The sequence below is a fragment of the Malus sylvestris genome, chromosome 1 (genome assembly GCF_916048215.2).
Source record: "Malus sylvestris chromosome 1, drMalSylv7.2, whole genome shotgun sequence".
In the NCBI taxonomy this organism is placed as follows: Eukaryota; Viridiplantae; Streptophyta; class Magnoliopsida; order Rosales; family Rosaceae; genus Malus; species Malus sylvestris.
In genome coordinates, this window is record NC_062260.1 from 18,875,666 (window position 1) to 19,016,050 (window position 140,385).

Below are 140,385 nucleotides of genomic sequence, written 5' to 3' on the forward strand. Positions count from 1 at the left end.
CTCTCGGTTGAGGCGTGGATGTCTTCGTTCAAGACAAGACACGATGACTGCCATAATTAAACAAAGTTGGAAGCAGGTCTTGACTTTGGGTAGCTTGCAATTGTGGGTGCTTTATCTTCTATACATTAAATGGCAAATGTAGAAAAGGGTTGCACGCTATAGGCTGGTACAGCAAAGGGTTTGAATTTGGCGTGTGAACTAAACACAAATTGGTCTTAGTTGTTGGCGTCAGTTTAATGGGTCGCAGGTGTGTGCCTGTTACTTGATGCAATATTTGTGCATTTGGTAAGCATCCGGAGGTGACCACAAAGGAGAGAAAATCAGAGAGAAAAGAGTGGTATCTCTTAGGGTAGGGCGAGCTCTTGGGAAATATTGTGAGAGGGTGTACAAAGGTTTCGGTTTGGGTTATTTTGATTTAATTCAAGTGTATCGTGCACTTGTTATTATTCTCATAGTTAGGAGCATTCTCTCTGGGGACGCAGGCAGGATTTTTCCAAATCTAAAAAATTTGTCGATGTCTTTATTTCTTTTTTATTTTATTCTGTTTAACTCTAGTTTGTATTTTGATGAAGTTGTAAACTGAATCTCCGTTCCGCTTAGCCAAAAGCACAACATAAATAAAAACTATTAATCCTTCAACCAATAGTATCATTGGTCAAGTCAATGCAGAGAAAATGATTACTTTTCTATACTATCAATTTGGACCACATATCAACGAAAAAATGCATACTATTATTGGTCTAGTTTGACAAGCGTATGTGACAATATAACAAGTCATACTATCTAAATAAAGACGATTTCCCGACAAATCCATGCCCCACTGGTATGCAAATTCTGCTGTGAGAAAGAGGGCGAAGAAAACGTTTAGGATTATGGTAGATGTTGGGATCCATCTTAGATCTACGCTAGTCAACTTTCTTAGTCTAGGAATTACATTAATGCTTTCTTAGCCAATAGTCTATATATATTTAGACACGCGTTTTAGCCTCACACACACCCTGTTTAATCATGTTTGTTGGAAAATTATATTATTATTACATTAAATTTATTAGTTGAATGGAAATTAGAAGTAGAGCCTTTTGGTAGAAATATATGTCTACTTAAATGAAGTATTGCAATTTTTGACCCTTCATAAATACTCACATCCTTTCCAAAGAGGTATCTCACATTCTATAAATAGGGAAGCCTCTATAATCACTTAAATAACTTTCATTTTTTATAGAATCGTACATAGAGTGCACTAAATATTAGAGAGTCGCATATAGTCCATATGAGAGAGTTTTCAACACAATTGTGGTTTATGGAGCCTTGTGATTTGGAGTGCTACTATTACAAGGACGTGGTCGTTGTATCTTGGGAGACATGCGTCGAACAACCATGAGCACCGTAGTGGGGTGTAAACTTGTCTTAAGGACAAAGTGTCAAACACTTGCCTCAACTGTATTTTCAGGTTTTTCTAATCCATTATGTCATGTTCGTTTAACATTAGTTACTCATGTTGCATGCATCACTTTGATATATAATTGCATGAATTATTTCTTGATTTTCCATGTGATTTAATACAGCAATTAAACCCTAATTTTTCCAACATGTATATTGTTTTCTTTTGATTTATTCAATCAAATGGCTATAAATAAAGGGTGAATCACCTCCCTACATTTACCTCACAAGAATTCTTATAAATTGGGTTCTGCTCAAGCTGCTAGACAAACGCAGCTTACCCAAACTAAAGTTCCACACAAAACTGATACCATGGGGATTTACAAGTTCATTTCACCACTTTTCTTCTCATATTTCTGCATGCATGCCCTTGTTCTTTACTCATGCCTTAGTTTGGCCCTCGCCGGATCAAACGAGACAGATAAACTGGCCTTGCTCGAATTCAAGGCTAGGATAACTACAGATCCCTTTGGAGTCATGACTTCATGGAACGAAACCATCCACTTTTGCCAATGGCACGGCGTTACCTGCGGTCACCGCCACAAGAGGGTCACAACGTTGATGTTGAGGTCTTTGAAACTTGGAGGCTCCATATCGCCACATGTTGGAAATTTGAGTTTCCTCAGAGTGTTTAATCTCTCAAACAACAACTTCAGCCATGAAATCCCTCCAGAAATTGGCCGTCTGCGCAGGTTGAAACATTTGGAATTGCGGAATAATTCACTGAGTGGAGAAATTCTCACTAATTTATCAGGTTGCTCTGAACTCAACTCCATATATATTGGCCGCAATTTGTTAGAAGGCAGTATCCCAAAGGAGATTGGAACCTTGTCAAAGCTAAAAAACTTAAGGATTTCCTATAACCACCTTACAGGAAGTATCCCTTACTCCTTTAGCAACATATCTTCTCTTGAAACGTTTGGTGCAGCTTTTAATAGTTTAAGTGGCATGATTCCAGATATCTTTGGTCGACTGACCAATTTAAATTATCTTGTATTGGAAGGAAATGACTTGTCTGGTACGATCCCTCCCTCAGTTTTCAATCTCTCTTCTCTTGAAACCTTTGCCGTGGGACTTAACAACCTCCAAGGTACTTTGCCTTCAAACTTAGGCAATTCCTGTCCAAGTCTCCAAACTTTTGCCATCTATGCTAACAAATTTAGTGGAACGATACCTGTTTCAATATCTAACACATCAAATCTGTTTGAGCTAGGAATAAACGATAACCAACTGCATGGAGAAGTACCCTATTTGAAAAATTTACACAAGCTTGGGCGGTTTACTATTTATTCAAACCATCTTGGAAGTGGGGGAACTGGTGATGATTTGAGCTTTCTTTGCGATCTGATTAATGCCACCGGTTTACAATACGTGGAAATTAGTAAGAACAACTTTGGGGGTATGCTGCCTCAGTGCTTAGCCAACCTGTCTTCTTCACTTATGATTTTCACTGCAGACTATAATAGTATATTAGGCAGTATCCCAAAAGGGATGGAAAATCTGCATAACCTGGAAAAAATAATGCTGTCTGGCAACCAGTTTTCAGGTCTCATCCCCCCTGAAATAGGAAGGCTTCCCAAATTATATGAAGTATATATGGAAACCAACTCTCTCACTGGGAATATTCCATCATCTTTTGGAAATTTAAGTCGACTAACTGATCTGCATCTCGAGGATAACAACCTTCAGGGCACCATCCCTTCAACTTTGTTTCAGTGTCATAATTTGGTGAACTTAACTCTTGGTGGTAACAATTTCACTGGTATCATATCCCCAGAATTAATTCGTCTGTCTTCTTCATATGTTCATTTGGATTTATCTCGAAATCATTTGACTAGCTTTCTTCCCATGGAAGTTGGACAATTGATAAATCTAGAGCATCTTGATGTTTCTGGAAACCTGTTGTTTGGTGAAATTCCTCCAAGTCTTGGAAGTTGTAAAACCCTACAGTATCTTGACTTGCAAGAAAACTTCTTCCAAGGGACAATTCCATCAGATTTGAGCTCATTAAGAGGTATTGAAACCTTATCTCTTGCTCGCAACAACTTGTCAGGGACAATTCCAAAATTTTTGGAGAATTTTATATTTCTGCAATCCTTGAATCTGTCTTATAACAATTTAGAGGGAGCGGTACCTATCGAAGGAGTTTTTCGGAATGCAACTGCCACATCAGTCCAAGGGAATACAAAGCTCTGCGGGGGAATACCAAAGTTTCAATTGCCTAAATGCGAATTTCGACATTCCAACAAAATGGGGTTGAGCCTAACCTTGAAACTGGTAATCTCTCTCCTTTCTGGGCTTTCTGGAGCCTTTTTTTCATTTGCCATTTTGTACATTTGTTGCTTCCGAAGTAAAAAAAAGGAGGATCCTTCGAGTGATTCTGAAAAATTTCCTAAGGTGTCTTACCAAAGTCTTCTTAAAGCTACTGATGGATTCTCTTCTGCCAATTTGATTGGTATGGGAAGTTTTGGGTCAGTTTATAAAGGATTACTTGATCAAGTTGAAACAACAATTGCTATCAAGGTACTCAACCTCGCTCGACAAGGAGCTTCCAAAAGTTTCATTGCTGAGTGTGAGGCTCTGAAAAATATTAGACACCGTAACCTTGTGAAGGTACTTTCTGCATGCTCCAGATTCGACTATCATGGTTCTGATTTCAAGGCCTTAATTTACGAGTTCATGGTGAATGGGAGCTTAGAGGAATGGTTGCATCCAGCTCAGACAAGTATTGATACGAATCAGTGGCAAAGGAGCTTAACTTTTTCGCAGAGGTTGAACATTGCGATAGATGTTGCTATGGCATTGGATTATCTTCATCATCAGTGTCACGTGCCAATAGTTCATTGTGACCTCAAACCCAGCAATGTTCTTCTCGACAATGATATGATTGGACATGTAGGTGACTTTGGGTTGGCAAGATTCCTTCCAAGAACTCTTGAAGATAGTTTTGGTAATCAGTCAAGCTCCATCGGAGTTAAAGGAACAATCGGTTACACTCCTCCAGGTAAAACTTACTCACTTTCTTTTCACCTTTTTTAGTATTCATTTATAATTTAGGTTTTTTTTTTCAAGTATTAAAATAAAAACATTTGCACAAATGCAGAGTATGGTATGGGGCATGAAGTGTGGCCACAAGGCGACGTGTATAGTTACGGCATCCTCCTGCTGGAAATGTTTACGGGAAAAAGGCCAACCGGCGACATGTTTCAAGGATCTTCAAATCTCCACAACTTTGTCAAGGCAGCACTACCTGAGCAGGTGTTAGATATTGTGGATCCGGTTCTTATTCAAGAAAAAGAGGAAGGGGGGATGAGTGCAAACCAGCGTCGTACTGAGGCTAGCCCGACAATTCGCATCAAATTTGAAGAGAGCTTGATTTCAATCTTAGAAACTGGTGTTGCATGCTCCGCAGACTTGCCTGGAGAAAGGTTGGACATCACTGATGCTACAGCTGTGATGTGTCGGATCAGAAACAAACTTGGAGCAGATAAAATGCTGGATTAGAATAAGCGTACTGTTAAGTATTACCATGTACGTAATAATCTTGTTTCCTTATGTGGACAGTGGAAGTAGAAGTTTCAGATTTGCCTGATCAATAAAAACATTATAGTTGATAACTTGTCTGACAGACTTCAATCAATTTACTATTTCTATCCGTTGAGTTATATGTATTTCCATGATGACAGAGTTTGTTTGCCAAGGAAGGGTTACTTCAATGAGGTTTTGCCTAGAGACATAGCTACATACATTGTGATAACTTGAGGTTTGGGGCAGATGGGAAGAGCAGATTTAGCGAGTTCTATCCCGGATAAGCTAATGAAGCAGGGTGGTCTCGACATGGTTATGTACAACACCTTGATTAATGCGCTGGGGAACGTTTGCCGGATTGACGAAGTAAACAAGCTCCTTGAGCAGATGAAGAGTGGTTTATCAACTTTGTCCAGCACCATATTAAACCTCTTTAATCCCACATTGGTCTACTCGATAAAGTTTCTTCAACTTTAGCTTTGTACACAAATCATTGAGCTATTTCAAACTCGGGTTCCCTCATGTGATGTGCTTCACATGGACGATCAAGGTTATGAATTATGAATCTCGAATGTCTTACTTTCATTTGGATGACTCGTTAACTTCGGTAGCACCTGATATAATTTGCAGACGCCGTCGGCATCCTGAACATTAACGGAACATCCAAATTATCGTGCAGCTAGCATCAGATCAAAAAATGCATGGGCTAAATCAGCTGGAAACTCCACTTATGAAAAAAGACATTCAACAAATCAGAGCCTCAGGATTGAACAAAAATTAGATGTTTTAGCTACTTTAGTACTCTTGCTAGAGATCCCCTGAGATTTTGGAGGCCAGAGGCGAACCCCTTCTACCGTATTGTACATTCATATAATTAGTGTTTTTTTAAGTTTTAACAAGTGGAGGGACACTTGAAAAAACATACTTCTCTCCACTTATGCTATGATACGTAGTCTACTGCTTGTGTTTTGGGTACATAAAAAACTCTCTCCTAGATCGGGGGCTCGAGGTGGCTCTTCCAGCTCTCATCAGGGCTGGCTCCTTACGTATCACTAACTACCAATCCATTTGCTATAAAAAAAATGCTACTTTTACCACATTTTCATACCATATTTGTACTATCTTTCTAATAGAGATAAAACTCACATATATTAGTGGGCTCTACCTCTATTAAAGATGTGGTACAAATGTGATGAAAAATTTATTAAGTGTAATTACTCGTTATCAATGTTATGTTTAAGTTTCTAAGTTAATTATTGATTTATTTATCGGGAAAGACATTTTCTTCCTGATAGTGGACCAATCTTCAGACAAATTCCCCAATTTTCTACATGGTTTTGTGTTTTGTGATACATACACACACGCACACACAGGTGTGGTAACATGTATCAAATTTATAATTTATGTTTGACTGTGTTCATTCATTTCTTTCTGTTTTTAATGACCGGCGACATACTTTTCAAGACTGAGGGAAGGCAATAAGGCCGGTCGTTGAATTTGACTAGCTGTTCTCAAATGAGATGATTATACTAATTAATCACTATCTTATCACCTTAGCTTACGTCCCTTGTTAGATTATTAATGATGATGATATACATACATATATATATATACAGATATATACTTGGTGCGATGGCAAGTGTCTTCGCCCATGAGCGGTAGGTCTCGGGTTCGAGACTTGGGAGCAGCCTCTCTATAAAATGGGGGTAAGACTAGCCGACATTCACCTCTCCCAGACCCTGCGTAAAGCGGGAGCCTTGTGCACTGGGTACGACCTTTTTTATACTTATATAGATTATAATCTCCATCTATACTGTAATAAGACGTCTACTGTGTTCGATCATTCCTAAGGATTTCAATGGAGCACGATTGTAACAATCCGTCCCGATTTTATTAGAACGAAAAAAGTATTTTCGTGAAATTTCACCTTAGATTAAATCTTTTTGTTTTAAAATTGGTTTTTGAATCTTAATTGGTGAGCCCAAAGGGCCCACCTCCTGATTTGTCCCTCGGTTCCCTTCCTGTTTTGTTTCTTTTTCTGATTTTTATAACACTTTCTCTTCCCTCTCACTTCCGTGCACTCTCTCTTCAGCCATCCCTCTTTTCTCTGAAAACGCACACACACACACACACACACACACAGAGCAACCATCACCACCACACCTGGACTGTGATCTCGAAAACCCTAAGCCAAGGGAGTGCTCCACCGTGGTAGTCACGGTGCTTATTCCCCCAACGCACTCCGGTGACTTTCGAGGATTTTCCGATTTAGGTAATCTTCGAGACTCCTTTGATCTTCCTTCCTCGTAGTCTACATTACTTGGTTAGTGATTAAAATGGCTTTGGTGAAGGTTTTAGCACGAAAAACAACTCGACGGGCATTTTCCAGAAATCTGGAAATTCCAGGCATGGTCATTTGGCCATCTTTTAGGCCCTTTTCCGGCCAACTCCGGCCACCATTTGGTCCCCACTTGTATGAATCTCTCCTCCACATTCCTAACTACATTTTTGCTTTTGAATCACTCAATTTGGTAAAGTAACGAAGAAGTTAAGAAGCTTTGTAAATTCCCCAAACCTCCGAAAAAAACCCAGTTTTCCGACTAGCACCGCCCCTTTCAAGACGTTTTTCGGCCAAACCACAGCTACTTGGCCGGTGTGCAGGTATCAATCTCTTCATCTCATCGAGTACTACAACTTTCATTTTTGTTTCACTTAATTTGGATGTGTAACAAAGAAGTTATGAGCCTTGGAAAATCAACCTAGAAACCGGCCAAAAACTTGGCTTGAAAACTGGCCAACCTGACCCATTTGCCTGAAATCCAAACCTATTTAGGCTGAGACCCAGCCCAATTACCCCAAACCCAAATCCTTTTAAGTCTAGGCCTTGGGCAGGATTACCCAAGCCCAACCTAATTATTTTTATTTATTTATTTTTCTTTTTATAAAACCTAAAGATCTTGGGCCATTTCTGTTAGAGCCTTAAACCCGTTAGCCACTAAACCCTTTAAACCTTTTAAACCCAAAACCCTTTCTAGGCCTTGAGCCGTATACCCCTATGACCCAAATCCTTGTAACCCAAGTCCAAAACCCAAAACCCTAACCGGTCCAAACCTTTTATGGGAAATATTCCGTTAGGGAACATTCTAGGAATATTCTATTGACTTTCACGAAATTTACTCGGGACCCCTCTTAGAGTAATTCGACGTCCTGAATCCGTTTTCGACGTCCGATTTTCCAAATTCAATTGTTATAATAGAGTTTTATTAATTGGACCCCTTTATGTGCTTAGGTGCATATATTGTGACGATTCCGTGTTTGCTAGTTTGCGTGGTCTGTAAGTGGAACTCTTCTACAAATACATGTTTTAATAGTATAAATGCATACATGGAAAAGCATGATTTAACAATTATGTTCTATGAAACGTTTTGAGATAACATGCTTACTGAAGCTAGATTGAATTACTATTATTTTTCCTATAACCCGTGCTCTTTATAGAATATCTGATGGATAACGATATACTATTTATAACACGTTTAGAACACCTTCTTATACTATAGATGACACGCCCCAATCCTGATATTCCCTGAATACCAAGAAAGGCACGTGCTGACCGACACCCGAGAATGACGAAAGCCATTTATTGAGTGCAATTGCTAAAATAAAGGATAACTAAGACTTATAAATATAAAAGAATAAAGAATAAGCATTTAAGGAACATGTTCAGAGCATACAACTAATTAGAACACTAAAGGAATTAATATAAAATTAGATGAACAAAGGAGTGGGTCCTACACTGAGAGGACTCGAAGATGCCGATGCAGAAGTGCCTAGATGCCGGGATTGTATGCCTTGATTCTAAGTCCTGAAAGGGGCGCAAAACAAACATGAGTGGACCAAGTTGATATATATATATATATATATATATATATATATAGGTTTTCCGAAACCTAGCATGCCGTACAATGTTTCAAATCATAACTTGTATATATAATAATCACTAGTGAATTGTCCGATAACCCCAGGCCCCATGCTGGCTCCCTGTCTCTGAGCAGACAGTCAGAGGAAAATACACTTCAAGCCCCATGCTGGCTCCCCATCCCTGTGCTAAATAGCCAGAGGAAACACACTACAGGCCCTATGTCAACACCAAACCATCGCCCGTAACGGACCGAAATCTATCCCTACGTCCCGTAGCGGAAATGACCACTAGGTAAGTACAAAACTATTGAACATATATATATTGAAAAGCAACTTCATAGTATAAAGTCATCCATCATCTATACTATAAAGAGGTGTTCGAAACGTGTTCTAAATATCATATACTCATCCATCAGATATTCTATAAGAACAGGGTTATAGGAAAAATAGTAATAATTCAAACTAGCCTCAATAAGCATGTTATCTCAAAGCGTCTCATAACATAATTGCTAAATCATGCTTTTCCATGTATGCATTTCTATTATTAAAACATGCATTTTAGAAGGGGTCCACTCACAGTACTTTGTTGCCGAAGAGCCACGCAACTAGTGAAGACAGAAACGTCATTATAATTGCCCCTAAGCACATAAAAGGCCCAATTAATAAAACTATATAATATCAATTGAATTTGGGAAAACGAACATTGGAAATGGATTCAGAATGTCGAATTACCTTAAGAAGGGTCCCAGATAAATTTCGCAAACGTTAATAGAATATTTCCTAATAGAATATTCCCTAACAGAATATTCTCCATAAAGGGTTTTGGACCGACTAGGGTTTAGGGTTAGGACTTGGGTTAGGTTTAGGTTTAGGATAAAGGGTTAATGGGTTAGGGAATTAGGTTGATAAAAGGCCTAGGGTAAATAATTTGGTTTAGGGTTTTTAAACTAAAAGGGTTTATTGGGTTAAGGCCCTAGGTTTTAGGGCTTAAAGAGGAAAGGGCTTAAAGCCCTGGTTCAAAAGGCCCAAAGGCTTTTAGCCTAAGGGTTTCTGGGTTCAACAAGGGAAGGGGCCGAAGGCCCTAATTTAAACATGGCCCAAAGGCCTTTATAATTAAACAATTAAAATTAAAACATAATAAAAGGAAAAAGGGTTTGGGTTGGGCTTGGATCTAATGGGCCTAAAGCCCCAGTTCTAAATGGCCTAAAAGGCATGGGTTTTCTGGAATGTGGGTTGCCAGACCCATTCGAAAAAGAAGGCCGGATTCGGCCGGAATTTACACAAAATTTAAACGGCTATAACTTTGTCAAAATTCAACGCCATCGAGTGATTCAAAAACGGAAATCATAGCCCTTGAAGAGACAAAGAGAATGGTACCTCGCACGACGTCTAACTCACCGTGGTTTGGCCGGAAAACGCCTCGAAAGCCTCGGAGGTCGCCAGAAACTGGGTAAGATTCAAATGAGTATAACTTATTCAATACTCAACGAAATTGGGTGAAACAAAAAGGAAAGTTGTAGTACTCAGCGAGAGGAAGAGATTGATATCTTGCACACTGGCCAACTCATTGTGTTTTGGCCGAAAATTACCTCGAAAGTGACTGGTTCATCGCCAAAATCTGGGAAAAGGTTTTACCAAGTTGGTTTCTGTATAAAACGCACATAAACTCGCGTGTAAGCTCAAGATCGTGCCAGGAATAGAAAAACTAAAATGAAATGACATGATACGATCCTTACCCAAAGTCGAGGATACGAGGCTCGTCAAGAGATTCGTCGGGGACGCGGCTCTGCTGCAATGGTGAGTAGTAGGGGTGATAGGGGTGAGTGACAGTGATGAAGTTCAAGAGGGGTGGGGGAGAAGAGGTCCATATAGTGGTGGTTGGGTGTGTGCTGCTCGGATGAAGGGGGAGAAAGACAGAGAGAGCAAGTGAGGGAGAGAGCTCGAGGGAAACAAAAAGGAGAGAATAAGAAATTGAGCTCAGGAAGACTACCACGTGGCAGCTAAGAAGAGGGGACCAGGGACAAACAGGGGGTGGGCCCCTTGGGCTCACCAATTAAGACACAAAAACCATTGTTAAAAGCAAGATAAACTTAAACTTAGTGAAAATACAATTTAAATTAGGGGTGGGTGTAACAATAGATGATGGATGACTTTATACTATGAAGTTGCCTTTCAAATAAAGTATGTTCAATGGTTTTGTACTTACCTAGTGGTCCCTATTCCACTACGGGGCAAGGGATAGATTCCGACCCGGGCGACAATTACGGTGTTGTCATAGGGCCTGAAAATGATTTTCCTCTGGCTATTAGCACAGGGACGGGGAGCTGGCACGAGGCCTGGCGGTGATTTTCCTCTAGCAATTGGTACAGAGACGAGGAGCTGGCATGTGGCCTGGAGGGATATTGGACATTCACTAGTGGTTACAATATATATGAGTTATGATTTGAGACAGTGCACGGCATGTTAGGTTTTGGAAAACCTATTTTATTTATCATGCTATATGTGTTTTCATAAAACCTGGAGGTTAGTATTTTGATAACTGTTTTATTATATCTATATCAACTTGGTCCACTCATGTTTGTTTTGCGCCCTTTTTAGGATTTAGAATCGAGGCATACAATCCCGGTGTCCAGACACTTCCGCATTGGCATATTCGAGTCCTCTCGGTGTAGGACCCATCCTCTTATTCATTCAATTTTATATTATTTCTTTTTAGTATTCTAGTTAGTTATATGCTCTGAACACGTTCCTTAAATACATATTCATTATTCTTTTATATTTATAAGTCTTATCTATCCCTTATTTTCAGCATTTACCTCAATAAATGGCTTTCGTCACCCTTGGGTGTCGGTCAGCACGTGCCTATCCTAGTAGTCGAGGAATATCGGATCAAGGGTGTCAACGATCGTCAAAAACTTGACAGCAGTGCGCTTTTTCATTTTTCGGATTGCGATATAAATATGCCGATGATCTTCATCCGTCGAATATTTGTGATCTCCGTATGCATGCTTAGCTTGGTCAGTTTGACCAGTGGCGGTGATCCTGATATAAACACTTTCCGTAGCTGCAACGCCACTACTCCCACCTATGACTGGGACAGTTCCGAATTCCTGTCCAATCTAAACAACCTCTTCTCCACCCTCAACTCCAATGCCACCAGCGAAACAGGCTACTGCAACGCCACCTTTGGTAAGAAACTAACTGAAATGGCACACGGCTGCTTCCCCTGTCGTGGTGACGTTGAGGTAGACGTTTGCGCACAATGCGTGAATTCGGCAATCCTAATGGCAGTCTGGAGCTGCCCCACAAGTAAACGGGTTGTGTGGTGGTACGGCAAGAAATGTATGCTAAGGTACTCAGATGAGTCTTTCTTTTCTATTGTGCAATACTTGCCTGATTTCATCGACGGGCGGGTTTACATCCAGCCAGTAACGCAAGTTAATGCAACAATACCAGATGAACCAACCGGATTTAATCAGGTAATGGAGAGTATTTTGAATGATTTAGTCATCGAGGCTTCCAAGGCTTCTTCCAAGTTTGCAACCAAGGAAGCGCATGTTACAGGGTCGAATATTACGTTGTACAGCCTTGCGCAGTGCACGCAAGACCTCTCCACTGCAGATTGCAATTCCTGTCTTAGGGTAGCCGTAGCACAAGTAGTTTCAACCAATAGAGGAATCAATGGAGGACTATTTATGTGTCCCAGTTGTAATGTCAGGTATGAAACTGTCCCCTTTTACGGGAAACCATGGATTCATCACCTTCGTTGTCGTCGTCGTCGTCCTCCTCCTCCTCTAGGTAATAGAGTTGATGATATAAATATACACATTTATACTAGTGCATGTCATGTTGCCGTCACACAACGGCTATGAGAAATCTTATCTTGGTCTAGTGACCAGGAATATATGGATGTAATGTTTTAATCTCAAGTCAAGCCTTGGTATCAAATCTAAACGGATCCTTGGAAAATGGTTTTCAAAAGTTTATATTTAAAATTTTTTTCATGTATAGGAAGAAGAAAACCAATTTTGTCAGTAATCGTCGCCAGTATTGTTGCTTCTGTAACTGTCTGCGCGATGCTTGTAGCTATTGGGTACTACTTCCCAGGCAGGAGGAGATCATCACGAAACAAGCATAAAGTCCAGGGAGAAGAAAAGAATGGTAAAAAGAAGCAAACAATTAAATTCAGTCGATCACTTGTTCTTTTATGTTTTCTGATGTCAATTGCGTGTCATCTTTTGATGAACTCATTATAATCACTGCTTAATTTAATTTCTTAATGGCTAGAAATGATATAGCAGCTGTTGAGTCCTTGCAACTTGACTTGGAAACTATTGAAACTGCAACAAACAAGTTTTCTGAGAGTAACAAGTTAGGTCAAGGTGGATTTGGTGAAGTTTTCAAGGTATGGAGCTTTATATATATATATATATATATATATATATATATATAGGTGTACTTAGCATAATTCCTACATATACGTGACATGGATATATATTTTTTAGGGAACGCTTGGTGTTAATGGACAAGAAATAGCAGTAAAGAGGTTGTCGAAAAGCTCGGTGCTGTTAGGATGCTGACTAGGATGATGACTCAGCATAATTAGTTAGCTGTATAACTGATAGTGGGCGGGAAAAGTGGATTAGTTAGCTTGGTGGTTAGTAGGTAGTTTAGCAGCTAAGATAGCTGAGGGCTATAGAAGGAAAACTATATGGAAGATGAAAGGTTGTTGTTGTAAAAGTTGGTTACTACAGATAATACATTGTTATTGCTATTACATTGACTAAGACGTGAAGCTTGGGTCTTAACATTGGTATTGAGCCAGTGCCTTCGATCCTACTTAGTCCTTTCTCGTGTATGACTCGATTGGCTTTCAGGAAAATCATGGAGTCTCGAGTGTCCACTCTCGAAAATTTGGTCGCTGAATTGCAGAATGAGTTCAAAGAATCAAGAAATGAGTTCAAGGAATCACGAACCGAATTAAGAGCTACCCACGACTTGATCCTTCAGCAACTGCACTCGTTGTCATCAAGGGGCAGTGGATAATCGGAGAATCATCGGACGCAACTCGTACGAATCCGATTCTACAAACGGATACGAATGCCGATCTGGGTCCTAATCATTGTCACCAAGTAGTCCCTCCAACTGCCTTGAATCAACGGGCTCCATTCCTTAAGATGGATTTTCCAAGATTTGGTGATGGCGATGATCCGTTAGGTTAGATTTACAAGGCTGATCATTATTTTGATTTCTCCAACATTGAGGATTTCAAGAAGGTTAAAATGGCGTCTTTTCATCTCGAATAAGAGCCTTTACAGTGGTTTCAATGGGCGAACTGCATTGCAAACTACCTTAGATGGGAAGATTTCACCAAAGCTCTATGTCAGGAGTTCAGGCCTTCAGAATTTGAGGATTCAACAAAGAGCTTGGTTAAGCTTCGCCAAACAGGTTCTTTGAGAGAATATATCATGGAGTTCAGAAGATTAGCTAACAGGACTTGCGATATTACTCATTCCCTCTTAAAGTCTTGTTTCATTGGAGGCTTGAAAGCCGAATTGAGACATGATGTCAAGATTCTTAAGCCCCAAGATGTATTGGAAGCCACTGCATATGCATAGCCACTGGATGCCAAGTTATCAGATTTAAAGGTCAAACCTTTCTCTAGATCTTTTGCTAGTAAACCTGTGAAAAATCCATTGCATGCTGTTAATATCACACCACCTGCAGAAATTAGGCCTAAGAATGATAATGTGCGTAAAATGACTCCGAAGGAAGTAGAGTTTTGTAGAAAGAATGGTCTTTGCTTTCATTGCAAGGAAAAATATTATAGGGGTCATTCTTGTGAAAATAAGCAGCTACTTCTTATTGATGTTCAGGATCCAGTCAAATTAGTAACTGAAGAGGAAAGAAATATGGAACCTGAAATAACTGCATGTGCATTGTTTAGTGCCCCTGCCCCTAAGTCAATTAAAACTATGAAAGTTGGGGGAATGATAAAAAACTGTTCAGTGGTTATGCTCATTGATTCAGGGAGTTCCTATAATTTCATTGATCTGTCCTTAGTTAAAAGAATTAAGGGACAATTGGACACTACCCATTCATTTAATGTGAAAATAGTTGATGGTGGAACAATTTCAACTCATGGCACTTTGGGCGCAGTACCACTAAAGATTCAAGATAATCATTGTATAGCTAATTTGTATGCCATGTCATTGGGGGGCTATGATATAGTTCTTGGGGTGCAATGGTTGAGGACTCTTAGTCCAGTTTTATGGGATTTTGACAAATTATACATGAAGTTCTAGCAAGGGAATACCACTTACTGCATTTCTAGTTCTAATTTCTTTGGGGATCAAATTCAAGATGTGATTGCTTTTCAAATGGAGAAATTGCTACAACAAGACACTTCAGTGGGGGCATTTTTGTTCCAACTACACGTTGAGATAATTGAAGAGCCATCAGATTCACTATCCTTGATTCAAAAACATGAGCTGCAAATACTTTTGAAAGACTATGAAGGGGTATTCTCGACTCCTAAATCACTGCCACCTCACAGGTTGCATGACCACAAGATTCCCCTTTTGGAAGGCAGCAAACCACCAAGCATGAGGCCTTACAGGTATGGCCCTCTCTAGAAAACTGAGATCGAGAAATGTGTGCAAGAATTACTTGCTTCTGGTTTTATTAGAGTAAGCAACAACCTTTATTCATCTCCAATTATTTTGGTTAAAAAATAGGAAGGGACCTGGCGAATGTGTATGGATTATAGAAGCCTTAATTGGATTACAATCAAGGATAAATTTCCTATTCCATTAATAGATGAATTGCTAGATGAACTGTTTGGTGCTGAGTATTTCTCTAAATTAGATTTGAGATCAGGCTACCACCAGATTAGAATGCACCCTCAGGACTTTGAGAAAACTGCATTTCGAACTCATGATGGTCACTATGAGTTTTTGGTTATGCCTTTTGGCTTAACTAATGCTCCAGCCACATTTCCATGTTTAATGAATGACATATTCAAGCCTTACCCTAGAAAATTCATCCTGGTCTTTTTTTTATGATATTTTGGTCTGTAGTAAAGTTGGAAACTGCATTTGGAACACCTTAGGCTAGTATTTGAGTTGTTGCAATATCATACATTATATGTTAAACAATCTAAGTGTGCATTCGGTCAAACTCAAATGGAATATTTGGGTCACGTGGTGTCCAAGAAAGAAGTAGCAACTGATCAATCGAAACTGGAAGCTATAGCCAATTGGCCTATCCTTACATCAGTGAAAGCTTTAAGGGGATTTTTGGGGCTCACAGGTTATTACAGGAAATTCATTCCCGACTTTGGAAATATTGTGGGTCCTTTGACAATCTTAACAAAAAAGGACAACTTCAAGTGGAATGAAGCAGCTACAATAACTTCAATGCACTCAAACAAGCTATGGGTTCTCCTCAAGTATTGGCATTACCAGATTTTACTCAACCATTTGTCATTGAAAGTGATGCTTTAGGTTATGGGATTAGTGTTGTGTTGCAGCAAAATGGCAGACCCATTACCTTTACTAGCAGGGCATTGAGTATTAGAAATCAGTCCTTATCTGCCTATGAGAGGGAAATGATGGCTATAATTCATGCAGTGAAGAAATGGCAATCCTATTTGGTAGGGAGGCTCTTCGTTATTAAGACAGATCATCATAGCTTGAAGTTCTTCTTACAAAATCAAGCCAACACTCATTTTCAACAGAAGTGGGTCTCTAAGTTGCTTGGGTTTGACTATGAGATACAATACAAGCAAGGGTTTGATAATCAAGTGGCTGATGCTCTATCTCGAATTCCACAGGATGCTTTGATAGTTCGAGAGTTCCAATCATCTAATATGGAGTTTTCAACTATTTCTTATCCTTATCTCAGTTGGATGGATGATTTGAGGAGAAACAATGAGCAAGATCCTTGGATTTCGGCTAAAAAAAAAGAAGTGCAACAGATCACAGATTCTTCTGCACTCAACCTTTTGACATATAAGGTTGATAATGGTTTCCTAAAGTACAAAGGCAGAGTTGTACTAAGTCCAACTAGTTCTTGGCGACAAATTGTATTTGTAGAAAATCATAATACTCCTTCAGTAGGACATGCTGGTTTCTTAAAGACATACAAAAGGTTGTCCAGGTCCTTCTATTGGATTGGTATGAAGAAAGATATTGGAACCATGGTGGCAGGGTGTCAAACTTATCAGCAACAAAAGTATAAGACCTTGGCTCCAGCCGGTTTACTTCAGCCTTTGCTAATTTCTTTGATGGTATGGTCTGACATTTCAATGGATTTCATAGTGGCATTACCACCCTGCAAGGGAAAAACAGTTATATGGGTTGTCATTGATCGACTACCCAAATATGGACATTTCATTGCTTTGTCATATCCTTTCATTGCTGCATCAGTTGCAAATCTCTTTGTTGAGCATATCTTTAAGCTCCATGGTATGCCAACATCAATAATCAGTGATAGAGACCCTGTGTTTATAAGTGCTTTTTGGAAATAATTCTTTGCACTCCAAGGCTCTTCTTTGTGTCTCAGTTCCGGATACCATCCCCAAACGAATGGTCAAACAGAAGTTGTTAACAAGTGTGTGGAGACATATTTGAGGTGTTTTGCAGCCTTCAATCTACGAAGTGGTCTATGTGGCTTCCTTGGACAGAATGAAGCTACAATACAGCTTACCATACTACTACAAAACTGTCCCTATATGAAGTGGTTTATGGTCAACCTCATCCATCAATTCCTGTATATGAAGCTGGTACTACCAAGTTGGAATTGCTTGATCGAAGTTTGATAGAAATGAAAAAAATGATGTCCTTATTAAAAACAAATTTAGAAGCTGCTCAGGTTAGGATGCAAGTTCAGGCTAACAAGCATCGCACTAAAAGAGTATTTCAGGTTGGTGATTTGGTATATCTTCACTTAGTTCCTTATCAACAGATGTCGTTGGCCTCTCAGCCATTTCACAAGCTCCAACCACGATTTTATGGTCCCTACGAAATCTTAGCGAAGATTGGTCCACTAGCTTACAAATTGAAGCTTCTAGCAACATCCAAATTACATCCAATGTTCCATGTTTCTTGTCTGAAAAAACATTTGGGTGCAACAGCTCAACCTACATCTCCTCTACCAATAATTACTGATGCTGGTATTATTCAGGATGTACCATTGGTAATTTTGGACAAATGGATGATTAAGAAGGGGGCACTACTACAATCACTGAAGTCCTAGTTCATTGGCAGAATCATTTAGCAGAAGAAGCTACTTGGGAGCACTATTGCGATTTGAAGACTCGATTTCCTGAAGTAGTTCACATGTAATATTGCAGTTTATCAGTTGTACACTTTCATTTTAAGTCTTGTTGTACAAGACTCGTTTAAATGGGGGTTATTGTTAGGATGCTAACTAGGATGATGACTCAGCATAATTAGTTAGCTGTATAATTGATAGTGGGCGGGAAAAGTGGATTAGTTAGCTTTGGTGGTTACTAAGTACTTTAGCAGCTAAGATAGCTGATGGCTATATAAGGAAAACTGTAAGGAAGATGAAGGGTTGTTGTTGTAAAAGTTGGTTACTACAGATAATACATTGCTACAGCTATTACATTGAGTAAGATGTGAAGCTTGGGTCTTAACAGGTGCAAGGTGTAAAAGAGCTTAAGAATGAAGTTCTATTGATAGCCAAGCTTCAGAACAGAAATCTAGTGAAGCTTCTAGGATTTTGCTTGGAAGGAGAAGAAACCATACTTGTCTATGAATATGTGCCTAACAAAAGTCTTGATTATTTTCTAAATGGTATATAAATACAATAATACATATATCACTTGAACTGATCTATATATATATGTGGTTTGTTTGTTAACTGTCTGTTATTTCTTACATATATTACTACTTACTACTCTTTGTTTGCTGATTAATGTGAGTATAGAATCAACAAAATGAGAACAATTGGATTGGTCGAGACATTGCATGATAATAGGAGGAATAGCTCGAGGAATTCTATATCTTCATGAAGATTCAAGGCTCAGAGTTATACATCGCGATTTGAAACCAAGCAATATCCTATTAGATGTTAATATGAATCCAAAAATATCAAACTTTGGGATGGCCAGAATGTTTGGAGTTGATGATCAAACTAAAGGAAACACGAGAATAATTGTCGGTACTTAGTAAGTTTTTTTAACTTAATTATACCTCTATGCTTAATCTCAAACAACTTATTTATATACCTATATATATATATATATATTGACTTTGATAACTCATCTTTGATTGCAACTATTTTGGACGTGCAATTAGTGGTTACATGGCTCCCGAATATGCTATGGGCGGGTTTTACTCCATAAAATCAAATGTTTTTAGCTTTGGCGTACTCTTGCTTGAGATCGTAACTGGGAGAAGGAACTTTTTAGGCTTTCATCTCATATATCCTACAGCTACTCTTTTAGTACATGTAAGCCTGATTAATTACCTATCTATCAACTTAATTAGATGTTTACATCCACGACCGCTGCTAGAACCCTACTCTACATCTTCCACAATTGCACAGAAAGAGAGAGTAACAGAAGAACAATACAAACAATACAATTTCATTAACCGCCTTTCCATCTTTACAATCTTCTATTTATCTGTTAACAAGTAACTAACTACTAGCAACCTTGTACAAATGTCATCATCCTAATATGCCATCTGACAGTATCCTAACAATACCCCTCCCTTAAAACCAATCTTACAAAGTAAGATTTACAATTTGAACTAAGTACAATTAAAGACCAGCAATAAAACCAGGAGCAACAAAATCACAAGAATGTATTAAAGGATCAACAATTTCTGAAAACTGGAGCTTCAAATCATGGTATATCTCCCAAGTAGCATCACTCCTGAAATGGTTCTGCCATTGGACTCACTTCACTAGCAATATCATTGTTTCTCTAGAGTAGCAGAGTAGCTCACTGCCTAAAAATTTACTCCATATTACACCCTCCAAAAAAAGATGAGCAATGGTACTATTGACCAGATTTTCATGTGACTTCTTTTCCTTGAACCTCAGCCAAACATGCAATTTCATTTGGTTCCATAGATTTTTTTAAGATGCAACTATGCTTTAAGATATCCACATAATATAAACTGGACTCTTGCATGTAGTTTGCCGTAGTTTCATCCAATTGAAGAGATTAGCTTTAAATTTTTTTATGGATTAAATGCTAACCTTCAACGTCAATTAGTGAAGAACCAATTTTCTGAATTATATCTTCTGCCTTTGAAGCTAGTAATTCCAACACACTGTATCTATCATCAGCTTGTGGATGAGACCGATCTCCACCCACAATTGCAGAAAGTCGATCCTTGACCTTTATCCAGGACCATCCCGGCTCCTTAATTACCCCATTTGATCTCATCATTTTCCTTTAGCAGCATACATGTTAGCCAGGGTTATATGAGTCGCTGCAGAACTTGGATCCAATTTAAGGATCTCATCTGCATCACGTCTTCCACAGTCGATGTCACCATGGAGCCTACAAGCTCTAAGGAAAGTAGACAAACAACATCATCCTATTGAAATGGCATACTTTTGATCATATCCTCTACCTCACCTAACCGTCCAGCTTGATAGAGGAGATCAACCATGCAGCCATAGTGTTCTTTTGCAGGATTAATCCCAAAGTCATTGCTCATTAAATTGTAGTGGAAACCAAGATCAACCAGTCTAGCATGGCAACAAGCAATAAGAACACCGATAAAGGTCATCGAGTCTGGTTTCAGACCAACCCTAGGAATCTTCTCAAACAGATCAATGGCTTCTCGATAGAACCCATGTTCAGCATATCCATTAATCATCGTCGTCCATGAAATAATATCACTAAGTTCTGTCACATCAAAAATCTTTACAGCTTCTTTTATGCTTCCACATTTCGAATGCATATTCACAAAAGCACTTTGTACCATAGATGTAAACCCTAAATCGATAGACAGAACATGAGCGTGCAGTTGTTTCCCTTGTTCAAGCATTACCATGCTTCCACAAACACTCAATACACTAGCAAGAGAAAACTCATTTGGTTTTGGTCCGTCCCTTCTCATCCACAATAAAAACTGAAAAGCTTCTTCCCTATAACCTCCTTGAGAATACCCGGTAATTAAAGTGCTCCATGAAACAATATCTCTCATGCTCATCTCATGAAACACCTTAGAACCTGAAGCCAAACGCCCACATTTGGCATACATGGTTACAATGAAATTTCCCACTGACAACAAAGAAATAAGACCCCTGTGTAAAACATGGGCATGCAATTGTTCACTCCATTCAACTCTAGCAAGATTGGCAACTCTAGAGATGGTGCTTACAAACGTGTATTTCTTAGGACTCACACCGGCTTCCTGCATTCTTATAAAGGCTTTGATTGCACGGTCCTCTTGACATGTCCAAACATAAGTTGTAATGATTGATGTCCATGAAAAGACATCCTGTATCCTCATTTTTTCAAACAACTGCAACCCGTAGTCTAATTTGCCACCACCCTTATCCCGAATGCCCTTGCAGTAGTCACGATCGAGAACAACATGGCAAGCAACACATCAACCAGTTTCAAATTTGGAGAGAGTGAACTTTTTTCTATTCTTGTCCATACAAGCTTCTAAATGATGCAATCCCAAATTACCAGCATACTCTCTATGAATGATCATGAAAAAATCAAAACTCACCTCACATTTGACCACCTTGGAACAATCAGAAACACAATCTTTATTCTTGGACTTCGAATTGAAGAACCTCTGACTAATTGTTCCACCCTTGTCACGAATTAACTCATGGAAACCAAGCTTCGAATGCACAATAGTACCATTTTTCATGACTTCACCATTACAAACAAGAAATTTAGAACTATGAGCATCTTTGATTTGAACATTTTAAGTAAAGAACCTAAGAAGTGTACCTCCGGTGTCAGAAATCGGCATGTGATAGCCTAACTGAAAATCACAATCTGCTGAGTGTGACCTTTCATCAAACACTTGGAGAGCGATACGAATTTGGTCAGCAGGTACAATTAAGAGTTCAATATCTTCTGAAAAATTCCTGGATATTCTTGAGTGGTCCTTCCAAATATTGTCTTTTGGTAAACCTCCACCTTTGTCACAAATGAATTTATGGAAGCCAAGCTTCAAAGAAGCAATGCCGATCGTTTGCTGCAGTCCAGCAAACACATGGTGGGCATCATTTTCACCAGATTTTGCAACCGAAATTATAACCACTTCAGGGAAAGAACCCATTTCAGGAAAGGAACAAAGACCCACATCACAAAGCAAGAAGTCTTCACCTTTCTTGGCCATCAATTTCGAAGTTGCAACTTTTTTCTCCATTCCTATAAATTCACAATAAAAAACGGGGAACCCTGAAACCAAATCCTTTGTGGTTCCTGTCTTGTAATCAGAATCAAGAATTGGAGAACTTTTCACATAATCTTTAGCTTCCTTGTCGAACAAATAAAAAACGCTTTCGTTCTCCCGAGCCAAAAATTTTCGAAAAACCCCAAAACTTCCTTGAAATTTGGGATTGGAATGACACGTCGCAGAATCATCGTCGTGATGTTTGTCGTAGTCACGCACCTTCTTGAATTTCTTCAATATGGGTCGTAGACAAGGACGAGTCTTGGGCTTGTATCTTGGACGGAATTGAGACTAGAATTCAGCTACTTTCTCTCTCGGCCCGAACATTTTCCTTGTGGAATGATTGAAGCTTGAGAACAATTTGATTCGATTTCACAAGAGAGATAAGATATGCCATTTTGATGAACAATTGATGCATCGGTGTAGCTATAGAAGATTCAACACCAAGTTTTTCCGCAAGCAACTTCAATTGAAGAAGAATTAAATCCTGGATAGTCTTGATTTCGGCCCGGAATTGGTCTTGAGAGGAACGAACGTTTGGCTCTGATACCAATGTTTGCGGTGATATACAACGGACAAGGATTGAGAGGAACGAACGTTTGGCTCTGATACCAATGTTAAAACCCTACTCTACATCTTCCACAATTGCACAGAGAGAGAGAGTAACAGAAGAACAATACAAACAATACAATTTCATTAACCACCTTTCCATCTTTACAATCTCCTATTTATCTGTTAACAAGTAACTAACTACTAGCAACCTTGTACAGATGTCATCATCCTAATATGCCATCTGACAGTATCCTAACAACCGCATGCAGGCTTGGTAGTTATGGAATGAAAGGAAAGTGTTGGAGCTGATGGATCCATCGTTGAAAGATTCATGCAACGCAGATGAATTTTCGAAATACATCCATATTGGATTATTATGTGTTGAACAAGATGCTTGAACAAGATGCCAATCATAGGCTAACCATGTCATCAGTTGCTCTAATGTTGAAAACTGAAACTATTAGTCTTTCCAAACCCGAGCAACCAACCTTCTTTGTCGGAAGATCTACTGCTCACCAACATCAAACAAGTGCTCATAGTTGGTCTGCAAATGGTTTGACAATTTCAGAAGATGTCCCACGTTGAGAATTTACTGCAGTGACGATGGCTTGCATGATCAACACACGCCATTGTCACCAATTGTAGATAACCAGTCTATAGTATAATGACAATGAACCTTGTTACATCATTTTTATGGGTCCTGCTTACCATGTCGAAAAGGCTAATGAGATACCTCTGCCAATAAAGATCCGAAAATCTTTCTCGACCAATACTTGGATAGATAACCAGTCGACCTCGACGCAGTACTATTTATCCAAACTGAAGGTGTTCCGCGATCGGGCGGTTCTACGGCGATAGTGTTGTTTATCCAAACTGAAGGTATCACCGGTTGCCTTCACAGTGCTGTTTATCCAAACTGAAGATGTGTTGACGAAAAAGGAAAATAAAAATCTCAAGATGTCTGAGAGATTTTGCGTAAAACGAGGGTTTGTGCAGGGCAGTTTGTGTGTTGAGTTGGAGGTCCATTTGTTGTTCACGGTATTGTATTTATAGAAGCAAATGTCGCGTGGCGCAACTCCCCACTAGTGTAGAATTTAACTTCAATTCAAACTTATCAACTAGAGCCTCAGTCAAAGACTTTTCAAGATAAGCAGGAGCCTATCTTTTATATGCTATCATCATTTGACTCTACTTCACCATTATTCGAAAAAACCATTTCTTCCTTCCTTATCTTTAGAAATCGTGCCCTCAGATTGTCTCCTAGTCCAATTAGAACTTTATGTCCACCACATTAATGCAGGTGCAGCCATGCACGCATAATAAGATAGAATATAATCCCCAAAAAACACATTCACGTGGCCAAAACCAACATACCCTCAAAAGGCATATACCTGCATACCATCAAAAGGTATATACCTGCATACATATCTATCTACTGTCGTGCCTTATACATACCCTCATATCCCATCATCATCCAAATCAATTGAGATTTGATCAAATAATAATTTAATATATTACTAAGAGATAACATGATGATTAAAATCATAATATTATCCTTTAATAATGATAAAAATTATCTCCACTTTTCCATCCAACGATTGAGAGCTATGCTCACTCAACGGCCTTAATTGCACGGGCTGATGGTGTAAATTTGGGTCCAAACAATAACAAAGGTTTATGCCAGTTAGCTCCCGCAGAAGTCATTGAGGTGATCGTGACCTGTGAACACTGCTTTCACATCTTTTGCTGCAACTATGGTTGTGAAGAAGCCCGAGTTCACAAAAGCAGAGCTAATGTCTTCTTGCCTCACTCCGGTAAAGTTCGATGAGTCAAAACTAGCAAATTCTGGCAATGGTATGTGAAAGTATGCGAGCCCTGGCGCATGTGCTTTCTGGAGCAGTGGCTTGCTTATGTACGCTTTCTGAAGGGGAAAAAAACGGTGTCATCAGAACTAGTTTAGGTATATGTGATCCATAAAAAAACGATGAGCAAAATAGTAAGGTTAGTACCTGAAGCTTTGCAGAAGTTTGTTCAAACCAATATTGTTGGGAGGGTTTGATCCAACCATAACCACCGATGGAGGGAACCGTGGAGTAATCTCCGCTGTCAAGGAAGTAAAGATTGAGAACCGATTTGTTTTCAAAACCAGAGCCCTCAACTCCGGCGACCTCTAGGTTATAGTTCCCAAAACCATCAATAACATCTTGGTCTAAAAGATTAACTTGAGCCAAAGTGTTCTCCAACCCAACTATGTGTTTCATTACCCCTTCCCTCGAGAGGTCGGATTCCTGATCATGGTTCCCCAACACAGCTGCCCACGGGATGTTAGACGCGATTGCTGGGGCGTATACCTCGTTCAAAGATTTAGCACCATTCGTGGCATCAAACCCGAATATGTTATCTCCTGTTACACAAAGTTCAGATTGGAGAAACAATAAAAAAGCCGAGTATCATGGCTAAATCAAAACTTTGCTAAACAAAATCCAATGATCATCAGCTAAAACGATGTCCTAGCTAAACCAAAACCAATGATCATCAGCTAAATAGTGGACAAAACATTCTGTTTTGCATCAATGTCATTGTCTATAAACATCACCAACAATGATTGGGGGGGGGGACAAATACCGGTGAAGACAATGAGATTCGGCTTCTCCGCCTCGATCATGCGGAGGACAAAGGCGATGGTGTTGAGGTCAGAGCAAGTTGGAAACTGGGACGGCAGCACATCCAAACAGGGCGTGGTCTTGCCATCGGCATCGTGCATCCGCCACTTGCAGAATCTTAAACTGCCCATCTGTCCCAAACCTCAGCTTCTTCTCCCCACCTCCACCTTGTTGGTGGTGTTGTTGTTCTGCGGCGGCCAAACCTATATCGGAAGCAGCGCCACCCCCACCACCACCGCTAAAAATGGACTCCTTACCACCTCCATGTCCCTCTTCATCCTCACTGTCACTGCACCACTCTCATCTCCACACCAGAGGCACTGAACCACCATTATAAACTCACCAGTTGCACCAAGCAAAAACTCAGTTTTAACTTTTTCTCGGCAACCAAACAAAAAATCAGTCTCAGTCTGACAAGAGTTTAATATTAATCGTAATCGTTTAAATAAGAGATGATTTAAGAAAATCCTACATCCTTTCAATTTCTATGCCTATATTATCTGTTCACTGTGTTATTTGACTCTTTGTTAAATATCTTTGTCTGTGTAATTAATTAAGCACTAATTACAAAAAAAGTGATAGATTTAGAATCACTGTAAGCAAGGACGAATCCACATAAGGACCTGGGAGGTCCCAGGATCCGTCGGCGATCCTAAATCACTGCTCGAAATTTTCCGGGGACCTCTCGTACTCGAGCATGAGGTCTGTGCAGGTTGTAGGTTGTAGGTTGCAGGTTGCAGTGGATGTCTTCTTCTCAGAGAAGATGACCGCGCACGGAGAAGAAAGAAAATAGGGATCATTCCAGCCTCTCTCCTCCTTGCTTCTGCTATGGTCTCATCCATCGGTGCCACCCACTTCTCCTCCAACCTTTCTTTGTCGTCTGGCGGGGCATTACATAAGCCCAAATTTCTCCAAATTATTTCAACCACCTTAGTAATTTTTCTTATGGGTGAAATTTCCTACATAAGGTTAGTAAGATGGATATAATCTGTCATGGGTTGATGAAATTTGGGGGTGGAGCTACCATGGCTTAGGGAGAATGGGGAGGGAGGTGGTTGGTGGAGGTATGACAACTGTGTTCTTAGTGAGAGAGAAAGTGGATGTTTGGAAACTAGTAAAAGAGAAAAATGGTGTGTTTGGTTAGAAAGATAGTGGGAGTTTGGGGAGAGTTTTATTTGACCGGTGTTTTAAATTTAGCGGTCCATATTAGATAATCAATAACTTAGGTACTTCATAGTAACTTATGAAACCTCGTAATGGACGCTTGAATTATGATTTTATAATTTGTAATATTGTTTTGCATATGATTTTTGAATGAAATGTATTATATTTAAATTTTCAATGTTGTTTTTGTCGATAAATTTTTTGACCTTTATTATTGGGACCCCCCGAGTGTAAAATCCTGGATCCGTCACTGACTGTAAGCATATTCCCCAGTGGATTAGATACAATCATACAAGATGTAGTGTCATCAATGCAGCTTTGTTATTCGTAAACTCACACTTAGTTTTCTTATCGCAATAGAGTTTGAAGTAAACTCTTGTTTGTCCACATGTACAATATGCCTAACTGTATGAGGAATATACTATTCACACACATTTTTTTACTTCTTACATATTCTTTTTATTTTTGACCTCGAATCAGATTCAAATGACAGAAATTAACTAAGAGTGTGTGAGAATTAAAAAGAAGTGTGTGAATAGCACACACCTCAACAATATGCAGTAACAACTAACACGCCAGCATGTGTGCCAACCACACTAAATAAAAAGGGGTAATGCGAGGGCGACTATTTTTTAGGTTTTATTTTGTAAATCGTATAACGCGGTTGTTCATGATTAGATTATAACTTAAGTGTTAATTAATGCGTTTATTTTTTATTTGTGACATATCACATGATTTGTAAATGTGGTTTAAAAAATTAGTCTACCCTAGTGGTAAATGACGGATTACGAGACTTCCTTAAAACTAAAAATTAGAGGTCTTGGGTTTGAAGCTCGTTATTGGTGTGGAAGCTAGACTTGTGGCCAGGGGGAAGGACCAGGATCCTCGCCAAATCCTTCTCTGCATATTAAAGAAAGTTAAGGTTCCACCATAAAACTAATTGGCAATATGGGGAGTAGGCCAACCTCTTATAAGCCCATGCAAGGTCTTTTTCTCATTAATGTGGGATTTATTCTCAACACGCCCCCTCATGTGCGGCGAATTTTCAAGCCTAACACATGAACAACACAACAAGATGACGTGAAGCACTTGTGGCCGTTTGGCTTCACACTTGGGATAACCTGCTCTGATACCATGAAGAAAGTTGAGGTTCTACAATAAAACCAATTGAGGAGTAGCACAACCTCTTATAAGCCCATGCAAGGTCTTTTTTCTCGGGATTCATTCTCAACATGCCCTCTCATGTGTGGCGAATTTTCAAGTCTAACACGTGAACAACACAACGGGATGACTTGAAGCGCATGTGGCTGTTTGGCTTTACACATGGATAACCTACTTTGATACCATGAAGAAAGTTGAGATTCCACCATAAAACCAATTGGCAATATGAGGAGTAACGCAACCCTTATAAGTCCATGCAAGGTCTCTTCACTCATCAATGTGAGATTTATTCTCAACATACAAACATACAGTGGGGATCAATCCATCCGAACCGTTCAGCTCATATCCTACGGCCCAAGATTATTTTGAATTTTTTGTCCACATGTACAATATGCCTAACTGTATGAGGAATATACTATTCACACACATTTTTTTACTTCTTACATATTCTTTTTATTTTTGACCTCGAATCAGATTCAAATGACAGAAATTAACTAAGAGTGTGTGAGAATTAAAAAGAAGTGTGTGAATAGCACACACCTCAACAATATGCAGTAACAACTAACACGCCAGCATGTGTGCCAACCACACTAAATAAAAAGGGGTAATGCGAGGGCGACTATTTTTTAGGTTTTATTTTGTAAATCGTATAACGCGGTTGTTCATGATTAGATTATAACTTAAGTGTTAATTAATGCGTTTATTTTTTATTTGTGACATATCACATGATTTGTAAATGTGGTTTAAAAAATTAGTCTACCCTAGTGGTAAATGACGGATTACGAGACTTCCTTAAAACTAAAAATTAGAGGTCTTGGGTTTGAAGCTCGTTATTGGTGTGGAAGCTAGACTTGTGGCCAGGGGGAAGGACCAGGATCCTCGCCAAATCCTTCTCTGCATATTAAAGAAAGTTAAGGTTCCACCATAAAACTAATTGGCAATATGGGGAGTAGGCCAACCTCTTATAAGCCCATGCAAGGTCTTTTTCTCATTAATGTGGGATTTATTCTCAACACGCCCCCTCATGTGCGGCGAATTTTCAAGCCTAACACATGAACAACACAACAAGATGACGTGAAGCACTTGTGGCCGTTTGGCTTCACACTTGGGATAACCTGCTCTGATACCATGAAGAAAGTTGAGGTTCTACCATAAAACCAATTGAGGAGTAGCACAACCTCTTATAAGCCCATGCAAGGTCTTTTTTCTCGGGATTCATTCTCAACATGCCCTCTCATGTGTGGCGAATTTTCAAGTCTAACACGTGAACAACACAACGGGATGACTTGAAGCGCATGTGGCTGTTTGGCTTTACACATGGATAACCTACTTTGATACCATGAAGAAAGTTGAGATTCCACCATAAAACCAATTGGCAATATGAGGAGTAACGCAACCCTTATAAGTCCATGCAAGGTCTCTTCACTCATCAATGTGAGATTTATTCTCAACATACAAACATACAGTGGGGATCAATCCATCCGAACCGTTCAGCTCATATCCTACGGCCCAAGATTATTTTGAATTTTTTTTTTCAGCGTCTCCATTTCTCACTTTCTCTCCCTTCATCCCCAAACTCCTCGACATTCTTTTTTCCTCTCCCAGTCCAAAAGGCAAATAGGAAGGATTAATCAAAGAATTAACCCATCAAACAACCCAAAAGAGCAAAAGACTTCTCATATACCCAAGAATTAATCCATCAATTTCCCAAAAACCACAAATAAAATCTTTAGCGTCTGCAGTGGTTTCAAGCTAGAATAGGGGGAAAATTAACGGAAATGGATTTGGGAAAAATTTAAGAATTCGAATTTTGCAAATTGGTCCGATAGGCATATCATTCGGCCCGCTTCATTTTCCCCTTCGATCCCTCCGCCGGTGACCAATCCAGTCTTCGTACACCATCATTGTCGGTGGCAGCAAGAGGGAGACGGGCCTGCTGGTAGCGAGGGCGAGGGTAACGAGTTCTGCGCTGTGCCTTTCCCTTCGTCCCCCAAACCTCTGCTGAGGATTACTTGGTCGTGAGGGCAAGCTTGCAAGGGTTGACAGGTACTGAGTTGGGTGAGAGAGCAGGAAAGGAAAAAGAAGGAAGAGGCAGTGCCAGCGCCTTCTTTCCTCGGGACATAAATTGAAAATATTAGAGGTCGCACGATTTGCATCTGTTTTGAATCAACGGCCACGATGATGTTGTTCGCTGGCTCTGTCTAGAAAACATCTGGATGGTATCTGAGTCTCAGGGGAAGGGATGAATAACCATGGTTTGCCACTAATTGTCTCCCTTTTTAGAGAAAAAAAAATATTACTCATAAAACGTTTTAGAGTAGGATTATCTCCTTTCTTTTTTTGCCTCCCCTTCCCTCTCCTCCTATTTGAACGGTCACGGTTAAGCTACACTAATATCTTGTATTAATTTTTTATAGAAAGATAAATACAAAATAAAGAATGTGAGAGGAGATGATGAAAGGGGATAGAAATAGGAGGGTAGATAATCCTAGTCCAAACATTTTAGAGATAACATTGAATACATATAATAAGTTAATAATTAATGAGCATGAGGTGTACCCACTACTCATTGGGGGTAAAACATGAATGAAACATTCACTCAAAGCTTGCTTATGTAGCAAGTTAATCAAAGAGTTAAGTTTGAAGATATACAATTTTTGAGTTTTTACTAAATACACTATCAAAATTGGACTAAATTCAACTTTTCTATACTAAAATTACATCTGCAGCACTAAGTACTATGGTTTGTAGTATTCTTTTCACTTGTAAGTGAGAGTCTTATATTCGATTATTGCCAAAGGCGAATTTGAACAACATTATTAGCCCACTCCCAAACCTTTATTATAGATCATATCATTTGTTCAAACAACACTTAATTTTTTTGTTTAAATTGTTTTTTGATAACCAAATTTTTTTTTATGCCACGTGATCAAATTTGTGGGTCATGTATTTGTCACGTAATCACTTAACAGTTTAACTAATGGATATATGAAATTGTAACAAAATAAAAGTTTGTATATGCGATTGAAATGTTTTAAAATGTTGTATGAGGTTACAATTGCACTCAAATTCGAAGAAGTAAAATGCAATTTACACAAATATAAATGATAATACTATTGTTATCGTGGCAAATTGAGCAAAGTAGCACCGAAGTGATGTCGTTTAGTCATCCTGTTTCCTATTGGGATATCTAGAATCCAGCAATCGAATTCGGACTTGAGCTCGAGTTTTTTGGCAATTTGGGTTTTATTTGTTGGTTGGTGAATTACTGAAGCTGATTTGAATAGAAAAGATTGAGAATTTTGAGAGAATCGAGCTTCGGATTACTGCGGCGATGTCGGGTCGAACGCTGAAGAAAGTTTTGAAGGAACAAGAAGAAGAAGACCGACACGTAATAGAATCCGAATCAGAAGGAGAAGCAGAAAGCCAGCAGCTCAATGGAAAAGCTAAAATCAATCCCTTTGACCTCCTCAACGACGGCGGCGATGACGACGACCACCAGGTTCACTTTTTTAATTTAATTCTTATTTTTTTCTTTTTAGTGGATTTAAGAAAATGAAATGAATTCTAATTTAAATGGTGAAATTTTGTTGATTTTTGCGTTCAATGTGCTGAGTCATCATCGAGCTGTGATGGGTTGGTGTTGGATACTGTAAAAGGGTTTTCCTTTGGATTTTTTAAATATAAATCTCTTACGAGACTGAAAGTTTGAAACTGTATCACTTGAGTTTGGTAACACCCAAGTGTAGCACCTTGTACAGGACAAACTGGTTGACGATCATGTGAAATTATGCAGTACTCTTTACTGAACCGTATCACTTAAGGGTGTGAACATTATTTATGCTCACAGCTTAGAGTTTGTCAGACTAGGATTTATGATATGTGATCTCGCGTCCCTTTGGTGTCGTTTTGATTCATGCATCATAATCTGGATTTTGATCGTACGCGCAGATATGTACATTCCTCATCCTACATGATATCAATGGAATTGCAAGTATTTTGTTATACAATCCTTATCATTTGGATTCGCTTATAACCATGGCAGAGTACTATAAGTTTTCGGGTGAACATCAAATATCAGCACAACTTATCTCGAAGTGCTTATATGCTTTGGAATGTGCATGGAATCCAATGTTCACACCCTTGCAGGGCAATTGCCAACTAAAATACAGCCATGAAACAAACAAGCCTCTCTGTTCACGCTACTTTTTACTCGCATGAGAAATATGGATAGGCGTGGTTGCCATCGATCTGCTTTACAAGTTTGCAAGTTGTTACTTTCACTAGATTCAGATGATCCGATGGGAGCCATGTTCTGCATTGACTATTTTTCGTTGAGGGCAGAGGAGCATGCATGGCTAGAACGGTTCTCTGAAGAATATAAAAGTGATAACTCCTTATGGTTGTTTCCAAATTTTTCATATTCCCTCGCTATTTGCCATTTCTATCTTGAGAAAGAAGAATCTTCAAAAGGTGCACCGGATAATGCCAAGTCTACTTCAGCTGATCTTATGAAACAGGCATTGATGCTTCACCCGTCAGTCTTAAAAAGATTAGTGGAAAAGGTACCTTTGAAGGACAAGGTGTGGGCGCGGATACTCAAAAATCCGTATTTTCAAGCAGACCAAGTAGGAATCCCATCCTTGGATCACCTAACAAACATATACGTTGAGAGGAATTTTCTTCTATGGAGGCTCCCAGATCCACATGATTTGCTGAGGGATGCTGCACAGCTTGTGACAGAGACACTAAGACATAATGGTAGCAATAAGGACGATTGGGCATGCGTGAGAAAAGAAGCATTCTCATCCGAGAAAAACGATTAAGTGTGCGGTAACAGTTTTGCATTTCGGCTACTTCTTTCCTAGTATTTTGTTTATCAGTGTTGCGTAAACTTACAAAGTTATATCTGCTTATGTTAAGCCTGAATTTGGTAGAATGACTGACTGCTTGCTTGTTTGCTATAGGTACGCCCACTTGTTAGTTTCAGATTTCTCTTTGTCAGTGCCAGAGATAAAGAACACAACCTTCCAATACGATGACCAAGGCGTGTTGTAAGGTTGTTTAATACAAGCTCGGGCTCATGACTGGTTGGATTTCCATGATTCTGCAGGTATATCAAATAAACAATAAGGAAACAAAATAAATATACATGTGTACACATGTGCGCACACACGCAGAGACTATAAATCACAATCTAACAGTGAGACTATAAACTGTAGGATTTATTGTTGTAGTGTATATAAGTTTCTGAGTTTATATGTATCCTCTCTTTTTTTAATTTGAAGAAGCTGAAAACTCTTCAGTGTAGCATGTGTAAAGCAAAGTGGCTAGCATCAAAGGTTAGTGTTGAGATATGAAAAACAGAATGTGACCAACCTTGATAACACTTCAGAGACTTTACTAACAATCTAAAAGTTTTTGTCATCAGAAACAAAGCTTGAGGGAGCACTAGTAACACAACAATACTATAGAACCCTTCAAAACGAGACAGAACCAACCTGGTTCGCTGCGATTGGTGTGCACAACAATTAGAGAAGTGAAGTCTTTCTTATTTGCGTACTCTACGATCTGCAACCAAAGCCAGAAAACATACATATATAAATTGTTCGAATTTAACGATCCGCATATTGAAAAGAGGAGGGGAAGGGAGGGAATTCCGAAAGAAAGCACCTTTTTCAAGTCATATGTTCCTCTTTTATAGTAGGTTGCATTTGGGATCACGGAAGGTAGTTCCTTTATAAACTCAGGCCCCCTCTGCAGAGCCGTAGGACAAAAAACCGTAAACCAAATATAACCTAAACAAAGAAATTCCCTTACCACATCAAATACGGAATGCTGTAAAAAATCAGGGGAGATGGAATGTACATACAGAAGAATTGAAACGGCAAGTAGTATCTTTGGATTCAATTCGCGCTTTAAAATCGAACTGAATTCATCGGCATCATTTCCAGCAAACAGCTGCAATCCAACACACAACACAAAGCCGAAATTAACCAAACCATCATTCAATTTTCCACGCATAAAAAATAAATCTTTTCACATTTGCAACATTGTAAGCCAGTCAAGCACAATCAAAAGGTGCAAAAACGAACCTCTTCGTCGTCGGGCTTACAAACAGTCTCATCGACTTCCCTGGTGTTCTCAATCGTCTTCGGGATCTTCTTTGCCGGGGGCTACAGAGCGCAATTAACAACACTAATTAGCTAATCATACCAAAATTAAACATCAATTAACAATTAAAATACCAATTTATCAGTTCATAAATTCACAATTGGCATAATTACCTCCTCGCCGAGCTCGAGAGCACGCTTCTCAGCAGCGTCACGGGCCTTGGCCTTCTTGCGCTTCTCGAGCTTCTTCTGCTGCTTGAGCTTGGCGTGGACCGCCGACCTCTTCTCCTTGTTCTTTATCATCGACGGCAGAATCTCCATCTTCCTCTCCGGCGGTGGTTCTTCTCCTCCTCCGTCGCTTTCGCTTCGCTTCCTCCTGTTATTATCGCCTCCCATTTTCGCAATTGCTCAATCGAGATACCGCAGGTAGCTGATAGCTCAGATCACCTTCTTCAATCTCGCGTTAGGGTTTTTGCTCGGCCACAGTAAAAGCCACCAGGGTTTATCTAGTTATTGCCTGCTCCTCCCCGCACCGTATTTCGCTCGTGTTTTAAACTTTTCACCTTAACCAGTAATTTGCCATTTTATTTTGGAAGTTTTAACAAAACATTTCTAATATTGTTCACTTTTAACGAAAAATGATATTTATATATTTCTTTGGTACTATTTACTATACCTTTAAAAAGGGTTTTTCATTAAAAATGTTGTAAACATTCCTAGAATAAGTATGATTGTGTAAATCCTAGATTAGATTTGATTCTAGTTATCCTTTCCTATTACAATTTGTATTACTTGGAGGAGAAGGATATCTTCTCTCCCTTTACTATTATAAATAAAGGCACAATGTAGGAGGGATAACAAAACACACACATTCCCCTACAATTCTACAAACACACATCTCTCTTCTCTCTCTCCCACTGCCGCCGGCCCTCTCTAGTTTGTCAGATAAGAATAGACCACAACACGTTATCAGCACGCTCCTACCGCTGCGCTTAGGAATCTGACGTTGGAGATTTTTTTTCTGCATCAAACCAGTTCATCCATATCATCACGCAATCAGGTTCTTTCCAAACAACGGCTTTTAACTCGATATTTTGCAAGCCCTGATAGCATGAACATTCACCATGATGCATGACCCAACTTTACATTTAACGTATTTTAGATTCTACATAAATTGTGTATGCTTCATAACCAAAATTGCTACAATTATGTGAATTTGATATTTGCTATGAATTGAATCTTACATATGTACATGCATTGAAACTATTATTTGCATATGCATCAACGTAAATATGTGATTCATTAGAATTATACATGCATATAATATAATTGAATTAAAAATACAACAAAAAAAAAAATTTGCGATTGGGGAATTAGGGTTCTTCGAACCCGTGCCTTTGCATCACGCAAGGCTACAACGCAACCAGGCCCACAGCCTGCGATGGCTAGCCCATCTTCTTGCAAGGCCTGCAGCCTGCATCCCCATGCTTTTCCGAGCCGAGAGCCCGACACCCATCGCGTCCCCAGCAAACCAACCCCGACACCTTTCATGGTGTCCATTGGCCACGGCATGGCCTGCATCCATTGCTTTGAACCTCTGGTTCACGTCGCCGACGACTAGAAGTCGTCCCACATTTCAAATTGAATTGAGATTCACCGGAATCTCGTCGGATTTTTTAATTCGATTTCAATTTTTTTTAAGGTTTTATAGTTGTTGATACGTTGAGATTTCCTTATCTCTGTGGTTGTCCACGACAACCGTGACTCACTCTGAGCTCCAACAACCTCGCCACGACCACCTGCAGTGGCGCCGTCCACCTTTTTCCGGTGTTCTTCTCCAGCGACACACACCCAGCACTCGCTGGGGTGTTTAATCCCGAAAACCCGAGCCCTAGTGGGCTCCTGTCCCTTGGCCCGCATCAGCGCCCTTTGGGGTTGCTGCTGCTCTGAGATGTCACGGCCCAGCCCGTGCGGGAAAAGAAAAACAAAAAAAACAAAATTTTTTTTGGGCTCGCCTGAAGTGACCCGTGAGAAAAAAAAAAAGAATTTTTTTGGGGCTGCACACAACAGCCCATTCCCCTTGCCCATGTCTCCCCGTGAGCTCCATGTGCCACCTGTGGGCTTTGCCCATACTTTTAGGCCCCAAGATTTTATTATTTAATATTTTTAAATAATATGGGTTTTTATATTTTCACCCACACTTTACTTTGGCCCCGAAGACCAAATAAATTAATTCAATTATCATTATAAATTATTTTTGCATATATTTGTTGCATATTTGTTTGCATATATATTTGTGTTTGCCTGCAAGAATATATGAACCTGAAGTTCATAATTACTTTGAAACCCGAAGTTTCTTATAAACATGCCTTGTTTGAAAACCTGAAGTTTTCTCTTAAACATATCACCCATGAAAACCCGAAGTTTTTCATGCAAAATTAAACCAATACACTAACCACATCTTGTCCATCTATTTGTGATAGGATTGATTTTTCTATTAGAACCTGTATGTTCTACTCCTATGTGAATGGATTGATTTTTCTCCATTACACTAACCACATCTTGTCCATCTATTTGTGATAGGAACATGTCGAATTTGAACAAACTCGACTTCACCGCTTTGGAGGTCTCTGGAAGGAACTACCTCAAGTGGGTTCAAGATGTGAAGCTCCACCTCACTGCCAAGAACTTGCGTCCTGCTATTGAAGAAGCAACAACTGAACCTGTTGGCGAAGCTGAAAAAGCCACTGCTATGATCTTCATCCGAAGACATATTCATGACGCTCTGCAAACTGAGTACCTTGCTGAGGAGGATCCATGTGCATTATTGGTCGCTTTGGCTGATCGTTTCGATCACCAAAAGGACATATTCTTGCCTGAAGCAAGACACGACTGGCAGCACTTGCGCTTCCAAGACTTTAAGTCTGTGAATGAATATAATTCTGAAGTTTGTCTAATCCGATCACTTCTCAAGTTTTGCAATGAAACTTTAACTGAAGAGGATCTCCTGGAGAAGACCTACTCGACCTTCTCTGCTTGTAATATTGTCCTGCAGCAACAATATAGAGCTCAGAAGTTCACTAAGTTCTCGGATTTGATATCTGTTTTACTTCTTGCTGAAAAGCAGAACCAGCTGTTGATGAAGAATCATCAAGCTCGACCTACTGGGGCTACTGCTGTGCCTAAAGCACATTATAGCACTAATCAGCACCCAAAACGCCAAAAGAGGCGTGGTAAGGGCGGCCAGAAGCCATCCCATCAAGGTCAACAGAGTCAAGGCTCATCCAAGGGAGGAAACAAAGCCCAAAAGCGCCCAAACCTCGCTCTCAAGGCCCCGAACTTCAAGAATAAGGGCAAAGCACTTGCCACAATGAATGACGATATGTGTTATCGTTGTGGTTCAAATGACCATTGGTCCCGTATTTGCCGTGCTCCCAAGAAGGTTGTAGATGAATATCATTCTCGTCGTAAGAAGTTTGAATGAAACTTCATGCAAGTGGACGAACCGGAGACTACAAAGATGGAGGTTTCTGATTTTCAGGAGGATACCACTCCTATGGAAGATTAGAATCTTAGACATAGACTTTTTTTTTAGTTGAAATAAGACAATTGGGGCCGAATTCCACCTAGTGGCCGCACCCCACCTTGTTTTTGGTTGATTTTGAACAATTTTCCTTCATGTTTTGGATTATTAGTTGGCGATTTATTTTGGATATTTAGTTTTAATCCTTGAATAAATGAAATTATTTTGAATTGATACTTGTTTTTATAAAATTTTATGCATGTGACCAATTCAAATTAATTTTTAATTCTAGGTATGACTAGTGGGAAAGTTAGTTGTCTGGCAGATAGTGCAACCATGCATACTGTTTTGCGTGAACGCATCTATTTCACTAACTTCGTACCTAAGAATGCACCTCTGACAACCCTCTCAGGCCCATCCAACCTGATAGAAGGATACGGTAAGGCACGTATAATGTTGTCCAATGGTACAATCTTGACCATTGCTGAGGCACTCTATTCTCCACGTTCCGGAAGAACGTTACTAAGTTTCAAGGACATTAGAGATAACAATTACCACGCTAAAACCCACGTAGAAAACGGAGTTGAATTTCTGTGCGTAAATTCCTACGAATATGGCCAGAAGTGTATTCTAGAGAAGATTGAGCGTAACCCGAGTGGTCTGTATACTACGACCATACGCCCCATCGAATGCCACTATGTGGCCGGTCCTACCACAGGGACCGCACACGAAATTACACTTTGGCATGATCGTTTGGGACATCCTGGACGAATAGCGATGCGCCATATCCTCAAAACTTCACACGGGCATCCACTAACCCGAAGCTTAGGTTCGATCCATGAAATCGCATGTCTAACATGTTCTATGAGAAAGCTTATTACTAAGCCTTCTTATGACAAGATTCGTTCGAATCCTCCCATTTTTCTACAACGGATTCAGGGGGACATTTGTGGACCGATTCAACCTCCCTGCGGACCATTTAGATATTTTATGGTTTTGGTTGACGCTTCTACACGTTGGTCATACGTGTGCTTGTTGTCCACAAGGAACGCTGCATTCTCCAAACTGTTGGCTCAGGTTATCAAGCTCATGGCTCACCATCCTGATTATCTGATCAAATTTATTCGATTGGATAATGCTGGAGAATTCACATTTAAAACTTTTGATGACTATTGCATGTCGGATGGGGTTGAAGTTGAACATCTTGTACCCCATGTTCATGATAGGAGCATATTTATGCGACTTAGTTAACATGTTTTCTTACACTTACTTAGTTCGTTATTGCTTATAAGAGTGTTTTAAACCATTTTCGTAGGTTTGTAGGTCCTAATAACAAAGATAGCAAGAAAAGTGCATTTTGGTGCATTTTAGAGCAATTTTGGGATGAAATGGATTGCATGCACTTGGAGACATGAGGATGGACGTTTTGGAAAGATTAGAATTCAGCATATGTGTGTAAGTGTGTGACCTACAACTAACAAACATCATAGCTGCCATGTGATGGAGACAACATCATGCAAGGTACATGCAAAGACACCCACACGCAAAGACAACACACACACGACATGGAGAGAAAGTATAGTGGTTTGTGGCTGAAATGTTGAAGCAAGTGTGTGCAAATGCAAAGGGGATCTAAACATGGATAGCACATGTCATGTGCAAAGGAGAAACAAAGATGACAACACACATATGCAAAGAAGAAAACAGTAAGAAAGGCACGGCACATGGAAGAAAGCATGGCAGCACACACATGGGAAAGAAAGGCACGGCATGGGCAGGAAATGAGTTGAATTGTGGCTGAAATAATGAAGAGTGTGGATGCAAATTTTCTCCTCTTCGATCTTGGACGAATTTGCACCTACAAAACAACTAGCACATTAGGTTAAGGCCAAAAGCCTCACGCGCCCACGATGAATGGGGGGGGCTTTGGCCGAAGAACCTCCGATGCCAAAGTTAGAATTTTAGAAAGAAATAGTGTTTAGAGTGTTTTGGAATTTTTGCAAGAGGATTGGAATGAGTTTTTGGTGAAAATAGGAGCCTATTTATAGGATTAGGCTTCTCCATTTTCTTCAAGGAATGGCCGGCCACTCTCTCCATTTTTTGGTGAATTTGTGGTTTAATTAGCCCCTTTATTGACTAATAAAATATGATAGAAATAAATGGGGTGTTATCAAATTGAATGATTAGCTTTATTTGGGTAATAAGATGGAGAAAATAAAAAAGGTAAAGAATAAAGGGAGGAAATGTGGCCGGCTACTAGGTGGGAATTTTAGGTTTTATTTTTGGTTTAATTAGCCAATTAATTGGCTAATTAAATATGAAAGGAAATGTTATAGTAACTATGGTATTGATTGGCTAATAAAAGGGAAGAAATGGTGGGAAAAGGTAACAAAAAGGTAATGGTTTAGGTTTTGAATGGGATAGCCGGCCCTATAGTATTTTTTAGGTTTGAGTGGATGTTTCAAATTGATAATTAAGGGATTGATTAGGTGATTAATCCCTTAATTAGTCAATTTTAAGGAAACATGAAAGGAAAATATTATTTAGCTAATTGATTAGCTAAATAATGGAATATAAAACATATAAAATGAATTAGGTTTTGGGAATTACCTTATAGAAAGGATTTGATGAAATAGGCTTTAAATCGTTACCTATTTTGAGCACTTTTGACTTGGTTGAAAGATAATTTCCTGCTGCTTGCGTGTAGGAATCCCGGTATGCCTCAAGGGTATTTTTGTCCTTTTTCGTTCAAAAGTCCACGTGTCGCCTAGTGAATATTTTTGGCTCCACAAATGCCCCCACACCTGTTGAGCTGTTTGCAGAAAAGGGCAATAGGTGTAGAGATTTTCTTGCTTTAGGAAACTCTAAATTGTTTCCTATTTTGTTGTTGATTCTCTCTTTCAATAGGAAATTAAATCCTTCTAGGAAAAGGAAATAAATTTCCCCAAAGCTTATTTAAGTCCACCTTAAGTGGATTGTTAAATCAACTTTTAGAGAGAAACTTATTCATCTTTACAAGAGAAAAAGAGAGCTTAGAGGATATTTGTTCCCCCTCCTCTAGCAATCTTCTACGTCTTGCCCGTGTAAAGGATCGCTCTTCGTTGCTTCCAGGTAAGAAAAAATTGATTTTCTTGTCTTCTTGATTTTTTATTTTTGTTTTTCTTGCTGGGCGATGGTGAGTGGATGATTAGCCAAGCCGTGGGGCTTGGCAATTTGGCTGGGTTCCTGAGGCTTTCAACTTTTTTTTTTTTTTTTTTTTTTTGCCGAGAGCTGCTTTGCTTTTTTTTTTTTTTTTTTTTTTGAAAACAACTCTCTAACAAATCTTCCTTGTATTTTTGCAGAATTTTCAAGCATGTCTTCCTCGAGCCGCAAGAATGATGATGATGTGCCCCCGTTGTATCGTCAAGGCGGGTCTTTGAGCAAGATTGGCTACTTCAAAGTTGCTCACCTCAAGATTAGCTCTGACGATTTGTTTAGAGATTTTCTTGAAGCGTATTGGCATGCCATTCCGTCGGGAGTGCGTGTGCAGCGAGTTAAGGATGGTAGCAGCCGGGAACCATGCAGTGGAACTCGGAGAGCTATCAAGTTCCATCCTTACTATTTTGTGTTAGGGTTTACCTTCCCTATACCGTGTTTCTTCCAAGAAGTGCTTTGTTCCATGAAATCTGCGCCTGCCCAATGTTCCCCGAATGCTGTCCGAGTGATGGTGGGGTTCCACAATTTGAACCAATTCTTTGACTTGGGACTAACCACCAATGAATTTTGGTATTTCTTTGACATAGGTCACATTGATGGAGTTGGGCAACTGCGATCTCGTCATAAGCTTTTTGATAGCTCCAGCAAAGGAGATCACGACTGGGTCAAAGAGACTTTGGAGATAAGTGGAGAATGGGAGTCTGATTCTTCCTCCGAGTTGCATGTTCCTACGGTCTTTATATCTGGTAAGCAGGCTGCTTAATATTCTCGGCTGCTTTACTTTAGTGCCCAGTTACTCTTCAACTTTCTGATTGTCTTCCGCTGTTTTTTGTAGATTCGGAATTCGGCTCAACTCCTAAGGTTTTTCCGGACATGAAGAAAGTACACGTCACTCTGGGTATCCCTTCCGAATATCGCGAGTGACGTTGGCTGCTTAGTCCTCTTCGTAGGGAAAAAGGTAAGCTGCCCCCAAAAGAAGAGATAAAACGGATCAAGGCAGACGCGATGGCTCGTCCCATTGCTGTGATGGAACCTACTATCAATGAAGGTGGGAAAAAGAAACACTCTTCGTCTGCTCAAGAGACGTCTGCTGAAAAGAAACTGAAGACTGCTCGTGGGGATTCTCCGGCGCCTACCATTAATGAAGGTGGGAAAAAGAAACATTCCCCGCCTGCCCAAGAGATGCCCGCTGAAAAGAAACTGAAAACTGTTTGTGGGGATTCTCCGGTTATCCCCAAGATCATGATTGACTTGACTTCCTCTAAAGGCGAGAAAAAACGAACTGCTAGATTTGTGCCGGTGACGCCTATTGCTTCGAAGGCTGCTAGCTTGATTGCTGAAAAAATTACCCAACGCAGAAGTTCCTCCATGCCTCCGGTACCGAAGTTTGTGCCAAAGCGTTCGTCTGGGGCTAAGTCTGGCTCACCTTTGGAGAGGCTTGCTACTATGAAGAGTGACAAGGTGTCTCTGCCTGCTAAAGTGGCGCCAAAACCTGCTTCTTCCGCTGCTGCACCCAGCTCGTCTGCTGACAAGAAGGAAACTGTTCGTTTAGGCAAGCTTGGCGAATCCTCCAAGGCTGTTTCTGGAGAATTTGCTGAGGTTTGTGCGCTTCTGAAACCAGATCTACTTGAAGACATGGATACATGTGCCAAGTTTGTTGATGGTGTCAGGGAAATTGTTGGTCCGAGTCTTTTCGCGAAGCACACCTCCGAGTATAGGAAGGCTGCCTTGCTATCCATGATGCAGAAAACAACACTTCTGGCAGCCGAGTCTATACTCCTTGACCAAGAAGATACCAAGGCTGCTAAAGAGATGGCAAGAACCATGGTTGCCGAAGCTTACTCCTCGGTCGAAAAAATCAAGAAATTGGAATCTGAGCTTGCTGTTTTGAAGGGATCTAACATTCCTGCCCCCACTTCCTTGCAGCTTGAGGCCGCTCGCCAAGAGATCACGGATTTGAAGTCTAGACTTGATGCGATCCAAGTAAAGTACGAAGGTGCAGAGAAGGAAATCGAGGGTTACATACCTCAAATTCAAGATCTTGAACGTTCTATCTCTGAATTCCGCTCTGCTGTTTATGTGAAGGATGAAGAATTGATCGATGTTTACAACCAAGTGATCCATTTCAAAAAGGTTGTCGATAGGCTTGAGCCTCAAGTGTTGGAGCTTCAAAGTACTTTGAAGATCAATGACAATCTGAAGAAGGAAATTGAGGAGTTGCAGCGGGTCCGTGCTTGTCTGCTTGAGGAGAATGAGCAGTTGAAAGTTGAGAAGGCTGGGTTCGAGGCATCGCTTACTCAGAGTCAAGCTGATTTCTACAAGCTGGGTTATGTGGATCATCTCTATGGGCGACCGTCTGACTTTGAATTCTCCGGTAAAGATTTCGAGACCTTCTCTATTTCTCCAGAAGACTTGCTTGCTTTTACTTTTGAGTCTTCTATCGGTGAAGTAGTTAGAGAAGTTGGTGTCCAGTCTCGGACAACTGAGGGTAAAGCGCCGGATGATATCGCTGCTGAGAACATCAAGGCTGCTAAAGGTGTGACGACCGAGTAGTCATGAGATGTCCAAGCTATTGAAGAATAGTCTTCTAGGGAGCATTTAGGATTTTCTTTGCTTTCCTTTTTCGCTTGAACTCCTTCAGTATTTGCTAGTTGTTTATCAATTTTTGCTAGAAAATTTAATAAACTTGCTTCCTTCGCTTTTCTTTATCTCCGCTTCTTTTTGTCCATGCCCTAACCTTTAGACCTTATAGACCAGTGGTAGGCGTGCTACTTTTCTATAAGCAGACAGACCTGCATAGCCTACGCAGTCGTAGGTATTGGTGTAGAACTTTGCAAAGTTGTTAGCCATTGGGTTGGCAGCCGGATGCCTTACTTACAGAAGCAGACAAGTCCGCGTAACCACTAGGCTGTTAACCTTGACTTTCTCCAATTCTGTAGGTTGTGTAGCAAGTATCACAACACTTTAGGACTTGGTGTAGGTTGTTCCGCGCTTGGCAGAAGTGAAGCTTATCGACTGCGTAGCATGTCGGTAGTGGATAAAACTTCGTATATGCGTGCTAGCTTGTTTAACATTTCACAAGAATGTGCGGTTGTATAAGTCTAGTGCGGCTTTACTGCTCGAAGGGCAAGCCGTAGGCAGTCTTCCGGAATCCGTAGGCTACCTTAGTGCACTTGGTAGCAGCTTTAGGTTTCCAGGGCAACCGTCCGTTGGGTGTGCTGCATAATGTGCCCCCTCCGTTTCTAGGGCCCGGTTCTTTGCGGATTAGGCCAATAGACCCATAATCCTTCAACCAGCTAAGCCTTGAAAAAGACCATCGTGGCTGCTTCTAGGAATCCCGGCGCAAGCCATCATGCACCTAGTTATACTAGGGCAGCCAGGCTCATCCACGTCTGGATATTCGGAGTGTTGAGTTCATCCCCCCGCCTTGGAGAGCATAGTTGGTCCCTCAAGGGGTGCGATCTTCTTTTGAAGTGCATGAGAAAATAATTTGTTGTAAACATGTAATCAAGCCAAGTTACAAATTATTTCTAAATTCTTTATTGAAGAATGAACAAAATGAGCAAATAACTTGGCTGAAAAAAACTACATGATGATTGGATAGTCCTCGACTTACGAGGGGGCGCCTGTTGAGCTGCTTGAGTCTTCGGGTCTTGATACAGCGGGAAGTCACACATGGTATTTCCTCAAATTGTAGGCATTCCATTGCTTCTCGATTTCTTTATCATTCATGGTAGCAAGAGTGTAGCTACCCTTACCACCTACTCTGTTGATCTTGTAAGGACCTTCCCAAATGGGATCCATTTTTTTTTAGCCTTCTCTGCGGGCAGTAATGAAGGCCTTTCTTAGGACTAGATCTCCAGGTTGGAATTTCCGGATCTTAGCCCTTTTATTATAGCTGGAAAGGAGCTGCTGCTGGTAGGCTGCAATGCGGGTGATGGTCTGCTCGCGTTTCTTTTCTGCCAAATCTAAGTCTGTGGTCCTCTCTTTACTGTTCTGCTCAATGCTTGGCAGTAGAGTGTTGATGCTTGGCATGATGATGTTGGGAGGAATGATTGCTTCCGAACCAAATGCCAAAGAGAAAGGAGTTTCACCGGTTACTCGTCTTTTGGTCGTGCGATATGCCCATAGACACCCAGGGAGCTCATCTGGCCATTTTCCCTTTTTGTCGGTGAGGGACTTCTTAAGGCAGTCAATGATCGTCTTGTTGAATGCCTCGGCCTGCCCATTACCTTGAGGATACCTTGGCATGGACATGTGTTGTTTGATGCCGTATTGTTGGAAGAATTTCGCCAAATCTTTTCCCACAAATTGCGGGCCGTTGTCAGTGACGATGGACTGAGGAATGCCAAATCGGCAAATGATGTTCCTCCATATGAAGCGCTCTATGTCCGTCTGAGTCGTGGTCGTCATGGGTTCCGCTTCTACCCATTTAGTGAAGTAATCGGTTGCCACGATCATCATGCATCTGCCCCCTGTAGCAGGCGGCATAGGCCCTACCAGGTCGATTGCCCATTGCATGAATGGCCAAGGACTCGTCTGTGGGTGTAGCTCACTGGCAGGTAGTGCTGGTACAGGTTTGTAGCGTTGGCAACGGTCGCACTTTTGGACTAACTCCTTAGCATCTTGGTGCATGGTAGGCCAGTAGTAGCCTGCGTTAAGAGCTTTCTGGGCTAAGGATCGGCCTCCAGAGTGATTCCCACAAACGTCTTCGTGGATTGAGCTTAGAACCTTCAAGTCATCGGGAGGTGCTAGGCAACGGAGATGTGGTCCGGTGTAGGACCTTCGAACGAGAATGCCATTCCACATATAGTAGCGTGCCGACTTGATTTGGAGTTTCCTTGACTCCAATCTTTCGGTGAGTAGTGTGCCGTTGATCAAGTAGTCTATCATAGAACTTTGCCAAGTAGGAGTTACACTAACCTGCGACACTTCGGCAATCGGCTCTATCTCTATGCTTGGCTTATCTAGATATTCCACTGGAATTGAGCGTTTAAATTGGTGGTCAAGGGCGGAGCCTAAACTAGCTAGTGCATCTGCATGGGCGTTGTCCGCCCGCCGAACTTGAGTGAGAGTATAAGTCTGAAATGCTTCAAGCTGCTGGAGTACTTTCTCTAGGTATTGTGCCATCCTTGGGTGTTTTACCGTGTATTCCCCATTAGCCTGGCTGGTGATTAATTGGGAATCAGAATGAATCGCGAGTTTCTTCACCGCCAAGTTTTTTGCCATTCGGAGGCCTGCTAGTAGAGCCTCGTACTCTGCTTCGTTATTAGATGTTTTAAAGCCTAGAGTGATCGCCTGCTCGAGCATTGAGCTGTCTGGAGTAACAAGGACTACACCTGCTCCCGAGCCTTTATAGTTGGATGCTCCGTCAACATGCAAATTCCAGAAGTCTTTATCGGATGGAGCAAGCGTGGCTGAGGTGCTCTCAGCTGCTTCCGGGGTATCGTTGGGCCGCTCTGTTGCGTCGCCTAGGCTAGGCGTGAATTCTGCTACGAAATCTGCCAAGGCTTGAGCCTTTATCGCTGTGCGAGGTTGGAAAACTAAACCATATTGGCCAAGTTCCAATGCCCATTTCATTACTCGTTGAGAAGCGTCCGAACCATGTAATATTGATCGTAAGGGATACTGAGTCATGACAATGACCGTATGAGCTTGAAAGTATGGTCTAAGCTTCCGAGCCGCAACAACTAACGCCAAAATTAATTTTTCGATCTTCGGATATCTTGTTTCCGCATCGAGAAGAGCTTTAGAAGTGTAGAATACCAGCAGTTAGGCCCCCAGCTCTTCTCGTATGAGGGCAGAGCTCACCGCTACTTCGGAGACTGCCAAATAAATGTATAAATCCTCCGCTGCTTCCGGCTTGGATAGTAAGGGAGGTGATGTGAGATACTTCTTCAAGTCTTGGAAAGCTTTTTCGCACTCTTCATCCCATTTGTCTCTTTGTGCCCTCTTGATAGCTTTGAAAAAAGGCTTGCATCGATCGGTGGATCGTGAGAGGAAACGGTTGAGGGCAGCTGCTCGTCCGGTCAAGCTTTGGATCTCCTTCAAAGTAGTTGGAGATTTCATCTCTAGGATTGCTCGGATTTGCTTGGGATGTGCTTCAATTCCTCGTTAGGTTACTAAGTACCCTAAGAATCGGCCTGAAGATACTCCAAATGTGCATTTGGTTGGGTTGAGCTTCATCTCGTACTTTCTAAGGATATTGAAAGTTTCTGCCAGATTGCGAATATGATCTGATCGCTGCTTGCCCTTTACCATGATATCGTTGACATAGACCTCCATGGTTACCCCAATTTGCTTTTTGAACATCATATTTACTAACCTTTGGTAAGTGGCTCCCGCGTTTTTGAGGCCAAAGGGCATGACCTTGTAGCAGTAGGTGCCTCGCTCTATCACAAATGCGGTTTTCTCCTTGTCAAGCTCATACATGGCTATTTGATTGTAACCGGAGTATGCGTCTAAGAAGCTAAGCAACTGGTTTCCAGAAGTTGAATCTACTAATAGATCAATCTGGGGGACAGGATAATGGTCTTTTGGGCATGCTTTGTTGAGGTCAGTGTAATCTACGCAAACCCTCCATTTGCCCTTCTCTTTCTTCATGACTAGTACGACATTAGCAAGCCATGATGAGTGTGCTACCTCTTCTATGAACCCGGCTTCCAATAGTTTGTCGATTTCTACCTCAATGATCGCTACTCGTTCGGGTGCAAAATGTCTTCTTTTTTGGATTACCGGTTTAGCAGTAAGGTCAACGTGCAGCTTATGGCAGGCCACCTTGGGGTCAATTCCGGGCATGTCAGATGGTCACCATGCGAAGACATCTCGGTTTTCCCTCAGGAAAATTGTGAGTTCTTCCTTCTCGCCTGGGCTTAGTCGTGAGCCAATTTTAGCCGTCTTTTCCGGCTGCTGGGGATCAAGAATGATGTCTTCAGCATCCTCTTCGGGTTTCCATCCTATTTCGTCTGCTTGGGTGCCATCTTCTCGGTCCTCCTGCTGTAATTGCTATTTGGTAGCTTCTTTGTCCTTTTGGACTTCGGTAACCTCTACGGGGGTAAAGGTCTTCTTCTTTGATTCTTTCAACATTTGCACAGTGCATCGTCGGGATGAAACCTGGTCAGACTTGATCTCTCCGACTCCTCCTCCCGGGATGCGGAATCGAATTTTTTAATACTTGACGGAAGTGACGGCATCCAGCTTGATCAACCAAGGTCTCCCAAGAATCCCATTGTAGGGAGACGGGTCGCTAACGATCGTAAATGTTTGCATTGAGACGACTGGCAGTGTTTTTACGTCAAGTGTGATATGACCGATGGCAGTTGAGGTGTGTCCGTTGAATCCAGTAAGTACCTCTGCCCGACGTATGATTGTACTTTCTAAGCCCATCTTTTGAATGACCGAAAGTTGAAGTAGGTTGACTGCACTTCCATTGTCAACCATCATCCTGTCGACTATAGCATGGGCTAGTTGGACAGATACTACTAATGCATCGTCGTGTGGGAAGTCGACTCCTTCCGCATCCTGCTCTATGAAGCCAATGATAGGTCCAGGTTGGGTATCAACTGCTTGAACTTGTGAAATTAGTAAAGCCTGCTGGATCTTCCTCTTTTTGGAGTTATTAGTGGCCCCCAAGTGCTCGGATTCAGCGAAAATGCCATTGATTCGAATCATCTTAGTTGGTGGCTCCTCATCTCCGTCTGCATTCCTTTTTGGCTGCTCAGCTGGCTTGTCCAAATATCTATCGACTTTCCCTTCTTTTACGAGTTTCTCTAGGTAGTTCTTCCAAGTATAGCAGTCGTTGGTTGTGTGCCCAGGACCTCGGTGGACTGCGCAATATTTAGTGTGGTCCAACTTGGAAGTATCTCCTTTTGACTGTTTTGGCAACTTGAACCATGGTTCATTCTTGATGTCACGAAGGATTTGATGAATCGAAATTGAGAATTTTGAATAGTTATTGGTTATCAGGCCTTCTTTGGTTGTGGGTCGGTCCCTGCGCTTGACCTCCTGCCTGCCCTTGCTGGGTTGCTTTCCATCCTCCTTCTTTTGAGTAGATGCCAATTCTTTTCTAGGCTGTTCGGGAACCTTTTCTGCTTGTCGAGCTTCGTCCCAAAGTGCATGCTTCTCCGCCAGAGCAAAGGAATCTGCTAGAGTTAGGTCTTCTTTCATGATCATTTCTCCAAACAGTGGGTGATCTGCTGGTAGTCCTTTTTGGAAGGCTGCACTTGCAATCGAGTTATCGCATCAGACGATCTTCGCCTTCTCTGCTTTGAATCTCTTCACGTAATCGCGAAGTGACTCTTTTGGGTTTTTCTTTACGTTGAACAAGTGATCGGACTTTTTCTTGATCGAACGATAAGATGAATATTCTTTGGTGAAAACCAAGGAAAGATCATCAAAATTCTGGATGGATCGTGCCGGCAAGGTATGAAACCAATCTTGTGCCTCTCCTTGTAAAGTAGTGGTGAATATTTTGCACATAAGGGCATCATTATTCCGATAGAGGACCATCGCACTTCGGTAATGTTTCAAGTGTCTTTCGGGATCCCCGTCTCCTTTGAAAGATGTGAGGTGTGGCATGCTGAACTTGCGCGAAGGCTCTGCCTGCTCGATTTCGTCCGTGAAAGGTGACCTACTTATGTTGGACATATCTCGCCTTAGTGCTTCGTCAACCATTTCGTTGCGTCGGAAATCACGCATCCGTTCATTGAAAAGCCTTTCTACCTTTTCCTGAATTTGTCTTTGTTGGGGTAGTGGAGTCTTCGGCTGCCCCTGGTCTCGACCTACCGGTCTAGGCTGCTCTTCTACGCGCTCAGCTCGTCTATGTCGTGGCTGCGGTGTATGAGATGGATTCCTAGCAGGCGAAGGATTTTGCGGGCCGCCGGTTGAACTAGAATCGGACTAAACGATTGTTTCCTTCCGTTTGCCAGGCTGACTGCTCCGATGTGATGTGGAGGATATTCCTTGTGGGCCTAACCGCGAATGAATACTTTGTCTGGAAGGCTGCCCATGTCGATTATCAAAGCGTGGCCCCAACCGGGAATGTATACTTGCCCTTGGGCCTAATCGAGAGTGCACGCTCCTCCGTGCGCTAAGACGGGAGTATACGCTATCTCGGAGGCCCAATCGAGAGTGTGCACTACCTGAATGCTCTGTTTGTGGTTGGTTGAGTGGCTGCTTTCCAGGACGCTGCTTGAGAGGTTCCTCGCTTGCCCTTGTCCTACTTCGGGATACTTCATCTGGGGCATATTGGATCTCAGTGCGTTGCAAAAGTTGATTCACCAAGGTTGTTTGTTGTGCAAGGGCATTCGTCAACTCTATGACTTGTCGGGACAAGTTTTGTTCGCCATTCGGATTAGAAGAACTTGGGTGGAATGCACCTCCTTGAACAATAGAATGGTGATTGGCTCCAAGTGCGAGATTTGAGTTAGGGAATGTCAAATCTGCGGAGAAATGTGGTGAAAATGCCCCAGCCTCGATGATTAGTCCGGATGGTTGAGATTGTCTCGGGCCGACTTGAGCAGCTTGAGAAACCTTGAGAGCAAGCTGGGCCGCAGGAGCAGGCTGGATCACGGGAGCAGGCTGGATCATGGGAGCAGGCTGGATCACGGGAGCAGGCTGGATCATGGGAGCAGGCTGGATCAGTGGAGCAGGCTGGGCTACATGAGCAAGCTGGATCACGGGAGCAGGCTGCTCAGTGCGTGGTGCATGCGAATGCGAAGCTTGGGTTTGGGCCCGTGCAAACTTGGATGGCACGGCTTGGGCCATGGTGGAACTTCGTGGTGGTGGTGCCACTCTGCTTACGACCGTATTTTGCCTCGTGGATCTCCGTAATCCCATTTCTTGAGTATTTGAATTCTCACTTGTGGTATTTTCTAAATTTCTAGCCATTATATTTTTCTTATACGTTTTATCAAAGAACCTTTGCAAGTAAAAAAATTCTAATAATAAGAACGTATGAAAAATATTAAAATGGACTAAAAATAGAGAAAAAACCTTTTTTGTGCGAGAGTCTTCTACGAGTATGGATTTCAACTCTCAATGAAAGCACCAATTTGTGGATGCAAATTTTCTCCTCTTCGATCTTGGACGAATTTGCACCTACAAAACAACTAGCACCTTAGGTTAAGGCCAAAAGCCTCATGCGCCCACGATGAATGGGGGGGGCTTTGGCCGAAGAACCTCCGATGCCAAAGTTAGAATTTTAGAGAGAAATAGTGTTTAGAGTGTTTTGGAATTTTTGCAAGAGGATTGGAATGAGTTTTTGGTGAAAATAGGAGTCTATTTATATGATTAGGCTTCTCCATTTTCTTCAAGGAATGGCCGGCCACTCTCTCCATTTTTTGGTGAATTTGTGGTTTAATTAGCCCCTTTATTGACTAATAAAATATGATAGAAATAAATGGGGTGTTATCAAATTGAATGATTAGCTTTATTTGGGTAATAAGATGGAGAAAATAAAAAAGGTAAAGAATAAAGGGAGGAAATGTGGCCAGCTACTAGGTGGGAATTTTAGGTTTTATTTTTTGTTTAATTAGCCAATTAATTGGCTAATTAAATATGAAAGGAAATGTTATAGTAATTATGGTATTGATTGGCTAATAAAAGGGAAGAAATGGTGGGAAAAGGTAACAAAAAGGTAATGGTTTAGGTTTTGAATGGGATAGCCGGCCCTATAGTATTTTTTAGGTTTGAGTGGATGTTTCAAATTGATAATTAAGGGATTGATTAGGTGATTAATCCCTTAATTAGTCAATTTTAAGGAAACATGAAAGGAAAATATTATTTATCTAATTGATTAGCTAAATAATGGAATATAAAACATATAAAATGAATTAGGTTTTGGGAATTACCTTATAGAAAGGATTTGATGAAATAGGCTTTAAATCGTTACCTATTTTGAGCACTTTTGACTTGGTTGAAAGATAATTTCCTGCTGCTCGCGCGTAGGAATCCCGGTATGCCTCAAGGGTATTTTTGTCCTCTTTCGTTCAAAAGTCCACGTGTCGCCTAGTGAATATTTTTGGCTCCACAAAGAGCATGTGTGTGTGCAAGTATGACAGCTTGTACATGTGGAAATGATGACTAGATGGCAGCACACACACATGGGAATGCAAGGAAACACACGGCATGGGCAGCAGGAACTCAGAAAATGAAGAATGAAGATGTGGAAATGATGATTACATGGACATACACACACATGCAAAGAGGCCTTGAGCACCATCCTTCACACTTGTGCAACAGCAACCCTTCATCATTACTTAACATTTCTGCCACAAGAACATGGAGACAACATTATACAAGGCATGTGCAAAAGAGAAACATGGACAGCCAACAAATTCGTCAAAACTGCCTGTGCAGATTAGCTGACTTTGGAAGCATGTTACGAACATCTCCGAATGAATGAGAGAATGAGCCTTATATGCTTGGAAAGCTACGGATGTCTATTTTCTTGAGCAATTTACGGATTGGTAATATCATTTTTCTAGAAGAAGTTATGGGCATTGTAACACTGAAAGGTTCAGAAAAGGGCTAAGCAGATTTGGCTAATAAAATGAGAAAGTAAAGGCACTTGTTTTCTGTTTTGCTTTGTCATCAACACTCAGCAGCAAATGGGGTTATGATTGCACTCATTTGGCTTTGGAGCAAGTGGAAATGCACAGCTAGAAAGATAAGACACACCCACATGCAAAGGAAAGGAGAAACATGGGCAGAAAATGGGTGGATTGGTGGCTGAAATGATGAAGCATGTGTGTGCAAAAGGAAAGGAGAAACATGGACAGCACACACCCATGCAATCTGCACATGCAAAGGAAATGGAGTGGTCCTCTCCCTAGCCTATAAATACATCCACCACCCCCCTTCCAAAGGGGTACAATCTTGATCCATCAAAAGAGCTTCATTTCATTCACAAACACAATTTCCTTGTAGTGACCTCCATCCATTCATCTAGCCATACTACATCTCACCAATCCATACACTTTCATCTCTTAGCCGTGCAAATCCATTCCATCCATATATCCATACACATCCTAGACACTTGTGCTACAACAAGGTGGTGAAAACAAAGGTCCTTGGCATTTCAAGCTTGGAACTTTGGAGCGTTTTAGGTGTACTTCGTTCTTGCTTTCAATGTCTACTTTATTATTTTCTAATTTTGTTGCAATTATGAGTGGCTAAACCCCTATTTAGTTAGGGGGAAGTTTGAAGCCATGAACATGCTTGAGATTTGAATTGATTTCCTCCAATTGTGATTTGATAAGTTGTGATTGCAATTCAATTATCTATTTTATTCATAACTAATTCTTGTATGTTTATTAAGGATGCATACTTAGTTTTCATGCATGAATTAGATGCTAGAATATAAATGAGTTTCACCTAATCGTCACAAGTTTATATTCATGAGTAGTGAAGGTTGTTTATCACAATCGCGTTAATTGAATTCTTGGCAAATGTATCATGCATTCATAGTTATAATTGCCTCGTCAACACTTATGATTTTCATTGAACGTAATGATCTCTGATTGTATCTCTATTATGCATTCATATAGGGGAATTTGAGAGAATGATTCGGGTTGTTGCATGCATTCATCCAACTCAATGAGTAAAGGAAAATCTGAGGGTTAATTTGTGCATCACGGTTAATTTGGGGTGTTGAGCATCATAGTTAATTGAAAAGCAATTGGAAATCGATTCATATACAAGTGTGTCATGTGTGAAGAACGGATCTCTAACTAATTCATCCATCATCTCATTTCTTAAATTCGTATTACAATCTGTCTAATTTTATAAGTTGTTTGTTTGTTTCAAATTCATCAAAACTAAAATCCCCCTTTTACTTTCTTGTTTCAAAGTGTTAAAATCTGTTTTGTTTGTGTTTTAGAGTGTTTTGAGTCAAGTCAAAAAACCAAATTTCGTCCAAAGTTGTGTTAGAGTCAGAAACTGCCTAGTTTTAGTTTTTAGGCAGTTTTGAGTGTTTTTTAGTTGTTTTGAGTCTTTAGAATCTATTTTGAGTCCCTTGAGTCTATTCAAACGTTTTTAATTTATTTTTATGTTTTTGAGTAAGTTTAGAGGCTTTAGCAAACCCTCCTAATCCCCGGTTTAAGAACGATCCTACTTATACATATACTACAATTGTCAAAAGAGGGTTTAATTTGAGTGCTTAACTTTCATCGCATCAGTTCACACCCAGAACGGCCTGGCAGAGGCTTTCATTAAGCGTTTACAAATGATTGCTCGATCGTTGGTCATACGTACCAAGCTCCCGATCGCTGCTTGGGGCCATGCAATATTGCACGCAACAAAGTTGGTCCGCCTGAGGCCTGTTGCGACACAACCATTTAGTGCCCTTCAGTTGGTCACCGAATGCGAACCCGACATATCACATCTACGCGTTTTTGGTTGTGCGGTCTATGTGCCGATTTCGCCGCCCTTACGTACAACAATGGGGCCTCAGCAAAGGATGGGAATCTATGTCGGATATGATTCTCCTTCGATTATTCGTTACTTAGAACCTTTGACAGGCGATCTGTTTACCGCTCGTTTCGCGGATTGTCACTTCTATGAGACAGTCTTCCCGCCGTTAGGGGGAGATAAGAACGTCAACGTTCCTAATGAACAACACGAATTATCGTGGACGACTCCCACTTTGTCTCATTTAGATCCCCGTACCGCTCAGTCTGAAGCTGAAGTGCAGCGCATATTAGATCTCCAGAGCATAGCTCAGAGCATGCCAGATGCTTTCACCGATCTAGCGCGGGTGACAAGATCACATATTCCAGCTGCGAATACGCCTGCAAAGATAGATGTACCAAATGTACGACGGACTACCCTCCTGAAAGCCCGGGACGCCAATTCTGGTGATCCACGTACATTAGCGGCTAGCCAATCATTTGCCCCTACACAAAAGCGTGGCAGACCCCTTGGTTCAAATGATTCACACCCCCGGAAGAGGAAAACCACGGCACAAGGTCCTGAAGAGCCTACTGTGAATCCGACTATCGCTTACTCATTTTACCCAACTCATGAGGAAATTCTAGATTATGGAAGCGTCCTTGAAGAGACGAATCCTCATCCTGAGAATCGTGAGATTTTGGTCTATTATGCTAGCTTAGATGATGTGTGGCGTAGAAATGAGATGATTGTTGACAATGCATTAGCATTTGCAGTAGCTACTGAGATCATGTTGAGCGATGACATTGAACCGCGTTCCATTGATGAATGTCGACGTAGAGCTGATTGGTCAAACTGGAAACAAGCAATCCAAGTCGAACTTGATTCACTTGCGAAACGTAAGGTGTTTGGACCTGTAGTTCCTACCCCTCCACATGTAAAGCCCGTTGGCTACAAGTGGGTTTTCGTTCAGAAACGTAATGAGAAGAACGAAATTGTGCGTTACAAAGCTCGTCTTGTAGCACAAGGTTTCTCACAACGCCCCGGGATTGACTATGACGAAACTTACTCACCCGTTATGGATGTGATTACTTTTCGATACCTTATCAGTTTGGTAGTTTCTGAAAAACTGGATATGCAGCTGATGGACGTAGTAACCGCATATCTCTATGGGGATCTTGATACGGAAATTTATATGAAAGTTCCCGAAGGACTTACATTGACTGGTTCAAATATTTCCAAACCCCGGAACACGCTCTCAAGTCGGCTGAGGCGTTCACTATACGATTTGAAACAATCCGGAAGAATGTAGTATAACCGTCTGAGTGAGTATTTGACTAGTCAGGGATATGTGAACAACGAACTATGCCCTTGTGTGTTCATTAAGAAGTCACATTCCGGATTTGCGATTGTTGCAGTATATGTCGATGACATGAATCTCATCGGAACTCCTGAAGAGCTTGCGAGAACTGCTTCGCACCTGAAGTCGGAATTTGAGATGAAAGATCTAGGAAAGACTCGATATTGTCTCGGTCTCGAGATAAAGCATTGTTCGGATGGAATCTTAGTACATCAATTGAACTACACCTAGAAGGTGTTGCGCTGTTTTAATGAGGATAAAGCGAAGTCTTCGAGTACTCCTATGGTCGTTCGTACGCTAGATGCAAAGCGAGATCCCTTCTGTCCGAATGAGGATGATGAAGAGATTTTGGAGCCTGAAGTTCCTTATCTAAGTGCGATAGGCGCTTTATTGTACTTAGCTCAATGCACTAGACCCGACATCTCCTTCGCTGTTAATCTTTTGGCAAGATACAGCAATGCACCAACACGCAGACATTGGACTGGCGTGAAAGACATCTTCCGTTACCTTAAGGGTACTACGGATTTGGGCTTATTCTATCCCTACGAATCCTCGAGTGATGCCGCACCCTATGCTCATCGGGTTGATTCTCGCCTTGTTAGTTATGCCGACGCTGGATACTTATCTGATCCGCACAAGGCGCGTTCTCAAACGGGTTATGTCTTTACCGTTGGAAGCACCGCAATATCTTGGAGGTCAACTAAACAGACCTTAGTTGCCACTTCGTCTAACCATGCTGAAATTCTCGCCTTACATGAAGCAACCTGGGAATGCTTTTGGTTGAGAGCAGTAATGGGCCATATTCGAAGCTCTTGTGATCTTCATCCAGTCGTTAATGCCCCGACGACGATTTTTGAAGACAACGCAGCTTGCATCGAACAGCTCAAGAAGGGTTACATCAAAGGAGACAACACCAAGCATATTGTGCCAAAGTTCTTCTTTACACATCAACAATAAGAGCATCAGAAGATTGAAGTCACGCAAATCCGATCACAAGACAATCTGGCCGACCTCTTCACCAAATCACTACCGAATGTGACGTTTCAGAAGCTTGTTCATGGAATTGGTATGCGTAAACTTTCTAAGTTGTAACTTTGCTATTTCTCTTTGGAATTATGTCAAACTCAGGGGGAGTATCTTCTGGATACTTGCTTAATCTTAATGTACTCTTTTTCCCTACGATTAGGAGCATTTTTCCCACTGGGTTTTTGCTACCTAACTAGGTTTTAACGAGGCACCCACCTTGGGCTGGTCATATCCCTGATGACGTCCTGTAGACGTTTCTTTTGACTTTGCATTTCTCACGCATTTTTCCTTAGACTATGGATTTTGTCCCTACTTGGGTTTTTGCCATAGCCTTAGGGGTTTTTTAGTGAGACTTACTACTTATGCAAGTTCCTACCTTATTGAGAATAAGCGTTGTTCCTTGGAATTAGTGCCGACGAGTCGACTTCCTCAACTTCTGCATGATGCTGAATCTACCTTAAGTATTTGCACACTCAAGGGGGAGTGTTGTAAACATTCCTAGAATAAGTATGATTGTGTAAATCCTAGATTAGATTTGATTCTAGTTATCCTTTCCTATTACAACTTGTATTACTTGGAGGAGAAGGATATCTTCTCTCCCTTTACTACTATAAATAAAGGCACAATGTAGGAGGGATAACAAAACACACACATTCCCCTACAATTCTACAAACACACATCTCTCTTCTCTCTCTCCCACTGCCGTCGGCCCTCTCTAGTTTGTCAGATAAAAATAAACCACAACAAAAAATGAATTTTTTTTTGGATTTTTTGTTAGTTTTCCTTTTTATTTTACTTTTGTTTTATTTTGGGTAATGCGAAATAAATAAAGTTTACAAATCAAATAATATGTTACTAATAGAAATAAGTACGTTAATCAAAACTAATAATAATCATTAACCACAACGTTATCTAGTTTAAAAAGAATTGATTTAAAAATTTAATCACACTAGCATTGAACTTATAAGTGGCTATCAATTTTTACTTTGCACTTTTATTTTACCCAATTTATTCCTCCAAATTTTTATAAATAGCTAATTATCTTCTCAAGGTCCAAATTTTTAAAATTTCATCTATTTTTTTGTCCATATTTGTTATGTGAATAACATATGAACTACTTAAAAGGGTAACAATGAAATTTTATAGCAATTAGATAAGTAGTTATACAAGGATCGATAGAATATAAGACAAGAAGAAGGAGAATTAGGTTTCAAGCAGTGAGTTTTAGTAAGGCAAAAGGCCGTATTTGCCCTCGAAAAAAATTGGGATAAAACACATAACTATTTAATGTAGGCATAATTGGATATAAGTCCACTTTTGTAAAGCCATTATTAAGTTTAGTCCAATTTTGTGTTATTGTTGTAACGGATCCAATGACCGAGACTCCACGTTAGCTTATTTTTATTTTGTACCAAATTTACTCCTTATGCTATAAATTTAGGGCTGGAAAAAAATCCCAAAAATCCCAAACCAAACCAAAAAAATCCCGATCCCAAACCAAAATTCCCGAAGTTTTCGGGATGTCATCCCGAACCAAACCGAAATTTTCGGTATGGGATTCGGTATTGCATCTCCATTTTTCGGTATTCCCATATTGAACCGAAAAAAATAATATATATATATATATATTATTTTTTAATTATAAGAGAATTATTTCAACCGTTGATTATTTTGGATTTAATTTGTGCCGTTGATTTGTTTTTAGGTTAGATCCAAATGGTACTCGTCTTTCCGTTCATTTGTTTCCTTTCCTCCATCCATCGAAGTGATCTGACTGTCTACCACCACCGGCCCTCATCTCTCATCTAGAAGTGATCTGACTGTCTACCACCGCCGGCCTACCACCACACAGCCACCGCTCTCTCTCTCTCTCTCTCTCTCTCTCTCTCTTTCTCTCTCTCTCTCCGCTCTGCCTCCAAATATTTCGCTCACTTTCACTCCCACTTTCTCTCTCTCTAGAAGCTGACAAATACATTCACCAGTAAGCGCTCTCTCTATCTCCATATCTCTGAGCTAACTCTAGTTAGCAACATTTCTAGGTTTTTGAAATTTTTGCATAATTACAATTTGCCCCGCGATCCTGGGTAATTTTATTCCAGCTCTGTGCCTTGTTCGAATTCTTATTTTTTGAGCTTTATTTTGGTTGTTTGGTCCTCCAGCTATAGTTCTCCGATCATGCATTTACTTAGATTTGTAATTTTTGTTTTGTTTGGGGTTATCATTTTTGGATTTTTTGTATTTTATGTATATGTTTGGATTTTGGTTGATTTTATTGTGCACTGTGAAAATAGGATTGTTACTTAGAAATTGTATGGATAGGAAGAAAAGCTAAGATTCCACATTTTCTAAGCACCCAGATGGGGTTTTTCTCATATTTTTTAAATTTGAGATGTGATCCTGGGGCTCGATCTAGAACTAGAAGTATCCAATTGATTCTCGGTGTCGAAAACTGTCATATTCAAGTACTTATTCCTAGTCTTCCTCTACTCATATTTTGTAGGATTCAGATTCTGATTATTACACCAGATGGGAAACTCACTGATGGGAAACTCACTGATTATTCCGTCTAACTGACTTTAAAATTGATGTATGTTTTACAGCTGTTGAATATTAATCACTTACTTTCTGATGCAGGGTGTTGATCCAAGTATTCGAGCTAAAGTGTGGCCGTTTCTTCTTGGAGTGTAACTGTGTAAGTATTTTCATATCTATGCGATTACTTTAATGCTTCAAGTTTTGTATGTGTTATATGAAAATTAGTTAGTATATGATTTTCAAATTTTCACCCTGAACCTACACTACGTACATATTTGCTCTCCTAATTTAGAAACAAGCTGGATTTTATTTGCTTTCTAGTTCAAATACACGATATATGCTCAGATTTTTTAATGCTATGTTGAATGCTTAGATGTTTCTATGTTGAATGCTCAGATTTTTCTATGCTCAGATTATTGATTGGAATTTGGATATATGCTGAACTGTGGTTGTGATATATATTGATGTGCATTGTTATTTTATTTGTTAGGTAGGATGGACAGGTCTAGTAGCCAATCTATTACACATATGGTCTCAGTATTAGGAAAACGAAAACAAACCCAACCTAGTGGTACCCTTCAACTAGGCACTCCTTCACCTCAAGATTATTTGCATAATGATTATTATGTAGATTCTTGGGATGATGATCTGGATACAGGGGAGAATATTGCATTAGAACAAATAGAAGAAGAGGGGGAAGAGGGGGAAGTGGAAGAGGGGGAAGAGGAGGAAGAGGAAGTAGAAGTAGTGAGACAATGGGAGTGTTCTCCTCCGAAAAAGGGCAACAGGAGAAAGGGTCCAAGTCTGGCATGGAATGATGCTAAGAGGGTAACGATCACCGATAATAATGGGGAGAAATCTTTCATGGCTGAATGCAAGCATTGCAAACTCTTAGTACCGGCACACCCTATAACTCATGGGACAACGGGAATTCTTGAGCATTTGAGGAAATGCCCAGGTTCTAGTCTCTTTGAGAATGTGGATCCGAACCAACCTACATTGACACAAGCGAGGATGGAAGGTCCGGTTGTCACTCACACTTTCAATCAAAAAAGACTTGATGGGAGATGTGTGAGGTGGATTATAATAACGGAGATGCCTTTTAGGTTGGTTGATCAAGAGGACTTTCAAGATTTTATTCGTGACTTGAATCCAAAGTACAAACTTCCTAATAGACATAAGGTGGTGGCGGCGGCGGTTTTGGAGTTGTATGTTGAAGAGAAGGCAAAAATAAAAAGTGTGATTGAGGGGTTGAGAGTGAGTATTACAACCGACACTTGGACCTCGATTCAAATGATAAACTACATGGTCATCACGGCCCATTTTTTGGACACTAATTGGGGGTTGCATAAGAGTATCTTAAACTTTGTCCAAGTTACTTCTCACAAGGGTGATGATATTGGAAGATGTCTAGAGGTTTGCTTGAATGATTGGGGCATAGACAAGGTGTTTAGCATTACCGTTGACAATGCTAGTGCAAATGCCACCGCTATTGCATACATGAAAAGAAGACTCAAGTCAAATGGTACTCTTTTACTTGACGGGGCTCACTTGCACATGAGGTGCGCTTGTCACATCCTCAATTTGATAGTTAAGGATGGAATGACAGAGCTTAGTAGTGAAATTGATGCCATAAGAAATTGTGTGAAGTTTATACACACATCCTCGGCAAGGTTGGAGTCTTTTAGGGAATATTGTCTTGTTGAGATTTGATAGGATGTCAAGTATCCCTTTTGATGTTGTCATAAGGTGGAATGCCACGTATGAAATGCTTAATAGTGCTTTCAAGTTTAAAGAAGTGTTCTTTAAGATGGCGTTTGAGTGTGACTCTTTTATTGCTTACTTTAAATAGGAGGTTTCGAAAGAGGTTGATGGGGTGACAAGAAAGGCCAAGCAGGTGGGTCCTCCGGAGGTGGATGATTGGGAAAGGACGATGAGTTTTGCTCATTTTCTTAAAAAGTTTTATGATGCCACCTTGACATTGAGTGCAACCCTTACTCCAACATCACACTTAATACTTAGCACGGTGATTGCCTTGCAAGTGGAGATACAAGAACAAATTTTAAACGCCTCTAATGCCACTTTGCAAAGTGTGGCCACCTCAATGAAGCTCAAGTTTGACAAATATTGGGGTCACATTGAAAAGGTGAATCCTATTCTCTTTGTAGCCCAAGTACTCGACCTGAGGTACAAATTTGATATGTTGGAGACAAATCTAGAAGAGCTTGGCTATGAATGGGACAAAATAAAGGAGGAGAAAGTAAGGTTTAAAGGCTATGTAACCGAGTTGTATAATGCATATAAGGAGGGAGTGGTCCTTAGTAGTAGTAGTACTAGTAGTACTAGTAGTAGTGCTACCTCAAATGTGGAGCAAAGATCAAGTGTTGTACTAGATGATGTGGGGGGTGTGATCGAAGATATTGATGTTGCTTCAAGGATGGCAAAGAAGATCCAACGAAAGAGAGCGGAGTCATAACAAAATGAGATTGCCAATGAAGTGGATATGTACTTCAATGATCCACATCAAAGCCTAACATATGAGGGTTTCAATCTTTTGGATTGGTGGAAAGGAAATTGTGCTCAATATCCAACTCTAAGTAAAGTTGCTAAGGATGTATTGGCCCTTCCTAGTAGCACCGTTGCTAGTGAGAATGCCTTTAGTCTTGGTGGGAGAGTTGTTGATCCTTTTAGAACTTCCTTAACACCTAAAACAGTTGAGGCTTTAATGTGTACTAGTGATTGGCTTAGAGGAAAGGACTTTTGTTTCTACAAGAAGCCTACACTTGACGAATTCCATTTCTACAAGGAGCTTGAACGCTTAGAAAGAAGTAAGTAAACAATTTAATTTCCTCTTTTATTTTCTTAGTATTTATTATCTATTAGACTATAATTCAATGTAAATGATTTGTGGTTTATTGTTTTAGGCACGGCTAATTTGGGAGGTGAGGAGAATACAACACAAGAAAATGAAATGCCACCTCCACCTCCTCGACCACCTCAAGTTCAAGTTCAACAACGTCAAAATCAATCACTACCTCCACGACCACGACCACCCATTGTAAGGGGAAGGGCTCAACCATCAAGGGGAAGAGTACAACTACAAGTACCAACAAGAAGGGAGCAACCACAAGCATCAACAAGATCAAGGGGCCGAAGGAGCCGAAGAGGCCAACAATCTTCATAAATTTTAGGCTTTGTTTTCTTGCTTTTGATTTGTAACTTAATTATTGAAACTTTGGCTTGTAACTAATTTTTTTTGCTTTTGAGTTTGTTATTATTTATTTTAAAACCTTGGCTTGTAACTAATATTTTTTCTTTTGGATTTGGTACTTAATTTATTTTTATTCATGCATGTGTAGTAGAAATTAAATAGGTAAATGCTATTGTGCATAGATTGGCAAATTGCTTTAAAATAGATTTGTACACAGATTTGACATGTTCTACTTCACTATTGCTACATCTACTTAGCTGCTCATTTAATCCTACAACAGCAGCTACCCAAAATTGTTTTTTGTTGAATCAGGTTAAGCCCATATGGGCTATGGGCTGTTGAATTGACTACACAATTGAACATATTCATTACTAGGATGGGCGGACAGATTCTGGGCATGGCCCAATATTGGATTTTTGTCCAAAAGCCCAAAAGCCTAAAAGCCCAAAACCATTTCGGGATTCCCGAAAATTGGGATTCCCGAAAATTTGGTTTGGGATCGGTATTGAAATTGGGAATCCCAAAAATTTTTCTTTGGGAATCGGGATAAGGGTTTCGGTATGGGATCCCATACCGAACCACCCCTAATAAATTGAATGAGGATCTTCTCCGGATTCTTTTTGTGAGGATCTCAGGGATTCTCTAATCGTGTTAGTTTATCATATATCGTATGGTCAGAAATCATTGTAAATTTTTTATTTAAAATTAAATATAAAAAGTATCTGATGAAAAATGACCGCACAATATATGATAAACAGACACTACTGAAGGATAATCGAGATCCTCACAAAGAGGATCCTCGGGATCCTCATAAATTGTAGTAAGTACACACAAGGTTCTAAAAGACGTTAGTCGAACATCGGGCTGGTGCTTAGCGAAGCTTAGGCGAAATAAGCATATTTAAGTAAATTTATTATATATCATATATAAATAAGCGTCTGCATACACATAAAAAAAAAAAATATATATATATATATATATATATAATTTCATTGGAATACATAAATACTAAATAGAAGGACACATAGATTATAAAGTGTTGGAATATAATGAAAACATAGGGAATAAGCATATAATGTATGTTCATCTAAATATTCAACAAGTCTCTTACAATTTATTGAAGAAAAAAAATGCAAAATAGAAATTATCTATTTTCTATCTAAGTGAGAATCGTGATCTAGGCAGGTGCCTTGACGGGTCTAGGAGGGCTAGACGGGTGACAAGACGGTCTAGGAGGGCGTCTAAACAAGTTTAGGCACCCTTTCTTAATTTTCAAATGCCTAGGAATTAATCGAGATGGTAGCTAACAACCTAACGCCTAGGCGGCGGTAGGCGGAGGTTTTTATAATAATGAGTACACATAATCACCTAATTATAGGATTATTTTTTGTTGAACTAATACCTTAAGTGTAGGATTAGTTATTAGCAATGTAATCCTCTCAACCCCGTAGCTAATTTGAAAAAAAAAATTGGGTTTTCAAATGGGTAAATTATTGTTGGATTATTGTTTGTGTTTGTGCTTATGTTTGAAACGGAATGGTGATGATGAGAGCAATGGCAACCATGGCACACAGACGTGCAGAGATGTTGGGGATGAAAGGAATAAATGGGTTGTTTGGATGCATGTCTTCCTTAAACACGAGGGTGTTTGGTTGCTAGTTTTAATAAAGAAAGTGGGACACATGTTTTAACTCTACGGAGCTACATTGTAGTCAGTGAAAATTGGGTACTGCCTAGCCAGTACCCAAGTATTGTCCTTTATTTACATCAAGGGGCATGCCTAGTGGCATTGGACCACTTTCTTGATCTTGATCATCTGCTTGTGTCTGTTTGATCATCATTTCCTTTTGATCCTTGTTTTTACCCCACAGTAAAATGTACATGCCAATTATGACAGTGACAGATCCCACCACGCTGGTAAATTAAATGCCAAAATTTAATTGGCAACGGGTTAATATGAAGATAATCAAAATTAATTATATGTCAAATATAATTGAGTGAATAATTACCTTCCGAGGTAAATTTGTCCGTGCAAGAAAGAGAATTCCAACATAGCCACGAACATCTGGGTGGCGGGGGTAAATGCTGCTGTGAAGAGTGCACCCTTTTGTTTCACACACCATGACATCCCTACGTAGCACAAGCCTGATCCTACTATTCCCTGCAACGTCAATACACATGAAACCCTAATTAGTTCTTGAAGAATTCTAGATCATAGCATTTGAATGGATTACTTGATGAAATCGAAATAATCCAACACATGTACTAGCTGTTAAAACAGTAGCTGTTAGCTAGAAGGAGAAACCATGCATGTTAGAAACCATTAAACCCTAAAAAGCTCAAGCTCACACTGGCTAAGAAAGATTTGAACGGTGAAGATTATAGTAGATGCAGAAGAAAATACTTACAGTATATGCGACACTTAAGATCTCCAACTTGCCCTTGAGAATCCACATTGACATGACGATGTGCCTCTGTGTAATGAAGCACAAGATGGCGGATTGAATGACGCTGAAGAAGGACAAAATCGCGGTGCTAGCGTACTGAAAAGGGTAGCTCTTGCCGATCTTTGCTTGGATGAGGAACCATGAAGACCACAAGAGGCAGCCTGATGCCAAAAATACTGAACCCACAGCCCACCTATCACTCTTCTTGGCTGATGAAAAAGTCGTTGTATTGGCATGGTTTTGCATTTGAACTGTAGATTCTGAATGTTGGTTGGTTAATGGCATTCCTTTGTACAAGATCAATGACACAGCTCCACCAATACATATTAGGGCACCGAGGACTTTAGCGATCCCACCCTTTTTCTTTATGTTCACTTTCTCTAGTCTGGAAACTCAAGTCCAAAAACCAAGTTAATTCCAATAACGACATGTTTACCAACTTAGAATATGAGAAGTTGTGAATGGAGGAATGCAAAACATGAGAGAAAATGAATGAGTATGGGATCACTACGTACAGTCCCTAATAAATCTAGTTTAAAGTGTTTCAGGTATCGGTTTACGAATTGTAATGTGAAACTCACATGCCTTTCGGTTTGCATGTATATTTTTAAACATAGAGGAGATTCAAAGTCCGAATTATTCCAATACCCATTTCAGATAACTAATCAGACTAATAACTTATTCTTTGTACTTTACCCAAATGGTAGAGCCAAGAGGAAAGTGTTGACGGGCACCATGTTGATGAATGCACAGGAATATGTCGCAGAGGTGTACTGAAGTCCAAGAAGAAATAAGTAATGCGTGAAAGTTATCCTGAAAGACACAAATATTTGCCATAAAAAAAAATCACATAAAAGATAACATCAAATGAAATAACATAAAAAAATAAATCAAAGAAACCTTAAAGTACCACTACTAACCCAATTAGAGCACTGATGAAAAGGTGGCATAAGATTTGAGATGTAAGCTCAGTTCTACTTTTCCTGCAAAAAAATAAAAAAAATAAAAAACTATATGCTTAGTAGTAGTTGCTAATACCATATTTACTGATCATATTTTTTTACAGAGTTGAGACGACTAGCAAATTAATATGATACATATAGAAACGAATCGTAAGTATATAAGGTTTTACCTCTCCCAAAAGAAAGCAATTGGTGTCAAGAAAACAGCAGAAATCGACTGTCGATAAGTAACAATAATCAAACCGCCTAATCCACCATCAATAGTCTTCTTAAGCAAAATATTTACTATAGCAAATGCAAGGTTAATGACCAGCATGACAAAAATAGACTTCCATTTTCCCATGCAATTCATCGTAATTATATAGAAATATTTTGTTTCAAAGCATAATGCAGTAAGTTATTAGACTCGTTCTGTGCTTATATATATTTATAGGTAAACCAACCAGCTTCCTTTCCACATACATGGGGTGGCTATGAATGGTTAATATTCTTGGCATCATTTCCACAGGTTGATGCAATCAACATGCAATTTTTTTTTACCCACAACTTTGTCGTAAAAGTTAAGCAAAGAATCAATTAACAAGCTTCTTCTCCTATTAGTGCATCACTATCTATAACCTCAGATAAATATCAATTCCACATTTCATTTTATTTATATTTCTTTTATAAATAAGAGTATTGTTCTTGAACACTTTTTAACTTTGTGATATTATTTTGTAATATAAATATTATAATCATAACCGTTCATTATCTTTTTCATCATCTCAAGATCATTTACGAAAAAATTCACTTGATTTGAAAGCCTTTTAGTAATTCATAAGAATCAAACAGATTAATGCTTTATTATGATTATATTATAATTTTTCTTTTTGGGAAACTCGACAGTACGAATTTTTTTTTATGATAACGAAAAAACAAGTTACACCTATTTACGATGACATAAATTTTACCTCTCATAAAACAAAGACTAAAAAAGAATGCATGAAAAAAAATGGAGACATAAACCTTACATTTCTTGAAACAAAAACAGAAATGATACAAACAAAAACAAAGTAATATGAGCCGCCGGGAGACAAGAATTATGTCATGTTAAAATTGAAGAAGACAAGTCGATATTAATAAAATTATCTACGACAAGATTCTCTCCACGTTTATACGATTGTCTGATGTAACATTATCGTTAAAGAAAATATAGGTTTTTACGCATAAAAAGCAAAAGCATTGACCGTTCTCTTGGTTTTTGCCAGTCTACCTTTTTCTTTTCTTTTGAATAATTTATGGGAGATTAATGTGGACGAAACAATACTGCATCAATGAGCATCTTTCCGAAAAGCACTGGTGGCTGATATGAATACACTAGCTACCATATCTTCAAAGTAGTATCTAATACTTCCTGTAAAGAATGCAATATTACTATTGCATTGTTTTGAAGAACAATATGTCACATTTTTACAACAAAAAAAAAACAATATGTCACATGTTAGAAAAAAAGATATATATATAAAAAGCTAATGGTTTCTTTTTTGGTCGAAGAAAGCTAATGGTTATTGCTGGCTAGGTGGATGGACAGGCCATATATTTTGCTATTTAACTCATAAAACAATGCTGCTGATGTGCCAAACGCATGCCTAAAATGGTAATATACATACATGCATATATATATACATACATGCATATATATATATATATATATGTGTGTGTGTGTGTGTGGTTAGTAGTATTCCAGAATCCATCTGATATGTGTGTGACAGTATAGAAAAGCAGTGCAGGCAGAGGCCTTTCGTTACATCAAGTTATGATCATATGCAGACTCAAACTAGCCGCTATGTGAAGTGAAAGTATAAGGGCCTAGCAAAAGAAAAAATTGGATAGGATCCTATAGGATCTTCCCCTTTCAAAACCGGACGTGAAAGTTTCCTCTCATCCAGCTCAAGTAGTTACACCAAATAAAGATATATTGTTTTTGTGTTTTTCATAGTTAACTCTAACGATCAGAACTCTTATCTAGTACAAAGTTAACGCAACCACCCAATAAGGTTTAAAAGTAAGAATGAAAGTTTACTTGTTTAGAATAGAGAAAGTTATGAATCAAGAAAGTTGGAAATAGGGAAGAGACAGAAGGGATACCTAGTGCTACCTAATCAATCTAATATCTACCATAATAGTTTTGGTACCCATATGTAACATATCCATTCCATATACATGCCATTGAAGTAAACTCCATATCGTGCAATTTGCAATCATCAACTAACTACACGTATGTACTAATTAAATTTAGATGTTTATGCATGTAGGAGGATCCAAACCTACTAAGACGTATGAGTTTACAACTCAGCACACAATCACCCCTTTACGTACCATTGAAGCATTTCACTAGTGTAGTTTAGCTCCATTGAATTGTTTTGTTATTAAGATATGGATAAGAACCCTTGACATGTGGTCCTAACTCATCTTCGCACCGTTCCTCACCGTTGGAATTAGCTTGACTTACAAACAAGGTATTAAATATCGATGATATCGGAAATATCGATGATATCGGAAATATCGGTAGTCCAAAAACACGGAAATTTCGATGGAAATATCGGGATATTATCGATGTCGATAAAAATTGAATAAAAACCACGGAAATTGTAAGAAAAACTTGGAAATTTTTATTGAAACTTTGCAGGATGTTTATTTAGTCAATTATCTATTAGTTTATCACAAAAAATTGGAAGGAAATGCATTGCATGATAGATATAACTGATTTAAGTTGATTATTTAGCGAGCTGGCAAACATTGTGAGTGTAGAAAATATATAGTAATTAATGAAAGAAGTTTAAACACACCATAATCATTTATATATAATGAATTAGTACAATATTTTACAATTTATACATTGCATGGTAAGATACATGAGTGACTTAGCAAGGTCTAAAATATCGATGATATCGGAAATATCGGTAGTCCAAAAACACGGAAATTTCGATGGAAATATCGGGATATTATGGATATTTTAGACCATGCTTACAAAGAATGAGTATCATTCTAACAACAAAATAATAATTCTATTGGAGCAGGTTAAGGGCTAATACTCACAAGATTGATAAAACCGCATAGAATTGAATCTTTTCTCCATTGGGTTGTTCCTCGTTCGGGTTGGGTTAAGCTTAATGTTGAGGGTTGCAAGAAGGGAAATAATAATTCTATTGGAGCATGTGGTGTTTTAAGAGATTTTGATGGTAAATGGATTACTAGGTTTTGTGCCAATTTGGGCACATGTGAGGTTCTCACTGTTGAACTATGAGGTCTTTACTTGGGCTTACAATTGGCATGGAAATTTTGGATTCCTAAAGTACTGGTGGAATCAGACTCTACAATTACAATTCATTTTGTGTTCCATGTCACGCCCCGATCCTGACATACGTCCAGGATCGACACGTGACTTCACCAAGTATCCGTATATCTAACATACCCCGCCTCCAGAATATGTACCAAGCATGCTCAAGCCTCAAATTGAGTAGTGATTTTTCGTATACTTTATGGTTGCATCTAACCTCCTTGTTAGATTGCCTATGTACCCTCAATAGGGATCAAGTCATTCGTAGCTCACCATTTCACTATACTTGAACATTTATTACATAAATTGCTATGTCTCAACAATATATCACAATGCATACCATGCAATATGTTCAAGAACCAATGACGAAGCACAATATTCTTCTCAAGCCACATTGATCAACTAGAATAATCATAATAATAACATCCATATCCAAAGTCATTCCGCAATCCCGTCAATTAATCAATTCATGAATAAAAAATGCATGATCTTAACATTTATTTACTTAATCAATCAATGCAATAACTTATCATTTCACGAATTTAACTAAGGAATTCTATACAATTCCCTACTTGGATTATGAGTAATAAACATGGTAATTCTAATTTATATTCACAAGGTCTATTAGGGGTAATTCTCATTCACTTGAATCTAGGGTTCTAGACTAACCTTGGATATGAGCAAGAGAAAGGATTCCGGACCACTCAACGGAACTAAAATACCAAGCTGCTTCTCGTAATCTACCCAGACCAGTCATATGTACAATCATGCCTACATCAAGGAGATGGCACACTAGGCAAATCAGACACTCGGATAAGCTGCGAAGTTCAGGTGAGTGACAATAATGTGTATCTGGGTGATGATGAAATATGCAATTAATTTATTTGCTAATTGGTTCGTTTAGGTGTGCATGAAGCAAAGCTCTAAATTAAAGATGTTAGAATTGAACCCAAAAAAAAAAGAAAAAAAAAAGAAAAGAAAAAGGTTAGAAGTAGTTCCAAGCTCTTTAAAGATTTCAAATGCTATATGATGTGTGCTTCTTTGGCTGAATTGTTGTTGTTCTTATATATTTGGCACATAGATTGTATGCTTATTGCCTACTGATTTGTAAATTTTGATAATGCTGAGTTGTCGCATTCTGTGGTCATTCCAGGAAGTGTGGTAGAATGCAACAATTGAGCATTATCAAATTTATGATCTGACAAATGGTTTTAGCAGTAGTTGTACTTATCATGCTTGGCAACCAGGTTTAGACTGCCCCTTTTCTTTTATTTTGCTCTTCCTTTCTTTCTTTCCTTTTGCTTCGGAGAGGAGAAAACTAACCTTTTGTGTTTGGTTTTGTGGGGAAATAGATATAAGGGTTGGAAAATGAATCTATTAGCATTTCCCCAACTGCTTTTATTTTGTAATTTTTGGGGGGTTTTGTCTGTGTGCTCGGATGCTGTCTGATTTCAGTCTTTTTTGCTTTCAGGAAAAGGAAACGTTGGTGTTCGAATTTTGCAGCTACATGTCAAGATGCAAGCAAAGGCTATGCAGGTGTGTTCCTGTTAATTGCAATTTCATTACATTCAATGTCCAGATATTCTTAATTCCAACAATTGATTTCATGTAACTGAAATTTTGTTATATTCAATGTGCAGATATTCTCATTTGCTAATTTACTTATCAACCGCCATTTTCCATTGATTAATGCTCATCATCTGCAAACCCCATTGCCCCTGTATCTTAAAGTTTCTCTTTCTTCTTTCCCCCTCATTTGGGTCCATATAAATTTGACTAATTGTCATTTTTAATTACTTACGCTACTCTAGTTTACATTCTAGCCCATTCAGTCAATTGCTTTCCCAAAATAATTGTATTTTAAGCAGTGTATTAAAAGCGTGAGGCGAAGCCTCACGGGACCTAAATTTTTTAATATATACACTGAGCGTACACATATATTATATTAAAAATAAGAAGATTATTAATCAATAATCACCCTGAGCACACACATATATTATAAATATATACACACACGTATATATACATATATTATATTATATATGCATAAAATAGAGGATGAAAAGCACAATGAGCACACATAACAATGCACGCAAACAACACACACTTCCATTATATAAAAAATAAAAATTAGAAAAAAGGCATAGAGACAAAAGTGCAAGGAAGAGGTATGAGGCAGTTAAAATCCTACCCAAAATTTGGGTTTGGGAGTAAAGAAGAAAAAAAAAAAAAAAACTCACTGAGGCGAGCCTAGGCTACTCCGGCGAAACCTTTCGCCTACTCCAGCAAAACTGAGGCGTTAGCCATGGCGCCCAGCCTCAAGGGCGCCCTAGGCGCTCCTCAAGGCGAGTTTTTTAAAACATTGATTTTAAGTAAAAATTATTGGGTTGGTTAGAATTTCAATTTGGGTTTTGATTTTTATGCATTCAGACTTTCAGTCCACAGTTAAGAGACAAGGAAAAGTTTAGGGTTTTTGTTTGGCCATAATTGACGAAGTAAAGGTAAGTCCTTTCCCATTTGTGATATGTTGTATTACTCTTTTCTTCCCAATTTTAATTGTTTACAGTAATCGGTTTCTTTGTTTTTCTCTTATGAATATTTTTTATTAGGCATTTTATGTCCTAATTCCTTGGTCACTTTTCACCAACTAATTGGTTTTGCTGTGATAGTCCTTCGTCTATTTATATATCCTAATCATTTTTGTGTTCTATCTTTTCTGACTTAGATGATATTGATCAAATGAATTGGTTAGAAACTGAAAATTACATTAGTTCCATCAATATGTTGATCAAATGAATGAGTTAGAAGCTGAAAATTACATTAGTTTCTTAATGCTTTTATTATTAAACAGATATTGTGTATGTGTAGAATAACTATTAGGTTTGTGGGTTTTGAACAGCTTTGCTCTTCTCAAGTGCTATGAACTCTTTAGTTTTCCAATTTTATGAATTGGGTTTTTGTTTTTCTTTTCAGGCACGCAATCAAAGATATGGTGGTGCGTGAATCACCTAGAAACTAATGTATGTGTAGGAAAATATATGCATTTTAGAATGTTCTCGATGTGAGTAGGGTTTTTGAAATTGTGTTTTGGCGTGTGTGAAGCTGAATGATGCAGTTTTGATTTTTTTTCAATTTTTTTTTATATCCTGTACAGAACAGCTTTGATCTTCCACAGGACTACTCTCTGTTGCTTCTGAAAGATCTCCATCTCGATGTGAATAGGGTTTATTCAATCTGTGTGGATTACCCAGTTGTTGAATTTGATAGATAATGTGACTTTTGAGATGGCAGAGTTTTTGAAATTGTGTTTTGGGCATGTCTGAACCTGAATGATGCAGCCTTTGATCTTTCAAATGGAAGGGTTGTCGACGAGGTTAGTTATTTTTGAGGCTCTGCTTCTGCAAACGTTAACTCTTTACATGGATATCGAATTTTATGTGAATTTTAGTCATATATCAAACTGCTCTACACCAAACTCTGTGTACTACAACAATTATAATTAACTTAGTATACAATTTGGTTTTACAGTGGATTTATAATGACCAAAATATATACAAGGCATATGGATCAATTTTTCTAAGCCTTATTAGTTCCCTAAATTGTGGTATTTCATGTTTAATAGTGTTAAATACTTTATATGTTATATTTTATTGTGCTCCTTCGTTCTTTTTGTAATTTTTAATGCTTCTTCACAATATAGCTAAAGAAAGAACACTCTTATGTTATCCACCTTTGTTATTTCTCTTATGGTTGGACATTTTTGTTTTCATTCTTTTAGTTCTTGCCTAATTGTTATTTCATTTTGGTTTTTTGTTTCTCTATATAGATGTTATTTTGAAATAGAAAGAATTTTCAAGAGCATACTTTATTACAATTTTCCTTTAGTCGGGTTCACAAAATGAAATTCAAAACATCATTTCTATAAGATTCACCCTAAAAACCCTTGCGATGAAAGTAATGGGATTTCAGTTTCCTTGCAGATATTCAGGTGTCGTTATCATTCTTAGCCTTCTTTATTTCAAAACTACCTTAACCTCAAGCTCACCTGCAAGTTCCTGCTCACCAGGTATTACAAAGTAATAAGAAATTGGCTCGCCTTCTAACAACATTACTGTCATATTTGACACTAAAAGCATACTATACATGCAGTTCCCCGTTTTCTATCTTCCTTTATTCTTTTTATTTTTATATACGTGTAATTATTTATGTATAAATGCAATTCTCAAATATTGTAAATCTAAGTTAGCCTAATAATTTTAACATGCAAGGAAATAGCTTTGTCCAGCAAGGAAATACCTCTTCGCAAGCAACTCAATCCAACAAAACTTTTACTGCTCTTAAAAACATTATCTGCTCAAGTAAGTTCTCAGTTTTCATATACTTTTTATTTCTTGATATCTAGGTGATTTACATAGTTTTCAACCATTAGATCACATAACTTACATTTATAATTCTATTGTTTCTGATTGTATAAATAAATGCCTTTTTCTTGCCAGCTAGATGATGTCATGATGTGGTTTAGTGGTATTCAATACAATTGAAGAAACTGTCTCTTTAATCTACTCATGTTGTGGGATTTCAAAAATGAAAGCCACTTGCTTTCAATCTTTTGAAACAAATTAGCTTTGTAAAGTAACAAAACAAGAATATTCCTAGAGGGAATACAATTGTCTGCTTTGCTAACGTAGTTCTATTTAGATTGATCAATGGTATAATACTCCTTTTTGTGGATTGTTTCGAATTTTTGAATTGATCAATGGTATAATACTCCTTTTTGTGGATTGTTTCGAATTTTTGAATTTTGTATTCAAAATTGGGTTTTGTAAAAAATTTAGCTACAATTGTCGATCAATCTAGAGATTTAATTCAACTTCAAATTTCGGAGTGTGATGTTGATGTTTTATTTTATCTTTGGATGGAGTGAATATCCAGCTACTTCAGTCCTTTGCTGAAGTCTACAATTGAGTAGAACCAATGTCGAGTATCAATGGTGAAGAAGATCTCGATGAATGAAAGGAGATTAGAGTCTCGATTCTTATTCCTTGAAGGCGGTGCTCAACCTACGATAAGTTTTTTCTTAACACATCTAATTTTTAAGTTTTCAGTCATTTTAATGGATAGTTTGGTATTTGGGCGGCTTTGATCTTTGATTTGAAATATGTGATTTTGTCTAATTCTTTCTGATCCTCGATTTCTATTGATGTTTAGGGTTTAATGAAGATTCTCGAATGAGGTTGGTTGAGACCAAAAAAATGGTATGTGTCAAATTTTTGTTTTTCTATTCCTTTAATTTTATGCAAAGTTTTATGCAGAGTTTTGATGTGCTACTTATCTAATTTGGTACGTTGTATATATGCATGACCTGATGGTATTCCGTTAAATTACTTATATGCAAAAATTGTTTTTTGTCATGGTTCTAAATGATTTGTTAGATGCTATTTTGACTTCAGTTTTTTTTTCTTTTTCTTCTACTAATCTTTTCCTATATGTTTGATTTATAGGCCTCTTGAATTTTGAATTGTGATTGGAAATTGGAGTATAGGTAAAACCACTACTTATTTTTCTTATTACTTTTCCTTTAAATGTCTTTTGAGTCTGAGATTGAGTCTATAAATTGTAAATTTCCGACACTTATGCATACTTCGGTGCATACAAGAAAGCCAATGTTTTTCTTTTAGGTATAAAGAACCAAATACGTTATATAATATATATATATATATATATATATATATATATATATATATATATATATATCTTCAACGAATGCTTTGTTGTTTTTACTTTTAATTGTTTTGTTTAATGGTTGTTTGGATCCTTAAAAATATTCTTCGTTCAAATGTCTTTTTGGATGGATAATTAAATTGATATAGATTTTGTTTTTTTGGATGGATAATTAATTCGACATAGATTATGTTACCTTTTGCTTTATCAGTTTACTTATTTGAATGAAATGCAAATTCCAATATTCCATGTTTGAACATAGGTTTTGCATTGTCAAGCCCTGAAATTAGAACGTAGGTTTGTCACATGAAATTGAATTTTTCCATGTTTGAGAACTTTCTTTTTGTTCAAATTGTGTTACCAGTTTTGTGTTTTTTTTTTTTTTTTTTTTTTAGCATCTAGCAGGTGGACTTAAAAGACATCAAGTATGCAGGGGAATGGTAGGATTATCATTTTAGAGGTAGACACTCATGTTAAACTTCTATTCTGGTCTTTTTATCATTAAATTTTGGTGAAAACATTGTTTAGTATAACCCTTATCCCAATACAAAATAACAGGTACCAGACTAGCTTACCATGGAGCTTATAATAGTCTAATTGATGCTGAAATCTTATTTGGCCAATTTGCTGGAACTACAGTGTTTTTACCGAGAATCTCTTTAAAGACCACAGAAAGCACTGGACTCCCATGTGAACTGGTGCGAAAACAGTTTCCTGTGAAATTGAGTTTTGCACTAACCATGTTGTGTACGAAGATATTTTGCTTCCATCAAATATACGATAAGGCTACATTCATTATGATGTTTAATTCACTTTTCAAATCTACGTAGATATACATCTAAATTGTATAAGTCGCGCATAGAACGCTGTAAGTACAAAAGAGCCTTCCGCATGCGCATGAGCGAGTGCATGGAGGCTAGTTTGTATAGTATGAACAAACAAGTACTATTTCGTTGGAATACTATCAATTTGGACAACATATCAAATAAAAAGTGCACACCATCAAGGGTCTAGTTTGACAACGTACTTGACAATATAACGTGTCAGACCATCTAAATAAAGATGATTTCCCTACAAATCTATGCCCCACTGATATACAAGATTCTGCCGTGAGAGAGAGGGGGAAGAAAACTGTTAGGATTATGAAAGATGTTCGGATCCATCTTAGCTCTATATAAAGGGTGAATCACCTCCCTATATTTTACCTCACAAGAATTCCTATAAATTGGGTTCTGCTCAAGCTGCTAGACAAACGCAGCTTACCCAAACTAAAGTTCCACAGAAAACTGATACCATGGGGATTTACAAGTTCATTTCACCCCTTCTCTTCTTCTCATATTTCTGCATGCATGCATTTGTTCTGAACTCATTTCTTAGTTTGGCCCTCGCCGGATCAAACAAGACGGATAAACTGGCCTTGCTCGAATTCAAGGCTTGGATAACCACAGACCCCTTTGGAGTCATGACTTCATGGAACGAAACCCTCCACTTTTGCCAATGGCACGGCATTACCTGCAGTCACCGCCACAAGAGGGTCACAACGTTGACGCTGAGGTCCTTGAAGCTTGGAGGCTCCATATCGCCACATGTTGGAAATTTGAGTTTCCTCAGAGTGTTTAGTCTCTCAAACAACAGCTTTAGCCATGAAATCCCTTCAGAAATTGGCCGTCTGCGCAGGTTGCAACGTTTGGGATTGCAAAATAATTCACTGAGTGGGGAAATTCCTGCTAATTTATCAGGTTGCTCTGAACTCAACTACATAATTATTGGCCGCAATTTGTTAGAAGGTAGTATCCCTAAGGAGCTTGGCACCTTGTTAAAGCTAATTATATTCGATATTGCATACAACCACCATACAGGAAGTATCCCTTACTCTTTTAGCAACACATCATCTCTTGAAGTGTTTGGTGCAGCTTTTAATAGTTTAAGTGGCAGTATTCCAGATATCTTTGGTCGATTGACCAATTTTTATTTTCTTGGATTGGATGGAAATAACTTGTCTGGTACGATCCCTCCCTCAATTTTCAATGTCTCTTCTCTTGAAACCTTTGCTGTGGGACTTAATTACAACCTCCAAGGCACTTTTCCTTCAAACTTGGGCAATTCCTGTCCAAGTCTCCAAACTTTTGCCATCAGTAATAACCAGTTTAGTGGGATTATACCTGTTTCAATATCTAATGCCTCAAATCTGTTTGAACTAGCAATACACAAAAACCAACTGCACGGAGAAGTCCCCTCTTTGAAAAACTTACAGAATCTTGGGCGGTTTACTCTTGCTATTAACCATCTTGGAAGTGAAGGAACTGGTGATGATTTGAGCTTTCTTTGCGATCTGACTAATGCCACCGGTTTACAATACTTGGAAATGGGTGGAAACAACTTTTGGGGTACGCTGCCTCAGTGCTTAGCCAACCTGTCTTCTTCACTTGTATCTTTCTACGTAGACTATAATAGTATATTTGGCAGTATCCCGAAAGGGATGGAAAATCTGCATAACCTGGAAAGCATAGCGCTGTCTGGCAACCGGTTATCAGGTCTCATCCCTCCTGAAATAGGAAGGCTTTCCAAATTACATGTAGTATATATGGAAAAAAACTCGCTCTCTGGGAATGTTCCATCATCTTTTGGAAATTTAAGTCGATTAACTCATCTGCATCTACATGATAACAACCTCCAGGGCACCATCCCTTCAACTTTAGCTGAGTGTCCCTATTTGATGAACTTAACTCTTGGTGGTAACAATTTCACTGGTATCATATCATCAGAATTAATTCGTTCGTCTTCTTCATATGTTCATTTGGATTTATCTCAAAATCATTTGACAGGCTTTCTTCCCATGGAAGTCGGACAATTGATAAATCTAGAGCATTTTGATGTTTCTGGAAATCTGTTGTCTGGTGAAATTCCTCCAAGTCTTGGAAGTTGTAAAAGCATACAGTATCTTCACTTGCAAGAAAACTTCTTCCAAGGGACAATTCCAACAGATTTGAGCTCACTAAGAGGTATTGAAACCTTATCTCTCGCTCGCAACAATTTGTCAGGGACAATTCCAAAATTCTTGGAGAATTTTACATTTCTGCAATCCTTGAATCTGTCTTATAACAATTTAGAGGGAGCAGTACCTATCGCAGGAGTTTTTCGGAATGCAACTGCCACATCAGTCCAAGGGAATACAAAGCTCTGTGGGGGCATACCAGAGTTTCAATTGCCAAAATGCGAATTTCGACATTCCAGCAAAAGGGTGTTGAGCTTAACCTTGAAACTAGTAATCTCTCTCCTTTGTGGGCTTTCTGGAGCCTTTTTTTCATTTGCCGTTTTGTACTTTTGTTGCTTTCAGAGTAAAAAAAAGGAGGATCCTTCGAGCGATTCTGAAAATTTTCCTAAGGTTTCTTACCAAAGTCTTGTTAAAGCTACTGATGGATTCTCTTCTGCCAATTTGATTGGTATGGGAGGTTTTGGGTCAGTTTATAAAGGATTACTTGATCAAGGTGAAACAACAATTGCTATCAAGGTACTCAACCACGATCGACATGGAGCTTCCAAAAGTTTCATTGCTGAGTGTGAGGCTCTGAAAAATATTAGACACCGTAACCTTGTGAAGGTACTTTCTGCATGCTCCGGATTCGACTATCGTGGTTCTGATTTCAAGGCCTTAATTTACGAGTTCATGGTAAATGGGAGCTTAGAAGAATGGTTGCATCCAACTCAGACAAGTATTGATACGGATCAGAGGCCAAGGAGCTTAACTTTTTCGCAGAGGTTGAACATTGTTATAGATGTTGCAGTGGCATTGGATTATCTCCATCATCTGTGTCACGTGCCAATAGTTCATTGTGACCTCAAACCCAGCAATGTTCTTCTCGACAATGATATGATTGGACATGTAGGTGACTTTGGGTTGGTGAGATTCCTTCCAAGAACTCTTGAAGATGGTTTTGGTAATCAGTCAAGCTCCATCGGAGTCAAAGGAACAATTGGTTATACTCCTCCAGGTAAAACATACTTTCTTTTCATTTTTTTTCAGTATTCATCTATAATTTAGATTTTTTTTTTTACGTATTAAAATAAAAACATTTGCACAAATGTAGAGTATGGTATGGGGCATGAAGTGTGGCCGCAAGGTGATGTGTATAGTTACGGCATCCTCCTGCTGGAAATGTTTACGGGAAAAAGGCCAACCGGCGACATGTTTCAAGGATCTTCAAATCTTCACAACTTTGTCAAGGCAGCACTGCCTGAGCAGGTGTTAGATATTGTGGATCCGGTTCTTATTCAAGAAAAAATGGAAGGGGAGATGAGTGCAAATCAGCATCTAACTGAGGCTAGCACAACAATTCGCATGACATTTGAAGAGAGCTTGATTTCAATCTTAGGAGTTGGTGTTGCATGCTCCGCAGACATACCTGGGGAAAGGTCGGACATCGTTGATGCTATGGCTGAGATGTGTCAGATCAGAAACAAACTTCGAGCAGATAAAATGTTGGATTAGAATAAGCATATTGTTAAGTATTGGCATGTACGTAATAATCTTGTTTCCTTATGTGGAAGTTGAAGTTCTCCGATTTGCTTGATCAATAAAAACAGTATAGTTGATAACTTGTCTGACAGACTTCAGTCCATTTACTATTTTGTACTGTTGCGTTATACTTAGATGCATTTGGCGTAGGGTGAATTCAAGCTTGTACTTCATGTGGTATATATTACCAGAATCTAGAACGAGTATCAGATTCGCATGTCAAGATTTCGTAATTTGTATCTTATCGATTTCTTTTTTTAAAGGAAAACTTGTATGTTCTAGAGCAAACCCATTCGGTCTTGACTCCCGCAAGGTCTTTTTTATCTATGAAATATCAGAGCATCAGGATCGGTTTAACTCCCATAAGGTCTTTTTTATGTTCCTTTGCCTCTTAGTTTATTACTTCCGCAGTTGAAACTAATAGTGTGCGTTTCGTAGATTTTATCCCGAACAGGACGGTGAAAGCTGATAGAAAGTTTCTATGCCAAAACAAATTCATTTGTATAGACTTAATTGTTGTGATTAATTGTGGGTCATGTGTTGACGACAACAATTGAAGACCATGTGTTTGTTTTCGGTTGTGGCATGGAAGTCTTTGTTCAAGGATTGCACGCTATAGACTACGTACAGCAAAGAGTTTGAATTTGGCGTGCGAACTAAAGACCAATTGGTCTTGGTTGTTGGTTGTTGGTGTCAGTTTAATGGGTTGCAGGTGTATGCATTTAACTAGATGCAATATTTGTGCATTTGGTAAGCATCCGAAGGGGAAAAACAGAGGAGAGAAAATCAGAGAAAAAAGAGTGGCATCTTGGGGTTGGGTGAGCTCTTGTGAAATACTGTGAGATGGTGTAGAAGGGTTTCGGTTTTGATTTATGTTTATTTAACTCAAGTGTATCTTACATTTGTTATTATTCTCAGAATAAAGAGCAATATCTCTTTTGGGGACATAGGCAGAATTTTGCCGAAACTCGTAAAATTAACGGTGTCTTTATTTCTTGTTTATTTTATTATGTTCAACTATGGTTTGTATTCTAGTGTTGTAATTTGAAATCTCGGCTCAGCATAGACAATGGCACAACATGATAAAAACTAATAATCCTTCAACCAATAGTATCATAGGTCGAGTCAATGCAGAGAAAATGAATACATTTCTATACTATGAATTTGGACCCACATATCAAAGAAAGAGTGCACATTATGCACATTATAACTGGTCCTAGGTTGACAATGTACTTTGGACCCACATATCAAAGAAAGAGCGCACATTATCACTGGTCTAGGATGATAATGTACGTGACAATATAACACGTCAATCTATCTAAATAAAGACTATTTCCCGACAAATCCATGCCCCACTGGTATGCAAATTCTGCCATGACAGAGGGCAAAGAAAACTGAGGATTATGATAGGTGTCAGGATCCATCTTAGCTCTACGATTTACCTCTAATTCTCTGCCCCACTGTTTGTTTAATCATGTATGTTGTTTTCATTTGATTTATTCAATCTAATGGCTAGAAATAGAGTAAATCACCTCCCTATATTTACGATTTACCTCACAATAGTTCTTACTAGAAAATGTGCTCGCGCTTTGCTGCGCGGATTGAATGTATTAGTCGCAACATGCAAAAATAATTTGCACAGAAAGATGCACTAAAAAGGCGGTAAGAACAAAATCACACCCTCAAATGCACCAATGCAGATAACACACATGAATGCCCTTCACATAAATTGCAGGCCAAGATGCAAAAAAAAAACATATGCATATTCCTTGAAGGAAAATTTCTAGGCCTTTGTTATATTATGTATTAAAGACAACCAACTCTATCCCCCAAACACTAAATTTGTTCACTTGAGTCATAGTCCTCTTGCAAGTATTGCAAAACTCAAAAGCTTATTGTCCAAAACCGGAAACAATTTGTACCATTTACATGCATGTGCAAGATATGCCCTACACTGGAAAAACGTCTAAACTCAGAATACAAATTTGTAATCAAGGACAGATTTTGTTTTGCATTTTTATAATCAAGTAGCAAGCAAAATTACAAACTTGCAGCAACCAAACACAGAACATTTTGCATGGAAGCTAACCGTAGAGGTCTGTGAAGCAAATAGCGGCATGAGCTGAAGCCTCTTGAACAAATTGGAGGTAGTTTAGCCTCAGTCCTCCGCTGTCAAAAACAATTACAAAAACATTGTAGCTTCACTAAAAAATGCATGATGAAATGGATACATAGTTTTCATGCAGAGAAAGAGTACTTGAAATCTTTTTATAGAATATGAGACAACTATAAAGAGATATCTAGCATTACCTCTTAGGTACATGTATAATACACAAATTTGATGTGCGCGTCAGTAAATCTTTTAGGATTGTCAACTGGCCAAAATATATTGGACAATAATCAAAAGAAAGCACTTTTATTTGGTTAATTATTATAAACTACGGAAATTTGAGGAGCAGCTTCCGCCACCGTAAAAAAGTATTGCTTCCTCTCGCTCCATCCTTTACCAAATTGTTGGAACTAACGCTCATATCTTCTGGTTTAGGAGCTGGTTGTTTTGCATTTTTCGCAACCCAGTCTTCCCTCATACCTGAAAGTTCCCAAGAAAGTTAGGAGCAGAAAGAAATAATAACCCACACATTCTCCACATTGCACATAAAGCTCATAATTAATTTTTGAAAACAACTTGGCACGAATAACTGTTTCCCTTTTCATTACCCATGGCTACACAAAAGTATATAGAGAGTTAACTAACAGGATAATGAATCAGAACATAGTAGTTGGTTAGAAAAGATTAAAAACACACGAAGCAAGAATGTGAACATTGAACCCTAAACCCCATATGAATACTATCAGACCATTCGTAACATGCATAATAGTTTTGACAATACGAGGACATTGAGGACAAACTTCAACACTTATGAAATCTTATAAAATTGCATTGTTCGATAAGAATCAATTATGTTTGGTTCTTTCTCGTTGAGGGAGATGTTACAACCAACTCAGCTTCTTTTTTTTTTTTTTGGTAGGCTGAGCTGATATGATATTTAGCATGACAAATTAAATGAAATTTAAATAACTTTCAAAGAGAGAAGGCAGCAGTTGATAAGGTACCCATGTTTAGAAAGCAAGCTACAAGATAGTTTGGCAGTTAACCAAATGGAATTCCCCATAATTTTGACAAAAACGGTAAGAGGAGACATATAAATAGTGCCTGCAATTCACATTTACAATAGATATTGGCTTTCATTAGGTGAACTCAATTTCAGGACACCAAAAATATAAATTTGAAAGGCCATCAATTTATATGCCTTTTTCAAGAATGCCTGACAGTTTGGGGAAGCATAGAAGAGGAATAAAACATTATTAGGCATAAGCCACATGATGGAAACATTGTAGTACACATTGATATGCAAGGTGCAAGACACATGAGAACTGCTCTCCAAATATTGTCCTTACAAAGAGTAAATTAGACCGGTAAAATGATACACAAAGAAAGACATGAAAGAAGTGGGAGAACATTTATCGTCGAAGAAATTATGTGATAATCAATCATAGAACGCATTTCCCTGCATGTAGGCGTTTCATTCAAGAAAGTAATTCATGCTCCTGCATGTTATCAAATGTTAATGAAACTGAAAAGACATAACGAGTTAAAGTAATGCAACTTAACAAAAACAAAGACAAAGACAGCTGAGCTGTTCAAGAAATAAAGTCAAAACATTACCTCAGAATTCGATAAACCTAGATATACCGTCAGGGGCGATTCTGGGGGAATAGTTGATATAGAAATACGGCTCAAATCCATGAAAATGGCACCAAACACTATGTCCTAGGATGATGCGACAACTTATCAAAGTCAGAAAATACATTATCTCAGTTCATATTAGTTTAGTTTAGTTTTGTAGCATATATGATCCCCGTGCAGCAACATAGAATACTTAGTAAAAGTTTCATTTCTGAGAACAAATAACCAACATACTTGACCAAAAAAACAATGCAGATGCTTTAGTAATACAAAAATTACAGTTTTATTCAGGTTTCTCAGTCACCAACCAAACAATGTCATAGCAGAAAAATAACCCTAAAAGAAATTAGGAGCACAAAGTAACCTTCCTTTGTTGAGCAGCAAGGAAGAGGGGGAGAAAATTGATTCCTGGAGGAGCTTTTTCGTCAAACTAAGTCTAGCCGCAAGGAAGAAGGGTCGACTATTGTTTGTGAGCTGGTGTTGCGGGTATAAACATATAGAAAGCTCCACTGTCTCATAACAAACACAAATCGAATATGATCACCATGTCACATTAATTACCTAAAATTCAAAAGGTTAAATACATTAGTATGTTGAACAAATTAGTTACATTTCATTAAACTAAAAATTTTACAGAATATGAGAAATAAAGAATTTGTATTGTTTACACAAAGAACATCATTGACTACCAATTTATTCGGTAGTTTCCTCCAACTGCAATTGTTGAGATTGTAGGAAATCTTCGAATAAAGCCCTCAATTCAACCATTCGTACACAAACATAATAGACAATGTTTTTTGGCGAATTATGGACAAACAAAATCCAATTCTAGGACGAATTGAATCCTTATTAATCCTTCCCAGTCTAGTACCTAGGAACCAATGAAGTGACATTGGCAATATATGGATACGCATGCTATAAGAAACATTCATTTGCAGATGGTATTGTGTCACCAATATTGTATTTAAAAATATACCCAAGATAAAGATGCAATATATAGTTCAGTAAAAAATCAAAACGAAGAGTTAACAAAGGAAAAGGATTAAGACGTTGAAAATACAAAACTGGATTCTTTTATTTGGTAAAGACGGCTCCCCCACTGGCTATCTGAAACCACAGACACTTTTTTACATAGAAACTTTATAAACTAATAGATTAAAATAAATTTAAGTGATATAAATGAAAAATCCTGGGATTGATAGCTATGGCATCAACAGTGCCACCACATCCCAAATAAATGAATGAAAATATAGTGATTGATGGCCAACTAAGAAGCTCAAGCTTGAACATAAACCAAGGCATAAGATGCTTACCAAACTTTTCAAATTGCTAAATTGTTCATTTAACTTGATAACTTCTTCCTGCAATCCATAAGTAAGATCATTAGATGCGGTAAATAAAACAACATACTTCATCCATGACAAAAGAGAAACCAATTGCATTCAGATGGAGCCTAATTTGTGGATCTACAGTTATATGCACTGAAATGCATTATCATGTTGTCATATTTAAAACTGAGGTTTATGCAGGATGCTATCTTTAGCATACACAAAAATTTTGCCCCTCATTTTTTAAGTTCTGCACATCATAATTCATATACTTTCAGTTTCCCATCTAATGAAGGTATGGACTGCTTTCCATTTGGAATTTTAGCAAGACAATGTTATGATATTCCTAATTTAGAATGTGTGTCCATTCTAATGAATGCAAGCCCTAAATCATAAATATTGTACAATTAGCTCTCAATTACTCTGATATGTTTGAGCATGTGGCAGGGCATGAGAATCAAAACCACTCCATGTTGTTCTCCACTTCGTGATTTGGTCATTAAACAATACTTCATTCCCTCCATCCTTTATCATGTCTTCTTGGTGATCACTTGTTCGTCTCCGAACTGTATCCACAAAAAAACCACAAATTATTCCCAAAAACAATCATACAAAAAAATTGCGGATTAGATTCGATTACGTACCATTTCCCAGGATGTAGAGCTCGGTGATGATTCCCTCCTCGTTTTGCACCTTAGACATCGAGATTTTAAACGAGAAACCAAAATCAAACAATCATAAAGAAATACGACGGACAGAATCACACTGTAAGCCACCACTCCCTCGCTTCCACGGTTCCACCCACAACACCAAAAACAACAATAACAATAATAACAATGTACACTCAGACAAAACAAAAATGCACGAAAGCCCTCCAGTGCTATAACAGCACTTCTAGGACAACTTCGATATCTATGGACTGTTCCTTTCTCCATGTTACAGCGATAGTATTAGAGCTCTTACAACATCACAGATGCATGACCAAGAGTGTATTCGACAACCTTTTCTCTGATCCTTTTCATCAGTTGGTCCTAAAGATTCTATTCTTTTAAATTCATCTTCTTTTTCAGTACCAACACACATTTGTCACTTCATATGTCGAACACAAAACACCTAACATTTTCGATGACAAATTAGAAGCAACTAATCAGAATATGGGTACGGAGAATTAAATTACTCTTTGTTCTTATAGTCCCAATGGAAATTACTCATTGATTCACAATATTAATTATACTAAAATGCAAGAAAAGCAAAATCAGCAATCCACATCAAAATAATATGAAAGGATCCCAACAAACCAACCAAACAATTAACATTTAAAAAAAAAATTGCAAAGTTGGAGGGAAAGAAGCACCAGAAGATGACGAGGAAGAAGAAGAGCATGTTACAGAAACCCAACTCTGGGTCGAGCTGAGCTTCTCCGCCGCCGTTCTCGCCGGCTCCGATTTATATGTCGTCAGTATCAGCGACCTCTCTTTCCCTTCTCTCTCTGCTTACGGGGCATGGTCTCCCCGAGTCCCACTGCAGCTCAGAAAGAAAGGAAATGAAAGTCTCTCAAAAATGACCATCGCACCCCTGCCTTTCCTAAGGATTTCGATGATATACATTTATATATTTGTACAGATTAGAATCTACATCTATACAGTAATAAGACGTCTATGGTATTCAATCATTCCTAAGGATTTCGATGGAGCACCATCGTCAAAAACTTGACAGCAATGCGCTTTTTCATTTTTCGGATTACGATATAAATATGCCGATGATCTTCATCCGTCGAATGTTTGTGATCTCCGTATGCATGCTTAGCTTGGTCAGTTTGACCAGTGGCGGTGATCCTGGTATACACACAGTCAGAAGCTGCGACGCCACTACTCCCACCATTGACTGACAGTTCCAAATTCCCGTCCACCAATCTAAACAACCTCCTCTCCGCTCTCAACTCCAATGCCACCAACGAAACAGGCTTCTACGACGCCACCTTTGGTAAGAAACCAACTGAAATGGCACACGGCTGCTTCCTCTGTCGTGGTGACGTTGAGGTAGACGTTTGTGCGCAATGCGTGAACGCCGCAATCCTAATGGTAGTCCGGAGCTGCCCCACAAGTAAACGGGTTGTATGGTGGTACGGCAAGAACTGTATGTTAAGGTACTCAGATGAGTCATTCTTTTCCATTGTGCAATACTTGCCTGATTTCATCGAAACGATGCTTTCCATCCAGCCAGTACCGAAAGTTAATGCAACACTATCAGATGAACCAACCGGATTTAATCACGTAATGAAGAGTATTTTGAATGATTTAGTCACCGAGATTTCCAAGGCTCCTTCCAAGTTTGCAACCAAGGAAGCGCATGTTGCAGGGTCGAATATATTACGCTGTACAGCCTTGCGCAGTGCACGCAGGACCTCTCCACTGCAGATTGCAATTCCTGTCTTAGGGTAGCCGTAGCACAAGTAGTTTCAACCAATAAAGGAATCAATTGAGGACTATTTCTGTGTCCCAGTTGTAATGTCAGGTACAAAACTGTCCCCTTTTACGGGAAACCACCGGTTCATCATCTTCATCTTCGTCCTCCTCCTCAAGGTAATAGAGTTGATGATATAAATATACACATTTATATTAGTGCATGTCATGTTGCCGTCACACAAAACGGCTATGAGAAATCTTATCTCAAGTCAACCCTTGGCATCAAATCTAAACGGATCCTTGGAAAACGTTTTCAAACGATTATATTAAAAAACGTGTTCATGTATAGGAAGAAGAAAACTATTGTCAGTAATCGTCGCCAGTATTGTTGCTTCTGTTACTGTCTGTGCGGTGCTTGTAGCTATTGGCTGCTACTTCCCAGGCAGGAGGAGATCACCACAAAACAAGCATAAAGTCCAGGGAGAAGAAAAGAATGGTAAAAAGAAGAAGCAAACAATTAAATTCAGTCGATCACTTGTTCTTTTATGTTTTCCGATGTCAATTACGTGTAATCTTCTGATGAACTCATTATAATCACTGCTTAATTTAATTTCTTAATAGCTAGAAATGATATAGCAGCTGTTGAGTCCTTGCAACTTGACTTGGAAACTATTGAAACTGCACAAACAAGTTTTCTGATAGTAATAAGTTTGGTCAAGGCGGATTTGGTGAAGTTTTCAAGGTATGGAACTTTATATACACATATATATATATATAGACACACACACACACACACACATAGGTGGGCGTAGCATAATTCCTACATATACGTGACATGTATATATATTTTTCAGCGAACTCTTGGTGTTAATGGACAAGAAATAGCAGTAAAGAGGTTGTAGAAAAGCTCGGTGCAAGGTGTACAAGAGCTTAAGAATGAAGTTCTATTGATAGCCAAGCTTCAGCACAGAAATCTAGTGAAGCTTCTGGGATTTTGCTTGGAAGGAGAAGAAACCATACTTGTCTATGAATATGTGCCTAACAAAAGTTTTGATTATTTTCTAAATGGTATATAAATACAATAATGCATATATCACTTGAATTGATCTATATATATGTGTGTGGTTTGTTTGTTAACTGTCTGTTATTTCTTACATATATTACTGATTACTACTCTTTGTTTGTCGATTAATGTGAGTATAGAATCGAAAAAACGAGAACAATTGAATTGGTCAAGACGTTGCATGATAATTGGAGGAATAGCTCGAGGAATTCTATATCTTCATGAAGAATCAAGGCTTAGAGTTATACATCGCGATTTGAAACCGAGCAATATCTTATTAGATGTTAATATGAAACCAAAAATATCAGACTTTGGGATGGAGAGAATGTTTGGAGTTGACGATCAAACTGAAGGAAACACGAGAGGAATTGTCGGTACATAGTAAGTTTCTTTAACTTAATTATACCTCTATGCTTAATCTCAAACAACTTATTTATATACCTATATATTGACTTTGATAACTATCTCTTATTGCAACTATTTTGGACGTAATTAGTGGTTACATGACTCCCAAATATGCTATGGGCGGGTTTTACTACATAAAATCAGATGTTTTTAGCTTCGGCATACTCTTGCTTGAGATCGTAACCGGGGGAAGGAACTTTTTAGGCTTTCATCTCACAGATACTGCAGCTACTCTTTCAGTACACGTAAGCATGATTAATTACCTATCTATCAACTTAATTAGATGTGTTACTTTTACATCCTCGACCGCATGCAGGCTTGGCAGTTGTGGAATGAAGGGAAAGTGTTGGAGCTGATGGATCCGTTGTAGAAAGATTCATGCAGCACAGACGAATTTTCGAGATACATCCATATCGGATTATTATGTGTTCAACAAGATGCCAATCATAGGCCAACCATGTCATCAGTTGCTCTAATGTTGAAAACTGAAACTATTAGTCTTTCCGAACCCTAGCAACCGGCCTTCTTTGGCGGAAGATCTACTGCTCACCGACATCAAACAAGTGCTCATAGTTGGTCTACAAATGGTTTGACGATTTCAGAAGATGTCCCGCGTTGAGAATTTGCTGCAGCGACGATGGCTTGCGCGATCAACACACGCCATCGTCACCAATTGTAGATAACCAGTCTATAGTATAATGACAATCAACCATGTTACATCATTTTTCTGGGTCCTGCTTACCATATTTCAGAATGCACTTACATAGCATACAAACTTTACATTACTCCCTTTTTTGATAGATTTTATTTATTGTCTTTTAAATTACAAAGAAACAAATGACAATTTCCTCGCCGGGATTTCCACAACTTTCTTATGCCTAGTTTCTTGCCTATGAACTCTCCCTACATACTTTCTGGCTTGTGCTCGTTACTCAATTACCGCCAACAGGTTTTCTACGAATACCTGCTCAATATAGATGAAACAAGAAAATGAGATGAAGCAGGCGATGGTATGTGAGAAATACAAATGAATTTTGACCTTTGATATAATATTAAACCATCATGACAGTTGAAGCAGCGGATACAATATTTAACACAAATCATCATTATCATAGATCAAGATCAGATGTTTCCAGCTTCTCTTTTCGGATTTTGAGTGAGAAATGGGGAGAAGGTGTTTGGCTAAGATGGTCTAGAAGTGTATGAGGAAACTAGAGTCTCAGTGTATAAGGCATTCCTTTAGCAGCAAGCAACGATGACTTGCGACCAACACAATGAAGAAAGTTGAGAGGCGGAAGAAAGAATTTTACTGTCGTATTATTGTGGCAAAGCTGTTATATTAATTCTAACAAGCTGGACAGATAAAAACACAACTCTAGATCCAGTATCACATAAGCATGGGATCGAACAACTTAACAAGTTGTTCAGAAAACTACAACTTTTAGTGAACAGGCAGAAGTTTTGAGCAATAAAACATCTCCACATTGATGAGCATGTAAGAATTATCCATGGAATGAAATCAAGTAAAAAGCCTACATGGATGCAAATGATTATTTAGTCAATCACAAGCTAGTTAAATTGTTATTTTATGCGTAAACGGAACAAAGACCACTTAATACGTTCCTAGAAGACCACTTATCAATGTCTAGAAAGAGCTAGGAATAGGGCAGTAAAGTTTTCGGGCTCCTTTAAGGAATACGTACCTACAGAGCTCTTGCTCCAAAGAGCCTGACCATCAATAGCAGTGAGGTGCTCGTCATCAAGGCGCTTCCATGTTTTGATTGACTTGACCGCTCCCCATCCTCCCTTTTGCGTTTTCTCTAAGTTTGCTACCACAACCCTTGCTCTCCGATCCCATCCAGCCTTCCCATAAGCATGGTATCCAAATCCCCCAGCATAACAAAGGTTTATGCCAGTTAGCTCCCCGCAGAAGTCATTGAGGTGATCGTGACCTGTGAACACTGCCTTGACATCTCCAGCTGCAACCATGGTTGTGAAGAAGCCCGAGTTCACAGAAGCAGAGCTGATGTCTTCTTGCCTCACTCCGGTAAAGTTTGATGAGTCAAAACTAGCAAATTCCGGCAATGGTATGTGAAAGTATGCGAGCCCTGGCGCAGGTGCTTTCTGGGGCAGTGGCTTGCTTATGTATGCTTTCTGCAGGGGAAAAAAATGGTGTCATCAGAACTAAGTAGAAATAAGTTACATGCTCAATATGGATCTTAATCATCACATATCGATCTTGTGCAAGGGTTGATGGAAATGACTAGTTTAGGTATATGTGATCCATAAAAAAAACGGTGAGCAAAATAACGAGGTTAGTACCTGAAGCTTTGCAGAAGTTTGTTCAAACCAATATTGTTGGGAGGGTTTGATCCAACCATAACCACCGATGGAGGGAACCGTGGAGTAATCTCCGCTGTCAAGGAAGTAAAGATTGAGAACCGATTTGTTTTCAAAACCAGAGCCCTCAACTCCGGCGACCTCTAGGTTATAGTTCCCAAAACCATCAATAACATCTTGGTCTAAAGGATTAACTTGAGCCAGAGTGTTCTTCAATCCAACTATGTGTTTCATTACCCCTTCCCTCGAGAGGTCGGATTCCTGATCATGGTTCCCCAGCACAGCTGCCCACGGGATGTTGGACGCGATTGCTGGGGCGTATGCCTCGTTCAAAGATTTAGCACCATTCGTGGCATCAAACCCGAATATGTTATCTCCTGTTACACAAAGTTCAGATTGGAGAACCAATCAGAAAGCCGAGTATCATGCCTAAATCAAAACTTTGCCAAACAAAATACAATGCTCATCAGCTAAAACGATGTACTATGCTAAACCTAAACCAATGATCATCAGCTAAATAGTGGACAGAAGATTAATCCTATCCCAAGAACAATGTTTAGGCATCAACAACAACGATGAGAGGGGGGAACAAATACCGGTGAAGACGATGAGATTCGGCTTCTCCGCCTCGATCATGCGGAGGACAAAGGCGGTGGTGTTGAGGTCAGAGCAAGTTGGAAACTGGGACGGCAGCACATCCAAACAGGGCGTGGTCTTGCCATCGGCATAGTGCATATCCGCCACTTGCAGAATCTTAAACTGCCCATCTGTCCCAAACCTCAGCTTCTTCTCCCCACCTTTACCTTGGTGGTGGTGCTGTTGTTCTGCGGCGGCCATACCCCATATAGGAAGCAGCGCCACCACCGCCGCCACTAAAAATGGACTCCTTAGCACCTCCCTGTCCCTCTTCATCCTCACTGTCACTGTACCACTCTCATCTCCCAAACCAGAGACTCTGAACTCCATTATAAACTCACCAGTTGCACCAAGCGAAAACTCAGTTTTTAACTTCTTGTCGGCAACCAAACAAAAAGTCAGTCTCAGTCTGCCACACAAGTTAATATTCACATGGATTAATCGTAATCGTTTAAATAAAAAGAAATAAAAAAGAAATAAAAAGAGAGAGAAGAGAATTATACTCTCTTTCAATCTCTATGCCTCTATAATCGTTCCACTGTGTTACTTGACTCTTTGTTAAATATCTCAGTCTGTCTAGCTGTGTAATTAATTAAGCAATAATTACAAAAAAATTGACAGAATTAGAATCCCTGTAAGTATATTCCCCCACTGATTAGATACAATCATACAAGCTGCAGCGTCATCAGTACAGCTTTGCTATTTGTAACCTCACACTTAGTTTTGTTATGGCAACAGAGTTTGAAGTAGAATCCGGATCCTGTTTGTGAGATCCAAAAATTCATGAATCACACCCATTCATTGTATATCGAACATTCAAAAATTATTTTAAATATTTTTATTTAAAATTAAATACAAATAGTACTTGATAAAAATTAACCACACGATGTACGATAACACGCTCCAATCCAAATATCCTATTGATACCTAGATGGCACGTGTTGGCCGACACTCAAAAGTGACGAAAGTCATAAAATACCTACAACTATGTAAGAATAAACAAATACTAGAAGACAATGATAATATAATTATGACTAGAACATCAAGGCAACGGAAGTTCAACGGTTACAAATTTAAGAAGCAAAGTGCACAATATGTCCAGAGCACTTAAGTACACAAACATCCGAGTATGAATATGAAATCCAATTACAATAACATAAGAAAGCCATACACAACTGGAAGACCGCAGAATTATTGATAGGGAAAAGCCTCGATACTCGAGTCGTAATCCTCGTCACTAGGTCCTGAAGGGAGCGCAAAACAGAAAAGGTGAGTGGACCATAATTTATAATACTAATAATATGAAAATCATTTCCTTTATGAATGTACTAACCCCCTGGTTTGAAAACATATATATACTACTACGCAATACTTTTTTGAAAACTCTAATATGCCATGAAAAATCTCTGTAAAACCTTAGGCATCAAAACTGTACTAGCACCGCCCGAAGGCAAAACCATAACTCTCAGTAAAACCATACTCTCTAGGGGTATCATATTCGCCTGCAGGCAATACTTGTCCATCACCCGAAGGTGAAGCTGTACGATACTGGGCTACGCCAATGAAGAAACATGGTAGGTCCTATCACCCGAAGGTGAAGTTGTACGACTCAGGGTTACGATAGAGAAGAAACTTTATAACATCTCACATCGACGCTAGCCGTGACTAGTGAAGCTATCCGACACTGCTTTCGGCAGTGAAGCTAGAGGTATAACATATATATCACTCATCCTCATCACTGTGTCCTATGACCATAGACATCTAATACCCGTGGTGTGTGGATGTGTTGTATGTTAACCCATTAGATATATAAACCCAAAACACAACTCAACTCTCAAAGCTCAAGTCAAAAACTCAAATGTCAAAAGCTTAAACCTCGTACAATAATTCATAAAACTAAAACACCATAAATTTACTGAAACTCGTATGTATAAACTCATAATTTATAACCTTTAATATAAAGTAAATCTGATATATTCAAAATATTCCATAAGAATTATTTAGTAAATGATCAAAATATCCAAGTTATGCAATTTCACCAAATATATTTTAAAACATATGCAATTCTAAATAAAATATGCATGCAACCCTAGGATTTATAAAATAATCATTTTAAAAGGGTCCACTCACAAGTATTCCACTATCAGAGAGCCACTCGAACTAGGATGAACTAGATCGCTTCCCACTGTTGCACCTAAACACCAATAAGAGTAAATTTAATAAAATTGCACTAAAATGATAGAATTTTAAAAAACAGACAGCGTATTCGAATTCGGCACGTCAAAAAATCCAAAGAGGGACCTCGAGTTTCCCCACACGCCGCCGCATGCACCGCCACGCGCAAAGTTGAGTCGTCGGAAAGTTGGCCAGAAAAATCGTTGACGCCGCTGCCTATGCCGGAGTCGTGTGTGCTCCATGCGCCAGCCCCCACGCGCAGGCCGTGGATTTGGGTTCAGGCCCGAGTCTGGGTCGGGTCTGGGCTCTGATCTGGCTTGTTGGGCCTGGGGTTTTGGGTCCGTGAGTATTGAGTTTGGGTTAGGGTAAGAAAATGGGCTTGGGTCCTAAAGGATTATTGGGCTTAAGTTTTAATAAAATAAACTGGGCTAAATGGGTTGGGTTAGAGAGACTTGGGCCGAATTACATATAGGTCGAGTCGACCCGAATTAAGTCATGGGTAATCGGGCCCCTCGAGGGAGAACACCGAAATTTTTGCCGGAATTCCACCCCGATTCTGATTTAACTTAAAACTCAACCAAATCAAAGCTGTTTAAACTAAAACTGAAACCCAAGAAGAAAAGAACAAGAATATACCCCTTTGAGACTCGACCGTGGTCGAGACTGGCGGGAATGTGTACGAAATTCGACGGAAATTGTTGTCGGAATTCTGGAAATATGAAACAGTATACATGCATGTTTTAGAACTAGGAATTCAAGGTAAGTATTCGTCACAAATCGACTACAACCAACACGCAGTCCCAGCAATCCTCTAGGTCCTAAAGGTCCAAACTTCAAGTTTTTGAGAATTTCGGAATCAAGAGGAACTGGGGTGTCTTCTTCTCGGAGTCAAAGAGAGAGTGTGAGTTGAGAGAAGTGATTCGGTTTTCAGACTAATAAGAAAGAAAGAAGACAGGTTCACAAGTGGTTAATTCAACCTAACCTTAGGCCGGGTTTAGGCCTAAACAAATTTAAAAAGAATCCCGGGCCTTAAGTTAACACAAAGGGGCTGGGCCCAGTGAGAGTTATGCTATTTTGGGATAAGGGCTATTACATACGATGAACGGATACGATTTACGGATTTTCAAAATCTTCACCAAAAGGATCAGGAGAGGATCATGTTGGTTTGAAGTAAACTCTTGTTTGTCCACGTGTACAATATGCCTTTTCACTTTTCACACACTTTTCTAATTTTCAACAGTCGAATCGGATGAAATGAAAAAGATCAAAAGACAAAAAGTAATAATAGACGTTTAAAAAAAAAAAAAAGATGTATGGATAACACATATCTTTAACAATATGTGGTAGCAGCTGACACGCCAACATGTGTGCCAACTACACTAAAAAAAGAGGGGTAATGCGCGGAAAATTATTTTTAACTTATATTTTGTAAATCATATGACACTAGTGTTGATGATTAAATTATAACTTAAGTGTTGATTAATGTGTTTATTTTAATTTGTAACATATTATATGATTTGTAAATGTGGTTCAAAAAATTAATCTACCTAATATTACTCATAAAACGTTTTAGACATAACATTAAATACATATAATAAGTTAATAATTAAGAATAATGCTATTCATACCATGTTTTGTACTATATTTTCATACCACCTTAGGTGACATTTGGTGTGGACATCAACATCATTTGAATTAATGAGATTTTTAAATTTAGTTCATTATTTAATAAACTAATAATTAAGAAAAAACTAGTTAATTAAATGATGATTGTGGTATACGAGAAGTCTTTCTCCTTCATTTCCTCGAGTTTTGCAATTTTTTCAAATGATGTGGTTGTTCACATCAAGTATCACCTAAGATGATATAGAAATGTGATATAAAAACATGGTATGAATAACATTACTCAATAATTAATGAGTGTGCCTACTTCTCATTGGGGGTAAAACAGGAATGAAACATGCACTCAAAGTTTGCTTATGTAGCAAGTTGATCAAAGAGTTTAATTTGAAGATACACAATTTTTGAGTTTTTACTAAATGCACCATCAAAATTGGACTAAATTTAACTTTTTTTTTATATTAAAATTACATTTGCAAGCAATTAGTACTACGGTCTAGTTATATATTTCTTCACTTGTAAATGAGAAAGTTTAGGTTCGATTCTCGTCAAAAACAAAATTTGAACCACATTATTATGGTTAGCCTATTGTGAGGCTTAAGCCCACTTCCATTTCATAATATAAATAATATCGTCTGTTCAAAAAACACTTAGAGCGTTGTATTCTAATATCGTTTGTTAAAAAAACACTTAATTTTTTGTTTAAATTGTTTTTGGATAACCAATTATTTTTTATACGCCACATCATCAAATATGTGGGTCATACATGACACACCCCGTCCCGAAGGAGGGCATGCTGGCCGTCACGTGAGAGTGACGTAACCATTTGCACAGTACGGAAGCTTTAAGATACAATTTATAAGTTGATACACCCGAAGGTGAGTCCTAATTTTGTCCAATCTGTCAGAACACCGTCGAATTCCTCGTAGTCACCACACCTTTGTGATTCCTGAACCTGGAGGGGCGCAAAACCAAAATTGAGTGGGTCAGTAAAACAATTCTTTTCTAAATCCAAACATTTCTCAAAACGTTGTAACCCCTCTCCGTAAAACCTGTATACTTTCCCAGAAATGTAAAATATAAATATACATATATATTCTCAAACTTCATTTTTACTATCTCAACATTTTTCTTTATCAATCATGCCATGCCATGTCTAATTCAACAGTTAAGTATGGATGCATCAACAATAATCATATCAGGTGCAAGAAAGTAATCAACCGGAGGCTCTCTAATAGCCCTGTACGGTTGAACCTAGAGCTCAAAATCTATCACTCTCACTCTACCGGAGTCACCTCTGTGACCTGTCCGGCCTTCTGCACACAAGTTACGCTCTAGTGCTTCTCATAAATCATCTGTGCACATAATCTAAGGTCACCCACCAGTCGGAATCTCACTAACACTCTCGCGACTGGTCTGTCGTACCCACTCCGCGTGGACTGTACGACTAGCATCTACTTGGATCCAAGGCGAGCATGCGATGCGGTGAATACTATAAGCACTAAACTATGGTGCAGGATTTGAGCTCAATATACATCAACATCATCATAACAGTAATTAAATACTCACATGTGCGTCCACCGCACCATTTCATACATATGCATCATAAATCAATTCTTACCTGTGCGTCCACCGCACCAATTCATACATATGCATCATAAATCAATTCTTACCTGTGCGTCCACCGCACCAATTCATACATATGCATCATATATTAATTCATGCATGGCATTTCAACTCACATTTCTATATACTTTTCATATCAATTCTATGCATGGTATTTCACTTCCCGTTTTTCCACATAACTCATATGCATTTCATTTTAAACATATTTTCATTTCAATTCAATTTCTGGGAAACGTCAAGTATATATATATACGGAAAACAAAACTGCCCACTCACCTGGAGTTCGCCCTACAACTCCCTAGCACAATACGCCAAGGCGTCATGACGATCGGCGCCTAAAACAATAATCAATTCCAACCTCAGAATTCATATCGATAGAATATATAACTTATATAAAATACGTCACTACGTAGTTCAATCCGGAAGATCCACCACTCAGATTTTAAATCCATAACTTCCAGAGGTCCACAATATATCTCTAGGATAACATCCTAAAATTTCATTACCATCCAACGGTCGGATCTCCGTCAATTTCCAAAACTAAGTGACGGTTAACATTTTATTTTATGAACTTACAACTCCAATTCCGGAAGATCCGTAACTCGGATTCCCAATCCGTAAGTTCCAATAATCCTCAAACATTACGTATTACAATGTATTAAAGTTTGGTAACGATCCAACGGTCGGATTATCAATTCACATTTTCACCTAAATGTGAAAACTATAAAACGTTATTTGAACACCTAACCAACAATCTTCAATAACTTTCTCATAAGGTGTTCAATTTAGGTATATGAATATACCACAGTGATCTACTCGACGTCACGGACGTCGACATATTTTTAAAATAATTTTTTACTGTAGCACGCGCCCCCACGCTCCAAGGAAGGCACGGGTCCACGCGCGCCCACGCGCACCTTCTTCCTCGCGGGTTCGCCGGACTGGTTTTTTCCGGTGGCCGGAAAACTGGGGAATTTTCAAATGCTTCGTTCTCCTTCGTTTCTCAACCATTTTCTTCGTATAATATATCAATTTAAAGCCCTCAACATATAGAATCACAATATACTACTTTTAAGCTTCAAAAACAACTAAATATCACCGGAAAAATCCAAGCAAAACCGGCCAAACTTAACCCTCGTGATCCCGACGTCCAAATCCTTCCAACGAAGCACTCCGAGCTTCCTTGGGACCTCACTAAGCTCACTATGAGCTTGGATTGTCCTAAAAATCAACCAATTCAAAGCTCATGAACAGTACACATTCACGGCAACTTTAGAAACTAGGGTTTTCGAAGTGAAACTTACCTTAAACTGGTACCTACGTGATCGTGGAGTCCTCAGGAGTGCAATGGTGGTTTTAAATCCGGCGTTGGTAATAGTTTTAGGTGGTTTTGATGGTTGCCCGTGTGTTCGAGAGGGTGAGAGAGAGAGAGTGAGGTCTGAGGAAGAGAGAGAGAGTATGAAGGACAGTATACGGGAAATGGGGAGGGAAATAAGGAATGGGGATCCCACGTGGTTCTTTTCCAATCCCCAACTCTAAACCACAAAATTTTAACCTAAAAATCTAAGTTCCATCCTTATTAAATTCCATTTTATTTTCAAAACTTAGGAACCTAGATAATTATCAACTTGAGCTTCACATACTTAGTATTTCTTAAGGGCAATTTCGTCCATTCACAGCCACGAATGTAATATTTTGGAACGGGCTGTGACAATACATTTGTCACGTCATCACTTAATAGATGTATGAAATTGCAACAAATAAAAGTTTGTCTATGAGATTGAAATATTTTAAAGATGTATGAAGTTATAGTTGCACTTAAATCTGAACAAGTGAAATGTAATTTACACAGAGAGCTAATAGACCCACCCCATTGTCTTCTACATGTTCAATGAAAAAATCATCTTCTAAGTCCATTTCTATTTTTTTACTTTCACTTAAGTAAAACAAGATAATTAATGCCCTTATCAGTCTTTTTGTAAATGGACAAATTTGAAATTAAAAATTTTATTAAAAGGTGGATGAGAATATAAGATATAGGTGTGAGCAAGGTCTAAAATATCGATATTATCCCAATATTTCCATCGAAAATTTCGTGTTTTTGGACTACCGATATTTCCAATATCATCGATATTTTAGACCTTGATAGGAACTTTATATGGTACTAAATCACTCATGTATCTTACCATGCAATGTATAAAGTGTAAAATATTGTACTAATTCATTATATATAAATGATTATGGTGTGTTTAAACTTATTTTCTTAATTACTACATATTTTCTATACTCACAATGTTTGCCAGTTTGCTATATAATCAACTTAAATCAGTTAAATCCATGAGATGCAATGCATTTCATTCCAATTTTTTGTGATAAACTAATAGATAATTGACTAAATAAATATTATGCAAAGTTTCAATAAAAATTTCCAAGTTTTTCGTACAATTTTCGTGGTTTTTATTCAATTTTTATCGATATCGATAATATTCCCATATTTCGATCGAAATTTCCGTATTTTTATACTACTGATATTTTCGATATCATCGATATTTTATACCTTGGTGTAAGAATAGCATCACCTTTTATAAATATAAATGATAATACTATTGCTATCGTGGCAAATTGAGCAAAGGAGCACCGAAGTGATGTCGTTTAGTCATCCTGTTTCCTATTGGGATGTCCAGAATCCAGTTATCGAATTCGGACTCGAGCTCTAGTTTTTTGGCAATTTGGGTTTTATTTGTTGGTTGGTGAATCGCTGAAGCTGATTTGAATAGAAAAGATTGAGAATTTGAGAGAATCGAGCTTCGGATTACTGCGGCGATGTCGGGTCGAATGCTGAAGAAAGTTTTGAAGGAACAAGAAGAAGAAGACCGACACCTAATAGAATCCGAATCAGAAGGTGAAGAAGAAATCCAGCAGCTCAATGGAAAAGCTAAAATCAATCCCTTCGACCTCCTCACCGGCGGCGGCGGCGACGGCGACGACGACGATCAGGTTCACTTTTTAAATTTAATTTTTCGCTTTTTTTTTCAGTGGATTTAAGAAAATGAAACGAATTATAGTTTAAAATGGTGAAATTTTATTGATTTTTGCGTTCAATGTGCTGAGTGATCAACGAGCTGTGATGGGTTGGTGTTGGATTCTGTAAAAGGGTTTTACTTTGGATGTTTTTTGTAGGGTAAGCCCTCGATAACGTTACACTTTAGAGAAAAGCACTTCAAACTCGAAACTTTAGAAAAAAACCGAATTGAATTGGAAATGGGAGAGTAAGAATCAGTTTGAGCTTGACAAGTGGATAGATATGGGGTTTTTTTTTCTCCGATTGAGCTCTTGAAGAGTTTTTGTATAGAACTTAAAGTTGTCAGGGTGTTTTTTCTAATTTTTTTGTGGGGGTCTTGGGTGGTTGCAGGAGGATGAATCAGAAACTGTTGATGAACCCGTGGTTGTTGTGCCTGAGCTGAAAACGAAGGCCGGTGTAGCTTCAACCAACGATCAAAAATCAAAGAAGAAGAAAAAGAAGAAAAGCAAAGAGGCTTCTTCCTCTTCTTCGGCTGCATCCAATGTCGAAAAGCCCTTGGATGGGATTCTTGAATCAATTTCTTTGGATGCCCCGGAAAAAGCAGCCAGCGGAAAAGGTTGTGAGAATTTGGCTAAGCCGTGTGCACCCTCTGTGCTGCAAGTGGATCCCAAGTATTTAAATGCTGACAATGAGCTGCGGAGAATCTTTGGCTCTAAGGTGGTAAAGTCCTTTGAGAAACATGAGCGGAGTGGTGGCAGTTCTAGACTGGTGCGTGGTGGAAGACGTGCTGCTCATATTCCTAGAAAAACTATACTTGTCACTGCATCAGAGCATTGGCATCGCTGGGATGGTTCTTTGTCCATGGAATTTCTTGAAGTGATTGATGGATATCACCACTTTCGGTAAGATCATTCTCTTTGCTTCTTGTTGTATTTTGAAATGAGTACAAAAACTGCTAGTGCTATCAATTTTTTCTGGATTATAAGAAAGCTGGTGCTACTGATGGGCTTGAGTTCAATGTAGAGAATTGTTAACCGTTGTCAAGAAAGTAGTTCTCAAATATGTAATGACTCATACTTCGGCAGACCTATAATTAACGGGTGTCATAGACAACCGCAGTCCATGCAAGTATGAATGTTGTAATGTGGTTGAATTGTGTTTGCAAATTGTATTCATGGGGATTTTGTTCTGTAAGCCAAAATTGTTCAAATATAAATTTCTTATGTGACTGAAAGTTTGAAACTGGTTCACTTAAGTTTGGTAACACTCAATTGTAGCACCTTGTACATGACAAACTGGTTGACGACCACATGAAATTATATAGAAGTACACTCTTTACTAAAATGCCATGGGTACCAAATGGTCATAAATTCGTCATCAATCATCCGGCTTTTTTCATAGCTGGTATCCTGCTCTTTAAGCAATGGTAACTGTCTTTTTGAGTCAAATCTTCACTATTCTTGTTTGCTTTTCTTTTTCAAATTTTAATTTCTCCTATTTTTACATTATTTATGCTCATAGCTTAGAGTGTCAGACTAGGATTTATGATATGTGATCCCGCTTGCTTCTGGCTTGGTTTTATCATGCATCATAATCTGGATTTTGATCTTACGTGCAGATACGTACATTCCTCATCCTACCTTCAAGCTCAGAGGGCATTTGAAGCTGCCAAAGCAATACATGATATCAATGGAATTGCAAGTATTTTGTTATACAATCCTTATCATTTGGATTCGCTTATAACCATGGTAGAGTACAATAAGTTTTCGGGTGAACATCAAATATCAGCAGAACTTATCTCGAAGTGCTTATATGCTTTGGAATGTGCATGGAATCCAATGTTCACACCCTTGCAGGGCAATTGCCAACTAAAATACAGCCATGAAACAAACAAGCCTCTGTTCACGGTACTTTTTACTCACATGAGAAATATGGATAGGCGTGGTTGCCATCGATCTGCTTTAGAAGTCTGCAAGTTGTTACTTTCACTAGATTTTGATGATCCAATGGGGGCCATGTTCTGCATTGACTATTTTTCGTTGAGGGCAGAGGAGTATGCATGGCTAGAACGGTTCTCTGAAGAATATAAAAGTGATAACTCCTTATGGTTGTTTCCAAATTTTTCATATTCCCTTGCCATTTGCCATTTCTATCTTGAGAAAGAAGAATCTTCGAAAGGTGCACTGGAAAATGCCAAGTCTACTTCAGCTGATCTTATGAAACAGGCATTGATACTTCACCCGTCAGTCTTGAAAAAATTAGTGGAAAAGGTACCTTTGAAGGACAAGGTGTGGGCGCAGATACTAAAAAATCCATATTTTCAAGCAGATCAAGTAGGAATCCCATCCTTGGATCACCTAATAAACATATATGTTGAGCGGAATTTTCTTCTATGGAGGCTCCCAGATCTGCATGATTTGCTGAGGGATGCTGCACAGCTTGTGATAGAGACACTGAGACATAATAGTAGCGATAAGGACGATTGGTCATGCGTGAGAAAAGAAGCATTCTCATCTGAGAAAAACGAGTAAGTGTGCGGTAACAGTTTTGCATTTCAGCTTCTTTTTTCCTAGTATTTTGTTTATCACTGTTGCGTAAACTTAAAAAGTTATATCTGCTTATGTTAAGCCTGAATTTGGTAGAATGACTGACTGCTTGCTTGTTTGCTATAGGTACGCCCACTTGTTAGTTTCAGATTTCTCTTTGTCAGTGCCAACTGCCCCGCCAGAAGTTTTGCAACAATTTTTGGGTGATCCAACGGAGGGTGGCCATGCTCCCGGTAATGTTGCAAATGCTGGCAATGCGGTGGAGTTTGGCCGTGCTCCACGCGATGTTGCAGATCGAAATGCACTTGAAGTATTATTGGAGTCATTTCTACCATGGGCTTATTATGGAGATAGAGACGGTGTTGAGAACGAAAATCAACAAAATGGACATGGTCCAGGCAATGGCTAGTTTCGAATTGAAATGGAAGAAAACGATATAGGAAGTTTTACGAAAAGCAAACTCATGTTGAATGACACAACCGTGTTCCGTTGTTGCCAGCGACCGGAAAGTTTTGCAAATTTTCTGTTATGTTATTATCTTTTGTGTATTTGGCTACCTAACAGGACCAATTGAACCTTCCACTGAATCTAAATACCATTTATGCCATTGCACTTGTTTTCACCATTTGCACTTCCATTTCTATGTCATCACTTTGCTCATCCAAAAGAGCTGAAATTGATTATCTTTTGGAAATGTTCTCTTATCTTATCACACAATCCGACAACATAAGGTATTATAGATATAAAAATCTAGACTCATTATTGGGTAGCTTTTTTTTTAATGTGCGGTTAAGATTCACAGATTAATAATATAAACAGTTTTGTGTTAGATAAGTTTAACTAGAAAACATTGCTCAAGATTTCGATCCATTAGAGAGAAGCCCAATAGACATTGCAATGCTCTCTCCTCCATATCCACAAAAAGGCAGCAATGGCAAATGCATGAGCAAATTTCATTGCCACATCCTCCAATTTTCCATTTTTAGGGCTTTAGGGGTTGGGAAGCCATCCATCCATCCATCCATCATTGAATCCCATGTGGCATATGTGCCCTCTCTCTTCTCTCTTCTTCCATCCCTATACCTCCCTCTCCTCTCCTCCATCCAATAACTAATATTACTCCACTCTCTCTCTCTCTCTCTCTCTCTCTCTCTCTCTCTCTCTCTCTCCCCTCCCCATTACCCAATTCCATAATAATTCAATCTCTCTACTTTCTAGGGTTTTGAAATTGGAACCAAAGCTAAAGCTGCTCACCCTCCTCTGAATACACACATACCCACATTTCAAACAATCAGGAATCCAATCCCATCCAGTCCAGTCCAACCCCCCCTCACCTTTTCTTTTGTACAGAGGAGAATATCAGAGAAAGGGGGACAAAGGAACTCTCTTCCTATCCAAGTGATGGTCTTTGCTCTCCTCACAAGGCTTTTCCTGTAGAGAGAGAAATTGGGTTTCTAGAGAGAGAGAGAGAGAGAGAGAGAGAGAGTGCTTAACATGTAGAGGGGTATTGGGAGAGAAGAGATATGTTGGCAATGGAGAAAGATTTTGATACTAAGTTGAAGATTCAGGGGAATTCTTCTAATGCCGCCAACAGCAATGTTCCGAGATCCAAGAGCTTCGCTTTCAGGGCTCCCCAGGAGCATTTCACCATTCAAGACTTTGAATTGGGCAAGATCTATGGCGTTGGTTCCTACTCCAAGGTCTCATTTTTAATCTTTTTTTTTAATTTATTGTTTTATTTGTTGTTTTGATTTTGTTAAATTGGTGTTTTGTCATCTGGATTTTTCTTGTAGATTGAATGATGCAATTCATTTGTAAATGCTATAAATTTATTGCAAATTTATAATAATTGCTTATAGGTTGTGGAAAATATCAATTGTTGCAAAAGAACATACCCTGTGGTTTGAAGGAAGTCCTGCTTTTGCTATATTTTCGCAACTTTGCATAAACTAGTCGAAAAATTGCTAAAATTTTACAATGTAATGGAAGGAGAAAAATAACTGTTACATGGGTTGATCAGTTTTATAAGTTGGGATGCTTATGTGCATTTTGTTTTACTCGGGACTTTCAGAGTTTCAAACCTGCATTTGATTGGTGTGAGCTTAGAGTAAATTCAAGGACCTAGGATTTTTAGTTGGGATTAAGGACATAGGATTTTTAGTTGGAAATCTTGGGATTAAGGACATCGGATTTTGAGTTTGCTAATATGTTATCTCGCTGGTAGAAGAAGTTTTGAGGTTACAAGGAGAGTCGTGAAAATATCAGATTTTTGGGTTCTCTATAGGCTTCAGTTTCAACAGGAATTAAAGTTATTTCACTTCCTGATATTCTTTTATATTTGAAAGTTGCGCTATTCTTCAAGAGAGAAAGGATGTTGCTGGTGTTCTTATAAAGATGTTGCTGGCTATGTGATTGCTGTCATAACGAACATGTTTCAAAACTTTTAATCGATGAAAGAATAAAATATACATATGGTTGCTGACCTGTTTGTGATGCTTAAAGTTTGCTGTGTTCTTATTTGTCTCTTATCACCAATAAATTTCAGGTTGTGAGAGCTAAGAAGAAGGACACTGGAACTGTCTATGCATTAAAGATCATGGACAAAAAATTCATCACCAAAGAAAATAAAACAGCTTATGTGAAGTTGGAACGTATTGTTCTTGATCAGCTGGATCATCCAGGAATTGTGCGGCTATTCTTTACCTTTCAAGATTCCTTTTCATTGTGTAGGTATTCTGGTTGTAACCTTTTAGAAATCTCCATATCTTCTGTACTTGTTTCAGATTCACGTATTCTTTCTGGTTCAGTGTCTTTGTATTTTTTGTTATTTATTGGTTGTTGTATTCCCATTCCGGAATATATGTGACACTGGCCTCTCTAATTTTGTTTGAAGACATGGCACTTGAATCCTGTGAAGGTGGAGAACTTTTTGATCAAATAACTAGGGTAAGCTTTAAGCTTAAAAACATGTGTTTTCCATGTTATTCTGAAATTACCTCTGCCTTTACCTTTTCAATGAGAGAATCCCCTTGATGATGTGATTTTCATGCTTAATTGCACATCAAGGATTATGTAAATATTATATTTTGTTCTTGAATTGTGCACAGAAAGGTCGTCTCTCTGAGGATGAAGCTCGCTTCTATGCAGCAGAAGTTGTAGACGCACTTGAATACATACATAGTATGGGATTGATTCACAGAGATATAAAGGTATTCTCTCAAGGCTGTACTTATGTGCAACTTAATCATTTGAAAATGCTAATAGATTTTCAAATGGCAGCCAGAGAACTTGCTTCTTACATCAGAGGGTAACATCAAGATTGCTGATTTTGGGAGTGTAAAGCCCATGCAGGATAGCCGAATTACAGTTCTTCCGAATGCAGCATCAGGTATCTTATAATTTTAGTCATGAGAAGGCTCCATGGTTCCAAGTTTGAAATTTGATTAATATGATAAAATTCTTTTCTGGATGACTGTGTAGATGATAAGGCCTGCACATTTGTGGGGACAGCTGCTTATGTCCCTCCCGAAGTCCTGAATTCTTCGCCTGCAACTTTCGGGTAAGGCACTTGTGTTGAGTGACTAGGGCTTTTATGTTTTTGACTGCTTCTGACTAGTAGTTTGTCTGTTCTTAAAAATATATGAACTATGTAGGATAACATATATTTTTTTGCTTGTTTGAAAATATCAAAACAGAAATGACCTCTGGGCACTTGGCTGCACCTTGTACCAAATGCTTTCAGGAACTTCTCCTTTCAAAGATGCAAGTGAGTGGCTTATTTTTCAAAGAATTATAGCAAGAGATCTTAGGTTTCCAAATAATTTTTCAGAGGAAGCTAAAGACCTTATCAACCGGTTATTGGTAAGCTATCAACTTATACTTATTGCAATTAGCTTCTATTAGTAATTGTGCTAGTGATATCTAGCCTTCCCTTAGGGTGACAGCCAGTTAGACCAAGTAAATAGCCCTCCACCCACTATGGAACAAAAAATGTTTTTTTTGGTGAACTGGGAAGACAACATCCATATTCTCAAAAAAATTTATGGGATTCTTTTTCTTAAAAATTATATGGAGTTATACACCACTTATGTTCTTGGGAATGTAACTGTTTCAGGATTTAGATCCTAGCAGAAGACCAGGTGCCAGGCCGGATGGTTATGCTGCACTGAAGATGCATCCATTCTTTAAGGGAGTTGACTGGAAAAATTTGCGAACACAAACTCCTCCAAAACTGGCTTTGGAGACAGGGGTATGGATTTCAATTTTGTTTTGGAAATATTTTTATGGAGAAATTCAACTCTTGCTTATATTATTCCATTCTTGCATGGACATTTTTAGATTGTTTATTAAAACATTGTGTTTATATGCTTTTGGTGTTCAGTCAGATAAGGGTGATAGCCGCGATAACTCATGGAACCCCTTGCACATTGGAGATGGTGCAGCAAAACAAAATGAGGGTAACAGTGGTGCCACATCTTCTTCTGAAGGATCTGGTCATGTAACTAGGCTTGCTTCAATTGATTCCTTTGATTCCAAATGGTAATCTCTACACCCGTGCTTTGTGTTTATCATCACTTGTTTTACTTGTAAGACCTAGATTATTTTGCTTACGAAGTTTTTTGTGAACTTGTGTGTTTTAGTGTAATGTTATTCCTGTTTCTTGGAAAGAATCTCGGATCTAAATATGCTTAACTGACACTTGATTTGAAGGTTAAACGTTTTATTTCTAATTACTTTAGCAATTATCTTTGCTTCTTTCTTATATGAAATCCAAGTCGATGTTTTAATCTATGTTTTACCATGCTAATAGGCAACAATTCCTGGAGCCTGGAGAGTCAGTTCTTATGATCTCAATGGTGAAGAAAATTCAAAAACTGACAAGCAAGAAGGTGCAGCTTATCCTCACCAACAAGCCAAAATTGATTTATGTGGATCCTGCAAAGCTAATAGTGAAGGGAAATATAATCTGGTCGGACAACTCTAATGACTTCAGCATCCAAGTCGCTAGTCCATCACAGTTCAAGATTTGTACGGTATGCCCTTACTTCCTGTTCTCTCTGTCCTGTTCTCTCTGTCGCATCATTTTCAGTGAGTTTTCCCCTAAGATTTTGCATCATGGCTCTATTACTGAGAAAATGCTTTACAGTGTATTTACGATAATATGACATTGAACTCTGGAGTGCCATGAAATGCGATGCTGTTATAGCCTTGAGTTGATGAAATTGCTTCTCAAGTTTTACGTAGTTGCATTTCCTTTTCTGATACCATGTAATTTTTCCAGCCGAAAAAGGTATTGCAATTTGAGGATGCAAAACAAAGAGCTTGGCAATGGAAGAAGGCAATTGAGGGGCTTCAAAATAGGTGAAATCCGTGCGTGGTCTTCATACATATTTTTTTTTGGATATCATAGTGTGGAGGAACCAAGATCAAGATGTGCCCCGGGCAATTATTATCTAATGAACGAGGTTGGTGTCTGCGGATTCATCTTTTTCAAGGTGCAAAGCTTCCACCCCTCTCGATGCCCAGAACTAAACATGTGCCGAGGGTTTTTCGCCCGTTTCATGCTTTGTGTGGCATAATTTTGTACTTGCGAGCTCCTAAGTTGTAGGGTCTGTAAAGGGGCTGGGATCATTACTTGTTTATTGTATCTAAAGTTACAATCCAGTGAACGAAATTTTTAAATATCTTTACATTGAAAGATATGATGTTTCTCTAAATAAACAAAGTGAGATGTGAAATTGTTGCATTTTGTTCCCAACTCTTGAGATGGATGCTGTTGCAACTAACCCTTGGAAGTGCCTGCGCCGCATCATTGGCGACGAAAATAAGTGTACGCAGCGGAAATCCATGGCCACAGAACCCTGTTCATAGGTGACCCGCTACAGATGATTATCGGTGCCATTATTCATCCCTCGTCGAATTATTGTTCTATCAGTAAATGTTGAAGTGGTCAAAATGTTACGTAGATGATTATCGATGTCATTATCTTCGTAACCATACATTAATATCCCAAATGCCTAATGTTCAACTAATCCTGATTTTTATACACTTGGACAATGATATAAATTCTCACTACTGTGAATATATCATTCTCTATGCTTTCTTAAACCATCTTCAAAGGAAATGTCAAATTATAAGAGTCAAATTACAATTGATGACTGATGTAACAATCTGGAGTTTCTTGTCAAATTTTGTACTTCTTCAATTTAATTGTTAAATGTTATTTTATTATTTAAATAGAGCTTTAAATGGATGTAGTTATTAAAAAAAATGTTAAAACAAAATTTTTATTGGTTGAGATGTTAGTGGAAAAAGAGACCCACCATTAAAATGAATTAAAAATAAATTTAACATTGATGTCAAATTTGACTCCAAATCATTAAGCCTTCAAATATAGTTGGCAAATAACATTTCGGTTGGAGAAACTTTTGATATCAAATATGCACAGTGACATTCCATCTAGGATTAGGAAGTTATGCACATTGGCACACAGACTTTTGTGGTCAATGGAATGTAAGCTTATACAAGTGGCTTCAATGGCTAGTAATTCTGATCAGCAAGTTCATATTTTTTCAACAATTTCTTTTCAACGCCGCGACCATTACTGCAAAACAGGTGTCGGAATGCTTCACTATGCTGGTTTTGTTCTCCCTGCTAGCTGTTTCTTCGTTTTCTTTACCATTAAACAGGAAATCTTTGAATCTGATCAAAGAAGTTAACCGCAAAGGACCGTATATTGGTCTTATCACAGTTGAAACATTGTAATGGTGAGCCATGCTTACTGTCTGCTAATGCACCAAAAAGTTAGTAATGTTCAATCTGTCAGGTAAACGCTGGCTGCTTAATTTATGGCACTGATTCACGCAAAAAAATTTCTCATGTATTATCGTGTTAAATCATGTTAGGGCTTAGTTTAAGTTTCGCACATAGCCCTCAAAATCTCATGGCCGACTCTGTTTAGGGATTGGAACTATAGTTTTCAGAATACATAACCACATCGAAGAGCTTCTCAGAGTGAAACTACTTAATGCACGAAAAGTTAGTTACTATCACACAGCTGTCGGAATCTTAGCACACATAGAAACTCGAAACGCTTCTGAATCAGGTGAATGCTGCTGCAGCAACACAGCAAATGGTGGATCTGTTTGACATTGTAGGAATTGTCCATTTTGGCATCGCCGGAAACGCCAATAATTCCATGTCAATTGGTGATGTTACCATTCCTCAACAGTTTGCTCACACTGGCATTTGGGATTGGCTGGTAAGTTTAGTACATTCTTAATCTTTTTTCATCTTTCTATGTCCTAAAAATTGCAATATTGGTTTTAATTACGGACAGAACCCAAGTGGAACTGTGAATTACAATGACGTCGCTGGCTTGGACTTCAAAGGATACAATGTACCAGATGTTGAATTGTGGCCAAGTGGCCATCACCTTTCCTAATAAACAAACCAAAAGAAAAAAAGGAAAACTAATGAAAATGGCTTGAAAACTTTGAGTTTTAATGATAAGGACAAAATAAAGGGTAAAGTGAATAGTACCTGGATTGACTTTTTAGTGTAAAAATGTGGTTTTTCGTTAAAGTGAACAGTACCGGGTGCTTTTCGTTAAAGTTCCCAATAAAAAAAAGTGAAAGGCATCATGATTATGTTTGTTGAAAAGAAAAAAAGGAAAGTCATGATGATGTTTGTAAAGTAATCATTATGTCTTTACTTTGGTTTTGTTTATTAGTTGTTTTAGGATGGATGAATGTTAGCATACGGAAGTGAGAAAGAGAGAGGAAGGAGAGTGCACCATTTTCTGTTTTAGTAGTCTATCTTTGAGAGAGCAAAGAGAGCTGCAAAGAGCAGAAAACTGAGAGCAGAAAAGAAGAAGAAGGTGCTCTTCTTTTTGGTTAGCAATCATCCATCATAGTTATTGTTGTAACAGCTTTGAGCTACATGTATAGAGAAAAAATTATTCATTATATTTCTTTCTCTATTTGTTTCTGTGATGTGTGACAGCTATTGGGTGTATTGGGTTATTTGAGTTGTGAGATTGCCAACACTTTGTAAACTCCCATTTGGTTGATAGTGGATTATTAGGTGAGCTCCTACTGCTCCGAGGACGTACTCCAGTTACACTGACTGTTGAGGAACCTCGTTAAAATCTTGGTGTCTTTAATATTTTGTTCTTGCATTTCTTGATATATTTCCTGTGGGTTATCAAGAGTTGGTTCCATAAGGTTTGGTGCTATCCTAGCACAACAATTGGTATCAGAGCACTGGTTGCTCTTGGGTACTGTCTAATTGCCAAAGATGTCAGACGGGCAAGATGAAAATCCTTTTGGAAGCAGCTCCGGGTTTGCAAGAACTACGGTGCAAAATGCAAAGTTCGAAGTGGAAAAGTTTGATGGCACAAACAACTTCGGGATGTGGCAATGTGAGGTCAAAGATGTGTTGGCTCAACAAGATCTACTTACCGCTTTGGGAGAGAAGCCAGAAGCTATGTCGAAGCCGGAATGGGAGAAATTAAATTTGTGGGCTTGCTCTTCAATTCGGTTGTGCCTTGCAAAAACTCAGAAGTATTTTGTGATGCGGGAGACGGTAGCAAGTGTGTTATGGCAAAAATTGGAAGACAAGTATATGACGAAGAGTGCAGAGAACCGGCTACACTTGAAGAAAAAGCTCTACCGCTTTCAATACAAAGAAGGTACAAAAATGATTAGACACCTTGATGCTTTTAATAAGTTGATTGCCGACTTGTTAAATTTAGATGAGGATATTAAGGATGAAGATAAGGCCTTAATATTGTTGAATTCCTTGCCGAACTCTTATGAGCATTTTGTTACCACTATTATGCATGGTAAAGAAACTGTGAAATTTGAAGATGTATCAAATGCCTTGATGAATTATGAAATGAGGTATAGAGATAAAAATCATGATAGTACCTCTGAAGCTTTATTTGTTAGAGGTAGATCATCAGAGAGGAAGTCATATTCTAGTAGGAAAAAATCACAGTCTCGACCTAGAGGAAACTCTAAAGGTAGAAAACCTTTGGAAAGGGATGAATGTGCTTTTTGTCGTAATAAGGGCCATTGGAAGAAAGATTGTCCTAAATTGAAGACCAAAGGCAAAGAAAGTTCTGAAGCTAATGTTGCTGAGGTTGAAACAAATTTTTCTGATTTTGCTTTAACCACTTCCTCATCATTTGATTGTGCTACTAAGTGGGTGTTGGATACGGGTTGTACTCATCATATGACTCCTCACAAGGATTGGTTTTCAAGCTTGAAAGAGTTTGATGGTGGCGTTGTGTTCATGGGAGATGACAATCCTTGCACAACAAAAGGGATTGGTACAGTTCGTTTGAAGTTGCATGATGGCATGGTTAAAGAGTTGACAGGTGTTCGGTATGTACCGAATTTGAAGAAAAATCTTATTTCTTTGGGTACTTTGGAATCTAAGGGTTTCAGGTTTCATTCAGATGGACAGACATTGAAAGTTACTTATGATGCACTTGTTGTGATGAAAGCTCCTAGATGTGGCCATTTGTATTTATTGCAAGGAAGCACTGTGACAGGTGAAGCATCTGTAGTCTCAGAAAATATGGGCACATCTGATTCAGATACTACTAGACTGTGGCATATGAGATTAGGCCATGCCGGTGAGAAAGCTCTACAAGGGCTTGTGAAAAAAGGTCTTCTAAAAGGTGCCACGCCTTGTAAGCTTGATTTCTGCGAGCATTGTGTCTTGGGGAAGCAAACTAGAGTGAAGTTTGGTACTGCTGTACATCAGACAAAGGGCATTCTTGATTATGTGCATTCGGATGTTTGGGGTCCTACAAAGACTCCCTCTTTGAGTGGTAGACATTGGTTCGTGACCTTTGTTGATGATTATTCAAGAAGGTCTTGGGTTTACACTATGAAGCACAAGAGTGAGGTGTTAAGCATTTTCTTGGGTTGGAAGAAAATGGTTGAGAACCAGACTAGGAGAAAGATTAAGATTTTGAGATCGGATAATGGTGGTGAATACACATCCGATCCTTTCTTTAAAGTTTGCAAAGAAGAAGGAATTGTGAGACATTTCAGTGTTCGGGGAACTCCACAACAAAATGGAGTTGCAGAAAGATTGAATCGAACCTTGCTTGAGAAGGTTAGATGTATGTTGTCTCAGTCGGGTTTGAGCAAGTCGTTTTGGGCAGAGGCAATTACTTATGCATGTCACATCATCAACCGGTTACCCTCAGCTGTTATTCAGGGTAAGACACCAATGGAGGTATGGACTGGAAAACCTTCTTTTGATTATGACTATATCTGTATTTTTGGTTCACCTGCTTATTTTCATGTGACTGAAAATAAACTTGATCCTAGAGCCAAAAAGGCTATCTTTCTTGGTTTTAGTAGTGGTGTCAAAGGTTACAGGTTGTGGTGTCCAGAGATGAAGAAACTGGTAATTAGTAGAGATGTGACATTTGATGAAGAAAGTATGTACAAAGTCTCTTAGAAGAATGTGAAAGATGTCCAATATGTGGAGCTTGAGAAAGTTGCCTCTAGTACTTCAAATCCTATTTCCGCTGATGTCGATGCCACTACAAGTGAAGAAGTTGGAGACCATGAGGATGTTGAAGAAGTTGAACTTGAAGATTCTATTCAAGTTGAAGAGGAAGTTTCACCTCAAGAGTCTATTGCCAAGAACAGAGGAAAGAGACAAATTACCAAGCCAGCTCGGTATAGTGACTATGTTGCTTTTGCTCTTCCTATTATCACTGAAGAGATTCCATCCAATTTTGAGGAAGCTATTGAGAGTGAGGAGAAGAAGAGGTGGTGCAATGCCATAGGTGATGAAATGAATTATCTCTTGAAGAACAAGACTTGGGAGTTAGCTAAATTGCCTAAGGGCAAGAAAGCTATCGGTTGCAAATGGGTGTATGCCAAGAAGGAAGATGCTGATGAGAAAAGCAATGTGAGATTCAAAGCAAGATTAGTTGCTAAAGGGTATGCACAAAAGGAGGGCATTGACTACAATGAAATCTTTTCTCCGGTTGTGAAGCACTCCTCAATTCGTATTATGTTAGCTCTTGTTGCACAATATGATCTTGAGCTTGTGCAACTCGATGTGAAGACGGCTTTCCTACATGGTGATTTGAATGAAGAGATCTATATGTGTCAACCGGATGGGTATATAGTGAAAGGGAAGGAAAATTTGTTTTGCAAATTGAAGAAATCACTTTATGGCTTGAAGCAATCTCCAAGGCAATGGTATTTGAGGTTTGATAAATTTATGAGAGGCCAAAATTATTCTAGAAGTCAATATGATCATTGTGTGTACTTCAAGAAGTTGCAAGATGGGTCTTTCATTTATTTATTGATATATGTTGATGATATGTTGATTGCCTCAAAGAATGTCGAAGAGATTGAGAAATTGAAGAAGCAAATGAAGAATGAGTTTGAGATGAAGGATCTTGGTGAAGTGAAGAAGATCTTTGGCATGGAGATCACTAGAGATAGAGCAAAGGGTTTCGTCAGTTTGAATCAAAGACAATACCTTGAGAAGTTGATTCGGAAGTTTGGAGTTCATGATTCAACCAAACCGGTTAGTACCCCTTTGGCTTCTCATTTTAAATTGAGTTCTCTATAATGTCCTAAAACTGATAAAGAGAAGCTGCAAATGAAAAATATACCATATGCAAATTTGGTTGGTAGTTTGATGTATGCAATGGTATGCTCTAGACTGGATATTGCTCATGCAGTTGGCATGGTGAGTCGATATATGCATAATCCAGGTAAAGAGCATTGGCAAGCAGCTAAGTGGATATTGAGGCATCTCCATGGTACTCGAGATGTTGGTTTATGTTTTGAGAGAGATGACTCTGGTATTGGTCATTTTGCAGTTGGTTATGTTGATTCAGATTATGCAGGTGATCTGGATGGAAGGAAATCTACTACAGGCTATGTGTTTACTATGGCTAAAGGGCCAGTTTGTTAGAGGTCCATTTTGCAGTCGTCTGTTGCCTTGTCTACTACAGAGGCTGAATATATGGCAGTTGCTGAAGCTATAAAGGAGGCCATTTGGATACATGGGCTGATTAGAGATTTGGGGGTTGATCAGAAGTAGGTGGAGGTACATTGTGATAGTCAGAGTGCCATTTATTTGGCTAAGTATCAGGTTCATCATGCGAGGACCAAACACATAGATGTGCGTTATCACTTTGTTCGTGAAATTGTTGGTGAAGGGGAAATCATTCTCCAGAAGATTCCAACTAAAGACAACCCTGCTGATATGTTGACTAAGGTTGTTGGTGTAGCCAAGTTTGTTCATTGTTTGAACTTGGCTCACATTATGCCTATATAAAGAAGGCGTTGAGCAGTAGGAGTTTTTTTTTTTTGAAGCATTTGGCTTGGCATGAATTGTTCTCTTGCTAGTGTTTGGGAGTGATTTTTTGGGTCAATTGTGTTGGTTGGCTTACCATGGCGTTTTCGGAACTTGGCCAAGGTGGAGATTGTTGAATTGTGGCCAAGTGGCCATCACCTTTCCTAATAAACAAACCAAAAGAAAAAAAAGTGAAAGGCATCATGATTATGTTTGTTGAAAAGAAAAAAAAGGAAAGTCATGATGATGTTTGTAAAGTAATCATTATGTCTTTACTTTGGTTTTGTTTATTAGTTGTTTTAGGATGGATGAATGTTAGCATACGGAAGTGAGAAAGAGAGAGGAAGGAGAGTGCACCATTTTCTGTTTTAGTAGTCCATCTTTGAGAGAGCAAAGAGAGCTGCAAAGAGCAGAAAACTGAGAGCAGAAAAAAAGAAGAAGGTGCTCTTCTTTTTGGTTAGCAATCATCCATCATAGTTATTGTTGTAACAGCTTTGAGTTACATGTATAGAGAAGAAATTATTCATTATATTTCTTTCTCTATTTGTTTCTGTGGTGTGTGAGAGCTATTGGGTGTATTGGGTTATTTGGGTTGTGAGATTGCCAACACTTTGTAAACTCCCATTTGGTTGATAGTGGATTATTGGGTGAGCTCCTACTGCTCCGAGGACGTACTCCAGTTACACTGACTGTTGAGGAACCTCGTTAAAATCTTGGTGTCTTTAATACTTTGTTCTTGCATTTCTTGATATATTTCTTGTGGGTTATCAAGAGTTGGTTCCATAAGGTTTGGTGCTATCCTAGCACAACACCAGAAGGAACCTGTTGGGACACATTGGATTTAGTTATGAATTATTCTCCGAGTCCAGAAAGGCCAACACCGCTCGACCAATTTTTTGGGCAAATACTACTCGCCAGTGGCTTCATGTTGCAGCCAACCTGAAGGTCAGTCATCCACATCACCTCATTTTTGTGCTGCAATAATCTTGGAGAACTAGAAATGAAAGGGATTGATACCAAAACCTTTGTAGCGTAGCAGCTATAAGTTGAAATCCGTATTTTTTTTTCCTGAAAACTAAGGGATGTGATTTTTGCAGCTGTGTTTATTTATTTGCTTTGGACTAGATAAATCAAATGAGAATCGAGGATAGTGCAGAGGGAGAAAGGATTTGTGCGGAAATCAATTTCCCAAAACTAATTTTAGCTTCTGTCATGCTACTACTATAGGGGATCAATCTGAACCAAGGCGTAAATTCAAGTGTGTTTGCCACAGAAGCCGAAGCTAGTTGTTGGCCTTAGAGGCTCAACATCCAACATTTTTGTGGACAATGCCGCTTACAGGGACTTCCTTTTTCAAACTTTTCGGGTTTCATCTGTGGACATGTAAAGTTCAGCTGTGGTAAGCATTTCATACATCTGCACGATTCATTTAAAATTCTGAAAAATAATTAAGCTTGAATTTATCTACAAAATGGTTAACGTGCTGTGAGGTTTTGGCAGACAGGCTTGTCGAATGGCTTTCCGGTGATTGTCATCATCGGGCTGTGGGATATAGCAGGAGGGCAAACAGGACATAACTCAGTTGACACCTTTGGGCCTCTTGCAGCTATAAACGCTTGCAAAGTAGTCATAAAGTTTATCGAGGAATTTCCGGAGGAAATTAAATCATGAAGTTCTTGCCAAACTTGTTTGCTTCAAACCAAGATTGTGGTAATTTTCCATCTGATATATGCAATAAGAAGAAATATCCAGTGTTGCAATGGCTTTGTAGCCAAATGGTAATATTATTCACCCATGTACCCGAGGTCTATATGAGCTCAAGTCTCCCCCTGCCTAATATCACTTGTGGGTTGCTCCCCTCTAAGGTTTGTACCAAGCTTGATGAAATTAATACAAAAACTTATATGCATATGTACACAACTGTAAGGACTTTTTCCCCCCTTACGACAGCTGCGAGGGTAGCGAAGGATTAGACAAGCAGGGCTTGGTCTTCATACAACAAAACCCTAAACCCTACACACCTGTGTAGAATTGTAAGTAATGAGCTGATTAGTAAATAAGAAACCTTAACTGTTAATTGTGTATGCACTTAGTCTTTTAGAATGACTAGTGTGAGGTTCCAATATGTAGGGCTAAAATAGCCATGTGTAGTGATCCTAGAAATTAGCTAGATGTGTGGCTGAGATCAAATGTGATGTGTGTGGATCCATCTAAGGCTAACAGTCATAAAATGCACGTGTGTTGTGCTCATTTTTCCATTAAGAGAAGTATATTCCTCTCTGCAATTTCTGCAAGAGAGAAGAAGAACATTCATTCCTTTTGCATCTTTCAATCCTCTGTCTATCTTCATATCGCATAATCAGATAAATCAAGATCACTAACATGGCCTCAAAGCCAAGTTCGATCATCTAAGTCTGGGAGTAAACCTGTGAAGTCACCGAGCTAAATCAAAGCTCACTCGAAGCTCGGTGAAGGTTGTCGGAGTCCCGTTATCATCTGAGAAGAGAAATCAACATTTGGACCAAGATGTCTGGATCTGGAAGTTCGGAGGTGAGAACTCCAATTTTCTCTAGTGAGAACTATGAATTCTGGAGGATTAAGATGGTAATGATATTCAAATCTCTTGGGTTATGGAATCTGGTAGAAAAGGGGATTACAACCCCTGATTCGAAGAAGAAGAAGAAAGTTAAAGGGTTATCGGAAGATGAAGTTGATGAAGAAATGACCGATGTGTTCATGAAGGATGCAAAGGCTCTAGGAATCATACAAAATGTAGTCTTTGACCAGATCTTCCCTCAGATTTCCAACGCTGATTTAGCTAAGATAGCATGGCATATGTTGTGTGGAGAATACCATGGTGGTGATCAAGTTAGATCGGTAAAACTTCAAAATCTTAGACGAGAATTTGAATATGCTAGGATGCGAGATGATGAATCTCTATCTAGTTATCTTACAAGGTTGAATGAATTGATTAATCAGATGAAAACATTTGGTGAATCTCTGTCTAATGAGAGACTTGTGCAAAAGGTTCTGATTAGTCTAATTAAATCATAGGGTAAAGTACAAAAAACTACCTCAACTATTGGTGTCATGACACTTTCATACCTCATCTTTTAAAATTGACAATGTCATACCTCATCTTACGAATTTGTGCCAATGTCATACCTCCGTCAATTTTTTGTTAATTTCTCTGTTAAGTGCTGACGTGGCTACATACGGGGGCCACTCACTAATCCAGCTGGATTAAAAAATAATTAAATATATTTTTAATAATTATATATTATAAAATTAAAATAAAATTATTTTTTATATAAAATTATGGGACCCATCTCTCTCCTCTTTCTTTCTCGCCTCTCTCTCTTTTCCCTCTCTGCGCACCCTTATCCCCACACCCTTTCCTCCACCCCCACCAAATTCTTCTTCTCTTCGACAACCACCAAACCCTTCCCTGTCCCCCCAACCTTCCCTGACCCACCCCTATCCCCCACCTCTTCCCTTCCCCTACCTCTTCCCCTACCTCTTCTCGTCTATTTCGAACCCAAACCCTAACCCTAATTCCCCATTTTCAAACAGAAAACCCCAACCTTCCTCGCCTGTCCCCCCAACCTTCCTCCACCACCCTCTATCTCACATCTCTATTTCTCTGAGGAAAAGGGGAGAAAATTGCAAGATTTATTTTGGAGCTTCGAAAACCAGGTTCGGCGAAGACTCGACTAACGACCGGGTCATCGAGAATCGATAGAATCTGGTGCTGGAACTCTACTTTAATGGTGGAGATCGAGGACTGCTGCGAGAGCTGATGGTAGAGGTGGTGATTCTCGGGCGGCCATGAGCGAGTTTGAAACGGGCGGGTGGTCGACGAATGGGGTCGAGACCTGGTCGAGCGAGGCGCTGAGGTAGAGCTCTATAGCGAGAGCTTGGAGAAGTGGGTCTGTGGTTGGTGGCGGTGCCGGGTAGAGGTGGTGGGTTTGGGTGCAGCAGCAAGTGTTGTAGGAGCTGCTGCAACAAATGGCAGTGATGAGAGGGGTGTGAGAGGGAGAGGGAAGCAGGTCGAAGTTTGCAGGTAGATCCGAGAAATGAGGGCGGATGAAAAAATTCAGGTGGCTTTGAGGGGTTCTGGGCACGTCGAGAGAGAGAAGTAGGGAGGAAGTAGACTTCGGGTGGGTTAGGGTGTGGGTCGGGGGGTGGGTCAGGGGTGGATCCCCCATACTTGCCCAGAGAGAGAAGAAAGAGAGAAAAGAGAAAGGCAAGAAAGAGAGAGGAAAACTGACAGAGAAATATAGGGGTGGATCCCCCATATTTTTAATTTTATAATATTTAATTATTAAAAATATATTTAATTATTTTTTAATCCAGATGGATTAGTGAATGGCCCCCGTATGTAGCCACGTCAGCACTTAACAGAGAAATTAACAGAAAAACTGATGGATGTATGACATTGGCACAAATTCGTAAGATGAGGTATGACATTGTCAATTTTAAAAGATGAGGTATGAAAGTGTCATGACACCAATAGTTGAGGTAGTTTTTTGTACTTTACCCTAAATCATATGATCTATCTATTTAGTTATAGAAAATACAAAATGTTTGGAGACTTTAGAATTGCAGGAGGTAATTGCAATCTCAGTGAGTCCAAAAGGGCAAAATAGAAGTGGAGCTCAATCTGGTCCATCTCAGTTCCAGAAGAATTGAAATTCTAAGGGAAAGAAATGGGATTCAAAACCCAAGTTTCAACAGAAATTTCTTGGTAGTCTTGCACAAAATGCATATTCATCACAGTCAATGGGTTAGGCAGTTACAAAACCACAGTGTAGAGTATGCTCTAAATTTCACTTTGGTAAGTGTAGATATAAGGGGAAGCCTAAATGCTACAACTTTGAAAAGTTTGGACACTGGGCTAGATAATGCCTTGTAGGCAAACCAGTGCAAAAGGAAAACAGTGCTAATCAAGTAGAGGTGACAGGGAACTTATTTTATGCCAATAGCACTATCTCTGGATCAGTTGTCAATAGTGAATGGTATATTGACAGTGGTTGTAGCAACCGCATGACTGGAAATGAGAAGCTATTGGTTGGTATAAGGACAAATGTGATAGGCAAAGTACAAATGTCAACTGGTGAGCTTATGAATGTAGCTAAAATGGGCACTATAGTAATTGATACTAGCAAAGGTATAAAGTACATCAAAGAAGTAATGTAACTACCTGGGTTGAAGGAGAACTTGCTAAGTGTGGGATAGATGGATGAGCATGGGTATTACTTGTTGTTTGGAGGTAAAATGTGTAGCATTTTTATGGTCCTTCACTGGAATGCCTAGTAATTAAAGTAGAAATGAAGAGGAATAAATGCTATCATTTAGCACTATTAGCTAATGATCATATAGCTCTGAAAGCAAGTATGTCTCACTCTACTTGGACCAGGCACAAAAGGCTAGGCCATTTGCATCTAAGGGGGTTAAAACAATTCAAAGAGAAGGAAATGGTGCATGGACTTCTATACTTAGAAGAAGTTGATGAAGTCTGTGAAGGTTGTCAACTTGGAAAGCAGCATAAAGAGTGGTTTCTAAAGAATCAGGCATGGAGAGCAAGCAATCCCCTGTAGTTAGTTCATGTGGACTTATGTGGGCCTATGCAAAATGAGTCCATTGCTGGTAACAAGTATTTTATGCTTCTTGTAGAAGACTGCACAAGAATGATGTGGGTTTACTTTCTCAGATACAAGTTAGATGCATTGAATTGTTTTAAAAAATTCAAATCTATGGTAGAGCTACATAGTGGTTTTAGAGTAAAATGCCTAAGAAGTGACAGATGGTGTAAATTCACATCCTGTGAGTTTAACAAGTTGTGTGAAGGTGAAGGTATTCAAAGACAACTCTCTATGGCCTATACTCTACAATGAAATGGAGTGGTAGAGAGAAAGAACAGAATTGTAGTTGAAATGGCAAAAGCCATGCTTCATGATCAAGGATTACCTTACTATTTGTGGGCATAATCTGTACACACAACTGTCTACATACTGAATAGGTGTCCTACAAGAGCTCTCGAAGATATAACTCCATTTGAAGCATTCAGTGGAAGAAAACCAGGGATTGCACATCTTAAAATCTTTGGTTGCTTGTGTTATGTGCACATATCAAGTGAATTGAGATAGAAACTAGATGCAAAGAGTATCAAGGGCATATTTGTAGGTTATGCAACCTGTGAAAATGGGTATAGGGTGTATGATCCTATCACTAAGAAGCTTATACTCTCGAGGGATATTGTGTTTGATGAAAATGCAACTTGGGATTGGACGCAGGTCTTTGAGAATTATGCAACTGTGATCAATCATGATAAGTTATCTGAGCTGCCTAAAGCTACATCACTAGAGATAACTCTTGGAAGTCATGACTATGCTCAGTCACTAAGTTTGTCATCTCGTCATGAATCAACAAGTGATGTAAGTAGCAGCATGAGAAAATCTCAAGCATTTGATCATACTCCATTGAGGTTGAGGAGCCTAGATGATGTTCTAGCTCAATGCAATCTCTGCATTATAGAACTTGAAAAGTTTAATGAGGCATCGAAAGATGAATCATGGATGAAGGCTATGAATAATGAATTGTCAATGATTGAAAAGAATGCAACATGGGAGCTAGTGGACAGACCAATTGATAAACCTATAATTGGGGGTTAAGTGGGTGTTCAAGACCAAGCTTAATCTTGATGGATCAGTGCAGAAGAATAAAGTAAGGCTGGTAACCAAGGGCTATGCTCAGAAACCAGGTGTTGATTATAATAAGACCTTTGCACATGTGGCTATATTGGATACAATTCGAACACTAGTTGCAGTGGCAACACAGAAGAGTTGGAAATTGTAGAAACTCGATGTTAAGTTTTCTTTCCTAAACAGAGTATTAGAAGAGGAGGTTTATGTAGATCAGCTATATGGTTTTGTGGTCAAGGGGAGTGAAGACAAAGTGTACAAGCTTCATAAAGCTTTGTATGGTTTGAAACAGGCACCAAGGGCCTGGTATAGTGAAATAGACACTTACTTTGCTCAATGTGGATTTGAAAAGAGCCAAAGTGAGGCCACTCTTTATACCAAAACTAGAGAAGAAGAAGAAATCCTGATTGTGTCTATATATGTAGACGATATTGTGTACACATGGAATAGTCAATCAATGCTAGAGGAGTTCAAGAGAGACATGATGACAAAGTACGAAACGACAGATTTGGGACTCTTGCATCACTTTCTGGGAATGAGAGTCATTCAAGCTCATTCAAGTATTTTTAGTCATTAAAGAAAGTATGATGCATCTTTGTTGAACAAATTTGGCTTGAGTGAGTGTAAATCTGTTGCTACACCTTTGGTTACAACTGAGAAGCTTAGCAAAGATGATGGCAGTGGTCCAGCAAATGAAGAACAATATAGGAAGATCATGGGAAGTCTATTGTATCTCACAGCCACAAGGCCCGATGTGATGTATGCAGCTAGTTTACTTACAAGGTTCATACACTGCCCCACCAACAAACATTATGGAACTGCTAAATGAGTTCTCAGGTATATCAAAGGAACACTTAACTATGGTTTGGAGTATGTGAAAGGAAGAAATGCAATTCTAATTGGTTACTATGATAGTGACTGGAGTGGTTCAATTGATGATAGTATAAGTACCTCAAGGTATGCTTTCTCCTTTGGTAGTGGAGTTTTTTCTTGGGCCCCAGTTAAACAGAATTGTGTTGCACTTTCAACTGCAGAAGCATAGTATATTAGTGCATCAAAGGCAACTACACAAGCCATTTGGCTCAGGTTTGTTTTGGAAGATTTTGGTGAATTTCAAATTGAGGCTACTCCACTTCAGTGTGACAATACTGCTGCAATTGCCATCACAAATAACCCTGTGTTTGACAAGAAAACTAAGCATATCGATCGAAGATATCACTTCATCAAGGATGCTCTACAAGAAGGAATCATCGATCTGGTATACTGCCCTACAAATGAGCAACTGACAGATATCTTCACAAAGTCATTGGCTAAGGATCGATTCTACTATCTCAGGGATAAACTTGGAGTGAAATCAGCTCAAAACTCAAAACTTAAAGGGGAGTGTAGAATTGTAAGTAAAGAGCTGATTAGTAAATAAGAAGCCTTGAATGTTAATTGTGTATGCACTTAGTCTTTTAGAATGACAAGTGTGAGGTTCCAATATGCAAGGCTAAAATAGCCATGTGTAGTGATCCTAGAAATTAGCTAGATGTGTGGCTGAGATCAAATGTGATGTGTATGGATCCAACTAAGGCTAACAGTCATGAAATGCATGTGTGTTGTGCTCATTTTTCCATTAAGAGAAATATATTGCTCTCTGCAATTTTTGCAAGGGAGAAGAACATTCATTCCTTTTGCATCCTTCAATCCTCTCTCTATCTCCATATCGCATAACTCAGATAAATCAAGAACACTAACAACCTGGGCTTGCTCATTGGACAACTGCAGTTGCCTACCATTCACAAAGCGAATACACAAACCTAGCCCCTCATAGAGAACGCCTCATGATCCCTCCAAACATCTATGCTAGCCATGCTTTTTCCTTTCATGTAATCGATATTGGGGGAGGGGAGATCAAACTAATTAGACTTCGAGCGCATCAGCTAAATGCACTTGTCAAAGTAAAAACTTATTAGGTGCAAAAAGAAGTACAATAAAGAGGATATGAAACCAGACGGTGCGGAAAGAACTGAAGAAATAGCATAAGTCTCATAAGGACTTTTATTATATCATCTACAACCAAAAAACGAAAACACGAACACGAAAGAAAAATAATACATCATCTTTAAAATAATAAAAAAACCGTACTTGTTGTATCAATCCTAGCCTACATTATTTTCTTTGATTAAAGGGACTTGAATGCAGTCAACTTATTCCTTGCTCTTTTTATCAATGATAAGTTTGCTACTGTAAACCATACAAAGCACGTATTCCATCAATGTCATCCCTAGTCAAATCACGTTTTACAATCCCATAAGAAAATTCGGGATACATGATCGCATCGGGGAGGTCAAGATCGTGATCAAGTCCTAGAAGATGACCGATTTCGTGCACAGCGACGGATTCCAAGTCTAGCTCATCGGGTCCTGGATTGGCACTCCACTTCTCATCTGCATCAAAATGGAAATTACCACCTGTAGGCGGATTCGCGTGTGCTAAAACCCCTTTGAAGCCGTCAAATGGGGCCGTATCTCCATGGGCGCCCCGGTGAAAGCCAATGGTAATGTCAGCTGATGAAGTAGCAGGCACTTCCTCAAATGTGAAACTGGTCACTTGTGCCCATCTCTGAAATGCTTGTGCACATATAGACCTCACATTCTCTGTGCCGGGGACTTGGCTTGCACTCGAAGCAAAGCGATATCTCAAATGGGTTTTCGTAGGTGGCCATCTTAGCGGACCAGGGAAGAAGAACTCATAATGAGAAACTCCATGGATGGACTTGAGCTTGCGGTTGTGCTTTTTGGTTCCCTTTCGCGTGCCATTGACAACATCTGGCACACCACATCTTGGCACCATCATTCGTTTCACCGTGGTAGTGTCTAGACTTCCGGTTACATTTAAGTGGAAGCTTTTTTGGTATGACTTGATGGCGGACTCTAGAAGGTCATCAAACTCATCGTCGTTGGCGTGTTTTGAGTGATCATAATTCAAGTAGCCGAATTTGGTGAAGTATTTTTTGAGCTCTTGCAACCCACTGACGTTTTGACCCTTGTGGCATCCCTCCAAGTGTTGGATGAACTTGAAGGAATCATGCTGATGACCATGGGGATCAGTAGGTTTTGCAAGAGTTCTCTGAGACAGCAACACAAAGATCAAGAAGCAAAAGACTACGCAAACCGAGGCGGTTTTCGAGGCCATTGCTGGCATTTTGTTAGCTAGATAAAGAGATGAATGAAGGGTTTGTTGTGTTATTATGAGCTCCCTTTGCCTCTATTTGTAGATGAGCATTGCAGCATATAAAAAAACTTTGTGCCTATTACACGTTATGGGACTTGGAAATTTTGTTAAACGGAGTCAATATTTAGACTTTTATTGGTGTGATACGGTCTTTTTGCTCGTCATTGTCTTTAGGCCAAGACTGCTAGAATTAATTAATTTGGTCCGTTGATGGACTGAGTCATTCAGTTCTACTTTCAATATAGCTTACATATATATGTGTGTGTGTGTGTTGTTTATTAAAGGGATACTTTGGATTTGGTCCCTAATCCTTAACATTCTTTTATTAAAACCTTAATAATATTCAAAGTTTGATTGAAGTCCATTGACTTTGTACACCTCATTATATTACTATTACTATTTTTATTTTTATAACTTTGACATTAATTGTTTGATATTTTATGAGATTTATAATCTTATAAATTTAAAATTCCTCATTATAATACTATTATAAACGATTATAATAAAAAAATTCAAAACATTTTGATTTAATAAATGGATAAAAACTATGTAAAAATAAGAAATAATAAATGGCAAAAGAATGTATCCATAGTGTTAAAAAAATTGGTACATTTTACAAAAAATAGGTACATTTCACATATAACAAAGTGGTACATTAATAAAGAAGAATGGGTACATTATAAAACTAAAAAGAAAATGCTACAAATGAATTTTTAGGGTACAGATAAAAGATTAAAACATTATGAGTACAAATGAATTTTAAAAAAATATAGGTGCTAAAAGAAATTAATACATGGGTACAAAATAAAACTAAAAAGAAAATACTACAAATTTTTTAAAAAATGTTGCAAATTAAAAGTGGGTACGAACTAAAAATATACATATATGATATATGATACAAAGTTTAGGCATAAAACATAAATATACCATATGTAATTTTTCTATCGTTGATTAAATATACAATGTCACATGACGGTATACACATGGGTACAAATACAAATAAAATTTTAAAAAATTGGGCACAAAAAGAAACTAATATATGGGTACAAATTAAAAATGAAAAGAAAATTGGTACAAATTAAAAAATATTTGCAAATTAAAAATAAGTACAAATTAAAAATAAAAATATATGATAAAAAATTTAGCCATAAATATAAATATACTAATTGTAACATTTTTAACACTAAATGAATATATTTAAAATAAAAATATTTTATTATTCAAATAATTAATGATGTTATTAATACCCAAGGATCTTAATCAAAAATTGAAAATGAATAGGATTTTAATCAATGGAGTAACAAAAAAAAGGATGTGAACCTAATTTTCTTTTTATTAAATATAATCCTAGACACCAAATTAACGAGGTTTTAAACTCTCTACTCTATGCATGCATGCATGCACAATCTGCAGTACGTCAACCTTAAGACAATGTTTGTTGTGCTGAATATTCTAAGAAAGATAATTTGGTAAGTCATGACTTTTGTAGAAATTTTAGACATCGTTTTGTCAAATGAGTTCAATGTACGCGTGTTTTATGTATTCTTGCCAAAGTCGAAGTCCTTTCCTTAATCCTTTTTTTTTCTGTCTGAACATAGTTATCAAAGTAGAGAAATTTGAGCCAATGGGGCTTTAGACTTTTGAGAAGTTTGAATACGTTTATATTCGGTCCACGCGAATATGATCATGTAGTTTTACTAATTCATGTATTATAATTATATGGACTCAATTATTCTTCCCCCATGTATCTATGTCAGAAAATTTGATCCAACATGCTGACTTGGGCCGAATGGATCCCTTCTTTCTTATTTGAATGTCAGGAGGGCGCCGCATGAAAACTTGATGCATGTCCAATTTTTTTAAGCCAATACAAACAATAATTAAATGTATAGTGAGTATAGTCATAATTATGATGGTGAGCAAAAATGCTCTCTTTCTTTTTTTGTTTGTTGTGTAAACACAGTTATATATCTAGAGAAGTTCAAGCAATCAATATTTAGCTCAATTGACTAAAAAAATGTTCTTTCTCTTCATCGACAAGGTGAGGAAGAAACCAATCTCAATACTAATAGCAAAAAAAAGCTTATTTACAGTAATATGCCCTTGAAAGTGTTCGCAAATCCCTCTTTGCCCCTCCGAAATTCACTTGGGTTGTCACAACTGTTAACGTGAGTCTTAATTAAGGATGTTAAGTTTATGTAAATATTTTAGGAGTCCTTTAGTAGGAAGGATATATTTTGTGTCCTTTTATGTTTCCTTGTGAAACAAGGATTGTGTATATATATTCTTAATCTTGTGAATAATATGAAGTAAGTAATTCAGCCATATAGTTCTATTTGACATCCGAGCCTGGTTTGCCGTAACCCTAACTGTAAACTTTTTCATCATGCCGCTGCTGTGTCTGCAAGAACTGTGCTCGTTGTTCTTGTTGTGTTGTCGTGCGTGTGTTGCTGTGAGTTTGCTACAATACAACAATGGTGAACGATAAGGAATGAGGCTCAGAACAAAAACTTGGGGTGGAATTGCTGGTTCAACCAGTCAGTCTGTCCTTAACTTTGTGGTAATTCAAAATGATGCTTTTGTTGTGTCGAGTGCTGTCAAAATCAATGGATCGAACTATCCCTTTTAGTCCAAAATGTTGGAGATGCATATCGCTGGACACGGTAAGAAAGGGTTCGTGACAGGAAGTATCAAAGAGCAAAATGAAGGCAATACTGAGTATGAGATTTGGGAGACGGGGAATGCAATTATGAAAAGGTGGTTGATTAAATCTATGGATCCTATTATCATAGGATTTTTCGTTCACCTTCGCGCAACCAAAGAAGTATGGGAAGAGGTTGCTCGAACATAATACGATGGCCTTGACATCTCCCAAATTTATGAACTGAAGGTTAAGTCATTTCGACTTCGTAAGGAAGAACATCATGTTGGTGTTTGCTACACTGATCTCAAGTTCGTGTGGCAAGAGTTAGATCAACGCATGCCAATTAAGGTGAAGTGTGCTCATGATTTGAAGACACTTCAAGAAAAGATCCAACTGGATCGAGTTCATGCTTTTTTAGCAAGTCTAGATGATATCTTTGATAAGGTTCATAGTGATGTTCTACGAACTTAACCTTTACGATCCGTTGAAGAAGTGTTCTCTATGGTTAGGCATGAGGCACAACGCCATGCCACCATGATGGGTGGGAGTAACACAATCAGCCAAGGATGGGTACCTGCGATGGCTATGGTTTCTCGACCATCTAAGGGTTTTCGTTCTAATGGGTCTTCAAATTCATCTATGAATTTCGTCCTTTTACTAGAGAAAACAAAGATGGTTTGAATGGTTAAACCAGCCACACTGAGGATACATGTTTTGCGAAGCATGGAGTACTCGAATGTTTTCGGAGTTGAAGAAACGCTTGCGAGCAAATAAGCGTGCAAATATTAGAACAAGCAGATGATGTGCATCCTTGGTTGCTGCCACACCGAGCAATACTAAGGAAGCCAAGCTACCCTTTAATGATCTGAGTCAGTCTCTGTTGACTCGTACTGGTGAATCATCAACTAATACAAGTATTGCAGGACGTGTTCACTTAGCCTCCGATACTGATCATCATACAGGTTGGATTCTCGACTCTGGTGCAATAGATCATATGACTTATGATAAGACTTTGTTTCAATATATGACATCTCATATAAAGTGCATAGCTACTACCAATGGTACTATTGCTGACACGCCCTGAGGGTGACGCAAGCCATTTAATGAATGCATATGTTGGGAACATGTAAATAATGCGTATAAATTTCATTCAAACTGCATAAAATAAAATACTAATATTCAACCCACATCGTTGGAAAAGAACTACTAGGGTACGGTATGATGTTTATGAATTGTAGCAAGATAATAGAATGTGACTATTCATTTCTGCATGAAGATAGTGATCATGCATGACATGTTCAGAGCATACATCTAATTCAAAATACAATGGAATGTGTTATTACAATGATGTCAAAGCAGAGATGATGGCACAATATCACTGGTAGGGGAAAGCCTCATAGCGCGGGTCGTAATTCCCATTCCTATGTTCAAGGGGGCGCAAAACAAACATGAGTGGACCAAGTTGATATATATATATATATATATATTATTGAAATAGTTATCAACATACTAACCCCCAAAAGTTTTATGAAAATTCAATAGCATAATATATAATAGGTTTTTCTGAAAACCCTAGCATGCCATAAAACCTTTCATAAATCATATGTCGTATATAGTGTGCTAACTATTGTTATCATAATCGACCCGTAGGCCCCTACATCTCCTGGCCCGTAGGCCAATATATAAATCTTTAATCGACATGTATGCCCTTACATCACCCGACCCATAGGCCAATATAAGTATAATCGCCCGTAGGCATAGCAGTGACCACTAGATACGCACAAAACCATTGAGTATACTATTTCCAAACATAAGTACATATATCTCAAAATCATCTTCATAGCATATAGTCATCCATCATATATACTATAAAGAAGTGTGAAGAAAACATGTTCATAAATAGTATATAGTCATCCATCATATATACTAGAAAGAACATTAGTTCGATAAAATATGGTATTCCAAAATATTCTCAGTATAGCATGATGATCAATAAGTGTAACTCCAATTTACTTATAAAACATTTCACAAAATGTAATCATTAAATCATGCTTTTCATGTATGCATTTCTACTATTAAAAAATGCATTTTAGAAGGAGTCCACTCACAGATACTCCATCATCGTAGAGTCGTACAAAATAGGAATGAGGGAATCGCCGCTAATAATTGCACCTAAGCACATAAAGAGTACAATTAACAAAACTATACTCAAACGATTGAATTTCAGAAAACGGACGTCATAAACGAATTTGGGATGTCGAAAAACATAAAAAGGGACCTCGGGTATAGTCACGCACCACCCCACGTGCGCTTATGCACTGCCATAAGGTGGCGGCTCCAGCTGTCACTCGTTGCCATGGGTCGTTAAAGATTCACCGGTGTCGCCGTGGATGGTGGTGCATGTGCTCCATGCGCTGGCACCGACAGACACTCACATGCCAGCCACGCCCATGCTCACACGCGACTAAGCTTAGGGTTTGGGCCTAGGTTCTTGGGCTTGGGTTCGTTGGGCCTAGGCTTCGCTACTAGGCTGGGTTCTAAGGCCCAAGGGCCTAGGATCCAAGGGTTTTGGGTCAAAGGGCCTAGGCTTGAAAGCCCGGCCCAAGTACCTTTGGGTTTTAAAAAGAAAATAAATTAAAATAAATAAAACTAAATGGATTTGGGTTTAGGGTTAAAGGGCCTAAGGCCCAAGCTCTATACAGCCCAAGGGCTTACTAACAAGGGTTTTGGTTTTGGGTTACGAAAGGGTTTGGGCTCGGATGCAACAGCCTGAGGGCCTAAATATACCCGGCCTGAAGGGCCTGGGTTGGTTTTTCGTCGGGGAAGGAGGTCGGAGCCTCCCGAGCTCCGGTCGCCCGAAACTCCACCCTAGACTACGATCTAGGTACGAAATTTAAGATAAGGACGATGGAAAGGGATTTCATACCTTGAACACGTCGAATGGTGGTCGGAGGTGGCATATTCTTGCTCGAAAGTATTGGGTGTTCGCCGAAGGTTCTCTATGTTTCACTGTGCTTCACAGCGACGAGGAAGAGTGCGAGAGGTAGGGGTGGGAAATTTTGCCATAAACCGATTTACCAACTGAACCATACATGTCGGCTCATAATGATATGGTATGGTTTTGGCATTTTTTCATAATTGGTTGGCATTTTACCGAACCAACAATTAATGGCATGACTTTGGTAATTGATTTTGTATGTCGACCGTATGCCATACCTACCAATATATATATAAATTTTTTTTTTCTATTTAGATATTTTAGGTATTTTTAACATGCTTGACTCCTTAGTTTTAGGGTTTAGAAAATAAATAACTCCTTAGTTTTAGGGTTTAAAAAATATGTGTATATGTATATGATTCATGCAATAACAAATATAGAAAATATTGTTAACAAAATTGATAGCATGATGATTACTGATACTATATATACACGTACATATATATGATTTTGAATGTATAATGTATATGTGTTGCTTATGTTTAGGATGATGGAGTCTAGCCAATCAACGGTTAATGCACAACATGGATTAACCCAAAATGAACCACATAATGCAACCGAACAAGCACCCTAATTTGAAAATCAAATTGAGCCCTTGGAACTGGAAGATAACGAGGAAAAAGTGAAAACCATCAGTTGTGCCATTTACCAACTGAACCAGCCAATAATTTTAGCTGAACTGATTTTTGGCAACCGCAAGAAGATGGTTGGCTAGCGGTAACTTATTTTCGGTAATTATGTATATGTGGCTGGCAAGTGGCACAAGGAATTTGGCACAGTTTGCCAACCGAACCCAACCCTAGCGAGAGGGTCCATGAGGATGGGTTTGTGGTGATAGTAAGGTCGCTGATGGGTGTAGGTGTGTGACTGGGTGCGCGAGTGTAGATCAGAGAGAGATGGAGAGTTTGTCTGAGAGAGATGAGAGAGAGAAAGAGCTGAGAGTGAGTGCTTGGGGGAAAGAGAAAGAATGAGAGATAAGGTGGGTGTTTGCCACGTGGCAAGCAAAGAGATGAGGAAAACTGGAGAGGGAATCCAAAAATAAGGGATTCGGATTGGGTAAGGTTAGGGACAAAAAGGTAATTTCATTATTTTTGTTTAAAATTTGTGGAATTACACTATCTTTTAGGGGTGGGGTTTAACAATTGTTCCAGTTGTTAGAGCGGGAACAATGTGTTTCACACCTTCTCTTGTGAAACCCCACCCCCACTTTTAAATTGTAATTTCACTTTATCCATAACATTTTTTGAAATGTACAATTTGGTCCCATTATCCTTAGCTAATCCGGACCCTCCCTTTTAGATTCTCTTTCTTTCTCTGTTTGCCACGTGGCACCACCCTAAACTCACCCTCTCTTCCCTTCACCATGAGTCAACCCTTTTCTTTCTCTCACTTTCAGCTATCTCTCTCTCTCTCAGCTCCGTACCCCCTCTATCTTGCACTCTTCCTTTTCTGATCGACTCACACACCCACGGACACCATCTTTACACCCATATAACCCAGACGCCATCATCACGTTCGCTTGGACCTTCTTCTTCCTTCGTGGGTTTCGAACAAGATTCCGACGATCTCCGACCCTTCCACGGTGAATCGAATGTGAGAAAACACTTTCACTCACCTTGCACTTCTTTTTCGTACATAGATCGTACCCTAGGGTGGTAGTTGGCCGTTGACTGGAGCACGGGTGGCTCCGGCCTCCTTCACTAGCGAGAACAAACAACTCAGGCCATTTGGGCCATTTAGGACTTGGGCTTTAGGCCCGTTAGCCATTTAAACCCAAACCCTTGCCTTATTAGACCTTCAGGCCATATGAAACTCGAGCCTTAGGCCCGTTACCCCCTAAAACCCAAACCCCTTTGATTTCAGGCCTTTCGGGCCGTGACCAACCTCGGGCGCTTGGCCCGCAAAACCCACAGCCCGAACCTTTTTGATTTTTAGTTAGTCAAAACCCCAAAGACTTGGGTCGGGCTTTCAAGCCCAAGCCCTTTTATGCAACCTAGGGCTTTTAGCCTTTTAAACCCTTGGACCCAGGCTTTTGGGCTGTGAGAACCAGGGCCTTCGGCCTATTGACACTAAACCTTAAACCATTCGACTCATGGACCTAAGCCCAGGTCCTATGTCCAAACCGAACCAAGCCTAAACCTAGTTTGACCTGACCCGGTTGACCTGTTGACTTTGACTTGGTCAACGGTCAACAATCAACGGTGACTTTTGTTTACTTTTTCGGGTTTTCATCTGGGACCCCTCCTAGGCTAATTTTGATGTCATGGATCTATTTTTTACGTCCATTTCCCCAAATTCAATTGTTGTAATATAGTTTTATTAATTGGACCCTTTATGTGCTTAGGTGCATATATTGTGGCGATTCCGCCTTCGCTAGTTTTCAACAGCGAAGTATCTATGAGTAGACTTTTTTCTAAAATGCATGTTTTAATGGTAGAAATGCATACATGAAAAACATGATTTAATGATTACATTTTATGAGATATTATGCTTACTTAGAATATTTTGGAATATCATATTTTCTATCAAGCCCATGTTCTTTGTAGGATATCTGATGGACGACGATATACTATTTATAACATGTTTTTACACACTTCTTTATAATATAGATGATGGATGACCTTATAATATGAAGATGTTTTTTAGATATATGTACCTATATTTGGAAAGATTATGCTCAATGTTTTGTACGTATCTAGTGGTCACTATTCTGCCAGGGGTGAAGATTAGGTGTTGGATGCGGGCCGGGAGAAATAATCCCTGGCTTTGGACTGAGGGACATGAAGCTGGCATTGGGCTGGGAGAAAATAATCTCTGGCTTCAGGTCGAGAGACATGGTGTTGGCTGCGGGCCGGGAGATATTATTATTGGATACCACTATTTAGCACACTATATGATATGTGTTTTATGAGATGTTTTATGGCATGCTAGGGTTTTCGAAAAACCTACTACATATTATGCTATGAGTTTTCATAAAACTTTGGGGGTTAGTATGTTGATAACTGTTTCAGTATTATATATATATATATATATATATATATATATATATATATATATATATATATATATCAACTTAATCCACTCATGTTTATTCTGTGCCCCCTCAGGATTTAGATTTGAGGTGTACGATCTCGGTGTCAAGGCACTTCCGTATCGGCATCTTCAAGTCCTCTCGGTGTATGACCCATTCTTTTATTCATTCAATTTTATATTATTTCTTTTAGTGTTCTAGTTAGTTGTCAGCTTTGAACATATTCCTCATTTGCTTATTAATTATATTTAAATTTCTTTTATCTTATTCATATTTTAGTTCTCATATTTTCAATAAATGGCTTTCGTCACCCTTGGATGTCGGCCAGCACGTGACCATCCTAATATCCGATGAACATTGGGATTGGGGTGTGTCATCTCTTTTGTTGCATCATTGTTTACTCGTTTCGTCCTTATCTCATCATCTATTATCTATACCACAAGTTACTAAGCAGTTGCATTGTGTTGTACTAATTTATTTGTCCTTTTGTCTACTTCAAGATATTTAAATCAAGGTGATAATTGGGCGTGGCACTAAGAGAGAATGGTTGTATTATGTGGATGACATCGTTCTTATAAGAGCTAATGTTGTTCGAGCATCTCATGCTAGTAATTTGCAAAAAGTTTGGTTAATGCATTGTCGGTTGGGCAATGTGTCTTTTGGTTATTTAAAGCGTATGTTGCCTAGTTTATTTCATGAAATAAATGAATCAGAGTTATAGTGTGAAGTATGTATTCTTGCTAAAAGCCATCGTGCTTCATTTCCTCTAAGTATGAATAAAAGATTGTTTCCGTTTGATCTCATGCATTCTGATGTTTGGGGACTAACCCTGTTATATTTCTTCTGGAATTAAATGGTTTGTTACATTCGTTAATGATTGCACTTGTATGACTTGATTGTATGTGTTGAAAAATAAAAGTGATGTTAGTATGGTGGTTCGGTCTTTTTCTCAGATGATTTAGACCCAATATTCCTTTGTTATTAAAGTTCTTCACTCTGATAATGGAGGTGAATGTATTAATTTTGAGGTGTCCGAATTTCTTCGTAATCAAGGAACTATTCATGAAACAACTTGTCCTCACACTCCACAACAAAATAGGGTGGCGGAGAGGAAAAATCGCCATATTCTTGAAAATGCTCGTGCCTTGCTCATTGGTGCTTCCGTTCCTAAGCGTTTTTTGCCTGAAGCAGTCATTTATGCCATTTATGTAATCAACCATATGTCATCCCGAGTTGTTGGTTTTCAAACACCTCTTCAAGTACTCACCCAACATGCTCCGGTAGGCTCGACGAATACTCTCACTCCTCAAGTGTTTGGGTGTGTAACGTATGTTCATATTCAAAAGATTCATCGAAGTAAACTTGATCCGTGTGCACTTAGGTGTGTATTTGCTGGTTTTTCCACTCATCAGAAAGGATATAAGGGTTATCATCCTAACACCTGCCATATGTATGTGACTACGGATATTACATTTTCAAAATCCAAATGTTTTTATGCCCCATTCCACTTGACTTTAAATCACCAGGGGGAGAGTTATACTATAGGTGATCTTTGTTGGTTGAATATAGGGGAGCCATGGATCCAGTGAAAGTAAATGGAGCTGCTGCTGAGAGCAATATGGAGGAGTTCCAGCAGGTTTCTGCTGAGAATAGAATAAGGGAGTTTCGTCAAGCAGCTGCCGAAAGCAGTGATGCTCAGCAATAGCAAGAAACTGCCAACAGTGGTGGTTTGGTTCAACAAATTCATACCAAGAGTAGTCCTGAATAGTTTGCTGCAACTAAATCTAATACTGAGCTTAGCAATGTATTACCCTCTCTCTAACTCCACAATGTCATCTAATACATCTTCTCTTAATATACTTGAGGTAAGTATTGTAGATGATTATGCAACTAATCCAAATAATATTGTAAGTACGTATAAGTTGCCACCAAGACAAAATCGAGATGTGCCTCCGAACAAGTTTTCTCTAAAAGGGAAAGTGAAGTATTCAATAGCTAACTACATATCATGCATGAATCTTGCACTTGAATGTCAAGCCTTGGTTAATAATATGGAGTCCATTGAAATCCCTACCCGAGTGGAGAAAGCCTTGAAAGATCCAAAGTGGGTGAAAGCGATGGATGAGGAGATGTTAACATTACAGAAAAATAAGACCTAGGAGGTAATGAAGTTGCCCAATAGAAAAAAGCCTGTTGGATGTCGTTGGGTGTGCACAATTAAATACAAAGCTGATGGATCGATTAATAAATACAAAGCAAGATTGGTGGCGAAAGGATATACTCAGACGTATGGCATGGATTAGCAAGAAAAGTTTTCTCCCGTAGCCAAAATGAATACGGTACGTGTTCTTGTTTCTTTAGCTACAAATATGGACTGGCCACTAAAACAGTTCGATGTGAAAAATGTTTTCCTTCATAGAAATCTAGAGGAAGAAGTATACATGGATTTTCCTCCTAGGTATGATGCTGGTGGAAAAATAGAAGTATGTAGATTGCGGAAATCATTGTATGGGCTCAAACAGTCACCATGTGCATGGTTTGATAGGCTTACTCAAGTCATGCAAAGGAATGGATATCATCATAGCCATTCCGATCACACGTTATTTGTGAAGTGGAGACTGAATAAAGTAACTACTCTAATTATCTATGTAGATGACATGATTATCACTGGCGATGACTCCGACGAAATTGTGAAATTGCAAGAGAAGCTTGTGGTAGAATTTGAGATGAAGAACTTGGGTGATTTAAAGTATTTCCTTGGGGTTGAAGTTGCTCGTTCAACTAAAGGTATTTCTTATATCAGCGTAAATATGTTTTGGATTTGTTAAAGGAAACAAGTATGTTAGGGTGTAAGCCTGTGGATACTCCTATTGTGGAAAAACATCATTTGGGCGTGTATCCGGATCAGAAACCGGTTGATAATGGGTGATATCAAAGACTTGTAGGGAGACTGATTTATTTGGCTCATACTCGTCCTGATATTGCTTATGTGGTAAGTGTTGAGAGTCAGTTTATGCACTTACCAAGTATAGATCACATGACAGCTGTCATGCATATTTTAGCATATTTGAAGTGTGCGCCCAGTAAAGGGATTTTGTATGGAAGACATGGACATCTAAGAATTGAAGGATTTACCGATGCGGATTGGGCAAGTGATGTAACCGACAAGCGTTCTACATCTCGCTATTTCACTTTTGTTGGAGGGAATTTAGTCACTTGTTGTAGTAAGAAACAGAAAGTGGTATCGCGGTCGTCTGCTGAGGCTGAGTATTGAGGTAAGGCACAAGGGATATGTGAGATTCTGTGGTTAGTAAAGCTTCTTTGGGGACTTGGGTTCAAATCGAATGAGACTATGAAACTATATTGTTATAATAAGTCTGCAAGGGATATAGCAGACAATCCAATGCAACATGATAGGACGAAGCATGTGGAGGTTGATAGGCATTTTATTAAGGAGGAACTTGAGAAAAAGATTGTGTCAATACCATTTGTGAACTCTGAAGAGCAATTGGCAGATGTTCTTAGTAGGAAGTTTGATGACTCACTCATCAAGTTGGGCATGTATAATATCTTTTCACCAACTTGAGTGGAAGTGTTAACGTGAGTCTTAATTAAGGATGTAAAGTTTATGTAAATATTTTAGGAGTCCTTTATTAGGAAGGATATATTTTGTGTCCCTTTATGTTTCCTTGTGAAACAAGAATTGTGTATATATTCTTAATCTTATGAATAATATGAAGTACGTAATTCAGCCATATAATTCTACTACAACATGTTAAGGTAGACCAGAACGTGTGAAACTTTTCTTTGCTCAAGACTACAGATTAAATTTAAGCCAATTATAGTAAATCGAATAACCAAAAAATATAATACAATAATGTAGGATTTTGTCCAACGAATATTCTAATAAAAACAATTTAGTTTCTTAACTTTTAAGGCCATTTTGCTACCCCTACCAAAAAATTGATAATCCTCGTGAAATTTGAAGGAGTGTTGCAACAATGCAGATCAAAGCAATGTGAAACCTACAAACATGCAAACAAGAAAGAAAGATAGGATAGCTTCAAATTATTGGATTAAAATTTTTCAAACTAAAACAATAATAATCAGTAGTGGTTAATTACCCTGCTGCTGTTTGCAAAGATGGTGCCTTAGATGGCTTCGGTGGCGGACCTGCAGGCGGAGAAGGAGCAAGTGGAGCACCTGGGGCAAAAGGAGCAAACGCTCCTGCAAAAATGAAAATAAAATAAAGTAAATAAATCTAGCATATCATTTAAGAAGAGGATTATCAACTTAATAATAAGACCGAGAAATTAATTAAGGTGATGGGGTTCAATTAACAACACTACGACTGACCACATAGGAGGAGGTTAGATGGAGGAGGCCTTTCCTTGGCAGGGTTTGGATCGGCATCATACACTCTCACATAAAGCTCTTCCCCCAAATACCAATTTTTCAAGTGTTGTGACCTCAAATTCCACATTCCTGGGTTATCAAGGTATGCATAAACTGCACTCCATCCGCCCGGGTACACTTGCACAGTAGATCGCACGACCGGATCATAGAGGTTGTAACTAGAGCGCGACTCAGGCTTCCATTTTCCAGTTCCAAAGCTGAGAAATAAATTTCAAGATACAATATTAGTATGAAATGTGAGAGTGATATATTATGTTGTTGGGTTTAATCACTCGCACAAGTACTTGCATGGCAAGAAACGTTGCCCTAAGTATGTTAGACTTGTACTTACCCAACAACAAAGAATCCAAATCCGTCCAAATGCCAAGCATCCATATCCTCCAAATCATTCTGGAAAACAAGTTCTATCCACCCTTTATGTGTCCCCGTGGCAACAAAAACTCCACGTACGGATTCAACATTCGAAGAATTGGTAGAAAATTTATCAAGATCGTAAATTCCCGACCCATTGAGAAACTGATCAGCCAACTTTAGTGGTGTGTCTGGGGCCAAGTAAGACACATTATTGACTGTAAACTGAGCTAAACCAAAAATCTCTGCTATGGATGCATGAAGGATGAATGTTTGTGACAGTGTAACGTTATGAACATTGAAGGATCCTTGTGGATTAGGCCTTGCAGCCCCTGTGGTCAAGTTCCACCTTCACAAGGCAAAAAATTTCAATCATAAAATGGTGATATAATGCATTTATCACAAGACAAGACGACCGGTTCAGAACATCTAACCCAAAATTAATTGGTAATAAATGGAGAAGTCTCGAGGATTACCTGATGGACTTAGCTTGATTGATGGAGAATTCTCGATCAAACGGATCAGGACCAGTTGGAAGAGACCCACTGGCAGGTGTGGTAGAGTTATCATAGTGCAGTACACCAATGCCAAATTTGTTCACATCTGTGGCATTGAACATTTTAGGACTTGCCACCATGTAATAGTCCGAAACAGTTTGGTCAGCTGTGACAAGCACAGAGTAGGACTGCCCAACATGAACATCAAGAGAGTCCAATGTAATTTGATTTGTATAGGATCCTTCTGTTTCAACCAAAACCATTCTGTGATTTTGAATCCTAAAATTGAAGCTCCATGCAGTCCCAACATTCGATATCCTAATTCTGTAAGTCTTCCCTGCATATATACAATAGCATATTTAATCATATTTTTATATAGATCAGTCATGCCATATCAACCACAAAATCGACAAATGTAAGTGAACAGTGAATAATATACGACATGTCCAAATGCGGTTAACCACATTGTGGAAAAACTTGATAAATGTATATGCATCTTTGTATGTACCTTTTGTAACATTTAAGGACTCATGGATTTCTGTAGGAGGTACCAAATATGCACCTTTTCCATTCATTAAAATTTTATCAGGAGTGCTGTTGTATGCCATGGACTTGGTGCTCATCAAGGACCTAACTTCCTGTTACATAACAAATGTACATATTTTGGTCACAGTTCACATTTGTCGATCAATAACATGTTGATCGGTTGTGAATTACGTACCTTGTAGCTTCTTTCGTACCAGTCACCAATGAGAAGATCAAATTCTGCTTCTGGTTTCCGAAATGGTACTTGGATAACTGGACGATTATTGACACGAATCGCACCAAAAGCTCCTCCGGCTTTCTGGAAGCTGAGGGAAGGGAAGTAGGAAAAAGTGCCAATTTGATCTTTGAACTGGAACATATAAGTCCAGTTGTTGCCAGGAAGAATAGGACAGTTTGTGCCTGATACTCCATCTTGCCAAGAGTTTAGTCTTTGTTGTATGCCATTCCTGCACCATTACAACCCTTAATCTTTAGGCTCTAGGCCTCTCAAATCTCTAGCCTGATCTTTAAAAAAGTGAATCCCATAAAATAAAGCACTCTCAAAGAAAACTTGACGAGAGTATTGATCAATAAATACGATATAAACAAAGATATTTGGCCCTACCAAGTTATGAGAAGCGGTTCATCCATTTCATTAAACACGTTGACATGAAACATATCATTGGTTGTGCCATTGATTAGCGGCCCCGGAAACTGCCCGTTGATGGCGATAACCTGAATTTACCAAGTGTAGAATATCTCAGGAAAACAAAGAAGATAAAATAAATCAAACAAATCAAACACATAAAAAAAAAATGTTTTTAGTAATCTATGATTTTGTTCATACCGGTTGGTCGACGGATGCCGGTTTGATACTTGTGTCAAGAGTGACGTGCCAGTCAAGAAAAATATCCTCAGCAGAAACAGCTAGCGCAAAGAATATGAAAAGAGTTGCAGGAACAATGATCAGCCATGGACGACGATCAACACTAGGCCATGCCATATTGCATGGACTTTAACTCCTTCGTATGCAAAGCCTGCAGTAAACTGTCCTCCTCCTTGTGTTCACGTAAATAAAGGCTAATTAGCTACTAATTAATTATATAATCGTTAAGTTAATAGCATAGTTATCATAAACGCCTGCGGAAAGAACGTAAAATACGATAGCTACGGCACTTTTGATCAGGTGTAAACACAAAAGGCCAAGGAAAAAGATGAAAAAAATTGGAGAGACACGTTTGAAATTAAATAAGAATAAGATCAGTTTCCTTGTTTTTCTCAGCACTTTAGGAAATCGTGGACTAGGTATTTCTTTTTATTTGACTTCTAATTGGAGAGGGAGATCTGATTTAGTTGGACTTCTGTTGAAGATGATTGAATTTCAATTAAACTTTACAATTTTGCTATTTTCGTTAAACATATTATACTACGTGACAACTAGCCTGAAGATATTTACAAGTTTATTTTCTCAACTTTTTATTTCTTCATCACAAGTTTATTTTCTTAACTTTTTATTTGAAAAAAGAGTTAAAAGATGTTGCATTTCTACCTATGCATCTTCAATTCGAAACTACTCATCTTCTAAA

At 38.8% G+C, this 140,385-nt stretch overlaps 9 protein-coding genes, 3 long non-coding RNA genes and 4 pseudogenes across 21 annotated transcripts; 8 read left to right on the forward strand and 8 right to left on the reverse strand.

Moving 5' to 3' along the window:
- Positions 1–1,699: 1,699 nt before the first annotated feature.
- LOC126622555 (putative receptor-like protein kinase At3g47110) lies at positions 1,700–79,232 on the forward strand. Its single transcript, XM_050291344.1, has 4 exons — positions 1,700–1,967; positions 76,149–77,877; positions 77,974–78,628; positions 78,725–79,232. Exons 1-4 carry the CDS (start codon positions 1,753–1,755, stop codon positions 79,123–79,125), a joined length of 3,000 nt encoding a protein of 999 aa, XP_050147301.1. The 5' UTR covers positions 1,700–1,752; the 3' UTR covers positions 79,126–79,232.
- On the reverse strand, positions 19,481–23,020 carry LOC126622667 (putative pentatricopeptide repeat-containing protein At3g47840). Its single transcript, XM_050291420.1, has 2 exons — positions 22,226–23,020; positions 19,481–22,094 (listed from the first exon to the last, which is right to left on the reverse strand). Exon 2 carries the CDS (start codon positions 21,387–21,389, stop codon positions 20,466–20,468), a length of 924 nt encoding a protein of 307 aa, XP_050147377.1. The 5' UTR covers positions 21,390–22,094; positions 22,226–23,020; the 3' UTR covers positions 19,481–20,465.
- LOC126622661 (uncharacterized) lies at positions 30,998–32,661 on the forward strand (annotated as a pseudogene).
- Positions 32,620–34,450, reverse strand: LOC126622677 (uncharacterized; annotated as a pseudogene).
- LOC126622636 (WAT1-related protein At3g30340-like) lies at positions 63,816–65,995 on the reverse strand. The gene is made up of 6 exons (XM_050291403.1): positions 65,767–65,995; positions 65,555–65,617; positions 65,331–65,447; positions 64,596–65,019; positions 64,197–64,348; positions 63,816–64,101 (listed from the first exon to the last, which is right to left on the reverse strand). The coding sequence occupies exons 1-6, from the start codon at positions 65,946–65,948 to the stop codon at positions 63,921–63,923; spliced, it is 1,119 nt and encodes a 372-aa protein (XP_050147360.1). The 5' UTR covers positions 65,949–65,995; the 3' UTR covers positions 63,816–63,920.
- LOC126622704 (uncharacterized) lies at positions 69,767–73,982 on the forward strand. 2 transcript variants are annotated; one of them, XR_007623537.1, is made up of 7 exons: positions 69,767–70,162; positions 70,387–70,451; positions 71,354–71,416; positions 71,889–71,935; positions 72,070–72,288; positions 72,896–72,981; positions 73,848–73,982. It is a non-coding gene; the product is annotated as an uncharacterized LOC126622704 (long non-coding RNA). The 2 variants fall into 2 exon arrangements; XR_007623536.1 differs by having other exon boundaries at positions 69,769–70,162; positions 71,346–71,416.
- On the forward strand, positions 74,122–75,567 carry LOC126622712 (uncharacterized). Of its 2 annotated transcripts, none has more exons than XR_007623538.1 (4): positions 74,122–74,170; positions 74,417–74,457; positions 75,039–75,096; positions 75,195–75,567. It is a non-coding gene; the product is annotated as an uncharacterized LOC126622712 (long non-coding RNA). The 2 variants fall into 2 exon arrangements; XR_007623539.1 differs by having other exon boundaries at positions 75,042–75,096.
- A 1,710-nt stretch (positions 79,233–80,942) lies between the features above and the next one.
- On the reverse strand, positions 80,943–86,051 carry LOC126622685 (uncharacterized). Of its 7 annotated transcripts, none has more exons than XR_007623535.1 (6): positions 84,651–84,781; positions 84,214–84,261; positions 83,265–83,409; positions 82,880–82,984; positions 81,839–82,761; positions 81,646–81,742 (listed from the first exon to the last, which is right to left on the reverse strand). XR_007623535.1 is itself a non-coding variant. In XM_050291435.1 (5 exons), the coding sequence occupies exons 2-5, from the start codon at positions 85,609–85,611 to the stop codon at positions 81,591–81,593; spliced, it is 375 nt and encodes a 124-aa protein (XP_050147392.1). In that variant the 5' UTR covers positions 85,612–85,749; positions 85,925–86,051; the 3' UTR covers positions 80,943–81,590. The 7 variants fall into 7 exon arrangements, 2 of the variants coding, with proteins under 2 accessions (XP_050147392.1, XP_050147390.1); XR_007623531.1 differs by having other exon boundaries at positions 83,265–83,461; XR_007623533.1 differs by having other exon boundaries at positions 83,590–84,261.
- Positions 86,049–88,781, forward strand: LOC126614257 (cysteine-rich receptor-like protein kinase 10; annotated as a pseudogene).
- Positions 88,775–94,004, reverse strand: LOC126622614 (probable inactive purple acid phosphatase 29). Of its 2 annotated transcripts, XM_050291386.1 has the most exons (6): positions 91,749–91,778; positions 91,581–91,657; positions 91,038–91,486; positions 90,424–90,818; positions 89,805–90,255; positions 88,775–89,065 (listed from the first exon to the last, which is right to left on the reverse strand). In XM_050291386.1, exons 1-6 carry the CDS (start codon positions 91,761–91,763, stop codon positions 89,034–89,036), a joined length of 1,419 nt encoding a protein of 472 aa, XP_050147343.1. In that variant the 5' UTR covers positions 91,764–91,778; the 3' UTR covers positions 88,775–89,033. The 2 variants fall into 2 exon arrangements, with proteins under 2 accessions (XP_050147343.1, XP_050147348.1); XM_050291391.1 differs by lacking the exons at positions 91,581–91,657; positions 91,749–91,778 and adding an exon at positions 93,889–94,004.
- A 3,191-nt stretch (positions 94,005–97,195) lies between these two features.
- Positions 97,196–97,984, reverse strand: LOC126622723 (uncharacterized). The gene is made up of 3 exons (XR_007623540.1): positions 97,803–97,984; positions 97,598–97,719; positions 97,196–97,512 (listed from the first exon to the last, which is right to left on the reverse strand). It is a non-coding gene; the product is annotated as an uncharacterized LOC126622723 (long non-coding RNA).
- Positions 97,985–99,102: 1,118 nt separating this feature from the next.
- Positions 99,103–102,673, forward strand: LOC126622587 (uncharacterized). The gene is made up of 4 exons (XM_050291364.1): positions 99,103–99,495; positions 99,911–100,422; positions 101,139–102,047; positions 102,193–102,673. Exons 1-4 carry the CDS (start codon positions 99,322–99,324, stop codon positions 102,473–102,475), a joined length of 1,878 nt encoding a protein of 625 aa, XP_050147321.1. The 5' UTR covers positions 99,103–99,321; the 3' UTR covers positions 102,476–102,673.
- A 375-nt stretch (positions 102,674–103,048) lies between these two features.
- Positions 103,049–107,812, forward strand: LOC126622626 (3-phosphoinositide-dependent protein kinase 1-like). The gene is made up of 11 exons (XM_050291396.1): positions 103,049–103,766; positions 104,612–104,792; positions 104,960–105,012; positions 105,174–105,275; positions 105,346–105,454; positions 105,547–105,625; positions 105,762–105,927; positions 106,181–106,315; positions 106,448–106,605; positions 106,877–107,099; positions 107,348–107,812. The coding sequence occupies exons 1-11, from the start codon at positions 103,590–103,592 to the stop codon at positions 107,429–107,431; spliced, it is 1,467 nt and encodes a 488-aa protein (XP_050147353.1). The 5' UTR covers positions 103,049–103,589; the 3' UTR covers positions 107,432–107,812.
- Positions 107,813–108,572: 760 nt separating this feature from the next.
- On the forward strand, positions 108,573–116,085 carry LOC126614265 (bark storage protein A-like; annotated as a pseudogene).
- A 7,041-nt stretch (positions 116,086–123,126) lies between these two features.
- On the reverse strand, positions 123,127–124,321 carry LOC126629836 (metalloendoproteinase 2-MMP-like). The gene has a single exon (XM_050299977.1). It carries the CDS (start codon positions 124,305–124,307, stop codon positions 123,345–123,347), a length of 963 nt encoding a protein of 320 aa, XP_050155934.1. The 5' UTR covers positions 124,308–124,321; the 3' UTR covers positions 123,127–123,344.
- Positions 124,322–136,945: 12,624 nt separating this feature from the next.
- On the reverse strand, positions 136,946–139,813 carry LOC126631057 (monocopper oxidase-like protein SKU5). The gene is made up of 9 exons (XM_050301218.1): positions 139,647–139,813; positions 139,425–139,534; positions 138,996–139,266; positions 138,783–138,912; positions 138,254–138,611; positions 137,758–138,126; positions 137,367–137,623; positions 137,135–137,237; positions 136,946–137,035 (listed from the first exon to the last, which is right to left on the reverse strand). Exons 1-9 carry the CDS (start codon positions 139,800–139,802, stop codon positions 136,963–136,965), a joined length of 1,827 nt encoding a protein of 608 aa, XP_050157175.1. The 5' UTR covers positions 139,803–139,813; the 3' UTR covers positions 136,946–136,962.
- Positions 139,814–140,385: the final 572 nt, after the last annotated feature.

Bases quoted from the DNA above. Each gene is read 5' to 3' on its own strand.
- LOC126631057 (XM_050301218.1), bottom strand. From the start codon at position 139,802: ATGGCATGGCCTAGTGTTGATCGTCGTCCATGGCTGATCATTGTTCCT. The intron at 139,535-139,646 runs GTATGAACAAAA...TGGTAAATTCAG, and splicing joins CGGCATCCGTCGACCAACCG to GTTATCGCCATCAACGGGCA. The intron at 137,624-137,757 runs GTAAGTACAAGT...TTTATTTCTCAG, and splicing joins TTTGGATTCTTTGTTGTTGG to CTTTGGAACTGGAAAATGGA.
- LOC126622587 (XM_050291364.1), top strand. From the start codon at position 99,322: ATGTCGGGTCGAATGCTGAAGAAAGTTTTGAAGGAACAAGAAGAAGAA. The intron at 99,496-99,910 runs GTTCACTTTTTA...GGGTGGTTGCAG, and splicing joins ACGGCGACGACGACGATCAG to GAGGATGAATCAGAAACTGT. The intron at 100,423-101,138 runs GTAAGATCATTC...TCTTACGTGCAG, and splicing joins GATGGATATCACCACTTTCG to ATACGTACATTCCTCATCCT.
- LOC126622626 (XM_050291396.1), top strand. From the start codon at position 103,590: ATGTTGGCAATGGAGAAAGATTTTGATACTAAGTTGAAGATTCAGGGG. The intron at 105,455-105,546 runs GTATCTTATAAT...ATGACTGTGTAG, and splicing joins TCTTCCGAATGCAGCATCAG to ATGATAAGGCCTGCACATTT. The intron at 107,100-107,347 runs GTATGCCCTTAC...TAATTTTTCCAG, and splicing joins CACAGTTCAAGATTTGTACG to CCGAAAAAGGTATTGCAATT.
- LOC126622555 (XM_050291344.1), top strand. From the start codon at position 1,753: ATGGGGATTTACAAGTTCATTTCACCACTTTTCTTCTCATATTTCTGC. The intron at 77,878-77,973 runs GTGTTGAGCTTA...TGTTGCTTTCAG, and splicing joins TTCGACATTCCAGCAAAAGG to AGTAAAAAAAAGGAGGATCC. The intron at 78,629-78,724 runs GTAAAACATACT...GCACAAATGTAG, and splicing joins AATTGGTTATACTCCTCCAG to AGTATGGTATGGGGCATGAA.
- LOC126622614 (XM_050291391.1), bottom strand. From the start codon at position 93,989: ATGCATGTATACTGTTTCATATTTCCAGAATTCCGACAACAATTTCCG. The intron at 91,487-93,888 runs GTATATTCTTGT...CTTGTGTGGCAG, and splicing joins CACGGTCGAGTCTCAAAGGG to ACTGAGACTGACTTTTTGTT. The intron at 90,256-90,423 runs GTACTAACCTCG...TTTCCCCTGCAG, and splicing joins AAACTTCTGCAAAGCTTCAG to AAAGCATACATAAGCAAGCC.
- LOC126629836 (XM_050299977.1), bottom strand. From the start codon at position 124,307: ATGCCAGCAATGGCCTCGAAAACCGCCTCGGTTTGCGTAGTCTTTTGC.
- LOC126622636 (XM_050291403.1), bottom strand. From the start codon at position 65,948: ATGAATTGCATGGGAAAATGGAAGTCTATTTTTGTCATGCTGGTCATT. The intron at 65,618-65,766 runs GTAAAACCTTAT...ATTTTTTTGCAG, and splicing joins ATTGCTTTCTTTTGGGAGAG to GAAAAGTAGAACTGAGCTTA. The intron at 64,349-64,595 runs GTAAGTATTTTC...TTGACGTTGCAG, and splicing joins TCTTAAGTGTCGCATATACT to GGAATAGTAGGATCAGGCTT.
- LOC126622667 (XM_050291420.1), bottom strand. From the start codon at position 21,389: ATGAGGATACAGGATGTCTTTTCATGGACATCAATCATTACAACTTAT.
- LOC126622685 (XM_050291435.1), bottom strand. From the start codon at position 85,611: ATGCTCTTCTTCTTCCTCGTCATCTTCTG. The intron at 84,922-85,582 runs GTGCTTCTTTCC...TCGATGTCTAAG, and splicing joins TTCTTCCTCGTCATCTTCTG to GTGCAAAACGAGGAGGGAAT. The intron at 84,782-84,858 runs CTAATCCGCAAT...TCGGAGACGAAC, and splicing joins GAAATGGTACGTAATCGAAT to AAGTGATCACCAAGAAGACA.